At 37.9% G+C, this 144,179-nt stretch overlaps 1 long non-coding RNA gene across 2 annotated transcripts; it reads left to right on the forward strand.

The window, feature by feature from the left end:
- The first annotated feature begins 42,200 nt into the window (after positions 1-42,200).
- Positions 42,201-108,176, forward strand: LOC143693539 (uncharacterized). Of its 2 annotated transcripts, none has more exons than XR_013181301.1 (6): positions 42,201-43,017; positions 43,681-43,719; positions 50,277-50,322; positions 93,177-93,293; positions 101,380-101,433; positions 107,695-108,176. It is a non-coding gene; the product is annotated as an uncharacterized LOC143693539 (long non-coding RNA). The 2 variants fall into 2 exon arrangements; XR_013181302.1 differs by having other exon boundaries at positions 101,380-101,429.
- The last annotated feature ends 36,003 nt before the right edge of the window (positions 108,177-144,179 follow it).

The raw sequence follows: 144,179 nt of genomic DNA on the forward strand, positions 1-144,179 counted from the left end.
TTAGCTGAAATATTATAAGTTAATGCCATAAAAAAAAATCTGTGAAGGGACTCCATGTTCCTGAATTTCAATTCATACTCAGTTCAGCAGCAGCACCTCAAAAAGTTTTGTAGCACAAATGTCAGTACATTTGTAACCATAAATGTACCATGGTTAATCACATTTGGCTTCCAAGATTAAACCTCTATGTCTCATAGGACTACTCTAAATACATGGCAAGATAGGAATGAGACTGCTCTGTTACTGCTTTTTTGGTACACAGAAATTCAGTTCAGCTCCCTGCTGAGGTAGACATCTTTAGAATTCATAACTGTTTGAATTGCAAACAGTTTTATTCACCTGCCTCTAAAATGTTGAAAACTGCTGATGTGAAATAGAGCATTTAAAATATGACTTTGCCAAATATTTCTCTCTAATATCGGCAAGACAGAGAAAGGGAAAGTAATTTTTACTGTACTGAGTGAAAATCTCCATTTTTTTAATTTGATTCTTTTGGTGAAACATCATCAAAACACTTATCCCTTGAAATTTGCCAAGTCATAAATCAATAGAGATTGATTTAATAAAACAGTGTCTCCCTTTTAATATACATGGTGGTTTTGTCAATATATACTAACTTCATCTACAAGCTTAAGAATAATGTAAAAAAGTAAAAACAGAAGGAATCTCACATTCAAAACCTGTAAATAACATCATTATTAGCAAAAAATATCAGTTGTAGTTCTGGCAGGTTTAGTAATATCAGAATTTGAGTATGATTGCTCAGGAGAATCTCCAGCTTATGAATAAATATTTTACAATGCTGGGCATTTAACAACCCCCTTTTCCATTTGTATCCTTTCACAATTTTTTTCTGAACATCAACTACTAAAAATTCCCAAAGCAGCTTAAAAATATAATAAACTGCAAAGAGCAGAAAAGGTATGATACTTGCATATTCTGGAGCCCTTGGTAATAATGATCAGTGTTTTGAATTCTAGCTTCTGAACCAGAATCTGGCCCTGCATAAGAAACTTGTCTGACACTGTCCCCAGACCTTAAAATTATTTCCCACAGACTAAACCTCACTGCTGTCTATGTTAAATGAAATTATGCAATTCCAAATAATCCAACCCAAGGCAACATTTTTGTGTTTCTAAAAATCATAGGTTAACAACAGAATCAGAAGAATAAAAATACATGAAAGAATGCCAGTTCCACTTCTCATAATGTGTAGGGAATGGTCAAATACCATGAGAATTCTAACAACATCTACTGTCTTTTCAAGAGACCCTTCTGGAGTGCTGTGTCCAGATCTGTGCCCCCAACATAAGAAATACATGAACTTGTTGAAACAAGTCTGGTGGAGGTTGATGATGATCAGATCTGCTGGTGCAGATGCCCATAAAGGCTGAACGGGCTGGGGTTGTTCAGCCTGTAGAAGAGAAGACTCCAGGGAGAACTTGGAACACCTAAAGTGAACCTAAAGTGTTACAAGAGAGCCAGAGAGGGTCTTTTTATAAGGGCATGGAGTGATAGGGAAGAAGAAATTATTTACAGTCAGAATGGTGAGACAATGGAACAGATTTTCCAGAGAATTTGTGGCTGCCCCATCCCTGGAACTCTTCAAAGCCAGGCTTGATGGGTCTCTGAGCAATCTGGTGTAGTAGAAGTTGTCCCTGCCCATGGCAGGGGGTTGGAAAAGATGATCCTTAAAGTCTCTTCCAATTCAAACTATTCTATGATTCTATGAGATTGAACCAAAAGACAGAAAAACAGAATAAAAATGTTTGTGGAAGAAAATATTATGAAAATACTGTGGGTTACTTGCTGAGTATGGCTAGGAAAAGCTTTAAATCCATGTATCTGCCTTATTATTAAGAGTTTTCACAGTCATCAAGGACTTCATGCTCGAAAATATTATTTTGGCCTAAATCTGTCACTCATGTGCAGAACTTGCAATGCCTTTTAGCACATCTTCAAATAGCTTTCAATAGTGTTTTCACTTTCTGTCAGAAGCCATGGTTATTTTGGAGGTTACTGTGGGCATTATGCTGCCAGCCTTTTGGGTTAAATACTGTGTCATGACAGTCAGTTTTCCAGCATCAGCTGCTATTGGACAAAATAAGATATTCCCAGTTCTCTGGTAGTGAGGCTTTCTGGCACAACTTGCATGGTACAGTCAGCCTTACAGACACAAAGCTCTGCATCCTGGAAAAGTGCCTGGGCCTGGATTAAGTCCTCTCAGATCAGTATCATCCATGTTCTCTTTATTTCTCACAGTTCCTGAAGGGTTTTTTAGAAGTGCTTGGAATAAGGAAAGTGGTTCCTTAGGAGGCTCAATTTACTGGTCTTTTGCATGGAGCTGTTAGGATGTGCAGAAATTCACACTGTGTGAAAACTAAGGGTTACTGCCCAGAAGAAGACTGACCATATTCTGAATTATGTCTGGAGAGCACATTGTACTGAAAGGAAAATTAGACATGCTGGTACACTCAAGAAAAGAATACACTAATTCACTTCTTTGAAAATATGAAGAAGCAGTCAAATTTGAATTTGCACTTCATTCCAAAACTCTAAATAATAAAAAGAGAAAAAAAATCTTCCCTAAGTATTCAGTTGTTTTCTATTTATTTTTGTTAATTCAGGACATGGTTTAGAAATGGTATTATAAACATTTGAACATTGTTTGTCTACAAGTGAATATGACAGTTGTGAGAAAAAGGGTTCTTCCTTCTGTCTTTTTTTTTTTTTTTTTCCCCTAAAGTTTATAAAGAAAGAAAGTAGAAAAGACCTTATATTGAAATGGTTATAATATAAATTTTGCAGTTTGGTAGGATTTACTGAGTCCTTGATTTATATGATTGTTAGCAATATAACAAGTTACTGAGTCTAGAAAAATAGATGAAATAACAATCACTACAGGAAGGAGCATGTAACAAAGGAATAAGGATGAGTGGCTCTTTTAGGCTGACAATGGCTTTTTCTTTTAACTAGAATTCTCCAGTCATATGTGAATCCAGACTTCTTCATAGAAATGCTGTAACTGAGATTTGCAAAGATAACTTAAAAACAGTTAAACACACAGAATATACAATTAACGAACGAATAAAAAACTCAACAACCACAACAGCAAACTTAGAACTTCTTTACCAGAAAAATTAGCAAGTGATGCTCAAAAGGAAAAAAAAGCTGTCTGACAATATGGATGTTGCAAAATATCTGTAGATTTACAGTTAGGATTTTTACAATGAAAAGTAAATAGCTTAACTGTCAGTTTGTAAACAACAAATATCACAACTCAGTTTGATTTCTGGCATTGGAAAAAGCTGCAAGAACCCAGGGAATACAACACTTTGCAGGAGCCAGCATAACATACACAGCAGGGGTGGAGAGGATGGAAGCAGCATCTCTGGATTGGATGAGTTCCTTATGAAATCATTGGACAGTATTTCAGGAAAAGGTGAACAGAGCATCAGCCTGAAGCAAACAGGATATTTAACTGTTCTTCAGGCAGCAAAATTAGGTAAGCAAGTATGATATCTGAATTAGAAGTAACAAAAATGCAAGAAAAACAATAGAAAATCAGGATGAATCAAGGACCTGTAGCTTACACTGGCTAGCTCAGGGACTTTCCCTCTGGGCTGAAATACCTTTTGTTTTGTGGCTTGTAACATATAAAAAAAGGTGATTCAGAAAATCAGGCTGCTCATATTTATCCTTAATTGTGATTAAGAAAAAGACCCTTGATATTGTTTTCAATTTAAAATTTCTTTGTTTCTCAATTACTTCCAAATGTTAGAAAAAGAAAAAAGAAAGGAATCTATTGCAGCATGGCAATGCAGTGACTTTGACTGATCATTTGCCTTGCCAGAAACTCTTTCTGATCAGTTTTCCACTGGTTATATTTAACCCATACACCTTTGGGAGTGTAGTGTTCTCAGTGCTATTTTTCACCCTCTTTTACAAGACTGTGCATTGTTTGCCAGAAGCTTCTGTTTCACAAATGCTATTTCATGTTATTCCACAGGGAAATTGAAAAACTAGCCAACAAATACTAAAAATTACTTGCATTCAAACTGGAGACAAATAAAGTCATCTTTTCTACTACTGTAGCTACTAGTACACAATTTTTCTCTTATTGTTACCAACATAAATTGTTTGTGGCTCTATTGAATTCAGTTTAATCCCTCTGGAATTACATCAATGCAACAGAGAACCTGTTATCCTTCACTTAATACATCCTGCACTTTGATTTCTGTGAAGTACAATATTTTTAACTCTCTCAGAAATCTTAGGGCATCCATTCATTTATGTACTTGCTGCTTGGGAAAAACTAAAGTCCTGAGCATCACAACTAGAGCTAACCAGTTAGTCAGAGCTGCATCCTGCACTCAGCTTAAGATCAAAGATCCCAAGGTCTTAAAACCCATTGCAGGATTCTTACAGACTGAGGAAAAGTAGGTCAGCCTTTGGAAGGCCATAACTTTCTTCTAAGCTATAATCACTTCTGCCCCATGATAATTATTAATTAGTCATCCTCATTTTATTGAAATATGAGCAGGCCAGTAGCTTCACACTAGCTAACCTGGCTTCTTTCCTGACCCTCAGACCCTCAATTGGCACATGGTTACACAGGTCCTTGTGAGCATGTCAGGAGCCCTGTATATCAGGAAAGGCAGTTTAGTTTTAGACAGATGATGCTGCACAAACAGCTCTGCTCCTTGCTCCTGACTGCCTGCAGGACAGGACTGAGCAGCACACACTCAAGAGACAGCCCAGGCTGATTGTGTATCAGTGCTCAGCCATGCCTTTGTTGTCAGAAGGAAGCAGCAATCAAGCAGCACTCAGGAAAGCAAGAGTGTGCGTTCTGCATTGATTTTTAAATGCCTAATGTTTTGTTTGGATGAGAAGATAACCACAGTTTGTACAGCCCAGTAATCAATAGTATCAGAGAAGGTGCTGACTTAAATACAAATCTGTATGTTTAAGCTCTCAGAAGCCTTGGGAGGCAGTCTCACCTTTGGCAGAGATACAGTAAGCTGTAACTCAAAGGCTGGTTATTTTCCATTCGCCCTTGATTTGATGAATTACAATGTCATTTAGCAGAATACAGATTTATGAATTTTTGCTTGACTCACCCATCTTATCCTATTAATTTGTATTGATAAGTGAAATGTTCATGTACCTCTCAGCCCTAGAACAGAGAACCTTGAAATGATAATGATACCTCAGGCTACATTTTCATTGAGAGCTGGAAATGTGGTGTCCATTGTTCTTTGTCTTTGGTGATTGCATAAATCCAGGTAACTACAAGGCTGTCTTAGCAACAGCAGGTTCTCTCCTGTTCTTTGCAGACAGAAACATCCTGAGAAGTGAGACAGGCAGCAAAGCAGGAGAACTTAGAGCAGGCTGGAGGACTGGTGTCCCATGACCCCTGCAAATTGATGCCAGCTCTGAAGTGTGTGCTTCTCAGTTCTAGGACAATTGTATGCTAATGCTGACCTCTCAATTAGCTGATATCTCCTGCTTGCATTATCATAAGTCTACAAATGCAGTGTATAACTTTTTTCTTTCCTTCCTTCCTTCCTTCCTTCCTTCCTTCCTTCCTTCCTTCCTTCCTTCCTTCCTTCCTTCCTTCCTTCCTTCCTTCCTTCCTTCCTTCCTTCCTTCCTTCCTTCCTTCCTTCCTTCCTTCCTTCCTTCCTTCCTTCCTTCCTTCCTTCCTTCCTTCCTTCCTTCCTCCCTCCCTCCCTCCCTCCCTCCCTCCCTCCTTTTTTCTCTTACAGCTTTTGATTTCATGTTGTTATTGCTGCATCACCCTGCAAAAATCCAGTTTTTCCAAGTCTCTCATCCCCTCAGAAGGTCCCCACCAGATACACGCTGTCATGAACTGTTTTCTACTTAGAAATTTATTTTCCTAATACTGTGAAAAACTTCTGGAGTTAGATAACAAAGGACAAACATACAATGTAGTCCAGGTGATGGGTTCGTGGATTGTGCAGAAACAAGAATCAGTGGAATGATCAAGCGTCAGACACTGTGAGAACTTCTCATCCTGCAATTACCTGTGGTTTAGCAGGTACAGCTCAGAAAAAAAAACATTTTTGCTTCTCAGAATCTATCCCATTTTCCCATCTCACTTCTCTCAAAGAAAATATTTGTGTAGATAAAAGTGAGAGTATAAAGTGACAAAAAGAGATCACACAGTTTTGTCATTGGTTAAGTCCCAAAGAACTCATGTGAGTCTGCAAAACTATTTCTGCTTCTTCTGTGTGGGGACTCTTACCCCTGTGTTATTTTATGCTGGGCATTTAAATGTACCAAAACTATGTAAAAAATGGCTTTCCTATGCAGAGAAAATTTCTAGATGGATTTACTATACATTTGTGACCTTGCTTTTCAGTTCTACATTCTAGAAAATTTTAGGAAAAAGTTTATGGGCACTTTTAGTATGAAATATAAAATGCTGGAGAATTTAAATTTTCAAAATAATATTTGTCTCTGTAACTTAGTATTTACTATTATTATATGCAGAAATCAAAAGCTATCTCTGATCTAGAAAAGCTAAGACTTATGAGTTAGAATTCTCCAAATGCAAAACATATCCCCAGGGATATTCTCACATCTAAAATAGTTGCTTATATTGGATCATGAAGAAAAACAGAAACACCAGAATTTTTTAGGGAAACTTATATTCCAGAAAAGTTTATATGTATTAAAACATGTTATTTCATTTCAAGTAGTTTCTTGAAATTTTATTTTGATATAGGGCCAAAAGCTTCTGCCCCATTTTTTGTATCACAAATCTGCTGTTTACATCATGTAAAGTTCAGAGCAAACTGGAAGTTGGTGATTTCTCATCTTAAGCTTGGGACCTAATACATTTGCCTCTTCTGGCACTTGTCCTTCAATGACTTTAATGTCACAGTGCTTCAGGCTCTGGCCAGCATTCAGGATATTCTCCATGTACTTTGTCAGCCAGAAGTCAGTAATGAACAACATACACTAAGCAGTGTTTGGATGTTAAAACCTTACATGTCCTTAATATTGAAAGTCATATAACTGTAAATTTCAATGAAAAGTATAGACCAAAATATATTGAGCAAGCATCACCACAAAGAAGGATATTTTTGATATTCAACAAAATGAAGTGAACATGATAAAGACAACATGACTGGTCTTGAAGAAAGAGACTTAAATACTTTTAAAAAGAAATATATTTTATTTTAATTTAAGAGTGCAGGGCTGTCTCCATATTAGCGAGTGAGCAGAATGAATTTCACACTGAAAAAATTAAGCCTCTCTAGAGTCTTTGAAATGTTTTAAAGGAGAGATTAACTAAAAGAGCAAATGTCTCATAACAAGAAGGAATAAAAGAGAATGGCAATTGCCAGACCTGAACCCATCTGGAGTGTCCTCCGAGGTCTGCTGATAAGCAGAATGTAACAGACCAGTCTTATAGGTAAGTCCTGTGACAAAGCCTTCAGACCTAAGCACAAAGCACAGATCCCATCCCATTCCTGCAGGACAAGGAAGTAGGGAGAGAGAGGGGTCTTTCTGCAGGCACTTGAGCATAACAAGGTTAGATGTTGGGTTTGTTTCATTTGCAACACTATTTTCGACCTTCTTACTTTCTTCAACTGTTTTAAATTATGTATAAGTCAACTTCTCCAGACAACAAGGTACTTCCTAAATAATAGTGCAGTGGCTCTATAAATTGAGGCCATGAGACACCTTCATGAACCATCATCTACTGGAAAAACTAAAGAATACCCAAAGGATACAAAGAATGCAGTCTGAGCTGCATAAATCTGTTGAAAATGGAAAAACTAGTCAGTAGATGAAGAAATAACTCCCATGACTACTGGTGACACCAAAGGTGATATCTGTGGTGTGACATCCTAAATTTCCAGGTAGGCGATGTCCCTAATCCAGAAAGAACTACTTAAAAAATGTAAATTGGAGGAAAGAACTACTTAAATAATGCTGCCATTTTATTTCTCTCCATCTATTCATCTCAGAGATCAGCATAGCAGGAGCTAAGGCTGGAGAAGAAAAAAGCTACATATTCTTGTGACTGGTAAATAAATGATGTGTTGCCCTACTACAAGCAGCTTGAATGTTAATTAGTGAAAGAAAGATCAAAATCATCCCATTTCCATGCACATTACTCAGACTGGTTACCATTCATTTTATGTTTTGTGTAGTAATTCCTATGACAGATGAAATTATGAGAGTATCCTTCAGGGAAATAAACTGGTCAGATTTATTGTTTTGAAGGCTACAAGCAAAGTAACTATTTTAAAGTAAACACTGAAATTATATAAAGAGGAAAGAAGGGGAGAAAGTATTTGGAATTTATGTTAATTTGCAATATTGCAGGTAAATCTGAAAAAGCAAATGTAAAATGCATATATAAATAATGTCTAAAATATAAAATATTAAAATAAAACCCAAATAAAAATAAATCTATTAGTATAAAACAATTAATATAAAATAAATCTAAAATTAATAATATAATATGAAATAATATATAGAAAATAAATATATAATTATACATTTATATAATACATATATAAATGTAACTGATTAGGCATGTGTGCTCAGGAATTTAAATCTATTGACAGAAAAAAAGTGCACTGGTGCTGTAGAAATATGATGCTAAAATAGGTATAAGGCAGGAGACCTAAGCATGCCTAAGTTTGTTCACTCCAACCTATGAGCCCCATGGCTACATAACCCTCCAGAACGCCAGACCAAGTCCCAGCCTTCTCCACCACTCACTAGAAGGTTTTCCTTCTAGTTTAAGCTAATTTTCAAGGCTTCTTCCACAGCCAGTGGAGACAGTGGCACACTCTGCATTCGTGTCACCCGCTCTAGATGGCTACCATAGGAGGCAAAGAATCATGCAGTGCTGAGTTAATGGCTGAACTTGATGATCTTAAAGGACTTTTCCAAACAAAACAATTCTATGATCCTATGTCCTTCAGGCATGGTCTCAAGTGATTAAAAAGATTATTCATAGGACTAATTTAATTATAGACAGCTGTGTTTTATAGAGTGGGAGTTAGGTAAGATGCACATCAAGTGATCACTTGTTATTTGTCTATCACGTGCATATGAGCATCCAGAAGTACCAGTCAGGTTCTCCATGGGGAATATGGAGGTTGCACCTCATTTGCTGTGTCCATTTCTGGGTCCTTCACTTCAAGAAGGACTCTGAGGGGTTGGAGTGTGTCCAGAGAAGGGCACTGGAGCTGGGGAAGGGTCTGGGGCAGAAGTCTGGTGAGGAGCAGCTGAGGGAGCTGGGGTTGTTTAGCCTGGAGAAAAGGAGGCTCAGGAGGGACCTTGTCCCTCTCTACAGCTGCCTGAAAGGAGGTTGTGACCAGGTGAGGGTCACTGTTCTCCCAAGTAACAGGTGACAGGGTGAGAGGAAATGGCCACAAGTTGGACCAGGAGAAGTTTATGTTGGATATCAAGAACAATTCCTCCACTGAGAGTGGTTAATATTGGAACAGACTACCGAGGAAAATGGTGTCATTAGCCATTCCTGGAAATGTTTAAAAAATAAGTAGATTTGTCAGTACACAATAGAATTTAGTGGGCATGGTGGTATTCATTCAAAGATTAGACTTTATGATCTTGGTGGCTTTTTTCCATCATTAACAATTCTATGATTCTATGACTATCTTATGCTTGCATAAAGAGAAAAATAAAATCTGAAGAGTTTATATTCTCAATATTGAATACAGAGCAAAGAGATGGCAGATGTAACTAGATCTCAGAAAAAAAAAACCAAAAACTCAATGACAAAAATATGGTTAATTCACATGCATATTGGGCTATAAGTATTTTTAGCATATTCAACTTGGAAAAAAAAATACAAAGAGGTTTTGTAGAAGTCTTTTAATCATCAGTGTGCACAGCCAGACATGATGTGAGCAGTGTGTGCATTGCAACACTTCCTCTCTGGCACTGTGTCCTATCCGGGGTATTGGGTGAAGACAACTGGCTAATGTACAGTCCAGATAATCTCCTTCCAGACAACAGGCTGCAAGCACATTAGCATTTAGTTTGTAATAATAGCAAGGTCAGCTAGCCAAACACATTTATTTCATATTAATTCAGTTAACATAGCAGTTTTGATATATTCAGGCTAGGTTGATTTTGAAGGCTACTGTACCACAGAATCTATTAAGCTCCAAATCCCAAAGAAAACATAAGGATTTGCACTAGTGATTGGTAAGTAGAGTCAGTTCTCATCCACGTGCTTGTGAGTGTGTTTGGTTCCAGTTAAATTTATCCTGAATTAAATCTTGCATTTTATATTTACTGTAGGTGTCTCCTGCTGCCTCACTCTTCTGATATTCTCCAACTGTACCAAAGCAATTCCTACTGTAAGCATAGCCAGAGATGATTCTGGGATCACTCAAAACATTGTCTAAGCCATTCTTTTTTTTAGAGTAGGACAAACTATATCTAGGTGATTCCTGGCAGAATACATTCAGTATATTCCTGACAAATGTACAGTTTTGCATGAGCTTGTTTTACTCCTGATTTCTGCTATTGTTCCTGTTTTTATTACCTGTAAACCAAGCCACTGCCAAATTCAAATCTACCATTTCCATCATGCACATGGAAAACAAATTATTCACCTCATCTTTGTTGGTAGTTTCTACATACTTGAAAGTTGTTGGCATGCCTGGCTCCCCAGTAGATTTTGCCTTGTTACCTGCAAAATCCCAGTCTGTGTATTCCTCCTTAATCTAAACAAATAAAGAAGAAAGACACCAAGAGATGCAAGAGTTGAATACATTTCTCTAAGGTCCAGTGCTTTAATAACAAGGCTGTCCTTCCTTCCTGACAGAGTGACTGCTCATCATGCTCAGATTACAAGTAACTTTAATTTTTTTATGTAAAAATTTCTGAACCTTCAGAGGAAGTATTTACAATCAAAAATATTAATTTGCAAAGTAATTCTTTAGGGTTGGTTGGGTTGGGTTTTCTGTGGTCCAAAGCTAACCCAGAGAAGGATAGGGAAATTAAGTCATATGAGGAGCAGTTGAAGGAGTTGAGGTTGGGGTTGTTTAGTTTGGAGAAAAGGAGGCTCAGCCTTGATTATTCTCTACAACTACCTGAAAGGAGGTTTCAATCAGGAAACGAAAAAAAAAACCAACAAAAAAGCCCCAAAAAAACAAAAGCCCCAAATCAATCAACCAAACAACAAACCAAAAACCCCAACAAATAACTCCAAAACACAATATTTGAACTGAAAAACTAAAATGAAAACAATATCTTGTTAGTTAGATGGCAAGGGGTTTGGTTTTCAACTAGACAGCATTTAAGTTTTGTAAAAGTGTCAATATTTCAGATTTTTTTCATTAAAACAGAAAGCTCTGGATTCTAATCTGATTCTTCTAAATTGCAGCTTGGCCAGCTGTTCATATACCCTACTGTTTGACAGTTCTCAAAGTTTGACCAGATATGAAGATAGTCAGACAGTATAGAGCTCCCAAACTCTGAAATATAAAAGAGGAGTTACAATTGAGAAAATTAATGTGTAGTACCTAGAGTTTGAATTCCGACTCTCAAAACAATTTAAAAATTAAATTATGTTTCAATAGCTAAGTGCAGCATATCTTGAATCAAAATCAGGCGTGAACATAGGATATTCTAAATATAAAATGTCCATTGCAACTGGCACAAGCACAGCAGGGATAAATGTGATGCCCAAAGACAACCAATCAAGTATCTGAAGAATTAAAATAATCTAGAAGCATGTGTGCTCATGTAAACTAAGCATGTAACTGCCAATGATTTCTATCTTCTGCATTTTTTTGTCTTCTCTTTTAATAGACTAAGGTTTAAATATACAAAGAAAAAGGGGCATGTATTAAGCTGTCGGCTGAATGGGTTTTTTCTTTTTCAGTCCAGGAGAACAAAAAAGTCCTTTTGTATGGAGTAGATCCTCACAATTTGTCTGGTTGTTCACATTTTCTGACTCAATCTCAGTGCTCAACAGTCAAGTCTAGATGGGGAGATCTCTCTGTGAGCTGCATGTTATGCCATTAAGCATTCTTTTTGAGCAAATATCTCAAAGTGCAGCTCTGTTTGTGTTGCTCTCCTGTTTTGTAATCTAAATCTCTCAGGGAACATCAGCAGGGCCTGCTCAAGCACACATCACTGATAATACCATGATCAGTGGTCAGTGATCATACCATGACCATATCATGAGTACACATGTCAGTTCCAGCACCAGCCTGAATTCTCTGCCTGTGGAGCAGCTTTCTGTCATTGTCTGGCAGGATCTGTTCCTAGATCATGGCTGAAGATCCACAGTATGTACCATTTCCATTGGCCCCGGACCAGGAGAAGATCACAGAATCTTAACAGAATTGTTAAGGTTGGAAAACACCTCTAGGATGATCGAGCCCAGCCAGTGTAGATAAGACACTGACCTGTGACTCATCGGGTCAGAAAGCAGGGTAGTCTGATCTGTGAAAAGTGTCCTGTACTTTATTTAGTTTTATGGTTTGGGATAAATCAGTGCTTTTGGGGTTGTTAGGTTGTGTGGCTTTGTGCTGACCCAGAAGTCGATCAGGAAGCAGACGGTGACTCAGACATTGTCTCATCAGCATCCGCCTGGCTCTGAGGAACACTCCTAGAGGAGCACCTCCATTCCCAGCAGGACTGTTTCTTATGCAGAGGGGAAGATGTAGAGACAAGGCCTGCAGAAATCATGTTTCCCCAATGCATATTGTAAGTATGAAAGCCATGCAGGGGATATATTTCTGCATTTCCCTGTGCAAATTAAGCCCCAAGTTATTTTCATTCCCTTTCTCCTATTAGAATAGTTGATAATTACTCTGGCACTTGCCTCTTATGATGTCATAATTGGTACCTCACACTTCTGGGTGGTTAAAAGGTTTAAGAAACTTAAATCTGTGTTAAAATTATGGGACTTATTCCTTCTACTTGGCAGATCCATAAATTCATGTCTTTCCATCCCCTCCTGGAATCTCTAACTCCAAATGAATTAAATACGGCATTTAGAATTCGTTTAATTACTGCTAAAAATGAGAGAAAAAGGGTGAGGGTAAAGCTCATGTTGAAATTTTTTTTCAGTGCATTTAGACTGAATTTTTATTCTATTTTTACTCAGACACTTTTTTCTGCTTCAGCTTCTTATAATTATAAGGCTTTTTGCTAGGCATAAATAAGTGCTCTTGGTACACATGGGAACAGCTCTGTGTGAGAATAACTGACATTCAAAGGTTTTAACATTTTCTTTTTTGCTACTGATTCAAAAGCATATCACCACCCAGTTTAGCAAAATTAAACACCAACACTAAGGTCTGACTGCAGCGGATTAACAAAACTGCTTGTAACCAGAGCTCAGCCACAGCTTTATTCTATTTGTCCTGTGTACCCACACAGTCAAGTCTCATTTTTCAGCATTTTTACTTACTTGACCACAGAAATGAACTTTAGAAACTACACTAACACAACACTGTCTAGCCAGGCCTGTTCCATTTTGTTCTTTCTTATTGAATTGAGCCTCAAAATTGACAGTTGCATAAGAATACGTGACTAGACTGTCACAGAGCCAAAGCCTGTTTGCTATGCATCTCACATCTTCCCCAGGCTTTCTATCACTTAGTGCTGACAGCATGAATGGATACAGAGATTTACTGACTGACACTGCAAAGTTGCCATTGTCAAGAGAGGCAGACACCCTAATGATGTGCAGCATTGCTGAACCTAAAAGGGAGAAGGGAGGAAGAAAGAGAGGCATTGTTTCCATGGCTACACAATACTACTTCTTCCACACCTCTTCTCACAGCCTTGCCATCTGTGTCCATTCCACAGATAGCAGTTATGTCTCATTAAAATATTTAATGACTACTAAGTTGTTAATTAGAGAAGGTTCAAATAGGATAGTGCCTTGCTGTAAACATTACTCACATAGTAATCTTGAAAAATATTATATAACTTTTGAAAATGAAAAGAAAATGATACCTCTATGTGTCTAATTTAACTCCATGTATATCAAGTCAGCTTGGAGTCTATAGCAATGCAATGTCTGGGTGGTGAGTTGCCTGCTCCATCCTTTCAGTCTGTTGGTATTTGCAGGAGGGCACTTAATCACAGAGCTCCTTGGGCTGTATTTTTAATGTGGTAGTAATATTACTGACACCTGAAATACAGAAATAACAAGATTAAAGCAATTATCTAACTAAGTCTCAGCTCTTGAAACAACTCATAATCTTCATTTCGAGGTATTACTTGACACCCAATATCAATAGGTGCCACTGTCCAAACTAATTCAATGGGAAAAGGTAGGCAACTTCCAGAGATAGAGATATCTGTTCTTCAGGAGATCCTCCCCTTTCCTGTAGATCTTTTGCATGCTGAAATAATCTTCTAGAGCTGACTACGCACTCCTGAGTGGCAAGATTAAGTTGATAAACAAATTGGTCTGACTTGGAAATGTACCCTCCAAAACTGTTCAGTAATCTCTTTCCCACCATTCACAGCCACCACTGGATTCCCTGCAGTAATGTGAGCAGTACTGGGACAGCTGGAGCAGCTGCACACCTGCAGAACTGATACTACAAAACCAAGGATTAAAGCAGATGGACAGCTACAAACATGAGGAGCAGAGATATCCAGATAAAGCATCTTCACATTTTGAAGGTGCAAGTGACTCATTTAGAGACTGTATTCTGTGAAGTTCTTTACTGAGAAGTCTTTTTACGTGATTCAAAGGAGTTGGGTATGTTTAGCAGTATCTTCTTCTTCATTATACTGCATTTGTTTAGTCACAGTACACCAGAGGCAACAACATTCATTCCTCTGACCTCAGTAGGTTCAGAGAGGATATAAGTAATGGTTGTTAATAAAAGAGTATAAGTGGAGTTAAATCATTTGCAGTGTGTATACACTCTCCTTCTTATTAAGCTGCTTCATACTAAATTACTTTATTGTTTCCAGAAATTTAAAGGCATAAGAAATTTTATACATAAAAAATACAAAGCAGCTTTAAGCTGAAAATATCAAGATGTAAATAACTAAAAATACTTGAAGAATATCTCCTAGAAATTACGCATACATTTACAGCACAATTTCCTTTAACGCCATAGGGAAATTCTCCTGTGATAAGAGCCAAAGACCTGCAGTTTTGCTACAGGATATGATTAATTTTTAATGAAGGTATTTGTGGCACAAAAATACAAGTGTCCCAAGAGCTGCAGACAGAAGACTCACTATTCATTTGTTTTCTGAGCACAATGAGTTTTTCAGGCTTGTTTCTGCAACTCTTGCTTGGTACTGTGTAGGTCTCCAGCTCAAGTGAATCATCTCTGCATACTGTGAATCATCCTCTGTGGGAGCTGCAGAAGAGATTCTTAGTTGTTCACTGCCTATGTTGAGAAAGACATGGAAATTGCCAATAGATGTCCAAAAAGACCATCATGTACCCAAAGCCTCCCCAAGGGTTTCTTTGGCACTATGCATTTTATTGGTTTTGTTGGCCTGGCTTTGGCAGTGGGGGGGCTACAAGGGCAGTTTCTGTAGGAACTGCCAGAAAGTTCCTCTATGGCTGGGAAAGCCAATGCTAACCACTTCCAAAGACAGACACACCCCTGGCCAAGGCAGGGCCAGTTAGAATTTATGCTAATGTCTCTGGGGTAACACACTGAAGAAGAAAAGGAAAAAAGTTATTGCACTGCTCTAATTGTGGTCAAAGAGTGGGGTGAGAGCCTGTGAGAGGAACAACTCTGCAGGCACCAAGGTCAGTGGAGAAGGAGGGCCTGGGTGCCAAAGCAGAGATTCCCCTGCTGCCTGTGGTGATCACCATGGTGAAGGAGCTGTCCTCCTGTCGCCCAGCAGGGCCCACAGGGGATGCAGAGATCCCCCCACAGCCTGTGGAGGAGACCCAGGCTGGAGCAGATGGATGTCTGAGAGGAGGATGTGACCCTGTGGGAGACTTGAGGAGAGAGGGGCCCTAATCCCATGCTGGAGTAATGTGTCCTGGAAGGACTCCATCCCATGGAAGAGTGACCCATGCTGCAGCCATTTGGTGAGGGCTGTTGCCCATGGGATGGACTGGTATTGGAGAAGTCCATGCAGAACTGTCTCCAGGAAGAGGGAACCCACGGTACAGCAGGGGAATGACTCCTCTCCCTGAGCAGCAGCAGAAACGGTGGGTGGTGAACTGACCATAGCCTCCATTCTGTGTCTCCTTGCCCTGCTGGGGTAGGAAGAAGAGCTGGGAAGGAGGGAGGGACTGGGGGAAGGTGCGTTTTCTTAAGGTGTTATTTTTAAGGTTTTATTTTACTTCTCATTACCCTGCTCTGATTTTGTTAGTATTCAATTCAATTCATATCTCTAATTAGAGCCTGTTTTTCCCGTGATGGTATTTGAGTGATCTCTCAAATATTGAGTGTTCTGCCCCCGTCCTTACCTCAATCCATGAACCCTTCATTATATTTTTTCTCCTATATCCAGCTATGGAGGGGCTGGCATCCAGACATGGTCACCCCTCTACAAGATACTCAACAAAATCTGTCCGAATTTCTGAGTTCAAAGATGATTACACCCCAGGATGATCCTTACCTCCTTTTGATTAACTGGACATATGATAAGCACAGTATGCATTTCTCAGCAGGCGTAGAATTTATATATATGATTTGCAAATTGACATTCAGGTTTTGAAGACATACAGCATGGTACTTTGAGTTTTACTACACAGGTTTATGAGCAGTAATATCATAAGATTGACATCAAAATTGGTCTCTGGCTCCTTAGACGGGATAAGGCTCTGGAGAGGGGCTTAGCTTCCCAACTAAGAGACTATTTCCACTGTGGTTTTTAGTCCCTCTTGTCTAAGAAATATTATGTTATTTAAAAAAAACAACAAGCAACTCTACAAATTTCCCTGTTCCCACTTAACACATTAAAGCATACTTCAATCTTCCTAAACAGCATGAAAAAATTTTATTTTAACCTCAAGTGGATGTCCTCATTAGACAAATGACAAAAAACAATGGAATACCTTAGTCTTTCATACTTTCATCAGGATTGTTAGAAGAATAAGGAACCTTGCAGAGAATAAGGAACCTTGCAGGCAGGTTCACTTGATTTTGCTTTAACCACCTAAAAAATTAGGTGTCTGGCTTAAGGTACGTTTTGTCCGGCTGCTTTGGAAGATGGAACTCGTACATAGCAATTCGTCCTACCTCTCTTGAAAATCCTGGTTCATGCTTTGAAAATCCCCTCATCCATTCATAGATAACAAGTCACAGAATTATAAAATGGCCTGGAGTGGAAGGGACCTTAAAGATCATGTATTTCCAGCTTCCCTGCTGTAGACAGGGACACCTTTCACTTGACCTTTCACTTGACATGCTCAGAGATCCAGGAGTTCATAGATATCTATGAAATACGGGTAACAACCTTACTCTAGGCATGCAATTTTAAGACAGAAAAAGTCAACTGAGATTAGTTCACACATTCAGCTGCATTTATGGAAGATTTATTCTTAATCCTATTCCATAATATCAGCCATTACAGAGGTGAGCTGCAAGTCCACAGAACTCAAACAGGCCCTAAGGTCTTTCTTGAAGACAAGCACAAGATGTGATATCCAAGACCATATCTATTTCTGGTATTATTTTCAGATTATTCAGGTGTGTGGCATAGTTAGATGATTTGTTCCTCTTTAATATTCCATTTTAGTCCAGAGCATCTTTTCCCTCCAGGAAAGTAGTTAATTCCTGAAAGAAAAATGTCTAACAATCCAAGGTTTAAGGAGACTAGCAGAATTTAATGAAACAACACCTATAAAGGAAGTACATTCAACATGTTAAAAAGATGCTTAAAGATGCTGAAAATTATAGGCATTTGGATAAGACAGACTAATAGAAAACTATGTACAGTCTGTGTTTGGAATATAAGGGTCAGAGCAAAAATCTGATCTACATTTACAGCCTGAAGAGTCTACATGTCTCCATGGTGAATCGGAATGAGACAAAAGGGATACCCATCAACCAATAAACAAATCTCTAGTGTTCTTTGCTTCAAATATACTTCACAGGTATATTTGAAAAATAATCAAACAATAGGAAAAAAAAACGAAACAAACAAAACAAACCACAACCAACAACAACAAAAAACCAAGGTAGAAAAAAAAAAGTGCCCACCAAATGAAAAAAACCTCCTCTCAAATGACTGAATTTTACAAAGCTAGCTGATAGGGTTTTTAAAAATTGTTCCTAGTTAGTGAGAAACTATTATTGAGTCCATTGCTGTCTGGATTTCTGCATTTCAGAACTGAAAACCAGCTGCCTTCTGATATCTTGAAATAGGCCTGTGAGCCTCAGTAACACTGTTCCCAAGTAATATGCAAAATATACCACAAATAAAATGATTTTTTGAATCAAAATCTTTAGGAAAATCAATGCACATTAGAAAGAATTGAAATCAGTATCTCTTAAAGAGAAAGCTTTTTCATTCCCTATAGCATCTTCGCAGATAAAAGTCAGTTGGCATATTTAATATAAACCAATCTTCAACAGTCTGCCCTGTTAGCTTTGGAGAACTTGTCTCATTAATGTAAAATTAATTCTGCAGTTCTTTTTACCATTTGTACATTCTGTGCTGAAAATCTATTTTCCTTTTATTATGCTGTCATAATGACCAATTTTTGAACCATCAAAATCCCAATAACCCAGTGATATCTGAACACTCTACAGTTTATACTTATAGTATTAGTGCTGGAGCATCTAAAAACCTTTTCTCTTTGGCTGGGGGTATTTTTTTTTTCCTCAACAGCTGTCAAGCTAAAACCAAAATAACAAATGTTTAATAAATCTTTTGTTTTAGAAGGTTGCCTTTTAATTATATCTCAGAGCTATTTTTTTGCAAATGAAGTTTAACTGTGATACTCTTACACGCCATAGGGTTTGCTTAGTTTTAATTTACTGCACTTAATTACATCCTAATATATTAGAATTCAGGAAAGTATGTATTCAGTTTGGGATTTCAAGTAATCAAGTTGGGAATGCTGAATACTCTGATCTGGATTCTGTACATAAAATATTCATAAGGAAAGTAAACAAGCTCAAAGAGAATTAATGTTGAACCACAGTACCCTTTCTACCTGTGTGTCTTTCAGTCTGTGTGCTGCTGAGTTTCCTTCAGGATCACCACTCATTTAAAACATGATTATTAGAATGGCCTGATTCAGACTAAAGGTCTATCCTGATTCCAAAAGTTCTGAGGCATACTCATGCTGAGTATAGATATGAAGCAAGCACAATGGGTACTTTTTCCTGATGTTTTCCCAATCTCTTCTTTCATAGCACAGGGATTTTAACAAAATGGAGGTGGTTTCTATTCATTTAGTTAACACACTGAATTTCCTGGAACTCCAGGAAACTATTCCACCTCCTCTAGAATGCATAAAAACTGTTGGATTCTGTCCTTATTTATATTTGGAAAATCTGGACTGCATTTTATCTTTTCTCTGGTCCTTTGGACAGAAACTTTGAAAACTACCAAGAGAAGCAAGCAAAGAGTTTCAACCTCCTCTTCCAATTCTGTGTTTATTGGAGATTTGGATACCTTGAACCATGTCAACTATGACCTCAGACCAGATTGTTCCAGGTTTCATCCCAACTTCAAAAGTACTGCTGCCAAAACCTCTTTGGGCAACATACTTAACCATTTGACATTTCTCTGGGGCAAAAAGTTTTCATTTTTGACTTTACTTTAAAAGCATGAACCTTTCCTGGTACAAATTATGCCCATTGTTTCTCAATCTCCATTTGGTGCCTGGTTCTGGACATATATTACATTTTTTAGATCTGTGGCATAATATTTTTTTCTTCTTCACTATTTAATGTTATTGAAAGGTTTGCTTGCTATAGACTGGATCACTTAAAAAGACCAGTCCTAATTCTGTATTTCTGAATATTTAATTTCTGGAAAACAGATTTCTTTTTTTTTTTTTTATTCTAGAAATTAATTCAAAAAACAGCAAACTGATTTTTGACTTTGGGTTTCAATTCCCGTTATAAGCCACTTAGAAAGTGGCATGGAAAACCAAAAATACTTGGTTCTTCCTAACTAGAACCTCTCAGCAAAATAAAATAATTATCTCCTCAGGAAATATTTTACTTTAACTTTTCATTCTTACTGTACAATGCGGTATTGAATAAATAAAGTTGAGAAAAAAAGAGAGCATTTTGTTTGTGACATGTAAGATGGATAATCCTCATAATAGCTGCTCTCTATGAAGATGGTGACAGAGCCAGCTCCAGACACACATGGGGTTGTCACCTGGATCAGCAGGTTATGGGGTACACCAAAAAAATGTAGGGCTGCAGTGTGACTAGGATGAAGTTAGCTGCTGCTGTTTAGAGCAGGGGTAAGAATTTGTGGCATCCCACTGAAATATTTCCTCTGTAACTGTCTAAATTTGCCCTCCAAAAGAAAGAACTAAGCTTCTCCTGGACATTCCTTCTTCTCTCAGCCTTATCCTTCCCCCAGTTACGTATCACTCTTCCTCTTTGGCCTGCATGGGAGGAAGGCCCAGCTCATCCCTGGGTCCTCATGTCTGGAGCAGCATGATTCAGTTTGCCAGTGTTCAGTTTTGCTTGCAGTGCTGTCAGCAGTGAGCCCGCTCTCTATGTAGGTCATGGCTCTTCCCTTGTTATATTTATGATGCTGACCTCAAGGTAACCCGAAGAGGTTGTCTGGGTACGTAGAGGAGTGATGTTTCTTTAAGTAAGAAGAGCAGTTATAGAATACCTAATTAAAATGAAATATGTCAGCTTGGGGTCCTAGACAAATCTGAAGCAGAAACTAAGATGACATCGCTTACTCTTGTAAGAACAGCAGAAAAACTAAATTTCAGTCTGAGTTTAAAGATACAAACTCTCACATTTTAGCCTGTTTAAGGACTATTGTTCATCTTCTTTGACTGTTTTACATTTGGCTTTATTTCTTATCTGTATCTTGCTATGTTACGACAGGTCTTCTAAATAATAAGGTTGTCCACTGGGTAGCCTATTAAGCAAAGGGATATAGTAAAAAGTGTCAAGCTTAATACCCTTTTTAATCAGCCTTGAAAACAAAACTAGAACAAACAAAAATTGTCATAATTACTGCAATTTTTTTCCATGTAATATAGGATTTCTATGAGGGACATTTTAAGGTATCAATTTCCCCAGTCCTATGAATTGTAATCCTCATGGCTTCTAGGATCAGGATATCACACAAGATGGAAAACAGCTATGGATTTGTACTGAATTTAGAACTGTAATGATTTGCAGATCCCCTTATAAAATCCTCTAGGGCAAACTTTGCTTTTCAAGAGTATAAATAATCTCTTTGGTGAGGATAAGTCTCTTTGCATTAGGAAGTCTGCTGAGTCTATGTAACCTACCGGTCTGCCTACAATTAGAATTTTTTATTAGAAGCTAGAACTGTCTGAATAAGAACAAAAAACATATTGGAAATAAAGAATCTCAAAAAACATATATATATGTATGTGTGTGTGTGTGTGTATATATATATGTATGTAAATTATGGCCAGCTAAGTTGATAATAATTAAAAAAAAAACCAAACAGTAAATAATGGAGAGGACTGTGCTTTTGAACCAGAGTGGAACCCATCTCACCTAATTTTAATTATCTAAGAATTTACTGCATAGCTTCAGATAATTATTTTAGATTCTCACTAATTAGAAGAAAAGGAGAGAGAATGCTGTCATTATCCTCATGCAAGCAGAATGAATCACTCTCTGGAGGTACCTCTTCCTAAGAGAGAACTAGAGAAGGACAAGATATAATAAACCTAGACTAGGCTGGTTGGACAGGATTTGATTCAATACGTTTATATTTATATGTCAACATAAATTAATGTGCAGACAAAATTCAGATTGTCCAAAAGCATAAAAGCTGTCTAAGCTCTCATTATTGTCAATGAAGATATAATCAACAGAGACATGATGTTCTAGAGCAACTGCAGCTGTCCAAGTGAAGGCATCAAAAGCAGTGTGAGAGAATATTTGTCTGGTTTCCAATAACTTTAACTAGATTTTTATAAATGGTAAAGGCTGTTTAGGCACATGGTTTGCCAATGGACACATGGAAGGTCCAGTTTCAGACTGAAAATTTTTAAATGGCTAAAACTAGGTGAGATGGACCATATATGAAGAATTGGATGGCTTTGTGAAACACTTATTTAGAGAGAATGAGATTTAAAGGCAAGCAATAGAAAATTTAAATACCTGATATGAACACCAGCTGTACACATTGCATGAACAGTATAGACACTTTCTTTGGCTGTTATAAAAATAGCTGAAATTTGAGTGCCAGCAGGCAGCACACAGTTAGCTGCCTGTGTGTAATGGGGTGAATGTCCAAACCCAAACTTTTGAACTATCTAACAAAGAGACAGAACTGCTGATTAATCATGAGACTGATTGTCGCAGACATCTTTTTGTGAAAATCTTTTCTTAGGATTTTTTCTCTTCTGAGAAGCTGAGGCCTCAGAAATGGAATGTAAACAATGGTTACCTGCTGCTGTGGAATGCAACAGGTGGATCCGTGATTGGTCTCCTGTGGATGTTTGGATTTACTGACCAGTCACAGCAGAGCTGGCTCTCGTGGTCTGTCCAAGCCAGCTGCTTTTGTCATCATTCTTTTCTATTCTATTCTTAGCTAGCTTCTGAGGAAACCTTTTCTTCTATTTCTTTTTAGTATAGTTATAATGTAATATATGTATATCATAAAATAATAAATCAAGCCTTCTGAACATGGAGTCAACATTCTCGTCTCTTGCCTCATCCGAGAACCCCTGTGAACACTGTCACAGACTGATCAGACATTTCCTTATTCCTCATTAAACTTAGGGACTTGGAGTCTGAAAGGAAGAGGCAATGCTAAAAAGGTAATTAAGAAGTTTCTGAAGAGAAGAGATGATCTGAGAAAATCATGAAAGAAGGGAAAGATGACAGCTGGAGGAAGAGTCACAGAGAGGTATGGAGGCAAATGCTGGGGATGCCCAGGGATTTTAGCCATTGGCACCTCAAATGGGTAACTCTTAGCAGCTGAACAGCAGGAACCAATAAAGTTTTCTGCCTGACCTTGCCAGACCAACAGTGATCTCCCTCCAAGAGGAGGGAGGTCATAGTCAAGACATATGAGCATTGTGCTGTGGGAGAGAACAAGTGAAATAATTCATGAAATCATAGAATATCTCGAGTTGGAAAGGACCCTGCATAAACCATCAACTCCAACTCCCTCCTTCTTTCAGGACTACCTAAAACATATGAAAAGCTTTAATCTTGTTGATTTTTAAATTAATACCAGCATTCAGGCCCATTTCATGTTGTGGCTTACTTTGTCTTACATGTGTGGCACTTTGGAAATCAGCTACTGGAAAATGATTTTTATGTTTAATAGACAATTCAGAATGAGTCTGCACTGTAGCTTCGTGATTCAAATGTATAGTGCAACCATAAAAATAAATAGAAAACCGAATAAGGTCCAGGAGGTACTTTTTTTTCTCTTTTTAGAGCATTGATAAAAACAAAGTTAGGAAAGAATTCTGGAAGAAAAGTGTGAAAATTATTGGGTGATAGAAGAGACTGCCTCCTATTGTGACACAGAGAGCTCAGTTTGCCACTGATGAATGCCTTTGTAATGCTAAAATATTCAAGTGCTGAAGAATGCACCACCTAATGCTAGAGTCTGAGTTTTTTAAAAAACACATGCTGTTTTATGGGAAGGAATGCATCTTCCTGTGCCTGTATATGTATTTGTATCTATAATTGCATATACATGTACACAGTGGAAAGCTCCTGGGGGAAACAAACATCTGAAGCGATGACAGCTTTTCACCCCTTGATGTCTTCCTAGCAAGATTATTGAACTCTTGGGACAGTACAATGTTTTTTCAAATTTAGATTGTCAAAGTGTAGAGGCAGTAATAAGGTAAAACATAAGAACTTCCAATATTTGAGCTTGCCTGGACTTTTTGTAACCCTTTGGGAACCTGCACAGGAGAGACAGAGCTTATACTCAGGGGAAGCACCTTACAGTGGTTCTTAGTTGGACTTCAGACAGTGAAAACTTCCAGTTAACAGATCGATAATAGCATGAAAATTAGTAGCAACACTATTTCCAGGCTGGGTTGATAATTCCTCCCTGTGATAACACAAGGAGCAGGCATCCACTTGGTTCCCAGGGTGAGCTGGAGAACCAGTAGGGCCCCCAGGAGCTCCTTCAAGGAAGGTGTCTCCCCTGCATGTGCTTGGGTGCAGCAGGGAATGTCCTGGGTACTGGAACACCCACATCTCCCATGGGAAGGAGGTGCAGGCAGGGAGTGCCCAAAGAGGTGCTTGTGCCTGAAACCTATACAGACTGGGAGAGATGTGTGTGTGATTTAAATATTGGGTGATCACTTACAGCAGGTATTTCAAAATCTCTTTGTCTAAGTCTTGTGTCTCATGTTGTGAATTACCTGGTTTAACATCAAGCAGGTCCTGAAGGCATGGTTCACTAATTGCCAGTTAATTATGTTATTATTAAATCAACATATTTCCAATTCTGATCTGAAGTCCATGAGTCAAACATGTTTTAGACATGACTCCTGTGTGTGTCTGTGGCTCATGCAGCTCTGTGGGTCCCGTGGATATAACACACAAAGTTGTTTTCAGAAATACACTGTCTGATGGATATCTTTGGCTGCATACATGCAGAAAAATCTACTTAGACCAGCCATATATTTCACAAAATCATAAAAATAAGGTTCCATATGGAAGCATGTATGTGGATCATAAAAATAACTCAAAAAAAATTCTGACTGAAGGAATTTTAAATGGGTACCACAAATAGAGGTACCTTGAAGGATGCTTAAGTGGTATTGTGGTACTGCAATATTCAGTGGCATTCAATTGTACTGAAGGACAACTCTCTAGAAGAAGTGTGCTTACTAATGTAGAATTAGTGCACTTCTCTTTTTGCTCAGTACAAAAATACTTTATTTGATTATCCTCCCACACTCCTTTTAAAATAAGACCATGAGTTATAAAGCTTCTAAATAGCTAGATTAGGTATTTTAAAAGGTCATAGTGACATCTGAAAATAGTTCCTTAACATTTTTTAATGTTACAGAGGCTTAAAATATTACATAGGAATAGAAAAATAACATAATTAGGACTGTCAGGAGAAGTACCTGCTAAATTAGCATAACCTTGCAGCCTTTTGTATGGATTTTTAATATCATTGAACAAATCATAAAATTAATATCAGGAAGTCAAAAGTCAATTTTAGTAAGCTCAAGTTTAAGTTTAAAAACCTCTTATTGCAGGTTGATGACACTTTAAATTAAAAAAAAAAAAGAAAAGAAAAGGAGGGTGGGTTTTTTGGGTCTCTGTTAAGGACAGAAAGGAAAAACATGAAAAAAATCCCAACCCTATAATATTTTTTCATGTAGCTTTCATGTATCCTTCTAAATCCTGAAAGTCTTTAAACAAATAGTAGCAATCTCTTTAGATATACAGTGGTATATTTTCTGAGACACTGAAAAAGAAAAAATAAGAAGCAATTCCAAGCAGTTTGCAATGGTAAGAGACCATCTCTCATTAGCCTTCAGTCCACCAGTATATTGAAATATATGCTCAATCTCAAAACCAAAAAATGTGCTGTTCCCTTGGTCTACCATACAACACTGTTTGGCTTAAACCTCTGGCTCTTAAAAAACTGAGCTTGGCTCTTAAAAAACTGAGCTTATCTCTTAAAAATGAAGCTGATCGTTGGGGGCTGCCTTGGTTAAAAAGTGATCACTTTTTGGTGCTGCAGAAGTGACGTGCAAGGGGTCCCTGGGGTTCTCCAGAGACTGGAAGGTTTATCTGATATTGTAGGGGAGGGTGAGGCTCCTGTTGCACTGGGCTAAACCTAGGCTTGTGTTTCAGCTGTGCTGTGTTAAAACTCATGTCTTGCTTTTAGCCCAGACACTAAGTGATGAGCTCAGGATCTGAAGGAGATAATTAGTGCTTTGGAAATTTTTTTTTACAGACTTCAGTAACCGCTGAAGTGTCTCAATAAAAAACATGTGTTCCTATATCCCAAAACAGAAAACAGCAAGAAAAAGAATTCTCTTGTTTAGAAAGAGAGGAAGGATGTAACTCTTCAGTGGTTCACTGTACAAAATATGCTCTTAAAAAATCAAGTTTTTTCAGATAGTTTCTAATATTTTAATCCTACATATTTTTATATGTACCATATTTAATTGTGAAACTGCTAGAGAATGTTGCTGTTTTAAACACAGAGAGTAAATAAAATCTTTTTCTCCCCTAGGCCAAGAAGATGGAGGCATTTTTAAGTTACTCTGGAACCAAAGCAAGTAACCCTGTGACAAATTGGACTAAATTTTTATATAATGTGTAGTATACAAATTAAGTAGTACTACAAATTACTGTATGTGATGATTATATGAAAGGATTCAATCCTAAGTTATTTTTAACCTTCATGCATATATTAATTATTTAAATCTGAAATGGCTCAAAGAGGACAGAGAAGTGAAAGAAACAGGAACCTGGAATTTTCCTATTTGACCATCCTCTAGTAAGTGAGAGCAAAACTATCAGCTGACTAGATATTTAAATCTGAAAGTGAAAATTGAATTCAACCATAGCCTGTCCCCAAAATTTAAAGGCTACTTAAATTTGAAACAAATGCATTTCCACAGCTTTATGAATGTTATGTATCCATTATTTTGCATATTTCATTTCACTAACAAATTTTGCCAATAGAGACTATTGTAGTGGAGAAATGTATCATAAAAACCCAACTTCCTCCTCTCTAGATATTAAATGGGAACATTCCTTCAAAATGAAACCATTAAAATGCATTTTCAATGCTTTTAACAGCTCATTTTCAGACTTTCTTTCTGCTTACCATAATCAGTATACGACAGTCATGATTTCTTATGCCTGAAAGACTGGACACTGGAAAAATGTATTTCATACTGCCTTGTCATTTCTTGTTTTGGGATATATTAAGCTGCAAGGTGTTACATTAAGCTGTGAAGATGATGGCTCCACCTGTGGAAAAGACACTTTTAGAAAAGCTTAATTATGTTTTTATACTCTTTATAAGAATTCATTAACAAACAAAAATCAAATTCTTGAATACATCATTCTTAAGAAATACTCATTTATTATAGAAAAATTCATTATTATAGAAATATTCATTATTATAGAAAAATTCTCAAGTCCCTGTGTGAAGTAGATCTGTTGGTACATGTTGGTGAAATCAGAGCACTTCAATCCAAGAGCTTTTTAGTGCTGTGACAATTTCAGATTCATGCAGTTGAATTCCTCCCAATTACTGTAAAAGGTCAAATCAAGAGTTCCTTCAACACTGAAATCAGATTCCAGAGGGTTTCAGATATTCCAAATATGTAGTCTAGTCTAGGGTCTAGAGGATGTGATTCCCTTTACCAACAAATGTACCAAAATATAATAAGCTTGAACAGATTCCCTTTACCAACCAAAATATAATAAGAAGCTTGAGGAATTTTGATGTTGCAAATTTTCTGAGGGGGTTTTTAATCGAAGAGATTTTTTGCAAAATCTAGGGTCCTGTGTGGTTTGGGTGGTTTTTTTGTTTGTTTGTTTTAAGTTAAACAACATCCAGTGATGTTTACTTATAAGGTATCATGCATTTTTTATTGTGACTCTTTTCTTTAGCTGACTTTGAAAATTAGTTTATTTCATTTATGTCGAATTCTTTTTTCATGGAAATGTTTTATCGATTACAAGGACTAAGACAACCACATAGTGGTATGTAAACATTATCTGACTCATTCAAGTTCATTTACTTCATTCTTTACTTTCTCTTCTTGTTTTACACTCTGGGCATATTTGTTATGTTAGACATATTCTGTTACACAGCAAACAGCTATTGATTCCATCTGTGTGTTTGAAATCATGGATAGTCCAAATGTTAGTTAAAATCTGTTTGTTATCAACAAACTGGTTTAGTGAAGACACAAGAATAGCTTTTCTTTGTTAAAGACATCAAATGATGTCTTGGAATGCATGAAACCTGCACAAGGATATTTATAAATACAAAGAGAATAATAATGTTAAAAGCAGCCGTGTCTTTATTACAGCTTTTTTGATATCACCTTAGTCCCTGTGGGTGAAGATCCTGTAGACAGACAACAACACAAAGTGAGGGAGACAAATATAATGGATAAAAATAATTATGCAGAGGACCAAGAGCTAATACAACATTTTAGTGAATGTTTTTACTCTATAAACTCATATACAGTCCAAAACAACCATAAAGTTTGGGTTTTTTTTTTATTTACAGGGACCTTGATTATACCTATTAATGGCTTTTTTAAAGCAAAGGGAACTGGAGTGATTTTTAAATGGGAGAAATGAACTCATAAAGGGATACCTTGCCTTCTGTCTTCCAGCTGATTATTGTAGACTTTGCTAATATTGGCTCTTAAGGGATATCAGAAAACTGCCTTGGGGAGAGTGTTATTCTGTGTTTGTGCTGATCTTGGCTGGGACATATTTAATTATTGAAATTGTTTGTACACAATGGTTTTCATCAAAGGAATACAAGTTGGGGGTTTTTTGCCTTTATTGAAATCAAATTTATGTATATTTAATATTGAAATATCTTAAAAAATGTTTTTTCAACTAGCGTGTTTTGACATTATTTTTTTTTTCCAGTTGAAATACTAAAATTAACTGTGAGGCAGTTTAAATCAACCCAAATGACTATTTTGTCTAAAGAAAAGATCTCACCTGACAAATTTCACCCTTTCAAGGGATAATCAAACTTCAGTTATTACACCAATAAGAAGCAGAGGTACACATACACCATTACAGAAGGGATGCATTTTGCAAAGGGCGATGTGAGAAGGTACAGGCTGGAAAGGAACAAGTCAGTGATGCTCAAATGGGACACATGGGGCACTGCACAGGGCAGAGCAGGCAAAGCTGGGGGAGGCACAGCAAGAGGTGAAGCTGCATCTGTGCTGAAGCCCAGCCCTCTGATGAGCATCCTGCTGTGGTGTTTAGCACTCAGCCATACCTTATCCATGACCATTTGAACTGGGTTTATGAGGCAAGGTTTTGGTATCAGGAAGGCTGTAGGTGTGACTTCTCTGAGAAGACACCAGAAATTCCTCCTGTGGTGGACAGACAGTTTCAGGCATCTCCAAGATGGATCTGCCACTGCACAAAGTTGATCAATCTTGGTAGCACCTCTGTGATAACATATTTAAGAAAGCAGGAAATGTATTGTGCAACATCTGGGAGTGAGGAGTGAGAATGTGAGAGAAACAGCTCTGCAGACCCAAGGCCAGTGCAGGAGGGGCAGGAGGGGCTCCAGGCACTGGGGCAGATTGTCCTGCAGTCCATGGTGCAGCCCATGGTGAGACAGCTGTATCCCTGCAGCCCAGGGAGGTCCATGAGGGAGCAGAGATCCACCTGCAGCCCATGGAGGACCCCACACCAGAGCAGGACAAGATGCCCTGAAGGAGCTTCTTGTGACTCTGTGGGAAGCCTGTGTTGGAGCAGGCTTCTGGCAGGACCCACACTGAAGCACTGCTCCTGAAGGACTGCACCATGTGCAAATGACTCATGCTATGGCAGGGGACTTCCTGAAATGCTCTAGCCTGTGGAAGAGACCCCATGGAAGAGCAGAGGAACAATCTGAGAAGGAAGGAGCAGAGATTTAATGTTATGAACCCCCATTCCCTGTCCCCTTCATTGCCTGAGAGCAAGAGGTAAAAGAGCCAGAGGTGAAGTTGAAGTTGAGCCTGGGAGGGGTAGGGCTCTTAAAAATTCCTTCTTGTTTTTCACTGGCCTATGCTATTTAAATTGAGAGTAAATTAAAATAATTTCCTGAAGATGAGCTTGTTTTGCCCATGACTGGTGTCTCTGTCTCCCATCCCATCTGGTCTCCCTGCTCTCCCATCTCTCTGTCGTTAGCTTAACCCATGAGCTTTTTATTGTATTTTCTTCCACTGTTCTCTTGAGGAAGGTAAAGGATAGAATAATTTGGTGGGCACCTGATGGCCAGCTAAGTCAAACCACAGCACTGTGTTGTGTACTTGCTAATTTGGAACAGCCAGGTGATGTGGTTATTCCTGTCTACAATGTTCTCATTCCCTTACCCTGTATCACGTCATACAAGATGAGTGGGTCCCATTAAGTCCAGCAATGCTCCTTGGATGAAGGGATCTGACTGGAAAAAGAAGAAAAAAGCAACCTCATTTGATGCTACAGGTGCAGCCATTCTTTTCCAAGGAACATATGAGAGGGAGAGGGAGAAGGCAAGGTCTCCTGTGGGTCATTACTAAGCTGATGCTTGGTACCTTCTGAATTGAAGCAATTGAAACCACTGAAAATGTTCAAAAAATAGCTTAAAATTGTCTCTATCTGCAATAACAGAAATCCCCTTTTCTTTTTTTTTTCTTTTTTTTTTTAATTGAAAACACAACTTTACTTAGAAAACACTGGTTTGGAGTCAATTAAAATAGAAGAGGGTTTGTCTTTGCCAAAGCATTTTATATAGCTGCTGGGCTACATCTCTCTCGGCCTTCTCAGTGACTACCTAAATGTAAAAAAAACACTAAAATTTTAAAATTCTACAAATATAGCAGATACTGTTTTCCTGGTTCATGATTTATGCTGTGAAAGGTGTTAATTTCCTTCATGGTGCAATTTCCTAGTTTATTTAGAAATGTTGAGAGCAGAAAAAAGCTTTTTTTACTTTTTTCAACTTAGCACTTTTATTCCAGAGACATGAAAAGATAGAATAATCTAAATATTCTATGTAAAACAAAAAAATCAATTCAAGCAACAACTGATTGAAAACTTCAGATCCCTCTCATCTATGTGATCTTTCTGGCAGATTGTCTGTCTCCTTACTGAGGGCTGGAATATCAGAAAAATAGGCCTACAGGTAAGAGAGCTGGCTGGTTGCCTGCTTATCAAGTTATGTGGGTAAAAACAGTGTGGGGGATTTAGTATTGTTTTTGGAATTAATTTCTGCTTTGTGCCTTTTAAACAAAAATACAAAAACATAACAAAAGAACTACAAAATCCCCAAAACCTCAATGACAAAACAAAACAAAACAAACTACCAACTAAAGAAACAAAATGAGAGTTTCAGGTACCTCAGTGTTATCTGTAACACTGACTGTGGACCTAGATGCCAAATAAAAATAAATTAGACTTTCAATAAACATTTTAAAATGCAGTGAAATCAAATGTATATAGAAGACAGTGTTACCAAGGGCAAGAGCTTTCCATTAGTTTTTTAATCTTCATATGGGTATTTTGACTATTTATAGTAATTTCAGTTATCCTAATGACAAGGCCTAGGCACTCGCCTTTTAGCTTTTTTCTTTTTCCTCACCATGTATTTATTTTGTGATCAGGAAGGCTATATGGACTGCAGTAGAAGACCACCAATTTTTTAATTTTGGCTCATCACTAAATGCCAGTAACATCTTCTAATTTCCTTTTATTGCAGAGATTTCTGTGTTAGTTCATCATAATATTGTTTGAATGGCTGGAACAAACACCTAAGCCATACTGGGGTGAAAGAGAGAAATTACATTTTCAAAGGAAAAAAGAGAAATCACAGCTATTTCTTTTGCTGACTCACTGGCCAGCAAATCATCTCAAATGAGAACCAGGGTGCTAACAAATCATTTCCTTGCATTTTTTTCCCTTGTACAACAATAAAAAAGGCTTAACAGCAGTAATTTGGGTAATGCAAAAAATGAAAGCGAGTAAAAAGGGAAAAGAGACAAAAAATTTTAAGGCCTTTCTAGAAAAGTTAGATTGTTCTGATGGAAGTTGAGTAAAAAATGGCTGCCTAAATATCATTAGTTTCTTCCTTCTCCACTGATTTTATTGGTAAGAGGCGATAACAATTTTTTCCCCAAGAAATGTAAAAGCAACATATTAATGTGTTTGTTCATCAGTATATAAGGGAATTTCTTTCTGGAGAGGTCAGATTATGTCTAATCTTACCATACCTGAGAGGAAAAAGCAAAAAAAAACAGACCTAAAGGGCCAAGTGATCTTTAAAATAGATCTGGACAAGGGGCAAACTTGTACAGACAAAGATTATTCTGTATTGTTCTACTCAATTGTATTATTCTACCCAAGACAGAGCATCTATTTCCAGAGACAATAAAAGATATTCCTAGCTCTTCTCAGACTGTCTCAAATCACCTCTGCTTTGAAGTGAACTTCTTTGTTCACTGCTCTAGATGCAAGTATTTCACTAGGGCTGCTCAGAAATGTTTTTGAGAAAGTAAGAGAGATGGAAGATATATCACTTCTACAAAAAAGTGTAGAGTAAGGCAACCTAAAGCTGAAAGAGAGGGAGTTTATTCCATAAGGTTTGCACCTCTGTACTCTGTTTAAATGTTGTTCTGTTTGACCTCCCCAGCTAGAGAGAAATAAAACATAAACATCAGCTACTCAGAGCCCAAAACAAATAAAAATGTCACAGACTTAGAGGGGTGAATAATAATGATAAAAGGAAAAGCTTGTACACATTAATAAGTAATTTATCAGCATGAAATAAATAAAAGTCATCACCACTGACCTTTTTCATAAGTAGCCAGAGCAAATTAAATGCAAAACTATTCCCATAAAATTAGAAGATCAAAACAGATATGCAATCTAATGCAATTGTTAGCAGGCGGTCAATTTGATGGACTTTTGTGGGATTGTTCCTACACTTGTGAAAAAGAATGAATTCCTAATAAAGTGGAGGATAGCTGAATTCACTTTTCACTCATTGCTATAATTTGACTTCAAATTGGAAATAGTTAGGGACAGAGCACTGAATCTGGCTTATTATTCCTATACTTTGGGCTTCTGATGATTGTGATCTGAACTGCATTGCATGAGATTGAGTATTTTTTAGAGAACAAAAGTGTTAAATTCTAAGTGGGAATGTGTTTGAGGTAGACAAAAACAAGAGTCTTCTTCCCTCTTGAAGTCAGTGAGTTTAAGCTTTGCCTCAATGAGCTGTTTCAATCTATTCTCAACCACAGAGACTTTAAAATCTCAAACTGATGTTAATGGAAGTTTGGCGTGTGATTATGCATTTTGTTGAACTGAAGCCTGTGATTATGTATTTTGTTGAACTGGAGTGTGAGGACATATCAAAACTAAAATCACTGTAAAGACTTTGGTTGCCTTTTGCTAGGTTTAAAATAGGTTGTTTTGTAAGTGAATGAATATAAAATCTCATCCTCTCACCAGATAACATTTTGGCCTCACCCTATTGGAAATAATTGGTTGTCCAAGGTCAACTGTCTGCCTGTTTTCATCAAAGACTGGATCTCTGAGAGCCAATGGGGTAATTGAAATATTTCCATTTGAGGTTCAAGGAAGTTTTTCATCTGTATTTATTTGTGTGTGTTTCATTTCCATGCCATTGGTTGGCACTATCTTTTGAAAAACTCAGAATATTTTCTGTCTTAGTGGTCCTTTCTTCTTCATATAAACTCTATGACTTCACTGCTACACTGCACCAAATATAAACATGTTTTTCCTCTTCTAATCACACAGCTCCAATATCCATACTAAAATATGTCTTTCATGATGCTTGTAAGAGAACAGTTAAGATTATCTCTAACTAAAAGCATTTTTCTGTCCTTGTGAGAAAGGAGAGCATTTCTGCAAAACCTTCCTGATACTCATGTTCTAGCGTCCTGCCTGAATCCCAGTGCTTGTTAGAGGTGACAACTGGAAAATGCAAACCAATGACAGTTTCCCTAGGGAAGAGAGGAAACAGAGATGTAAAAAGTCTCAACTGAAGTTCCACCAAGCTAATATGATTTAAGTTTTCTGACTTGAGAAAAGCAAGATGAGGGGGAATCCTCAAACTTCATTCTGATATTGGAAAGAAATGTCAGTACTCAGGGAGGTGAAATGTATTTAAGTCAAATAAACACAAAACCAGACTGTTTTCTGGTTATTAAAGCAAATAGGATCTTACACCTGCTTTATGGACTAGATCTGTAAAACTACAAATTGGAGGATTTTTTTCTTTTTTTTGACAGCAAAGTCTTTCAGATAAATTAGTTTGGAGACCACTGGCTATTTAATACATACATTGGAAGGCCTGAGAACAGGAGCCAAATATCTGTGTTATCTGACCTGCATACATTGAATCACCGAATTACAGAATCTCTTCTGTCAGAGAAGAGCTCTTAGATCATCACCACCTTGTTACTGTTAAACCATGTCCTCAAGTACCACATCCACACCTTTTTTGAACTCTTCCAGGGACAATGATTCCACCACTTCTGTGGGCATCTTGTTCCAATGTCTGACCATTCTTTGGAGATACATGTTAGATCTTAGCTGAGATTCTCGGTTACTGATCATCCAAATCTACCTGACACTTTGGTTCCCATCCTGGAATCACATCCCTGTACATGAGAGAGCACATGGCAGAAAGGCACTAGGTCATGCTTCTGTACTTCCTTTAGGTGGAAGGAGGATACAAGTTGTGCTCATGTATCCATCAAGTCAGACAGGATGATTAGACAATCTGGATCTAAACACTGGGAAGAAAGTGCAAGAATTTTGATGCCTAGCCTGAAGAATGCACCCCTGGAGAAAAAGAAATTTAAGAGGCAATTCATCTGATAATCCTGAAAACCCTTCTCATAACCCTAAAGCACACTCATTTTCTATATGTGTTGTTTAGGAAGGGATGTGTTTTATGACTCTTCTAGTGGCTGAGAAGTCATTTCCATTTGCTACTAAAATGATGTCACAAATTTCCTATTACTTATCCTGTCTTTTTGGCAGTAGAAGATTTTGAGGTGGTTTTTTTTGTCTCTTCAAGAGAAAATAGTGTGACCAGAGTTCTGTTGTTGGGGTTTTTTTTAAATTTTCTTTTGGTTATGACTCCTTGTTCCATTTACAATTACATTTGTATTAACTCTGTCTTTGCTGGCATAAATTGTACTTTCAGATTCCTGAATTGATGTCAAGTGCATTAATTAGCAGATTGCCTGATTTAATAATTTTTTACATTATTACATACCACTAAAATAATCAAACCATTGAGATACTTTCTACCTGATTCAAAGCCTGTTTTAAAGAATTTTTGCAAAGATTCTCCTGGACTTTGGCGTGTATTCAATTACTGATAATTATCATGAATGCACACTTGTAGGAGAAACATTGGCTTTATTGTGGCTGTTTGCAGGCTTGGGCTCATGACTTAAGGGTTTTACCATAGAAATTCCACTATTCCCACCAGATAAAACAGGGTCCGAGTTCCAGACATAGCACTCATATTTCAGCTATTCACATAAACTAAGGCAAATGAATGTAAGATCTTAGCACATGAAAATTTTTCTCATATGTTCTTGGCATATCTACCGAACTCTCTCTGACATCTCATTTTGAGAGCTGGAAATGTGATGAATACATACTCTCCCTCCATGAGATTTTAATTTCACTGATACCTTTAGATATAAAGCCTGGAGGATTTAGTTAGAAGTTGGCCTGCAGGGAGCTGGTAACTTTTAGGAATGTCACCTGTGCTTCTGAGATTTACTGCTTTTCAACCTACTGAATGGAAATAGAGGAATTTTAAAAAATAGTGTCAGAGGCAATGGGGCCAAAACCTACTCCTCACTGTAGTGTAGGATACTGAAGTGTTCTGGATAAACACATTTGTCAGTTGGCTTAAGTCAGGGGTTTAAGAATGCGGAATGCAAAACAGATTCTTTCAGAGGCTCTGATCTTGTGCAGCACGTATGAATTTTATCATCCTACCTGCCTTACCTGCCAAAGGATTACCTTTACCCAGACTTCAGTAAAGCCTCTGATACTGTGTCCTGTAGAATTTCCTTGGAGGAGCTGTCAGACCATGGCTTGGACTGGTGCACTCTTTACTGGGTTAAAAACTGTTTGGATGGCCTGTCCCAGAGGGTGGTGGTGGGTGGAGTTATATCCAGCTGGATGTGGCTCACCAGTGGTGTTCTCCTGGGATCAGTGTTGGGGCCAATCCTATTTAATGTCTTTATCAATGATCTGGATGAGAGTATCAAGTGCACTCTCAGTCAGTTCACAGACAACACCAAGTTGGGCAGGAGTGTTGACCTGCTGGAGGGCAGGAGGGCTCTTGCAGAGGGGTCTGGACAGGCTGGACTGAGGCTGAAACCGATTTTATGAGGGCCAACAAGGCCAAGTGCTGAGTCCTGCCTTTGGATCACAACAACCCCTGCAGCGCTACAGGCTGGGGAAGAGCAGCTGAAAAGTGGCCAAGAGGAAAAGGATGATGGGTGGTTGGTCAACAGCAGCTGAACATGAGCCAGGCTGGGCCCAGGTGGCCAGGAAGGCCAACAGCATCCACACAGAAATTGTGTGGCCAGCAGGACCAGGGCAGTGATTGTCCTCCTGTACACAGGTGAGGCACACCTCAAATCCTGTGTTAGTGCTATGACTCGATGAATCTAGTCTCGGCCTCAAAGGGGTCACGTAAAAATTGTTACCTTTATTAAGTCTCCCATGAAGGTAGGAGCCCTAAATTAAGCACTCAACTTCTCATTTTAAAGTAGCTGAGAAATCCACAAGTGTATTGACAAATGACAACTTGAATCCCATCTGGTCATATACAGTGGAACTGCAATCAAAAATAAAGCCTGGAGTTGTTCGTAGAAAAAACAGGAGAAAACACACTTTTAGTTTTTTTAAGTCAACTATATTAACACTGCCATGTACACTTCCACATGAATTTCATTGTCATGAGAGCACTGATACTGAAATAAACAAGGTTCATATTAACACCTGAAATTTTATTTTGAGCTCTTTCTTTGAATATGGGCAGTCCTTTCCATTCTTATGCTTTACATACACCTAGGAAAAATAAATCCGGCATTAGAGCCAGTACAAGTTTTTCTCCATTTTTCAGTGGTACAGGTGCTGCACAGACAGAAGCAGAAACTCAGTAATGTCAGAAAGTCAGATTATGAGCAGGCAGCCCCAGATATGAGACACAAAGTTATCATTCTTCTACAGCAGGTCTTTAACTCAATGTCAAAAAAGAGATTGGGAATGACCATGCTGGCTGGTAAAAAACCTAAAAGGTGCATTGGACCATTAGCTTTCACCAACTGCTGCTGGAATTCATAACAGGGAAAAGATTCTAAGGGATGCCCAAGAAAAGTGACATTTAGATATTCTGACACATTCTTCATTAAAGAGAAGAAAACATTAAAAATTGAAATTTTTGCTATAAAATGCATTATCTCTCCACTGCAAACAGTGTGCCTTGATATATAAATTTCTGTCATTGGAATGAAGTTGGATGGTTCTGCTTTATGTTATTACTAGAATTGCTTTTTATGTGTTGGAACTAATGCATATTTACCTAATTTTCATTTTATGGATCTCTATCTTACATGATTGCACATATTCACTTTTGTTTTTCAGACCTGTTTTTCAGCAGTTATTCAATAATTTTATGAAACTGTTCAGCATCTGCCCGGTGTTTCACATTTTGCCCTTCAACTATATAATGCAAAATATTTTTTTCTCTTCCTCATATCTTATTCTTACAAAGAAAACTATGAGACTTCTGTCAACACTGGCAGCTTAATGTAATTTTGGTTCAAGTGAATAATATAAAACAGTGTTTGCAAAGTTCCAAAGTGAGGAAATTTTCCCATTATTTTCTTAACAACCTACTTTCTTGAATAGCAAGAGACTCTTAGCAAAACAAGGCACAGAGCTTTGATTTTAGGAGAAATTATGAAAATTCAAAATATATACTGTAACCTCAGCTCTGGGGTTACTTTTTAACCCATGAGAGCTGAATAAGAGAATTAGAAACTGGAAGTAGGAAGAGCTTCAGAAAGACCATTTGATCTTTTCTTCTTCAGTAAGGCAGTGAAGTCTGGCCTTCCTCATAGAAATGGCTGAAAAAGAAGAAATTTTTACAAGCTTCTTTATATATAGTGGTTTATTCATTGCTGAATAACGAAAGAATTATGTTGATGGATTCATCTTTAAACCTGAATTATTTCAATAAGTGGCACAGTAATGTTTTGCTATGGAAGATATTTTAAATGCTGTGACTGAAAACAGATCTACATAAGCATGAGAAATGTGCCAGGTCTTGGTTTCATTCTACTGGCAAGACAGCAGCTCCAAAGATAGCAGCAGGGGAGGGAAGCGCAAGGTGAAATTCATATAGAAGCTAAACAGCCCCAAAGCAGGCAGCAGCACCTTGTCAAGCACCTTGGACTTCCCATCCAAGCATGGACACAGACCTGGACACCACTGTTTGGCATCTTCACACCAGCCAGACCAACTGCCATAAGTTACACTTTCAAAATGTCACCCTGGAATACACGGTGGTGGGCTGGCTGGGAATCAGTAGCAGCAGGAGCTGCTCTCCAGGCCAGTATCCCTTCTGTGGGAGGTGGTTGGATGCTCCCAGAAATTTCCCCCTCCTCTACCCAGTGCTGTTGTCAGGGGGTTTTTCCTCCCCTGAGGGAACTATGGGCTTACTAAGTACAGGACTCCAGCATGCCTCTTCTAATACCTGTGGGCACCTACCTCTGGACATGCTCCTCCAAGAGGATCTACACAAGTCTGGAAGAAAAGTACAATTAGAGAAAACATAAGGGAAACCTTCCAGGACTTGTTATTTCCCTCATCACTGTACAGAGAGCAGTAGAGGTGGAGCAGGGCTCCACATCCTCTCATCATTAACAGGCTCCCAGTGTTTCATCTGAGATGTCAGGGGCAACCTAGCTCCAGTTCCATGCCATATACTCTGCATTTCTCAAGCAGGTTATTGAGCAGAAACTGCAAAACCTCCTGAAGGCAGCTTTTCTCACAGTGGTTGCCCCTTATTCATAAGCATTTACATTAGTGATGCTGCATCCTGTTTCACAGGAAATTATCTGCTAGATTTTGGCTTCTTCAGAGACCTTTCCTTTCCCATTATTTACCTATAGTGAATCCATCTTCCACACCATTCCCAGTCTCAGGTTTCCAAGGAGTCTGTACCCATCCAATACAGACATTAAAGCTTAATGCAAACTAAGGTTGCTAAAGGTTTCAGATTTGAAGGAGTTCTGAAAGACCCTTTTGCTCACCTTGCCAGAAGATGTTCCTATTCAGAGAGACTTTAAATGATAGTTTGAAACATCTGGGGTTTGTATTTAAAAATACAGCAATGCTGTGTACTTTTGAAAAGATTTAGGGATATGTTGGCCTTGTGTTGTGAGACAGGCTTACATGGACAAACATTTATTTGTAGGGTATTTAGATGGTGGCTTACAGCAATTCTATGAAGGTTGGTTCCAAGAAAAAATAGAAACTAAGGGAGACAGAAAGAAAGCAAGAAAAAAACAAAACTCTCTTCAGTGACCATCTGGGAAGAGAAGCAATTGTCATCCTCAAAAAGCATCTTCCATGGGCTCCTCTCCAGCACACAGGCAAACCCCATCCACCCTTTCCATAGAGCCCTATAATTTTCACCAGGATCCACTCAATCCTCCTACTGCTGTTGGTTTCTGTTGCTGTTACTGCTGGCTGGAGCATGCTTTCACCTGGGCTGCTGCTGCACACTACATCATGGAAAAGGTATGCACTTGTGTATTATTGGGTCTCCATAGCATAACTCAAAGGCTACAAGGGAAGGACAGGGAAAGGACAGAGAAAATAATTATTTGATTCTGGGAGAAATTTGTTTCTCAAGAGAGCTGACCATAACAATGCTGTCAGGGTTGGGAGGAATAAGGCCTTGAGAATATTAACATGAGAATAACATCATGAGAGCAACAAGGGACAATCTCTGCCACAGGAAGCTGGCTGAAATACTGCAGGGCTTCAAGGCAAAGGCAGGCTACAGAACTGCAGCTATAAGTGCCCTAGAATTATAAAGGTGAAGGCATCTAAGGCACTGAGCAACATTTCTGGTCTTGAAAGGTGTTATGTTGCTAATTCCTCTCCATGGCTTCACTCTTTACATTTCCTCTTATAAGTGACTGCAGTCTCTTTTCCTCACCTCCTCTGTCTGCTCTTCTCCCTCTCCTTCTGTTACAACCTTTCTGATGATTCTTTCAAGATGCTGTCTCCCATGACTAGCACATACACATGCCCTGCAGCCAAAACCCAAGTACTTCTGCTTTGCATGGACAAGTACTTTCTTCCTTGCCTTTACTGGACACTGTAACACAGAAATAGCTCACCTCTAATGACAAAAACCTCCTTTTTGCCTTCCTAATTCTCTGAGCAGCAAAAGTTATTTTTCCAACCTATTAAATAAAACACATCTGCCAGCTCTGGAGCCACCTGGCAGAGCAGTCCCTGTTCTCTCTTTATGGCCCATTTAGTGATAATGAGACGTAGTGAGATATGAAATGCCACAATACCCTGTCGTTACCCATTACTGTGTTTATCCTTGCAATAACTTTGTGATATCTAATAAACTGTTTGTGTAACATTAACACCCTGGTAAATTCCTGGAAGTTTTCTACTCTAGTTGTCTACATTAAATTTCTTTATAATCAGGGATATTATAAAAATATGTACTTATGATAGTTCCATCTTCTATAGCATTTGACACTGTCCCGCATGAAATCTTTGTCTCTAAACTGGAGAGACATGGATCTGATAAATAAAACACTTGGTAGATAAAGTATTGGCTGGAACTGGATGTGCTCAAAGATTTGAGGTCAATGGCTTGATGTCCAATGCAAATGAGATTCCTCAGAGGTTGTTATTGGGACAGGTGCTGTTTAATATCTTTGTCAGTGACAGGGTCAGTGGGATTGAGTGCAGCCCCAGCCAGTTTGCCAATGACACCAGGCTGTGCGGGGTGATCAGCATGCTGGAGGGAAGCGATGCCATCCAGAGGGGCCCCGACAGGCTTGAGAACTGGGCCCATGCAAGAGTTCTGGATTTCAACAAGGCCAACTGCAAGGTTCTGCATCTGGTTTGGGGCAATCCCAAGCTCAGAAAAAGTTTAGGCAGAGAATGGATTGGGAGCAGCTCTGGGAAGAGGGATTTGAGATTGTTGGTGGATGAGCAGCTCACCATGACCCAGCCATGTGCCCTTGCAGCCCAGAAAGCCATAAATGTCCTGGGCTGCACTCAAAGCAGCGTGGGCAGCAGGTGAGGGAGGAGATTCTGCCCCTCTGCTCTGCTCTGCCCTGGTGAGACCCCACCTGCAGTGCTGCATCAGCTCTGGGGTCCCCAGCACAAGAACGACATGAACCTGTTGGATACACGTCTAGAAGAGACCACAAAGATGACCAGAGGATGGAACACCTCTCCTATAGGGCTTCTCTCACTGTAGACAGACTGAGAGTGTTGGGGATGTTCAGCCTGATGAAAAGAAGGTTCTAGGGAGGCCTTACCATCCCTTCAAGAATGGAAAGGTGCTACAAGAAAGCTGGAGAGGGACTTTTTACAAGGAATGTAGTGATAGGACAAGGGGGAATGGCTTTAAATTGGAAGAAGGCGGGTTTATATTGGAGAGGGTATGTTTACATTGGATATTAGGAAAGAATTCTTCACTATGAGAGTGTTCCAGACCTGAGGATCCAGAAAGTAATATATTCCATTGGCACGTGGATTTTGGTGATAGGGAAGGCAGTACTTCTCCAACACATAAATCTGAAACATCTTAGAAATAGGGTTCTGCAAAAAAACCTGAAATAGCTGTCTCAAGAGGCTGGAAGCAACAATTTTATTGCTAGCAGTTATTATCTACTATTTATGGTAAGCAACTTTTTAAGGACTGAAGTGCAGATTGTGGTCTGTTTGTTATCCCTAATAAAACCAAATATAGGAAAAGACAGTCCATAAGGACACAGATTTTAACAACAAAATAAAAAGACCAGCAACATATCAGGTGTGATGGAGAAAAAGAAATAACTCTGTAGTTAGTGCTTTAGCTTGTGAAAAATGTGCAAACAAATGCCAGGAGGAAGAAATTGGATAGCACAATAAAGAAGATTAAAGGTTCTGGGGGAAAAATCAAGTAAGTGGAGCATGAAAACACAATACTGGTAATTAATACAAGTAGGCACAGGTGAAAAAAAGCTTACAGGGGAAAAGAATACATAAGTCACTCAAGCTGTGCAGAGCTAGAGTGCAAATGAAAATTCAGTTGCTAACACAAGGAAAGGAAAAATCAAACTGCGGCTGGAGGAGCTCGAGAAGTGCATTGACAGCACAACTGCGAGTAGGCAGATCTAAACGACGGATATATCTTCCTTTCTCTGGGAGGTCATGCAAGGACACTGCAAAGAAAATGGAAAACAACAAGATCTTTAAGAAAATATGGAAAGGAACACAAAACCACTGAGAGCCCAGCCTATTGATCATAAATTTCTAGAAACCATGGAGCCCATAAAAATCATGGACAAAAAAAAAATATTACTCTTATTGAAGACAAAATTTGACTGTTCTGAAAACAACCAGATGACATGTTATTAAAAAGCTGAGAATTTCCTTTTTTTTTTCACTCACTCACCTTTTTTTTTTCTTTCTGCAAGCACAAGGCTCCTTCTCATCTAAACAGAAAATGAAGTAATTTTGCTCTTCCCACTTTTGTAAAAAATGGCTGAGCAAGAAAGGCAAAACAGTATTACTCACAGGAGATATTATTTCTGCAATAATGTAGGGAAATCAGTTTTTCTTGTGAATCTAATTCAACCAAGGAAAATGTCAAAATTAACCTCTGATTTTGGCAGACATTTCTGAATAGTGACTATGTGGAATTGTTCTGTGTTTTCCCCTTTTGAAAAGGTCTCTTCAGCATTTAACCAAATGAGGAGAGGAATCAAATTTATTTATGGAACTGCCGGTGGCTCCTATTTTTTTTTTTAATCATTATTGCATCTTAAATATCTGCTGTCTGTATTAGCCTCTATCTCTTTCTGTCTCTTAAGAAACACCTTATTTGCAATAAGGTAAGCTCAAGAATCACTTGATTTTAAAGAAAATGATTAATATATTGTGATACTTATTGATGTAGGATGTCCATGTTTAAATACTTGTACATCAACTGAATCAATGTGGCTACAGGAAAATGCCTTAAAGTATTTATTCATTCTGTGCAGTGAAGCACATAAGAAAATGGAATTTTAATGACAAACTGCTTTAAACAGTAAAGAGAGGAAATCCAAACTGTCATTTAAGTAGACCTTCACGTGAAAAAATACTATAGTAATGCATGGGAAGGCTGCTGCACAATTCCCATCTGATACACATATTTTCTGAGATGCAGCTGACTTAATATGACACTTGGCAAAAAACCAGCAAACTATTTAAATAATCATCTAAATATTTTCAAGGATTTTAAGTAGAAGAAAATAAATGGAATAATGCATGTTCGTAAACTGAATTGTATCACATAGTAATATTGTATTTCATTTCAGTCTGCTGTTTTTGACACTGAAATTGTAATCAGACACTGAAAGTAAAATAGTGCCTTCATTGAATATGTTAAGTTCAATATTGCAGCTATTTTTAAGGTTTATTTTCAGAAGAAATGCAAAATAAGCATCTACTTGCCACCTGTGCAGTGCACCTACTCTGACATTTTGGTGTAAGAGTTTAATTTCTAATTACAGGGGCCATGCTCAGCTTGGACGACAGCACAGCAGAATGAAGTAAGGTGACATCACAATCAATTTTAATTCTATGAGTTAATTAAAGCCTTGTGCTCCCAAGTGCATGCCAGGCAAGGAACGTGACAGCAAAATTTGTGAGAGCTGTGCTGGACCTCTGCTGCAATCTGGGACACAACAGAAAAATGGTTTTCAGACAGGGAAACACAGCAGACACGTCCTGTCCTCGTGTCTTTACAGAAACATTTAGAACGGGGGTTCATTACACATGAAAGGGGAGCTGTGAGATTTGGTTTATGTCATTATACAGCCATGATATAAACCAGCTGTGAGGGAATCTGTGTGAAAGCAGTATTTAAGATTAGGAAAGCTGATTGGTGTGCATGCAGCACCTAACATGGAGACCACAGTATATATCAGATGTTGTAGCAGAGCAGCAAGCTGGTTCTAGCTCAGTTTTATCATTTTCAAATCTATAATTTTCATTTCTAGACCAGCAAATTTTCTTTTTTGGAAACCACAGAATTTTCTTTTTAAGGTTTCTTAAGATATTTCTTTCATCTATTGTAAAACATACATTTTATTAATTTTGACATGTTTAATCAGTCACACAGCTCTGACTAATCACCATTTGTTGAATAATTTTTACATTACTAACTACTCCATTAATTTTCCTGGGTGATTGGAAGGTGCAATGAAAAATTTTACAAAGGGCTGCCCTATTACTAGTTCAGCATGTTGACATATTCAAATCCTATAAAGCTAGGGAACACTTCTTCCAGAGTTTTAGAGCAGTCTCTATAATATTCTATTTATATTCTTACATAGCTCTTATCACTGTGGCATCTGACTACTTCCCAGGCCCCTGTTATGTGATACAGCTACCTTATTTTGTTGGAATGCTCTTAGATAATTTTGCTGCTTGGAAGAAATGGAAGAATGCTATTTTGGGGTTATTTGAAACTGCCTGTGTTTATTTTTAGCTGGAGAGGTGCCTCTTGCACAGGGGAAAATGATGCTTTGAAGCAATTCTTCATTCCATCAAGAGCTTATTGTGTAACTAACTGCAGACCATTACAAAACTCAGGGCCTAAATAAATACCTGCTCTATAGACTGGGACTGAATTTTGCCATGTCCTGAAACCAATCCACTATGAAAGATTGAGTTGTTCATAGCTGTGGAGAAATATTAGGTCTTCACTGACAGAAGCCATGGAAATCTTGGGGGAAAATAAATTACTGGTCTTGTTCTAAAGAGGTCAAAAGTAAGAACTGGTAGTTGGAGTCACAATAACAGATCATCTCTTTGAGAAAATTAAGGGAGAAGTATTAATAAATACAGACTAAAAAGAGGGTGAAAATGTTTGCATTAGACATTAGCAGCAAAAATGTGAGAAAATTTGCATAAGGTACACTGGCAAATTTCCAGTGATAGCTTTTTGTTTAAAAGCTATTCATAAAGAATATGTGCTTCTACATTTGCATATATCACATATCTGTTTTACTCAGAAATTTGATGGTGTTCTGTCTCAGAAATTTGACTGAGAATACTTTTATTAATGAATAGTTTATAAGCAACACCCCAAGATTTAGCACTGTGTGACTCTTTCCACACAGATGTCACTCTGGCTGATGCTTCTTTGGAGTCTAGAATTCAATAATTCTGTCTCTGTGTCTCTCTGCCAGACAAAAACTGCAAAAATTATGGAAATATGAGCTTTTATGATGTATTTCTAAATGAGTGAAGAAACAGCAGTCTTACGGAAAATAATCATCAATAAAGAAAGTTTCCAGAAATAAGACTTATTTTCTTTATGTTAATTTATTTTGCCTTGAGCCAAACAGTTCCACAGATCAATTTCATCATCAGTAACAGACACAATCATCAATAAGCTAAATAGCAGAATTTGTAAGTATAAATGATCCAATCTGGAATAAGTGAAGAAATATGGCAATAAGTTCCAAGAATTCAGTGGTTCCTTGCAGAGTTGAAAAGGTACCAAAAGCCCTCCCTGACACTACCTAATCTAGTATTAGTGTCCAAATCTTGAAAAGCAAGTGTTGGAAGACATTTTTAACCACAGTCCCTATCCCATATAGGCATTGTGTCAGAGCCATGTATAGCCATTGTCATAAAACATAAAAGCAAGTTGCAGGTATTATTGAGCACCCTTTCCCAAATCCAGGGCTGCCCTCTCTTCTGAAAGAGCTGTTGAAGCCAGGTCAGCATTTGGGAACACATCCATGAGGAGTGATGGCAGCACAGTCTCCCTGCCATTGCTAGAGTCAATCTGCTCTGAACAGGTCTTGCTGACCCTGGCTGCTTTTGCCTGTTTGGTCAGGAAGGAGTTTTAAAAACTGAAATGATGCCCCTTAAGAATTGCTAAAGTCACAAGTGAGATGCTGAATTTTCCTCTTGTTCCACCCACTGCCCAAAGCAAAAGGAATGACATCCCCTCGCTGGTATGTGTCACGGTGTGCTCCAAGAACTGTGCCATGCACACCCACAGTTACATTTCATCACACCTTGAGCAGATAGATTGCATCATACAGGAGTCAAACACCTTGTAGCTTCTTAGCTTTCTTTGTCCCAGTGCTGCCATGAAACACAAGTTTTTTTGTAAAACCCTGCAACGCACTTGCAAGCAGAAATACTGTCCTTCACTTGCCAACAGTCACAGCTCTTGGTGGTCACTGCTCTGAGCTTGATATTTTCAGAGTCTCAAATGTCCTTGATACAGCTGACCTTGAAAAGAACCTCCACCAAAACTATAGTTATGTCTCTACAATCCAGAGGAGAGTTGCCAGTAGGGTATCACCCCATAATACATAAGACCAGAAAGTGGACAAAGGCACTTCCCTCCTGTCCTTTCAAAGCTGAGCAGAAAAGGCAGGTAGAGAATGGAGAAGAGAAGCTGAAAGAACAAAGGCAATTCCAAGCACTCACAGTCACTGCCTGCACTGGTGGTCCCAGGAAGGCTTTCAGACAGATTTCTTCCAGGACCCCTGTGAAAATGGCCTCAAGGGTGCTGCTGCCAGAGCCTCTTCTCTGCTTTTCTATCCAGAGTCCCTGGAGATGCTGAGAACAGTTAGCCTGTTTCTTTTCCTGTATAGAATTGCAATTTGTTGCTATAGTCCTAAGCTATAGCTAAATGTACATTGAACATACACTATTTTGCAGCAAATACTATAACCACTCCTGCCTCCTCCTGCCTGATCAATTCTGGTTTTTTAGAAAACAAATTAACTTTGAATTCTTCTGGAGACTGGAGGAAGTGCTTGTGCTTGGAACAAAAGATGCTTTTCCATCACAGCAAAGACACAAATAAATAACTGCAGCTTGGTTTCCCTCCCCCAGACACCAGCTTAGAAAAGAAGAGGTCTGTTTTTCTTCAGCATGAAAAGCAAACCCATAAATAACCTATTGAAAGGGATGTCTCTTCCTTTAATGTTGAAAAATGGTTTATATATATATATATTGTATCTGTGGTTTTATTATCTTTCTCCCATCTTTTATCTCTCTTAAAGGACCTCTGAGCTCACTTAAAAAGAGTGAAAAAAAGTCACAAAGTGACAAGTCCAGTTTTGTTAGGAATCCTGTCAGTCCCAGTCCAGAAGGAGGTGATGAAAGAATTTGGGCCACTTCTGTTCTTTTTAAATTCTATAAAAAAAGTCAAAGCACCTGAGTGCAAAGGCTTAATAGGGCATAAAGCTGTAGCTTACAAAACCTTCCTAGAGATTTTCTGCTGATATTTGCTGTTAAGCAGTTAAGTTACATAGTAACAATGTAAACTTTGTACTATTTTTGCATGAAAAATGCCCAGGATGAAAAGCCTTTTTGGCACAGAGGTACAGCAACTAAACTTATTCAGCCCAACATAGGTAGATTCATCTTAGTTTTTATGCTATAAGAAAATAATTTTGTCAAGTGGCCTATAAATATGTAGAAAGAATAAATCCTGGAAGAAAAGGTACCATCACAAAAAATTCTAGTTTTCATTTCCTAACTAAAAGCCTGAAAGATCTGTGTTTTTTCATATTTTTCATTTTCTTTTATCACTTCTAACACATGGGACAAGTAGCAAGATCTCACTGTTCTTCCTAAGGGAGCAGTTCTATTGTGAAAAAAAAAAAAAGATCTCATGAAAACAGCTTTGGTCCTTGTTCACATTTTTATACTTCACAGGGCTCCACAGCTTGCATGCTGTCAGCAGTGAATTCCTCTCACCCTCTTTGCTAGCAGCCTCCTGGAATTCAGGGAATGACTGAGAGTTTTCACCTTGATAGGATGGAGAGAGCTGATAAGAACAGAGCTTTTAGTTCCTCCAGAACCAGTGACCAAGCCTTTTGTTCTTCTCAAGCCTCCCTTCCACACACATTTTGTCAATCTGTTTTCTAAATTTGTTTCAGAGCTGTGTTAGTGTCTGAACTCCAGCTCTCAGACTACCGGTCTGTAAGCACAAAGGCTACTCCTGTCTCTGTCCCTGGGCTGAGACCCCCTGTCCCCAGGGAAATACAAGCAGTCCTGTGGAACAATTTTTATGCCAGCTTTATCCCACGAGCTGTCAGAAACATAGTTTGACAGCTCCTGCAAGGAATTATGAAGATGAGTGTGCTGAAGATGATTCACAATACTCCTCTCCAGCCCTCCTGTGCACGAGGGAGAACATGTTGCCCTTTTCCCAGCAACTTTTGCAAATTGCACTTGTCCCAGAATGTCCCACCTGGGTTTTGGCACAATCCTTCTCCCACACTGTCTTCAGCCAAGATGGCAACCTCTTGGCAGAGGTTCTGTGTGCACAATATGTTCTACAACATTCACTTCACAGACCTCCTCTAGTTCTGAGTATGGCACCACTTCGCTTTCACCACCAGCCCTGCTTTGCTTCTTTACACTTCTAACAGAATTCAACATATTCCTGGTTCCTGGGTGATAAAGATTGCCTTTTGGGTTTGGGTAGCCTGAGCCTACCCAATATGTTTCTAATAAATGGAGTTCCAGCTTTCTGAGAAAATAGAACATAAAATTCCTTTCCATCTGCATAATCCTTCACAGTTACAAAAATATTTTTTGTTTTAGAAATTATAAAAATAATTTAAAGTGGTAGAAATTATTGACAGAGCATTTTCAGGTAGTCTACCTTCAGTCTCCTACCTCATTCTCCCAGTGTTTTATATATACACATCTCCTTTTTTAATGACAATTTTGCAGTTTGTTAAATAATTATGTGTAACTCAATTTGTTACACACATTAGAGTTATGTGTAATAGGAGTTTCTTCACAGAATAGACGATAATATATACTGTTAAATGGTGTAATATTGTTATAGAATAGTGAAAACAAGCTGTTCAGCAGTTTAAGTCCTACATCCATTCAAATTCCATAAGGTTGTGATCAGTGGATCCCTAATGTAATCATTAGAGTATTTTATCTGTTTGTTACCTACACTTTTAATGCAGTTTGACTGCTCCTATTTTTTCCAATATAAAACAAACCAAAACTTTTATTCCAATATCTTTCTGAAATGTAGATTTCATACAATAGAAAACCTGTAGATCACCAGTGATGACAAATCCTTAGCTGAAACACTGTCCCAGTTCAAGGGCATAAAAAGACTGAGCGTCCCAGTTTGCCTGGCTTTGCAGTGCAATCTGTTACTCCCTTTTCTGAGAACAGAAGTGCTTCCTGACCTTTCGTACTTCCTGAATTTTCAGTAAAGTTTGAAGAAATGGCCTCTGCAATGAATGATAAATTTAGCTATTTTGTCTCCAGCAACCACTGTTAAATCTGTCAGAAATTTTCTTGGTTCTGGAAAGGTTTGTTGCACTTTTTCAGCATAGTAGAATTGATTAAAAAATAATCCGTTCAACATGGCTTTGGAAATTAATCTGAATCTACAAAAAATGGCATGTAGGTAATGTACCTAAATCATAGCTGAAGCACCACGATCATGCATCATGGATTTAACCTGGCACCCCAGGTCTAAGCAGGAGGTATCTAAAGGTAAATGTTCAGCCAGGTTCAGCATCTGCTGCAGTGCCAAGGAGAACATGGAGTTCTGGTAGTTCTCGCTTTTTAGTCTCATTTCTCATTTCTTGTTTCTGAAATTGCAAGGCCAAGCTCATAAAATCTGATGTACTGTATTGCCAGACCTCTTTGTTAAAACAATGAAGTTGTCTTCACTACCATAAGTGATAAAAAGCATATTTGCAAACCTCTGCCAAAAGAACTCAGATGAATCTATTTTCCACTGAGCTGAGTGCAAATCTAGCAATCCACAAACTAAAGTCTCCTCCTGTGTTTGTTTTGAGACAGGATTTTTTCCTCAAACATATGAGTTTAATTGGGACATATTTTATTAAATTCCTGCATAAGGACTGTATAGTCATATATCTGATAATTTGATACACAACTTTATAGACATAACAGTTTACATTATTACAGCACATCAGGGATTTTTCAGGATCAAGTTCTAAGGTACAAGGATAATGAAATTAAAGATATTTTTAACTTTTTCAACAAAACATGGAGAACCTCAAGATTTTCAAATATTGCCTTGATGCTGTTCAGTTAAAAGCCTAAAAGTTTGTTTCTGCAGGAGGAAGAGGAAAGACATTTCAAGACCAGTGGAGATTTACTATAAGGTAATGGGGTTTGGTTTTTCTTCATTGGTTTTGGGGTTTTTTTAAAAAGGGAAGCAAAAGAACATTCCTAAAATAGCAAGGCTCTTTTAGACTATGGATTACTTTATCTTAAGAATGGTCAGTTTAGGGATCTCCATTTTTAGGAGAGATTTTAAGGGGCATTTACTGTGTTCTCCACTTGGTTTGTTGAAAATATAAGACCTTACCAATGCACAGCCCAAAACTTTCATATTTACTTGATTTATTGATTCGCTTCTCCCCCTGGAATAATTGCATCATAAGATTTATTCTCTCTTTGTTTGTTTGACAAAGTCCAATATCTCACTCATCTTCACATCAGAGAAAGGAGTCAAATGTGGTCTGTTACAAAAGAAGGAGATGAAGGTTTCCAGTTTATAATATCATAACTGGGCATCATTCCCAGTTCATGAGCTAGCAGTATGGGCTTCTGAGCAGACTTTAGGTGCTGTAAATACTCATTTGCATTTGGAAAGACACTAAATATCCTTTGAAATATGCGTGAAATAAATATTTTCCTCATGTTTTTTCATCTGTTCTCTGGATCCCAAAAACAGAAGTTTGTGTTTGGAAGGTGGCCATCCAAAATCCTTTGTGCATACATTAACTAAAAATTTATATTATTTCTTTAATGACTTAAAATCTATAATTTTCAGATGTTTTGTGAACATTAATGCCAGAGGTAAGAGCAAAGCTATTTCCTACTGTAGTGTCTCAACCTAGTTTCAAGCTCTCATGGCTTAATCACACACAGAATCTTCCATAAACTTCCAGGACTTGAAAATAGTTCTTTCAACACTCACTTAACTAGAAAATAAGGAAAGTTGAAAAAGATGAAGTCCCTATAGTGGAAGAACATTAAAAGTTTTTTAAAAATGAGCTCAAAATATGTTTATATATAAATATATAATAAATATAGATAAATTTTTTAGATATATATATATATAAATATATATAAATCCCACAAATTTTAGCTTCTTTTCTTAATTTTGCAAACTGTTTAGAGTTCTTAATGCTGACAGTTCTCATGAAAAAAAAGTATCTAGACTCAGAACAGAGTATACCCTGGAGAAACGATTTTCAAATACATACTAAATAAGATCCTGCCTTCAAAGAACCTAGAAGAGTTGAAGAGGAAGAGAAATAACAATAAGAATATGGTTTAGACTAGCTCAGATGCATAGTTTTCAGCAAGTAGCAAACCACACATTTCCTAGTTATCCTTGAGGTGGTCCATAAATCATTTTTATCTCTGTGTCACCTGTTTTTCTGAGGTGCTCAAAGTCATGTGATAAAGCAGATAAAAACACAGGGACACTCTCAATTTCTACCCTTCCTATAACCCTTCAAAATCTATTACCCAGAGTGACAAGAAATGTAAAGTTTGGGGCCACAAAGCAATACCACCATTTGGTTAGCCAATTTCTGGATGGGCAGCCTCTGTGAAAAATCTTTTTTCTGCTCTCCTTGATTAAAGTTAATTCATGCAGCCCAGATGACTCTACAGAGTTATCAAACAGTCTATTTGTAAGGATCTGCTAAAAGCTAACATGAAATTGTCAGGAACAAACCATGTCAAAACAAACTAATTTCTTTCTATGACAGCGTAAGAGGCCTCGTGAATGGGAGAAGAGCAGAGGATGTCACATATCATGACTTTAATAAAGCTTTGGACACTGACATGACATTTGCATAAGAGAACAAAGGCACTGGAGTGTGGGTAAGACAGCTCTAAGGTCAACATGCAGCTGGCTTGAAAATGCTACTTAACAAGAAGATATCTTTTTTTTATTGACAAAATGGAAGGAGGCAAGAGGGATAGAACAGCCCTAGATCCAGTGCTGTATAGTATTTGACTTAGTGAGGTGAGCCTCCTGATATTAAAGTTTTGAGTTTGGAGGGAGGGTCACCACTTTGGAAGGCAGGATTACATTTCAAAACTATCTTACTAAGATGAAAAATGTAAAATAAATTTATGGTTTAACTCAAGGAAATTGAACAAAATAGCAGAAGAATGATGAACAATGTGAAGGTATACTGGGGAAAAAACTAATCAAGCACAGGAGTATCCAGAAAAAAAAAGAAGCAAAAGTGAGAAGAAATCCTGAAATAGTACAGTACAAAAATCAAATTAAGAGGAAAGGAGGTGAAAGTCTGCCCAACAAGGTTATAGAGTCTCCATCTCTAGAAATATTCAAAATCCAGCTGGACACAACCCTGCACAACCTGCTCTCAGTGAATCTCTCTTAGCAGGTGGGTTGGACTAGATCATCTCCAGAGGTCCCTTCCAACCCCAACCTTTCTGAGATTCTGAGATCTAAATATGTCAAATGTTACTAGAATGGGGAAAATTATTAAATGTTCTTTATTCCCTTTGGGATAGGATAAAGGTGCCCTTGTCTCTCAGTGAGTCAAATATATTAGGGAGCAGCTCACTGGGACAGAGGAAATGAGCAGGGTGATCAGAGCCCCTCTCAGTTCCTTATTCTTTGATTTCTTTGAGATGCAGACGTACTAGTGTAGATTCCAGTAAGAAACTGGCAATGAGAAACAGCAAATGTGCATATTGAGATTGATACAGACTGTGTGGAGACAGCTCCCTGTATCTTAAACACCCTGGATTGTGATGCTCCCAGACACTATGAAAGCAGTAACAATGCAGTATGATTTCTGTGGTATAATTGCCCGTGTAAAAAATGGTAACTTAGAATTTTCCTCTAATGGAAATCAGGATTAGAGTTCTTAGAAATCTCATATATATATCTCAAACACGTAAGACAACAGAGTAATTTTAGTCAGTACCAAATAGGCTTTGTGTTCTTTTATTACAATTTACTTAAAAAATACAAATAAAAGTTTAAAATCCATCCTAGACCAGAGACAGCATAAAGCCTCTCATTTAAAATTAACTGTCAAAAATTCCTTGAGTATCCCACTCAATGATTATTTCATGATAGATCAGTTTAAAAGGAGTAAAAAGCTGAATTTCTATATTTAGAACGTCGTTGTAGGATCTTACAGCCTCAAACAGAGAACTTCAAAAGCATATTGAGAGCAAAACAAAGCATTTCTAACCAACTCTGTAGTCTAACCAGACTTTCTGAACCATGTTACCTTAACTATTTTCTGCTTCAAGTAAATTTTATGCTTTCAAACTCAAGATGCAACCATCTATATTTCAATCCTTGTTTTATCCAAGAAAAAAATAGTAAAATGTGATAACTATCACTCTAATAATACAAGAATCTCTCTGCAAAATAAGAAAAAAACAATGTCCTGACTCAGTAGCATTTCTATTCTAAATATGCTCATGTGTTCACATTGCCCTAATTCAAGAGTGTCTCACAGTCATTAAAGTACTTGGTCACAGCATCCTTTAGAGGACTGTAACTACTCATATTTCTCAGGTGAATAAACCTGAGAAATATAATCAATAATAATAAATAATAAACCTGAGAATATAATAAACCTGATAATAATAAACCTGAGAATATATTATATATATCTAAGAGCATATATTTGGCATTGAAATACCAAACTTCTAATTATTCAGCCATGTTTTGGACTCCCCATCTCTGGTTTAGGTAGGTTGTTTCCCAGTACAAGGGGTAGCAAAGCTTGCTTTTACTGTCACTGGAGCATAACAAGTCATACATATAAAAGAGTCAAGATTTGACATAAATTTATCCCAAACCCATACATGGATTTGTTAAAAATAACCCACAATTACCTCACAGTGAGAAACTGGGAGTATCTTAGTGTGACACTTACAAAGCCTATGGTTTCCTAGAGTGAGGAAAAGGGGTTGAGTTGCCCAATATCATCCATCCAAAACTTGGGTTCCTGCACCAACCCCATCCCTTTTTTAGTTGGGAGGTGAAACTGGAACTGTCAGAGATCAATTTGTCCCCTCTGCAGATACATCACAGAACACCCTCTCTCTGTTCCCTTCAGTTCTCATGATAAGCACATTACTTCCATACCAGCTGGGTGAAAGTGTGAAAACACTTTAAATCTCTCTTCATCATGTCCCACATGACTTTTCCTTGCTTCAGACCATGAAATCTAATTGGTGATGAAGAGTAACTCCCTCAGTTTGCTATTGAAGCTGTTCTAGTTCCTGTAAATAATAAACCCATGACTATGAAGGCTAAAATCAAGGTCTATTTACATCTCAGCTGAGCGCTGTAACCATCAGACTGAAGAATCTGTCTGCAGCTCACCATCTGGCTCAAAGATTATTTCAATATTCAGCAGTGTAGATCAGCTTTGAAGGCAGAGGAAAAGTGAGTGCCTTTGGAATTTACTAATATATTTTGCAGGCACCAAGAAAATCGAGGTAGCTCTGCAATTTGACAGCAAGGGGATTTTGAAGACAGTATTCTGGGTTTAAGCAATAATATTTTGCAACAAAAAATATTTTATGAACATAGCCTGAAATGTCTTGCTCAAAGTCACAGTACACTGAATTTTTTGCAGAGAAAGGAATTGCCTCTGGGTTCTCTTAGTCCCAAGACAGCATCCTCATCATTGGCTCTTTCACTGATTCTTCTTTCATTGACTCTTGATTTCCACCCCACCTTCTCTTGTGATATGTTATCTTTTCCTCCCTGCACAAATGAATACAATTTTGAAGCATTCATAAGACAAGACAAAACAAAAGGAAAAATAAAGAGAGATAAAATGCAACAACAAAAAGAAACCTTCCATTATAAATCCTGTGTGGCATTCACATTCTCTGGAAAAATTCCTTCACCCATGATTTTTTTCCCAATAAATTGAGAAGCCTCAGAGAAAAGGAAAACAATTCTTATCTCATTTGCTTCTCCTGTGTTGTGCTCACATGTGGAATGTGTTAGGAGATCGTTTACCCACTGGTGATTGTTTCATTGGATTCTGGTGTGAGTTGTTTTGAGACACTGACCAATTGGTTCCAAACTGTGTTGTGACTCTGGAAAGGGTCACGAGTTTTCATTATTACTTTTTTAGCATTTAGTAAGTATCCTTTCGGTATTCTTTAGTATAGTATAGTATTCTTTAATATAATGTAGTATTATAAAGTAATAAATTAGCCTTCTGAAAACATGGAGTCAGATTAATCATTCCTCCCTGCTACAGGGGTACCAGCAAATACAGTAATCCTGCTACTGTTACACCTTGGAATGAAAGAAATCATTAGAACCACACATAGCTAACTCATTTTATCATTTCCATTCAACCAATTTCCTTTTCTCCTTTACTCTGAATTAAAAAATATCTTTATCATTTGCAATTTACAAGGCATATTAAAAAGCTTTTTAAATCATCTGTAACAAGAATTACATCAAAATGTTTTAACAACTCTTGTAAGTTCAATACATGAAAGCTCAGTTAAGACTGTCAAAAGCAAGCATAAAACCAAGAAAGCAGTTCTCACTCTAACAGAAAGCATCAAGATATTTCTAAATACAAATTGATTGTTAGTGGCCTCAAGCTCCAAGTTGCCCCTTTTTAGAGGCAGATCCTTGCTTATCATAAGAGTAAACAATTAGAAATGTTGTTCTTTTTACTGCTTCCTATTTATACATTTCTGTGCAAATGACTTTCATTTTGCTATTAAAAGCATTTGTTTGGCCATATCATTGTGCTGTTGCAAAAGTTTACACATGATTTCAAGAGAGTAATATCTGAAGGTTTTAATAATTTTTGTCCATTTGTTCACACTGAGCTTCTATTTGTGTCAATAGAAAAGCAAAGTCCAGAGTACATCACAGGAATCATGCCAGGATATGATTTTTTCCAGAAAAGAAAGAATGTGTGTGTCTGACTACAAGTGCATAAGAAGCTTCTGTGCTCTGTGAGGAAACAAGAAAGCTAGGCTTCTGTGCTCTGTGAGGAAACAAGAAAGGTTGATGTGAGAGATATATAAACAATAATCAGACTGACTTCATGCTGGTACCTGATACCCACAGGTTTGACATTACCTTTAGCAGCCCCATCTGCTTCCCGGGGGAGGAGGACCCTCTCACCAGCCAAAGTAGAGATGTGAAATATAAACATTACTTTATGTCCTTCAATTTAAAGCAAATATATTGTAGAAGTGTTATGGTCTGAAAAAATAAACACTCATTTGGCTTCAGCCTCCAGAGACAACACTTGGCTTAACTCCCACTCTGGTCCGCATTTTGGGCAGCTTTCCTTGTAGTCTCATAAACCTCTATTACATAAAAGAATTTAATTATTTTTACATTTGGGCTTCTTGAAAGGCTGATATTCAAGTTACTAACACCAAAGAGAATTTTATTTAGTCCCTACCAAAACACCAACATAGCTGCCAGTACAATGTGTAGGCTGTATTTACAGATCAGGATTTAGATTAAATCCTTCATCAGCTGTGCAAAGCACAGCATGCTTGTCAAGAAACATAACTGCCACGTGAAAAGATAATTAAGTGGGCAACTTCCATCTTGCTCTCAACCTCCTTCCATGGGAAGGGGGGGTTCAGCCCTCAGCAGATCTGTCCTCCAAAAGGGACAGAAAACCTTTAAAGCAATCACATCAAGTGTTCACCTGTAAGAAATTGATATATAAAGTCATATGGACTAAGCTACGCACAAAAAGAAGTTCATGGTATGTAAACTGAAAGTCATGTGGGTAAATGCCACTTCTATTTCAAGCACACTTTGTTCAACTTCCATTTAAGAAGCATCAGTTCATGTTTTGTGTTACTGCAAAAGTACTCAGACTATTCAACCTGCAGGACTATGGACGAGGGTGGGATCTGACTGACTGCCCTTGCTCTGCTGCCTTGTACTGACAAGGGAAGGGTCTCACCCAAATGTGTACATTGGATTCATCCAGCAGTGCTCACCTGTGGTGAGGGTCTGAGTGCAGTAGAGTGTAAATGGAGACTATCCCTGTTCATTCGTGTATTTACTATGTGAATTGGGGAGGAAAAGGAGAGAGGCAGCTTTCAGAACAGATCACTTGCTATTGGACAGAACAGGTTCATACAAGATATTAAACTTCCAGCCTGAGAGCTAAAACCACTGACAGATTTCAAATAAGTGAGAGACAGCAGCAGCTCACATCTAATCAGGCATTTTGAGGATGTGGATTGGACACTGGTGTCTCCAACTGCTTCTGGGGGAAACAGGTGAGATTAACAGAAGCAGAAAGGCTGGGAGATGAAGGAAAACTCACTGCTGCTGATTTAACCACCAGGGACTCTAATGGCTCCATTACTCCAAGCTTTGTTTTCTGGAGACCGTGTTGGAGAAGCAACCTTGCCTTGTGTGACCCAGTAACAGCAGCAGGTCTTGTGGGGGGATCTCAATCATGTGGGGAGATCTCCATATCTTACAGCAGTAGGACAACTCCCTTTATGGAGAAGCCATCAGTCCAAAACACATTTTCTGCACTTTGGTGTTGAGAAAAAAAGCAGAAAATCAGACAGAGCCGAGCTCCATGTGAGACGGACTCTTGTGTAATTCCACATTATGCCCCTGTCCTCTGGACCTCAACTGTTGCAAGTTTGAGGCAGAAATAGTTCTCATTTAACTTCCTTTTTGGTGTGTTTTCACTTCCCTAGTAATGTGCATTCTGCCTCTGAATTCTACATAAAACACACTAAAACCCTCAATTTTAAAGTATTGTCTGTACATTCATCTGGAGTTCTCATGTGATAGCTATGATCCACCTAATTTCCAGTGCTCTTGTTCAAAGTGGAAAATATTGTTCACTTTTTAGCTATTAAAGTCATCTGATTTTTTGAGAAAATAATTTCTAAACATCAGTCACAAATCACTATCTTATTAATTTATATGTCTGGTTTTCATACCTGCTGTATTCACTACAGCAATGTGAAATGTCAGCATTGTGATATTCCTCCAGCAATGGATATTGCTGACTTCCTCTGTTGAAATACAACGTGTCTACTGGGCTCTGTTTAAGTCTTGATTACTGAAAAATAGAATAAAGAACAAATAGGCTGCTTCTCTCTGTGTCTCCTGTTTCTTTTAATATTTTGCTACGAGGGAAACAAAACTGAGCCTTACTTATCCAGACCTCTGCCCTATTGTGTCTCTTTAAATTAGATTTGCTGCAATGCAGTATTTTGTTTACTCTCCTAGAAATGAAGGACAGAGTTAAGTTGCTACAGAACCAGAGACTGCAGCAAACAGTCCAAACGTTTGTGATAGCTTCTGGTTTTTTAAAGCTTCCCTGTACTTTGAAAAAAAGGTTTAGAAAGGTTTTGTGAAAAAATAGAGCGGTTGGAAATGTAAAATAGAGTTTAAGCTTCACAAGGGAGAATAGAGAAATTAGTCATTCTAATTCCTTTGTAAAAGAAAGGGACTGTAAATGTAGGTGGCAATACCAATGCTAATAATAAAGGCCTGGGGATTACATAAAGAATAAAAGCTACTTATCAGTTATTTAAGTTGCTACTTTTGGGATTTTAGACTAATAATAGCAGCTGAGAAGGTTTTTGTGGCATTTTTTCACTGCTCAAAATTACCTGATTTTTTAATGATTTAGTATATGGATGCTGTATAAAAAATAAATTAGTGCTTTAGTTAATGACTAGGCATACATTATAATGTGCACATGGTGTTTATAATGTACACATATGCATAGGTGAATGTTAAGAAACAGAAGGTTTATATGTTATACCAGGTCGAACAAAGACACCCACATAGGACGATGGTTGCTGATAATGTTTTGTTATTTGCAAGCTTTGCTATCTCCCAGCCATACACTGGAGATATGATCAGCTGATGGCCTGAAGTCTCAAGCAGATCTACTTTTCAGTGAAAATGTCACCCATTTTATTTATAGAAGACAAATTCTGCTAAACATTAACGGGAAAACATGCAAACATATGTCTGAAAGAGTTAAATACAAAACCAGCCTATAGATGGTCAGCAGCCAAACACAGAGAAAAGGAAGAGGAAGATGAAAAGGGGGCGCCCAAAATGATGGGAAGCAGAGTATGTGCAAGCCCCAAAGGAGAGCAAGAACAGAAGCTCTTTGCTTCCCCCTGTAGGGGGAAAAACCACTCTGATCAGGTCTGATTTGCATATATTATTTATATTATTATTCATACATCAGTGCACTCCATGAGACTGTTCTCTGCTGTGCTCTGTTTCACAAATTAGGAGACACAATATATGTAAACACATTTGCAAAAACAAAGGGTAAAGAAGCTGTGAGATGTAACAGCTAAAGAAAAGAGGTCACCCTTAATTACAGTTGTCTCCAGATGGGTAGAAATTTTATGGAGGCTTAGTGCCTATTTCTTTAATGTATAATACAGATATCAGTTGGTACAGTTCTGCTTCTAGCTTTTAAAGGGATATTACAGATTCAGCAAAATTTTGAGTGAAATCTCTTCCTTGTTTCTTTTCTTTTTCTTCTTAACTCTCCTTTTTTTCCTGCAGTTACACCCAGATTCTTTGTTTGCCCAGTGTAATTTGTAAGCTCTTACTCCCTTGGATTTTTTTTTCCATCTTCCTCTTTCTTTATTCATTTGTAATTGAGATAGAAATGAAGAACACTGAGAATATTTTTAGTAGTAGATTTATTTAAGAAAATCATTATCTATCCTGACTTACACAAAAAAGAAAAAAAAATTATGGACACTAGTTTAAGATAGCACCTCATCTCATTTATTCCCATCAACATGGAAGCACAAACAGGAAAAAGTAACTGAAATGAGGAATGGTTTCTTTCAGAACTTCACATATTGCACTTAGATTGAAGTCTGAGGACAGTCACACACTCACAAGACCACACCCTGATTCCTTTAGCCTGTCACCCACTGCACAAATCAAAGCAATCAGGACAAGGAAATTTTTCTAATCTGACCAAAAAGTCAGCAAGTGCCACCAGTGAATGACTCAGAGTACTGGAAGGTGCATGAATAATCTATGTATACATTATTATTGCTGGGAATGTAAAAAATTAATATTTTCATATGAATGTAAAAATTTATTTTGATGTTTTCAAAAAGTTAAGGATCACCCTCTGCTTTGGATGGGATAAATCCAATCAAAGAATTTTATACCTGAGCTAGTTGTCCTTAGTTCCCCTAAAGGGAGAGGAAACACTCTCCAAAAACTATTTCATCCCGTCTTGAAGATGTCTAAAATAGAGAATTACAGTGAAATGTGCCATAAATAGGTGTACTTATTATTATTGACCATGAAGACAGCCTAGATACCACAAAAGGTATAAGCACTTAACATTACATGAGTCTAGACCAGACCAGTATAACATTTCATGCAATAAAAATCAGATCCTTGAAGTCTGCTCATTTTTATAATCTCTTACTATTTAATCATCATTAGTAGGCTCCAGTCACAGCGACGGGACTTCCCACATTTTTTATCTCCCTCCTCTTCCCACTTGTCTCTTGAGGAGCAGGTGCCACTCAGTACTGATGTTGCCTTACATGAGAATGACTGTCCAATGTATGAAGCCATGGAATTATGTCTGGAATATAATGAAAAGGCAATAAAGTAACTTTATATTATACTCTGTGAGACACCTTAGTTTCAGTAAAAAAATCTCACTTGGTTCTTCTCTCTTATCCTGTTCACCTGATCATGTGACTGGCTTACCCTAGGCAAGATGAGATGAAAATCCTCAGTGAAATTGTATTGCTTGTGGTTATAAATCCCTTAATTCTGTGAGTTGAAGTAATTATTTATGGTGGGTTTCAACATAAGACTTTAGATTCTTAATTGTTACTTTTGGATAAGCAGTAAACTTTTAAAAATTAAGCAAATCTATGTGGTGTTACCTTTTATGCCTTCTCATTTCTTTTTTTTTAATTTACAGGAATCTATATTTGGCCCTGAATAAGCTTCCAAGAGCTATTTGTACAATTAACAAACAAAAGGTTATTTTTTTAAAATGTCATTTGTTCTAATTTATTTTCACATTTTCTTTCCTCATTACCACTTTTCATGAACATAATTGCTTATTATGGCAATGGATTTATTTACTTACCAGAGATATTTTGAAACACAAAAAGTATTTTAAATTAATAAAGTATTTTAAAACAGAACAATAATTCAAATTTAGTATATTTTTATCAATAAATTTTTCCCCTTTAAGGATTGTTTTTCTCAATCAATTTATGGATCAAAGCATTAACAAAAAGATTGATGCAAATTCAAAAGTCAGAAGAAGTTACAAAGTGAATTTATGATGCATATACAAAAAATGAGACTTGTTAACATACAGCTTTTAAATATTAGAATTTTTTCATGCAGAAAGGGGTACTCATCAAAACAAAACTGTTCATAAGAAACTGCTGTCCTCTATGAGCACACAGAACAATATTCTAAAACATGCTGAACACCAAACATTTTAAAAGCTTTAAACTCTCCAAACACCCTGCATATACACTTTGGAAGAAAATTTTAAAAAGAGGTTTTTCTATTAAATTGCTTATCAATTTAAAAGAGTGCCAAGTAACAAAAAACTAAAAAAAAACCAAAATCTAAAAATTAAAATGAGCTTGTTCAAAACAATCAAAACAAAATGTTTTGACTGAGCAAGACAAATTCTTCTGTTTTCTCTCATGAACATTTTGGAGGATTTTATCTTTTGTCTCACTTCAGCATAAAACACTTTCAATAACCTTAAAAATTCTAAGAGTTCTTATAAAAACCATGAGACAAAAATTTCAAGAAGAAAAAATAGTCAAAGAAATTGCCAGGTATTAACAACTGTAAACTGATTTGAGAAAGTATCCTTGCATTTTCAGATAAATAAGGCTAATAGTAGTAAAAAATATTTATGTGTATGTTACTACCAAGTCATTCTGTAGTTAAGAGAAAAGAAGCAAGAACTTGTACACCTCCATGAACTGCAACTTCTTCAGTTGCATTTAAAAAGTCTTTTCTTATCTAGAAGTCAGATTGCTGGTTTAAATTCTGGTTTTGAGGAGAATCTCCATAGAGCAAGGCCTATTCCAGCTTGCATTAGGCTGAATTGCCTTGTTAGGAAACATAACTCATTTTCTTTGGCTCATCAGAAAATCTTGACAATCAGTTTTGCATAGCAAGATATATGAAGAGGAAATAACATCACCTTCATCTAAGTGGGCCTTCAGCTGCCCTTGTATTTAAATGTCTCTGGATTTTACTCTCCATGCTGGCTGCAGTACAGAACTACTGGTGAGCAGTATCCTGCCAATGGGTAATGAAATTATGTTTTCCAAGGTGGATATGATAGATTATTGTAGTTCTTCTATGCAAAATCCTTGCTTCGGTTTGGGATCAGGCAGGGTCAGGACTCATCTAGGCATGGCAGGGAAGCAGCCGGGCATCTGATACCATAATGAAAGTAACTTCACAATAGACTGATAAATCCAGTTATCCTTAAAGGAGATTTAGGTTAATGGAGGTTACAGGAGTGGGTAGGCAGTTAAGCAAAACTTATCATTTATAGTTTTTCTCCATGATTTCTTGTTCTTGTTATTGCAGAAAGCAGGTGATCTCAGCTGTGACAAATAATTTGTTCAAAAAGTGAAGGTATCTGTGAAACTTCACAGACCCTTCTAGCACAAAACTCTACCTAAAAGTCCAGGCAGTCTTGACAACACTTTCTCTCCATCAAAGCTGTGACTCTGACTTCTACACCACAACTTCATGAGTGAGGGAGTAACATTTAACACTATTTGAAGACAGAAGTTTGTCTATTCCAAGTCTGTTCATACAAACCAGAGGTTGCCAAGTGTTCTTTCAACTTTTGTCCTGTTGATTCCTCTTCTCCCTATTGTCAAATGACACATAGTGGTTCACCATGGGATGAGCAGGGGTGTTCACATGAGGTCATATGGCAAAGTGTCCATTCTTATTGCAAACATCATGTCTCTGTTGCACAAGGCTTACTCTGAGGAATGTGTGGTTTAGAGTTGCAGAATCATAGAATCATTCAAGTTGGAAAAGACCTTCAAGATCATCCAGTCCAACCTTTTACCAAACACTGCTATGCCACTAAATCATGTCACAAAGTTCCATGTCTACTTGTTTCTAAAACATTTCCAGGAATGGTGACTCAACCACCACTCTAGTAGGACTTTACCTGGACTGAACTTCAGAGTGGCAGTTCTTGGCTCTTGAGAAGCAATGCAGTTTCTGTTCCTCTTCAGGAGTCTTGTGGCACACAGCTGCTTGGTGAGCTGGACTGTTGTGATTGTACTCTGGGACCCCTGAGTGATATCTTGAGAGGCTGATCTCCGAAACTAGACAGAGTTAAAGGAATAAAGTAGGTATTTATTAAAAGGTCTTAAAAGTGTACACCTTGGGCAGTACAAGAGCCTGGCCAGGGCTCTTCCTAAGATGAACCCAAGATGGATGCAAGATGGATGACTAGTCATGAGTTTCTACTCTTTTGTAAGTTTTGGTCTATTTACGTATTGGGGTTAATCTAATTATAGCTTCAGGTTATGAAGTCATATTCTCCCAGATTGCTCTCCTCAATTTCCTGTTGTTTACACTTTTTGGGCATGAGGCTGAAATGGTTGTCCTTGGGGCTGGAAAAGGATTCTTTTGTCTAACTACCCTGTGAAGAGAACTTACCAACATTTAATGTGAAGTTTAGAGTTACACATCAAGGCAATACAGAATCTGGAAAATATAAAAGCTAAAACTTAAGGCATCATGAGGGATGCAGTGAAGACATGGGGAACACACACAGTGACCAGAAGCATTGGAGGGTTGTTCTGGGCCCTGCAACAAAAGAAAATATTTTCCCATTGACTGTTAAAAGATGATAGCTGTGGTGCAGGTCACAGAACCCTCAAGAGCATCCTGTCATCACCTCGTATATTTTTATTGAATTTATTTACAGTAGTAAAAGCACCTTAGGAATTGGGAGGAGCAGGTGTGTGTACAGAGACCTATGGCATGCAAGGAGCCCCTTGGAGCTGCCTTTTATTTCCAGCTACAACTGACCAAATTCCCTGTCTTATTTTGGTGTGCTGGCTACAGATATGGCACAGGGAAAAGCAGGACAGTGGCTTCAAACAAGTATTTAATTGAACATAAAATTGTAAGTGAGCAATAAAGAGTCATAGTCCTCTGGTACAGTTGAATGCTGATGTGGCTTCCCTTGTGGGAAACAGTAGCTGCTGTATTCTGAAAACTTCAGCTTCTGCTGCATCCATAAATCAGATACATGATTAATTTTTCTCTCCTGGGACTCTGCTGTGAAAGAGACCTCATCTGAGATCCCTGGCTTCTATTTTAGCTGCCATCTCTAGCTTCAGTAAAGAGCCACATGAGAACTCTCTTCAAGAAAAAATATGTCTATTGCATATTTCTGTGAAATCCTCAGTGAAAGGGATTAAACCATCTTTTCTGCCCAAGTCTCTCACCCTCTTTACTTCAGATTCACCACTATTTCCATGCTTACATAACAAGTTTTTAGCTTCTCAGAATGTTACATGGAGGATTTGTAGGTAGAAAGAAAATTCAGAATCTGTCCTTCCTTTTGTTTATCCATAGATGGTGGCAGGGACTTCCTTGCTTTTCACAGCTTCAGGCCAGAGGGTTTACAGCTACCCTGGCTGAAGAGTGTCTGCGATGTAATCCCTACATTGAACCAGGATATTTTTATTTTTTACTCCCTGAAGAGTTCTTGCAGAAAATCACTGGGAAGTGCTTAAGGAGCAGATAAGCATTTATCTGGCATACTTCCCCTAAAAATGACATTTTTAATACCAGTGTTAACCCTTTGGTTCTTTTGAACAGAAGTGACATTTAGCTACAAATCCTCTCAGCAACAGCCTGCATAAACAACACACCAGGGCTTGGAGAACTTCCACCTGGACTTTATCCCTGCCTCATTGAAACAGGGACAAAAGTACTATGTTGTTTCTGAGGATGGAAAGACTGGGATGTATCCAGAGACCTTGAAAATACACCATCAGAAGCCAGGAGTAGTAAAATGGCCAGGAGGTTTTGGATCCTTTCCTGATCAATGATAAAAAGATTTCATTTCAGACTTGACAAAGATTGACAGTATTTCTTCATTTCATAGACAGTGAGAAGAGCAGCCACTCTGGGAAGGTTTTCTCTATACTGCTGGAAATAGAATAGAGCCAGTGGCTTTCCATAGGCTCATGTCTGTGCCCTCAGAGGGTTTGGGAAATCTATGTGTGACAGCAAAACATCATTAATTTATGCAACTTTTATTTATTAATAACATTCATTTATGAATAAATGTTGCAACAAAAGACTTTTGGTAAAAAAAATTCTGTTTATTTAATCCTTCTGTATTAGAAGGATGGTGGAAGTCCTCATCCCTGCTTGTGTTGATATCCTTTCCAATTTTTTAGTCAACAGTACATCTGAATTTACCTCTGAGGGAATCCACAAAATTAGAGGGAAAATTAGAGGGTTTTGGGGAAAGCTGCAAAAGGCAGACCTCAAATACAGCAGAACTGTGAGTAGAGCTAAAGCAGCAGCCATGAGATAGGTCAGCAGAAAAATTATTTAAACTGTAGAAAAATCAAGGGCAAATAGAACAATGGCCTGTGTATTAACGCTTGTCTGAGTAGCTCTCTAAGCTGCAGAAAGTTTATCTAGCAAGATATTAGGAAGGTTAAAGCTTAATAATGGAGCTCTGTGCATTGTGTTTTAAGGCTTACAAGTAGGTATTGTATTCAAAATAAGCAAGCATTGTTTTAACCAAAGGTACGTGTGCTTATGGTGGTTGGATAGAACTACTGTCAATATGCTTTTGCTTTGTGTGATTGGTCAAGAAGCTTATAAAGTTGTAACATTAAGTTTTTTGGCCTGCTGCCTGTAATGTGAGCTGCTAGCATCTTCCCATTACCATAGTCATGTAATTAGACTGATGCTGAAAATAAAGAGCTCGAGGCACGTTCCACAGCAGCCCATCTCATTCATGTCTGTAAACAGCCTCCTTGCCAGCGTCAGCCTCTGGAATTTTAGAGTCAAATAAGGAAATACAGTAGAGCAGTGGCTACACCAGAACTATTAAATGATGTGCTCTCAAATTCCCACAAGATGTACCAAGGGACAGAACCATCATCCACACCTCTCTTGCACAAAGGACTTTTCTTGAAAACACCCATTAAAACACATGCCTTGAATCCATCACCTAGTCCTTCGATACTAAATATATTTTAAATCAGATGATCCATGTAATTCTGGAGCTCTCTCAGGGCTGTTGTATAAGGCTGAACCAAGATGGTTGTTGGCCTCTTCTACCATGCAACCAGTGACAGGACAAGAGGACATGGCCTCAAGCTTTGCCAGGGAAGGTTCAGGCTGGACACCAAGAAGAATTTCTTCACTGAATGGATTGTCAAGCACTGGAAAGGCTGCCCAGGGAAGTGATTGAGTCACTGTACCTGGAAGTGTTCAAGATATGACTGGATATGTCACTAGGTTTAGTTGGGGTGGTGGTGTTCAGCCAATAGTTGGACTCAATGATCTTGGAGGTCTTTTCCAATCTTAGTCATTCTGTGAATCTATGTGTTGGAACGAGCTATTGTATCTTTTTACACATTTCTACATCAGTCTGACTTCCTTCTACTCTACTTGCTATACTTGGCATAAATGCTGGGGACATTTGCAATCTCTTTCTAACTTTATCACTTCCTGGTAGAAAAGCTTCCTAACCCTTGGACTATTATTTCCAACAGTCAAAGTTGAACCATAATTTTAGGGTAGCTGGTACTTTCTTTCCAGTTCAAAATTATTGGGTCAAGTTTGCACAAAAACCAACCAAACAAGAAAACTTCCACAAAATCACAAGTGAAAGATGTGTCACATAGATCATTTATTAGCTGTTGTGACCATGGACAAAACATAAATATGCACTTCCCTTGGGTTCAAGCTCCAAAAGAAGTAACTGTTTTGTAATGAGGGTCTGATAGTTAATTTCTGATCACTATTGTTTGGCAGTCCTGTGCTGAGTCTGCCCATGAACCAAGCTGCAATCTGTAAGATTTCCAATGTGCCCTGACTGATAACTGACCATCTTGGGAAAGAGTTGTTACTGGGAGCATTTGTACCCAGGGTGAGGGTAACTGAGCCCAGGGAAGTCCATGCCTTTTTATAGACATCCATTGCACTGCAATGAATATTAAAGTAGCATTATACTTTCATTTCAGGGAGGGGGATTTTGGGTCTATATGACTTTAGAACTAGTCAAATGCTCATTCTAGTGAGCACAAAAATCTCTTAGTCAATGAGCTATTCATTATTGTCTCCTTTTAAAATGGAAAGAAAATACCCATTGAACAGAAGGTATAAGTGCTGTGGGAAGTTCTTTGTAAGCTTTTGATTTGTGCTCTTGAAGTGTTTTGCAGAGAGACAGTCAATGAAATAAAAGATAAGGACAACAAATCAACAAATTCACCTTGAATAAAGCCCTTGAAAGTGTAACAATAAAAAGCTAAGCAAAATGTAAATGGACTATGAATTAAAATCAATCAACTAGTGGATAGCTGTATATGAAAAGTAGTAACACTATATAGCAATGTTACAGAATCATAAAAATATACCATAATTTTTTTTTACTGGGACTGTTCTTTGATCATTCAGGAATTAAAATGTTATTTTAAGAGAAACACAACATTTACAATGGAAAAATCTTCCAGATGATCAATCTTAAAATGTGCTAGGCCTTCTTAGATTCATTTATATCTATATTGATACCTAGAGTGACCTATAGAATCATATGAGCGAATATGCTTAGAAACGCAGGAAATATGCCAAGAATTGAAATTATGTACACCCATTACAAGATGTTCATCCTTCTGAAGTCAGTTCTTTCAAGGAAGGTGAGTTCTAACAAGAATACACTTAACCAAGAGAGGGAATCAGTGCCTTGGTGTGACTTTGGAAAAAAAAAAAAAAAACAAACTGTAGGTGTTAGAAGCTAGAAATCCTTAAATTCTGTCATTAACCTAAAAACTGTAGGTATTAAAAGATAGAAATCCTCAAGTTCTGTCATTAACCTAGCCCTCCTTTCTTTTGCAAGGACTTGATAGTAAAACTACAGATATATTGCAAAAAACATGAATTAATAAAAACCCACCATATTTATGAATGTACCTGATTTATACTTTTCATAAAACCTTTACTCCTTGATCAGTAGCAATAGGCCCTGCTAAAAGATTTTCCTCCATCATTATTATAGGTCTTTTTACATATTAAAGGGCTCAATAAGATCTCCCTGGAGCCTTTGGTTCTCCAGGATGAACAACTCCAACTCCCTCAAACTTTCTTCATGCCTTTTAATTACATAATTAAACATAATTACATAATTACATAATTACAACAGCCATGGAAAGGACAGAAATGAAATCATATTGTGCATTCTCAGAAGGTCATATCAATGAAGGGACTCACTGCAAATTCTAATTTTGAGTAAAATAAGCCACAATTTGTAGCCTTTCTGGCATTAGATGTTACCTTTTGCACTCTAGCCACCTTTTGAATTTACTCACCTTTTGTTAGTTTATACACCTTTTGTATGATTAAAAGACTCTTGGGAGGGGAGAGGAGGGCTGTGCAAGAAATTAAGGTGATGAGACAAGTTGGAGAAGGTCTATAAATCTTGTGATGAGAGAAGTTGGAGAAGGTCTATAAATGGTTACAGTATTTATAATACAAAAGTGACAAGTAGATGTAGATTTGGATCATCTGTTGTAGTTAGCACATTAGAAAAAATTCAGATTGATTTAAAGTACTTAAATTTAAAATAAATTGATTATTCAGTATAATCATCCTTTAAAACACATCATTGCATCAGGCTTTTATGCAAGTGTAGTAGATGGTTTTTATTCTTCAGGTTTTACAGTCCACCTTCTTTGTGATCAGCTCTCTAGTTAACTGACTACAAATTACAACATAAAAATGAGTCTAAAATTTCAAATTCATGCACAGAAATTCCTTCCGTCAACGGGATGAAAATTCATAATATATTTTATAGATCTTATAGACAAATTAAAGCATATAAGACCTCTATTTCTTAATGGAACACTAGAAATGTGGAAGAGTCCCAATTTTTGAAGTCTGGGGGGCCCTAGAGAAAATATCAGTGTCAAAGTTTTCTGTCAATCATCCTGCACCCCTCATCCAGTGCCTTGGGTCTTTTCTATAACAAATAAACAAAACAAAGCAAAACAAAACAGGAAAAAAAGGCAGTGGTCTCCTGGAATGGGAGAGGAAAACCAACTATGTCATTTTTATGGTAATGCCGCTTTCCACCTGTGTTGTCTAAAATTGCAGTCAGATACTGAAAAAAGGAAATATTTCTCAGCATCCTTCTGCACCTGTCAAATGTATTGCTCAGAAAGCACAGTATCTATCTCTAAAAGGTGATATTTGTCCAACTTTGCCTAGTGTTTGCACTCACAGAATACATCACAGGACTGCATTTTCTGGCAAACAATTTTGGGAGAATTTTGTATTTTTCAGTATTTATGTCATAATTAGTCATTCTCATAGCTAGGTGTTTGCTGTGGGCTGAATTAATGCTCTTGTGTTCTCAGAACACCCTTTCACTTAAATGCCCTTATCTGCACCAGTGGCAGCATATTATGAATGCCCCCAGAAATGCTCCTGCACTCATGTGTCATTTTAGTTGGACTCAAAGAACCCTTTGGGGTAGGACATCAGGGATTTTTTCTGAGGACTTACATTGTTCATGACCCTGCCAGACATCATGACATTTTTGCATAGCCAGACTGTTTACACTGAACAGCATGTTTAAGGAAGCAATCAATGTGCTTTCTCCAATCTATACAGATCTTTGACACTGCTTTTGTGTCTAATTTGACAGCATTTTCTTCCCCTTCTCCAGGCTGAAGAAAATAAACCTCTCATAACCATTTTTTATGATTCCTCAAAACATTGGAAGATTAGCCACAAGGGAAATAGGTGGTTTTGATCTGTCACTTACATTCTTCAATTCTTAGTTTTTGTTTGTTTTCTTTTTTTGTTTTGCTTTACTTAATAATACTTGCTCTCTTTTCTAAACAATTTTTTTCAAAGTCTGCAATTATTTTTCATATTCTGCATTTCCTAATTAACTCTTTAATTTCCCAGAAGACTATGAAACACTGAAGATTGAACCTCAGACAGTGCAAAAAATTTTGAAACTTGATAGCATAAAAATGCTGATTTTCTATATATGCTGCTTATTTGCTTATGTTCAGAGCCTTATGCCTGCATTTTAAGATTACTTTGTGCAACAGCTGTGCTGAAAAAGGACTTTTTCTAAAGTTGAATCAATTTTCTGTTTTGGGGCCAGCGGGAATGACAGTCATCATTCAACATGACTGTAGAAAAAAATCATAGACCTCTGTTGTGCAATCTCTGAATTTGGCCTTCTGCTCATAATTAAACTACAACATTTCTTTATAGAGAGGTATTGAATTATAAAGACTTCCAATCAAATACATGTCTTTTGAGAATATGTACAAATGGTTATTTACTCTCATTGTGAAATTACTATCATTGCTATAATGCATATCATATTTTCACTTAAAATTTTGATTTAATGCTAACTCCTCTCAAGAGAGCAATCTTAGCCAAGTGAAAAAAAAACTGGAACAGCTGGAATACTCACTGAAACACTTTTATGTGAAGGGGTCCAGTGGCAGGTTCAGGAGTTCACGTATTTTAAGCTAACTAGATTCAATGGATGCTGTGTGATCTGCAATGCCAAGAAGCAAGTACCCTTCATATCTCTCTGCTGGCTGGTAATAGTTCTCTCCTTCACCTCATCTTCACTTGACCAGACATGGGCAGCTCCCCAAGCCTGGTAGGTCTAGACTTCATCTGCCAGGTGAGCCTCACATTCTGGATTCCTTCCTTTTTCTCCCAGTCACTCCTGAACTGTGGTGACCAGAAAGTGGACATAGATTTCCAGCTATTATTTCATTTAATGTAACAGTGTCTTCTCTGGCTTACCTATTGCAATCTTCCGACTAAATCTCAATATGTTGTTTGATTTTTTTTGTGGTGAATGTGCACTTTTGGTTCATGCTTAACTTCATTGTAACTCCATTGTACCCTCCAGGTGCTTTTCAGCTGGATTCTACCTTCCCATTCCCTTTTTCAATGAGTTCAGCTTTTCCTCACGTATGAAAAACTTCATTCCTCTTGAACCCGTTCCTGAGGTTTCTTAAGCAGTCTCTGGATTGAACCTCTACTCTCTGGTGTGAAATTCAACCTCTGCAGTCTACTGAGGGATAGTCTGTCTCATCATCCAGACCATTTTTGAAGCTGTTGAACAACAGCAACCTCAGTACGAACTTTTAGGATGCACCTCTTGTCAGCAGTTTCCAAAGAGATGTCAAGTCATGGATTAATATCTTTTGAGTCCAGTTGTTTAGACAATTTTTAACCCATCTATCAATCCAGCAAGTTCCTCAGCTTTGAAAAGTGAACACAGTGAAGAAGGAGGAGGGTGCCAAGTATCAAAACTAAAGCACAGTTTTCCTTTATTCATGTCACAGCCCTCAAGGGGCTCAATCAGTCTCAACAATTTTGCAGATCATATTCAAAGGCAGCTCAGTCATGGCAGCTAGGGCTCTCAGCAGGTTTTGGGAAATCCTCTACAACTCCACAGATTCCAATGCAAACAGCTTCTCTAGGTGGTCCCTAAATTGCTCTTCTTCAGTTGTTGTCTCTCTCCCTCTTTTCCACCTTCTCCTGCTGTGTATGGGGATCCAGGGAAACTGGATTTGTCTGCCTGAAATTCATTTGATTGGAAAAGTTGTGATCAGCAATATCAAACACTATCATTTTTATCTCCTGGTTAAAGATGTAGAAAACAAACAGTGATTGCACTTGCAGCTTGATAGTCTTGTAAACAATATAACTCAAGTAGATGATCCAAGTTGCTATCACTTGGTAGATTCAAATAAAAAAATTAATACAATTTGTCTTTTGCAGAATGATCTCACTGGTTGATATACTATGATAAGTACTGCAGAGTACCACACTTAAGGACTACAGGCCTCCTATTTATCTTCCCCAGGATGTTAGTGAGTACAGATGACATCTCTTGCCCTACAGATGTGACAGATGAAGTAATCACAAACAACTTTAATAGGTGAAGAGTTTTCTAGAAGAGTCTAGGACACAGTTTTACATATATAATTTTGTGTTTCCTGGCAAAATTCCTGCATTTTAAAACAGCAATAACAAAGAGTTGGGTCTTTCTTACCTAGCTTCATGAGATTAAGAAAATCTGACACATTTTAAAATATATAAATTTATATTAAATATATTACTGTATGACAATATTGCCTAAGGGAGGCAATGGGCAGCTTAACACTTAAGGTAACTATGTCCCTTCCACCACAAGTACAGCTTGTGAAATACTTCCCTGGATTAATGTTTTCTGAGGAGGCAGGGATATTTTTAAATATCTCTCTTTTATTATCGTCATTCTCATTCATTTGATTGGTGCATTAGGTTTCCGTTATATGATTTTATTTTATATTGTATTTTTGCTCTCCATCAACTTGGTTATTCATAAACTCCTCCACACAGAAGGAAGCAGTATAAGTAAATCATTCAGTAGTAATAATTGCATTTGTCAGATTTTGCTAAGCTATTCATGCCGCCACAAAATCACGAACACTCATTGTTTTGAAAGGGGGGCATTCTCTTAAGTATTGATTAAAAAATAATTGTTGAAATTCTTCTGAAAGTAAGAAATATTAAAACTAATGTTGTTTGAACCATGACTGAGTGAAGCAGATCTAACTTAATTGGTGAACTTAGGTTAAATATGCTTTTTACTTTTCTGTAAGTATTTCTTTGGTTACATATTTAATTGAAACCAAATTACAGTTCTTACTTTTGGAGTTCAATCTTTTTTAAATGAAAGTTATTTCATCCAAAATAAGTAAGCATAAAGCTTGCATTGCTGTCTAACTGATCTGATATCTTGTGCAGGGCTGACAGACCCATGGCCAAAGCCATACAGACAGGGAATTGTGCAGGGTAGTTTTTTTCTTTTGACCTTTATGCCATATGATATGATCATTTCAGTCTTGCATTTACTGAAAAGCTTCACAGTATCATAAAAATAATCAGTTCAAGACACAAGATGACTGCAGGCTATTCCATAAAACTTTAACAGCCTAATTCTTCAAGTTGGCTGAGATAATGATCACAATAAAAATTCACCATTTTTATTGGAAATGTCAAAATTTAATTATAGCAACATCTATATAGCAGCATCTTACTTTTTTTTATACTGCTTTTAACTTACAGATATTTTTTACTTAATAGTTGCAATGCACTAGGTGTTTGCATATCTGAAAAGATATTGCTGGATTTTATTAGCATCTAAATTGTTTTTCACCCTACATACACAGTGTGTGGAATTTACTGAAAGAAACATTTTCCTCATCAACTTTACTTTGAATAAAAATCTTCTAATCAGTAATTTTGTTTATATGTTTTGAAATACAAATTTCAAGACTAAATGATATTGTGACTTAAACTATACTTTACTGTGACAGAGGGATTTCCTTCCTTTTCCCAAGTGTATCGATAAGAAGTGATTTTAAAAAATGTTGTCAATTCTTTTTAGCATTCCTTTTAATTATTTTAAAAAACAGTTCTTACATTCTCACTTTTTTTTTTGGTTGAAATATGACAACACAAACTGCTTGCCTTGTTTCTTCCTATTTAATTTTCTAAAATTGCTATTTCAATTGTGTTCCACAATCAGATTTCCTGCTGAAGTGCTGAGCTCCATCTATATGTAAATTGAATAATCTTTCAAAGACAGAAAGGGAACCACTATTTAATGTGAATTCACATTTTTGTAAAAAATTAGGCACTATGATTTTCTATAATAATAAATTATGACTATAGAAAGTCATTAAGAAAGAACGTGACAACATTTTTGGTCAATATTGAGTAGGTTTTTTATATTTAATGGATTCATAAATACTGGAAAAGTTTGTCTTCATTATCTCCTTTGTTTAGTGTTGGCTTTTTTAGAAAATACCATGAAAAAAAATACCTTATCTACTTTAATTTTCCCAGTTTAATCTCTTTTATCAACAATTGATTCATTTTCTGGTAGACAATTTAAAATAGTAGACTGCTAATCTCAATGGTTGTTAAAAAGCATCCTCACTAAATCAAATATACTTATTATGTATAAACACTCATTGTTTCTCTAGAAAAAATGTCTGAAAATACTCAGAAAAAAAGAAATCACAGACAAAAGAAAAGCATATATACATCATATCACATAACACAAAAATGATAAGGTACACTCAAAGGGAAGTACACATTTATCTTTTAACATTGCAGCAATACTAAGGTTTCCAATACTCAAGGTTTCTGAAAAAAATATGGCCATAAACTGTCTTTCTAGTGCCTGATTGTGGAAAAAATATGTTAGTATGCAGTTCTTTATCTGTGAAATATTCTAATTTTGGATATAGATTTGCTGTTATTTCCCCCTGTCAAAGAATATAGATGTCTAAAGGAAAAGCAGAGGCAACATGACAGGCAACGTCATGAGGCCATATGTTCTACACAAACTATGAAAGTCAAACTGAGATCTGTTCCAGTATTTTAGGCTAAAAACAAGCTATGTGCTATGATTTCCAGCTATTTTCAAAATTATATCACATTTCAGCAAATGGAATTATTTTTATGAACAGAGTGGTGAATCTGACTACACCATGAAAATCTGTGTAAGTGTGCAGGAAATGATGTGCTTTAGGCTATTTTGGGCCAACTACATATATATATTTACATGCATGCAAAAATTAATGTCACTGTTATAAAAGTTCATGACTCAAAATTAATAGCTACACTGCAAAATATCAGAAAATTTAACTTGTCTTTGAGAGTACATCTCTAAGATCTAGGAGATAATTTCTAGTGGAGGACCCGAAAGCGATCTAGTGACATAAACTGCAAGTGGGATCATTTATGGTGATACAAATGTTTATTAATGCTAACTTTTGGGGTATTTGCTCTGGCTGCAAAGAAGGACAGAGCTAGCAAAACTTGTAATTACATAGATTAGTGAGAAATTTTCAAAATACAAAAGAATCAAAACATATGAGAAGAATAAGGTGTCAACAAAGAGAAAATGCAGTTAAAGTATATGTGGCATACAAAATTAATCAATTTACCCACAAATTAGTTGAGGGTGCAATTTATCTCACCAAATATCTTCATCTACAGTATAACATTCATAACAGATCTCAGCCACTAAGGTCTCTTAGGGTCTCTTAGAGAAATAAACAAATTCTGGTGCAAATATGTCTTGTCTTAAAGTAAACATCCAAAATAGGTCAAAGGAATCATTCCCTCAAAGGGTGATTCGATCAGATACAGACGTCCATATTTTTGACATCTAATGTTAGACAAGATGAATTGAACCTTTTAGTATTGCTTTAAAACTTGCTTAGAATCTAAAGGTTGGCTGAAGAATAATGTCTTCTTTCTAACTTCTAAGCAGGTTTTATGCTATGACCTATTCCCTTGGGTCCTGATGTGCAGTGAAGAGAATATTTGAATTTATTTGAACTTATGGACCTGCTTTTTTTTTTTTTTTTTTTTTTTAAGCTGGTAATTTTTTGTTTGGTTTTGTGGTTTTTTTTTTATTTGGAATTGGGGGAGGGATTGAAGGGGGGGGTTTGCTTTTCATGGAAGGCTCCAAAAAATAACAGTTTCATAATGTGGAGCTATCAGTGTCACAATTAATCTGGACTGAACAGATGGGCATTCAAATTCACATTGCGGATGTTATGTGGATCAGTGCTCATACAATTATTTGTGTATCAGTGACAGGACATTAGGTCACTGGATAATTTTGCCCTCTGCCAGATCATTTGCCTGCATTCAGAATGAGCATCAATCAAAAAACACTCATTCTGCTAAAAAGTGTAGAAAGACTCCAATAGTCATCAGCTAGTCTTTGAGTTGCAAAAATACTGTTTTTTTTGGTCTCAAACTGTTGTAGCAAAGAAATGAGTTGTTAGCTCTGCAAAGTTTTAGATATTAATATATGGCTGGGACAGAAGACTCCCTTTATCAAGGACACCAGAGTGATGTTTTCACAAATACTAATTATAGGAACTGTGCTCTTCTCACCTCAGATGTCTGTCATCATCTTTCTTTTCACATATGTGGTAACTGTAAGAAAAAATTCAAAGAGAGTGGTGGTTTCCCCCAGTACCAAACATGGAGCTCTCTGAGAATATAGGAAAACACCCTTACGAAATTTTTTCTTTCCTTTCACGAGGTTCTACCCAAGTCATTCTTTGCTTTCTGATCAGAAAAATCAATATAAATCAATATATTCCCCACAAGGCCTTCTGGTCTCCTTTCCCATTTAAAAATGCTTTGCGTTACTATGTCATGCAATCTGGAGGCAAATTCTTGATTAGAAGAAGGAATTTAGGTTCCCTTAAATGTCTCTGGGAATAGCCCTTGGGAAAAGCATTGTCCTGATCAGTTAAATCCAGATGAGCTCACAAGCATTAGCAGCACTTTCTAACTAGACATCCCAGGCCTCCAGCCTTGTCACAGAAGAAAGGAGTCAGACAGGAAGCAGGCAGAGGAATGCCAGGAGCTTTAAGCAAAGGAAGGTGCCCTGGTGCAGGTCCTGGCAAGCAGCAGTGCTCTCCTGTGGATTGGCAGGAAAACCAACAGGTTTCCACAGCATTATATTTATCATGTATCCAAACACCAGTGCTCATCCAAGATGACTTTTCCTCCTCTCTACCCTCTTTGCTGCATCAGTGGATAAATCCCTGCCTTCAGCCTTCACCCAGACTGGGCCAAATGTTGCCTGAAAATTCAATATTGCCCAGATAAATTTATGAATGGTCAAATTAAAAGATGGGCACTGATTTTCAATAGGCTTAGAGTTTTTCTGTACTATGACTATCAATAACTCAACTACTCAAGAGAGTTAGGATTCAAGCCCTTAAAGTTAGTTTGAGTGTAGGTATTTGCAAGTATGTCATTAACACTGCAGTTTTAATAATGTAGATTGGATAAGACAAATATCTTCACCCAAAAAGTTGAATTACAAAGACTAGGAGATAGACCCCTGCTCCTTTCTCAGCGATTCTTGGGAAAATTTACTCAATATATAAATGTCTATTCTGTGTGTTTCCTGTCACTTTGCAGGCTATAGCTGTCCCATGCTGTCCTTTTCTTCCAAAGATTGTCAAAGTTTGTAGCATCACATTTAAAGGGGAATGAGTTCTTAGCAAAACCTTCATCTGTTTGCAGTGCTGGGCTTTCATTACCTCTTTATTGTCTTTGAGATTCAAAAGATAAGAGTAGCATCCAGTCTGTACTATTAGTACCCTGCAGTAGCTCAAACAGTGTGCATCTATTTCAGAGGCTTCTCTATAGTTACTACTTGGTCTTTACACAAAATGTTCCTCTTCACACTTATTAGGAGCAATATAGTCTGTCAATACAGGGAACTTTACAAAATTCACATATTCTCTTGCATTATGCACTAACAGCATGTCTGTTCTTATAGAGCAATCATTTGGAGATTATTTATATTTTTATTCTGATAAAATTAAATAGAATATAATTTGACTTTTTCCTCTCTTCATTCAGTTTCTAGTGGTACCAAATTTGATGAGGGGATGTACTTACTCCCTATAGGGTTATCCAATCTTTGTGGGAACTTTTGTGTGACTGCTGGATTATCAAACCTCATGTCTGACAAAGATTACATTTTGTTTTGCTGGTTTTGTCTTAAAGAGTTTGGTTTGAAATTAGTCAATGCTTGAAAATGGTACATGGAAATATGAAAGAGCCACAGAAAGTTCAAATTCCCCTCATATTAAAATCCAAGTCTTAAGAACCAAGCTGTAGCCTTCATCAACAAACTTGCTCATCTTCAGTTCAAAACCATCCCTGGCTCTGTGGGACACAAGTTCTGTACCTACAGAAACATTTATTTATTTGCAAATATTGAATGGAAATATATAGAGCAGTCCCTGGAATAGACATATAAAGGTTTAATGCACAAACTTCTACTGAATTTGGGGGAACATTGATGCTCTAAAAGTTTATAGTATCTGGCCCTTTTTCTTTTTGTCCTCACTAGCGAAGATTTCAATTGCATACCCTCAAAACCTTGCTAATCCACAGATCAGATTAGGAGACAAGAGTTCTGAAAGAATAATCCATTCTCACACTTTGGTTTTTAAGTTAATTCTTTTTCACAAGCCTGGACTGATAACTGTGTGTTCTGACCAACAAGTGACAAATTAACACACTTCAAATAAAGCATACAGGGTTAGCTGGCAGTGAATAAAAGCTTCATGAAGTTGGTTGTCAAAGAAGCTTAAGGAGCAAAGTTTTTAACACAAGAGATAACTTCCTTGCTATCACATTCTGAATGAGATTTCTGTTTTAAATTAAGAAGTAAAACTTAAGCACAGGTAGGTGGAGATGGAAAGGATAGAAATGAACACCAAGTATGGACAAAGATCTGCTTTTCTTCTAGCTAAATGAAAATGAAAAGACAAAAATATTTTGGGTTTTTTTCTTAATTTAAAGGTGCAATTTTTATTTCAAAGTAAGTTTGTTTTCCTTTCAGAGAAAAAAAAAGAAGGTAAAATATTTTGTAGATTTTTCATCAGATGTGTGACTACTTTCCTCTCCTGAGAAAGCTTTATCAAGTCAGGATGAAATCTCCTATTCCCTCTGCTGCTTTGCCTGCACAAGGAAACAACCATGCTGCTTACACCTCCAATTGTATTACCCAGATCTTTGTTCTATCCTTGTTACATCCTGCCAGGAACAGACCCCTAAGGCAGCAAGCAAGGATAGGCTGGCCAAACGCAATTTAGTATATTTGATTGGAATTGTTGTTTAGAGATTTTCTGCTACACAAGTATAGCATTACCCCTTGAAAGCAAGAAGGAACTCACAGAAACTACTCTTACATATAATGTCACCTATTTTCTGAATTATGCTTCCCAGGGGTATTCTTGAGGCTGTGTGATTTACGCTCATGGCTGTACTCAAAGTGCTCTGCAGAGGTACCTGCAGTGCAAAGCTCTCCTTCCACTTGCCAGCTTATGCAGCTCTGTAAGTAATAACACCACAGTCCCTAAAGACATCCACACTCTCTACTTTATTACTTTTCAGGAGCTCTGCCTCAGACAGGGGTCCAAAGAATATCATAAACAGCTGTCTGAGAGAAGGAATTGGTGGCAGTTTAAAAACTGCTGTGGGCAAAGAGGAAAGCTGCTGGCCTTTTCAGACATCTTGTCTGCATGTCCTACATTTGTCAGGAAATCTTTCTCCCTTTAATCAAATTTTGTGCATCTTCCCATGTAATAGCTGTGGATGCTTCCCACACCTGGTATCATGAGGCTGAATTTTTCATCATTACCTGCAGAAGCATGGGAGAAACTGCAAGCAAGGCAGAAAATGCCACTGAGCTGTGAAGGCAATTTGCTTCAACTTGGTTACTTGACACTTTTCATCCATAAGTGGAGCAGGACAGTGTAAATATTTACTCCCTTTCCCTAGGTGGGTATTCAATATCAAGTAGAAAAATAAAATCCTTGGCTATTGTAAGACCATCACCTGTAAAGAAGTGCTTTCTGGGGTTGAGCCTCTGCTTTTCACAGAGCATGGCTGCCCATCAGCTCAGTCCCTGTCCCCTTGTCTGAGGGAATGCTCCCCTGGCATCTCCCCACACTCACAACTGCTCCTACTCCTGCTGCCTGAGGGATTACTGCCAGGAGGATGCCTCAGCTTTACTTTTCTTTTTCCCAGACTATATCTACAATAAGATTTGAAAAGATGACTCAGGGAGAGGAGGGTAAAGTAAGCAGAAAACTCTTACACACTTCACTCTCAACCAGAGAGGCTTTTCTGTTCACAAAAATCCCCAACATGGTCATTGCACAGATAAATAAAAATTGTCAATATGTTTAACTATCGGGGTTTTTTTCCTACAAACTGATTATTATTGACTTTCTGCTCCACCTACGTGGAAAAATTAACTGGAAAAGTTGGCACCAGCTTTCCAGTGAGACTGCTGAGACTTTTCCTGGTGAAACCTAAGCAATTTCTCAAAGTAACTTTGTGATTGGGTCCCTGGAGCTGTGTGTACCAATGTGATACCAGCCCCAAGGTAACCTGGGCAGGGTAGGGGGCTACCTGTCCCCTTTCCTCAGGCTGTGTCACACCTGAACAAGCCCCAGCTTCACTCAGATGAAATGCTCCCAGCTTAAAATGCCATGCAATGCTAAGATTATCAAAACATTATTTAAAAACATAGAGAGATGCTTTCAGTGGAGCCAAATGCCTAAACTAATAATTTTCTTAGATTTTGACGAATACATGGAAAAAACCATGACTTTTACTGCCATATCACACTCTAAATTTGCTCAGACACTTCATGATCACTTGTGCAATTTTGTCACTGTATTTGTGGTGTTAAACTAATGTTTTCAGAGGTGAATATTAACCATAACACATATGTTAAGTGTGTGTTCCCATCACAGTGGCTAACTTTGCATGCAGAATGGTCATGACACTGGGTGACTCCAGCAATAAAGCTGTGTAGTGTGAGACAGGTGACATTTCTGCAACCTTTCTTGCACTGGCATATTGTTACATGCCCTGTGTCAGAATGTTCTCTGTGCTGCAATTCATCATTCAAACAGGTGAGTGCAGCACCTGACATTTGGACCTACCTTCCTTGGCCCAAAGGTTCATTGATTTGTTAGGTCTCTTCTCAAAAAATCATCCTTCCCTCTTCTTTACATCTTTATTTCTCTCCCCTAAATTTTGTTCCTTCTTTGATATTCGAATTCCATAATATGTTTACCAATTCTTTTTACATAAAAGACAAGAAAACCAAGAATAAATAGATGCTGTTGTATTGATTCAATTTCTTATTTTTCATTAGACCATAAGTTTTTTCTATTGATAGACAGCAATGCTGTTATGTCGTTCTGTGTACGACCTGCACTACCTTATGTATGCTGTTTTAAAATCATTAGAAAGGAATCTTTATTAGTCCTCACCTGGTTCATATCATCATGTCAGCATAAAATCAGCACCTGAGACAAGGCAGGATTAGTCAGAGATGTAGTGAGGTCAGACTTTGTACATAATGATACCAAAGAACAATGACTTCTGAAGAAAAGGACATAGTCTGTGAAAGACCAGAAATAGGTGGGCAATGAGATGGAGTTTCAAGATTAAATTGTGTTAGCCTTACTTAGATAATTCACAGAGATGTTGAATCACTAGTAACCTGCTATTATGCACCTAAAAATACAGCAATTTAGTAAATCTGGTTGCTCAGAAGGCACTACAAGGATAGTACTGGAAATAATTCAGCCTGATGTCATGAGAGTTTGTGCAAGGACAGTTGAAAATTTTCCACCAAATTACAGGTCTTTTCCAGATAATCTTTTCTAGAAGAGAAAAAGAACACTAATATTTCTTATTTTACAAATTAAAAATGAGATGAACACTGAATTAGGTTATTTCTGAAGTGATACCTCTGTGCAGTTTAGCTCAGGTCCTGTGCAGGCAGGGGTGATGAAGCTGCCACCCTGTGCCCTTTCTGTACAGCACCAGGGCTGGTCATGGCACCAGTTACTTCACCTGGAATTAACTCCTGAACAGGTCAACAGTGACAACTATAACCTCTCTGAAGCAGCATAGTAGCACTTCAGAAAGTAAATATTTAATCTTTGAGGACAGGAAAAGGAGATTCCCCCCCTGCAAAAGCCTTAATGAGAAACTGGGGCACAAGAGAAAAAAAAAGAAGCATTTTCTCAAAAAGCTCTCACACAAATTGCCCTCAGCTTTCCCTAAGATGCAGTGAGTTCACTATTCAGCTGTCCTGGCAGGAACTGCCCCAAAGGCTGGTAGATATGAAGTGTTTGGCATTGTGATGGATTTCAAACCTCTGCTCATACAGAGCTGTGCATCAGTTTGGGCATCATCCAGGCACAGTGAGTGAAAACTGCAACAAGTTATGATTGTTTGCTATTTGGCATTTTTTCTACCCAATTAACCACATATTGAAACACATGCTGTCCCCACATTCAGATATTTTATAGCATGCAGAAAAATAGTCTTCTCAGTATCAGATGATCTCATCCTCACATTCAGATTTTAAACCTGTAATGTGACTTTGTTCTATGATCATAGTAAGAGGAGTTAATATTTTAGTTGTCCCAAATCTTTTCCAACAGAGAAAATAAAATTTTTATCTTTAAATTCAGTAACAATGGAAGGAGAACTATGTCTGACAAGTGCACTTTGCATTTTAATGTCTGTGAGCAGAGAATTGATGATTTGAGAATTGATGGGCTATAACACAGTACTCATTCCAAAAAAACCTGCCACATAAATAATCCTCCATCCTTTTAATAACAACCTGCTTAAAAGTTGTCCCAGTATGTGTCACCAAGTGAGGTTCAAGATGCTAGCATAAAGAAACCTGCCAAGGAACATACACATCAATGGGACAAGTGCCTTGCTCCAGCCCTGACCTCAAACAGGGAACAGCAAGTCTCATGGAACAGCAACTCCCTTCCTTGGTACAGACACAGTTAGCAGCCCAAAGGAAGAAGATGAAGAAATCAAAGCTGTATTAGATTTCTTCCCTGCTGTAATAAGTGAAGTGGCTTTCACTCTGTTTTAGAAAACAAAATGAATTAAACTATTTTACCAAATGAGTTCAGAGTAAGGTGTGTTCTTGCTCTCAAGAACTGGATTAAAAATCCTGAAATAATTTATGTGCTTGCTGACAAAATTTAATCCCAAAGTCACTTCTGTATTGTCTTGTTCATTACTGGTGCATATGCTTTGGTCCTTCCTCAACTCCTGCTTCATTTCAGAAAGATGAGATTGGCAGAAACAGAGAAGCTCTGAGAGCTGGCTCTTCACAGGACCCTGCCATAGACTCTTGTAGACAGCACTGTGCTCCCCGTGTCAGGTTACACACGTGGCTGCTGCAGAAATGACCAACAGGTGCCTGAGGCATAGGGACAGTCCTTATACCACCAGAATACAGCACTGGGGACACTTGCATCCCAGAGACAAAGGGCAAGAGTTCAGTTCCAAGTTTGGAGCTGAATGTAAGTATCTGTGACACACTGGTGCAGTCTGGAGATACAGTAAATATTAAATTCATCTGCCACTGCAGGTGAATGAGAGGTTTACATGTGAAACAATGACAGGACCCCAGGGAATGGGCTGAAGTTGTGTCAGAGGAGGTTTAGGTTGAATATTAGAAAAAGGTTCTTCCTCCAGAGGATGGTGGGCTGCTGGACCAGGGTCCCAGGGAAGTGGTCACAGCACCAGCCTGACAGAGCTCAAGAAGCATTTGGGCACATGGTGACCCTTGGGGATGGTGCTGTGCAGGGCCAGGAGCTGAACTGAATGATCCTTGTGAATCCCTTCCAACTTGACATATTCTTTGGTTCTGTGATCTCAACCCTTGCATTTAACTGTCTGAATCTGCATCTGAATCTCACCCAAAGTGTTCTGCAAGCACATGGCAGGAAGACAAGCCAACACCTGTATAACCCACTGTAGGCCACTCCTCCTTCAACCCCTCCACTTCCCTGGATAGTTTTCTCATTTCTTAACTCCTTTTCCATCAGCTGCTCTCTTGAATCTGCAGAGAAGTAGCACAAGTCTTTCTTACCCCTTCTGAATGTGAGAGGTTTCACCTCCCCTTCATGAAACCATTCTGTGTGGCTGCCTAAAATTCAGAAGATCCTTGCTTGTTCTTGGTGGCTGAGAGAACTTTTTGCTCTATGCACCAAAGATGTCACATCCAGGTCCATTTAGAATTGTGCTTTGAAACAAGCAGATTGGCAAGATTGTATGAGAGGATGGCCAAATTCTCATCCCTACAAGAAATTTTGTATAAAGTGTCTCTTCTAAGTAAATATCTGGCAAAGCCTTCAAATGTTTTTCTGTTGTGCTACATAGTACATTAGTGATGTCCAACTAATTGGATATTACAGATTTCATTCAAATAATTTTATGTTCCATCAGTATCTAGAGAGAACTGGGATCTTGGAGGTTTCTCAGATGGCTCTGTAGCAATTATGAAAGAACTAATAGCAGCAAAGAAAAACAAGTGCATTATCTTAATTATTTGAAGTATTATTAAAACTTATTTCTCCATTTTATTTGAGGCTGTTATTCCTGATGCTAAATGCAAATTTCCTTTTGCCCCAGGTACAAACTGCTGTAGTTCAAAGCAAAGGTCAAGATATAGGCATCAGGCATAATTCATTTCCCTAGAAAATAATTAGGCCACCAATTAAGACAATTTTTGTTACTATTACACTTGACCTATCAAGAGAACAGATTTTCATGCTATGAAAGCCATAAATGCACTGGCATGAAATTCACAGAATGGTTGAGGTTGGAAAAGAATTCTGAAGGCCAAGCTCCCAATTGAAGCAGGGCCATCTACAGCCACTTGCTGAGACCTGTGTCTCAATGGCTTTTTCCTCTCTCTTCACACAGCTGATCACAGGGCAAAGACTCTACATCAGCTCACGTGTTGCTGCACAAGCTTCAGCAAAAGTGTCTTAAGATTCACAGGCTTATTCTTTCCCTGGTTCCCTCCTGCTGACTCCTGAAAGACTGTGGCTGCATTAGTGGGGAGCAAAACTCCTCAGAACAAATAAATCCTGCTGGGTCGCGGGGTTTGTTAGCTCTAGCTCAGTGGAACACTTCTGATGTTTCACAGACTCTGGCTGGCTCAAGGAATGGGCAAAGCAAGCTGACTTTGACCTGGAAAATACTGCTGCAGCCAAAGAAAATAAGCTGGGAAGAGCTGTCCTGAAGGCACGAATCGAACAAAATCTGGAGGAATGAGACTCAGAATTAGCCTTTGCCATGAAGTCTTGTGTACATAAAGTCCAGGAAGATAGGAAGAATACGTGAAAGATAGGAAGGAATATGTGTAAATTGCAAAAAAATGTATAGAAAAAATCCTGACTAATCCACATTCACATGCAGCCAATAAATCCCAAATTAGTGGTAAAGGGAAATATTTCTGTTTCTCTGCTTCTTCACCATAGTCTTATTAACAACATATACATATAATGGAAAGGTTTTGTAGCTGTAACACTAAATAAAGAATGTCAGCCTAATCTTTTAAAATATTATGAAACTTTTATGTATTTTAATTTAATTTTTATTTTAAATTTTGCACAATTTCATTGTATAGATCTATTGAAAATATAAATTAAGAAAAAAATATATTTTCTACTACTACTTATAGAAAGGGCTAAACCTTCCAAACAACCTTGCAGACAGAGAAGGTATACAAATTTCTAGTTATTAACTTCAAAGCTGAATGTTTCATGTTAAATGTTATGAGCCCATGTGTGGGCAAGGTTTGTGTGCAATGCAAGTTTTACTTCCAACGTAAACAGAGAGGAAAAGGTACAGGGAAGGTACAGGGAAGATCTAATTTCTGTGGACTTTAGAATAGCCCAGGAGATGAACACACAGCACAGGATTTAATTGCCATTTCTGAATGGAAAGCTTGCAGACAATGGGGAACAGACACCACCTCTGCAAGCACCTACCTTTGGTGCCCAGGTTCCCTCTACAGTCAGCAGAGAGAAGTGTGTGCTTCCACACAGGAATTAGGTCACCCAAATTAGGGACCTGACTACTGTCAAATTTAGACAGCTTGATGTGCTTTCCAGAGACCTCTCTGAACCATACAGGCAGCTTCAGCTTCCACCTTAATATTGTCTAAATTTAGGGATTTGGTGCTGCATGTATCATTTACATCATGGTTGGATGTGAGGGGAAAAACAGAAGTTCAGCTGTCAAAAAGAGTGTAAGACAAAGTTTGGTTACCTCTGTCCACAGTCATGATCCTGAAAGATCTTGCTCAGTTCTTGAAAAATTTAGAGAAGACTTAAATACACCAGGTACAACCCAGTTGAACTTGAAATGCTCCTCAGCATTGTTTCAGCTCTGGTCATGCCTAGGACTAATAAACCCAAAGATAAAAACTGAAGCAATCAGAAGACAGCAATGTGATACATGGAACAAACTCTATTCACAACACATGTGGATTTCCCAGAATGCTATTGCAGATTAATTATTTTTTTCAACAAGTCCATAGAATGTACCTCTTCTTCACACATAATATTGGGATGATGCAGTAGACAACTGAGAATTAATGGGAAATTTATACTCAATCCCTCCTCAAAGAAATGAGATTCACATACAGTCTCCAAGCAACTGCCCTCATCACTAAGTTGCCACTTTATTATCTGCCATCCCTCCCTTTCTGCTATTTTTTGCTCCCTCTAAAGTTCCATCAGAAAAGTATCATACACTGAAAAGCAGATAGTTACAAATGCAGGAATATAGTAACAAAAAAAATAGAAGACATTCACTGTTCTGTTTTACAAAGATACTCATAGACATGATGTGAAGGAATCTCACTGGGAATAATTGTGAGGAATTGATCTATTATTATACTTATATTTCATAAATTTCTAATAAATAACAACCATAATTAATAAAGATAATTTAAATTCCAAGCAGACCATCTTGTACTAATTTTGGGGGCTTTACTTGCATACCATTTTCCTCAAAGAAATGTTATTCTTTGAGAAATGGCTCTGGATTGATGCACCTGCATTCCATTTAGGAAATCATTTTCTCTAGAAAAGTCTGAATTGAGCAGTATGAGGTTACCATTAATTAGTTGGGGTTTTTTTCTGAAATTAGTATAGAGGCTTTCCACAACTGATTAAACATGAGATCCTCAGGAAGAATGAGGGTCATAGAGGTAGATATATAGGAAAACCATGACTGCTGGGTTCAGTTAAGAACATTCTCCATGTACCTAGAAGCAAAATATTTGGTGCCTATATTTTACAATTCTATGCATTTGCTTTCTGTAAGAGATTAAGTAAAAAATGTTGCTACAAAAATATGATACCAACAAATCACCAGCTATTATTAAAGTGAATAGAAATGTGTCTTGGAAAATTGAATGAATACTCAAAATTTCATGTAATACTGTTGTCATTTCAAGAATGAGGTATAACATTTGTACAATACATGTTCACAGATGTCACTTAAATAGTTTTTCTAACTATATAGAGTTTTGTTTGAGAGAAATATGTCTTGACTGATTTTGCTTCTTTGAATTTAGTCACATTTGAAACCGAGTTTCAATTTCTATTTCTCCCTCCAAGGACTAAGAAGACACCTGAGGAAAAGGATTGCATAACAAGATAAAATTAACCAAAAGGATAATGGTGGAAGGTTTCCTATCATAAGGGCAAAAGCAATAACAACCCAGCTCTGTTATGAATAAACAAATTGCATAAGCAGCCATGAATACACAAAAGAACATCTCACAGAGATGTTTATTCAATTGCAGCCAACAACAGCCAGCACCTAAAACCAAACCACTTAGAGAGATGTGATCAGTGTGGTCACACAGAACACAAAGAAATTCTTCCTGCAAAGAAATAGGAGCAGCAGCAAGCAGCCAGCTCAGACTGTGCTCCCATGACCTCTGCTAACAATCCAATACTGTCACAAAACTAGGTAACAAAACATTCCAGCAGGAACCAGCTGCAGAACTGGATGCTCAGAATTGGTGTTACAGCTCTGCCCTCCCTCATCCTACTGAGACTCCTTTAACCTCCGCAAATGGATTTTGCAAAAACACCATCAGCAGTCAAGATTTCAGGTTTTCCTGCAATAATTTTAAGGAGTTATTGAAATCCTATTGACACTTAAAATACCTGCAGCTTTTCTTGTTACCACCAGATTGGGTGGTTTCTATGTTCCTGGAAAGAGGAGATTAATCATGATAAACAGAAGGGAATGGTGGTGTAATGGTGTTTGGTTTGAAGTTATGATTGCTAATCTTTACTGCTTTGCCTGTGTCAAGGTCTCTTTTGAAAAGCATTCTTTGTGTTATAGGAAAAAATGATGCTTCAGTTTCAAAACACCTAAGGTCAAAGTTATTTACATTTTATAGGTATTGAAGGTATGCATGAAAAAAATATATGGAATTTTTATGACTCATAAGAAATTTTTCATAATGCCATATAAAAATTTTGCATGGTTTTCACCCATAATGGCCTGAGGTAGGATTCTTCCTCTCATCTGGGAAATAATTTGCTTTCTCTTTTTTTCTGTTTATCCACAATTTAATATGGAAGATCCATTCCCAGTGAGAATTCTTTTTGAAAGTTCCACAGAGAAATACAGAAGAGATTCCCTCTGCCCCTATCAGGGTCAGATATTTCATTTTAAAACTCCTTAAAGTCATTTTACCATGGTAGTCCACAAAGAGAAATTGTTTTTCTGTAATAGAGGAAATTCTCTTGCCTACGTCTAGCTGAAGAGAGTCTATCTAAAAAAGAAAGTGAGGTACTTCAGCTGGATCATTTTACCAAGAATATAAGAATTAGGAATAAATTAGATGATTCAGTGGTATAAGTGGTATAAAAAGAGTGTGACTGGTTTAACTCTTCCTTTCCATAATCCTTAACCTTTGTATGAAATGCAAATGTATCAGAAGTGTCTTTCATTTCCCTTGTATAACAAATAATGAGAACTTTTAAAATAGTAGAAATTAAAAAGCAATGGAGGGGCCAACATAAATTTACCTCTAATGTCATCTGGGGACTTTGCCAATAAACTCCATAACCCAATAAACTCCATAAAATCTGCTGTTTCCCCAGAAACACTGAAAGACATTAGGATAGAGGTCAACTAATGGGTTCTAGAAAGATCCATAGCAAAACAGGGAAAGAATCTCCAAATATTTCACCATTTTCCCACAACTCCTTTTCCTGTATTGAAGGAAATTACTTTCTACATTTCTTTTTCAACCACTAGAAAGCTGGAGAACTAGCAACTCATTTATCTGCCCTGTAGTACTGTGGATAATGTATGTTGTACTGCAGGAAACATAGTTTTGGGAAAGTACAAGTAAGCATTTACAAGGCCATAAAACTACAGCAAGACATGGCTTGGATGTTTTGCTAAGGAATTCCAATACTTTGAACTGTGTGCAAAGTCCTCACCCTGCAGTCCTGGTCAATCCCCACTCACAGCTTGAACAGCCTCCATGGGCTGTGCTTGGAGGAATCAGCCTGGCCCTGCTGTGTCAGGTGGGGATGGACCTGGGGAGTGGAGCTGCTGCAAGACAATTTTTTAAGCCTTTCAGGAGTTCCCAAAATGAAACTGGAGAGTTAGATTAGGATGTAGGGTTGTTGCAGTGCCAGAATGGAGACAGAGAGATGCTTGCTCTTTCTCAAGTAAGTATAAAAAGAGTTTTCAGGTAGATAAGAAAAGAGTTGCAGGAATACATGCCCAGTAATTGTAGGGAGGAAGAAATAGATATCTTACTTACTCCTATATATTAGGATCTAGTTCCTGAGATTTTTTATTTCCTAGGGAGACAATGAATGGAGGCTAATGGCTTGGGCTGTATTCTCTGATTTCCATACAGATGGATCCACATAAATTCCCCGCTGGCCAAACTCTTTATTTAAGGAGATTCAGCAAAACTCTCAAGTTTGCAGCCATAGGATAATCTACATAACCTTTCTCTTCAAAATTGCATTTCATCTCTGATGAATAGATGAGATTTTTTTAAAATCTCAAACAAAAAATCTCAAGCCTCAAGCAAGAATTTTCCTCTCAAGAGATATAATAGATTGCCAGATGCTGCCTAAAATCTGTTAATGCCAGATTAAAAAAAAATATTAAAGATGCTTAAATGGACAGTGGTAAAAATTCTCAAAGAAGAACCATAATGAACCTTTTCCTCCTGGCTCTATTGTGTTCTCATTTCTGACCAACAGAGCAGAGCTCCATCACTTAGGAGGACAGGGAAAAGCTTTCCTCTGGAAAGGCTGTGTCATGCATTCACACAAATTGTCCATACTGCACCTTTGTCATTCTTTAATTGGTGTGGATTCTATAACCACTCTTTTTTCTAAGATACCCTGGCAACAGAGGGGGTTCAGTGGGGGTGAACAGAGTGGTAAAGCCAAAAATCCACCAGTGGTAGAGAAGATATTCAAGGCTGCCTTGAGGTTTGATATTGATAATTTATTTTCCATTCAAAATGTGGAAGCTAGATATCCTAGTCACTCTAGGCAGAGAGGAAAATGGACTCTGAAGTTAAAAGGGAGAGAAGTAAAACGTAAATTGTTGCTAACTAGGGAGTGATGTGTGGGGCTGTAATTGGGATGGAAGGAAACAGTAGGCTATCTATCAGGAAACAAGCTGAGAAGTGTTAGACCAGAATATTCTACCCACAAACCAGGTTGGAAAACCCTGGACAACACACTGCACACAGTGTTACCATTCTCAGGACTCCTGTGCACGTGCATTCCTGTCCCTGTGGATGCTGCGTTTCTCTCAGCACCAGCTCCTGGATCCCTATTGGGAGAACTCAGGTGACATCACTGTTCATTTCCAAAACTGGCTTTAGGTAGCAGAGCACTGAGTGTTAATCAAAAAGTCTCGACAGGCAGAGAAAATGGATGATCTCAACTCAAAACCAAGAAAACACAAATATTATTTTTAAATATGTGATTTTTTTTAACACCATCCGTAATAGTTGTGGGTGCTGAGAACACGGTGTCAGCAGTGCAGCATGAGCAATCATGATGGGAGGACAGCCTCCAACCAGCTGGAAAAATCACCCCCTTTGTCACGAGGGCAAACTGCTCATGTCACTTTGCCTTCCTGGGCAGAAAAACCAAGTGAAGGAGATGATGCAGAATACTCGGCCTACAGCTTTATTTATTCTTGTAAAAGTAAAAAATTATACAGAATTGCTGATAGTTTGAAGAGTTAAGTGATTTGAATCATCATATTTAAATACAGTTAACTGCAAGTTGCACACGGAATTTCCGATAAGACAACAGATGGTTAGAGATGATTGAATTTTTTCAAAATTAATTTTAATAAAAATTTTCCTGGACATTTCAATGCAGATTAAGTTGTAGAAAAGAGATTTCCAATGCAGGTAGGGGTTTTGTTTATTTTCATTACATCTCAGTTCTAATAGACCTGTAAAATTGAGCTGACAATAATTCGCTGCTGAAAAAATTATTTAAAGGATCATACTTTTTACCTTCATAATGTTTTTCAGCAGTGGGTCTTTCACTTTTCATCTTCCTAAACAATTTTCAGGGTAATGGAGCTGCACTGTGTTTTATTATATAAACAGATCTGCGCTGAATTTTGTTATGGACTCAGGCAGCTCATTAGTCTGAATGGAATAAAAGATTTTTTCTATTTATCCAATACCCATCGTATCCAATAAGACCTCAGTCCTCAAATACAAGTAGATTGTTACAATGAACAAATGTTCTTTCCCTTTATTCAACAGGAAAGTTTGAATTCCACTCTTTATTTACTATAATGATAAGCATAATTAAGATGTAGAACAGATTATTGAGTCAGGTTATAGAACATTATCATGGGTAACTTTTAAGTAGAGTTTTGGTAAATATTCAGTGAAAATATCCTCAGTATTCCTCCACCATGGAGGCTGGACTGGAAGATCTCTTGAGGACCATTATAGCCCCCAAAGGGTAGAGCACCCTTAGCTGTAAGTTCTTATTTTAAAAAAATCCAAACCAAAAAAACAAACAAACAAACAAAACAAACAAACAAACAAAAACAAAAACCCAAAAAACAAACAAAAAAAACAACAACAAAAAAACCCCTCACAATAATTGTTCTCTAATTTTGTATTTTCTCATTCTCCATTCATAGAAATTCCTATATTTTCAAGGTCATTTATAACACTAAAAAAACTTCTCTTGATGTGTGAAACCTTTCAACCAAGAAAAAGAGAAAAATAGAGAGTGATGTTTCTAAAATAAGAAATTAATTTTAAAATGCAAAAAATCCCCTCTGAGTTATTTTCAGGGACTAGAAATGAGCTTACTTGGTTTCACTGTTGGCAAATTCTTGAAGTCACTGTTGACATCACTTTGAATTTACCTACTAAAATGTTTCAAAATGAAAGGCAAAATTTTCTAAGTTCAATATGGATCAAGACTTGACTCATAAATAAATGGCTGGAGAGAAATTTCCTTGAATATCTAACTGCATAATCAAAACATAAGAAAAAAAGTGTTTCTACACAGTCCTATCTGAAGGTGTACACTGGTTATTGACTTTTAAAAATACCAATATTAGTTAAAATCTACTGATTTTAAGAAGAATTTTATACTGAAAATTTGTTTAATAAAGATAAAAGATTTTTTAGACCTATAGTAAGTTTTCTGATGTTTTCAACTGATGTATTTCAACAATCTTGATTCATCCCACAACACCAAAACACTTTGTAAAGGACTCAATTCTTCTAATTGTAGCTCCTTAGAAGTTAAATATCTAATCAAAATTAATTATCTTGTACTGATATTTGTTAGTCCCACTTGCAGATAATTTGGGATTGAAGCGGACTTAGAGTGTGGGTTTGTACATCTGAAAAAATAACCCAAGGTTAATGATAATTTCCTGTCTGGAAACAAATACTTTCTCAATAAGATCATCTCTATTAATAAAGTAATCAAACAGATTCTTTTCAAAATCAGAACCTTCTAGAATTCCATTATATGTTTAAAATGCCTGCAAATAAGGTATTTGTTCAAAGTCAAAAAGTGTTGTGTTTCTGGCTACTACCAATTTTACCTGGGGGATAGGAATTCAACCTTTAAAACTAGCTCTAGCACTGTCTACCAAATATTCAAATATTTTATCATGCTCACATATTCTTCTTATATTTTTCAGCCTTGTCTTCCTCTATCTCAAGCTCAGTACATGTGCAAGAGAATTCAGCTTTCTTTGAGAGAACAGAGCCATATTCTTGGTTTTATATGAAAAATAGCATATGCACCCATGTAAAAGGTAAGTTACATTTTGATGTTGGGTTGGGGAAAGAGTTTTTATCCTAAACTTAGAAAGAAAAAAAGAATAATGCAATAAAAATGTTTTTTTAAAAGATACGAGAATGATATAATTAACATCATGAATGTGATAGAAGAATTTAATGTGTTGTATAGCTTAAAATGTGAAGTTTTTATGACCATTTGGCAGGCAAAGCTAAAGAGCAGACTGGACTTTATTTCCTAAACACCAAAATATTCAACTATCTAAAAGCTGAAAGTACTCCTTTTTCTTCTTGAATCATTATGAGAGATCTAATACTGGAGTTAAGCTGATGTTGATATTTGCACATGTTCAGCATAATATTAGCTCCTAGTTGTATCTCACAGACAAAATCTCTAGACATACTATTACAAAAAATCACTTTTCTTTTTAAAATTTTCTGGATATTAAATGAATTTTCCTCTATGATCTTTTTCTTTTATTTAATCTTGAAAAATACTTTCAATTTTCATATTTTCTTCCTTGCCTTTCCACACTTTCCTCTGCTCTGAGCTCATTTCAGACTCCTGACTCAGAAAATCAGCTTTTCTCACTCTGAATAGGAAGTTAAGCAGCAGCAGGTCTGCTTGGGGTGCTGTGCTGCATGTGTTAAACACTCAAATGGGCCACAGCCACTTTGGTGCTTTCAATAAAACTCCTATTTTGTTACCTTTGTGAGGAAAAATCTCCAGCAGTGTCCTGTGGGATCGAGGTGCAGAAGAGCTGCAGTGCTACCATGCTTGGTATTTTTAGTATCCATGGGTTTGGTGGGTTTGTGCAACACATTGAATTGATGTAAAATATGGCAATACCATTACCTTCTCATTAGGTCGTCTTCATCCTTAAATGAATTGCCAGCTGATCAATCATTTTTCAACAAACATTGCAAGTGAGAGAAGGTCCATTATATTATCTAAATGTCATTAGTAAATAAATCAGGACCACATGTGCCTGGCTCAAGTGTGCCCCACACTTGCATCTGTTTTTTAGCACTTGAAAGTCACTGCATTGATGCCTATTGTGCCACCAAAGGGAATCAGTCGTGAGGAATCACTCCTCATTTCTGTTCCATTCCCAGATGCCTTTAATCTTGCTATGTGGCAAGTTGTCCAGATGGCCAGAGACCAGACTCCTTCCAAAAAGCAGGTGGTTTCAAACCCATGGTCTTGGCAGAGATTTATAGATATAAATAAAATACATCCTAAATGATAATAAAGATTCAAAACAACGTATTACAAGGGTATCATGAAGTGTTTAACAATGCCTTGTACATGCAGACATGTGTCCTTAACATACTTTTTAAGATGTATGTTAGGAAAAATTATCCCTGCCTAATGCTGAATAGATATCCCAGAAGTAGTGATTCTGCCTTACTATTATGGGAAGAGAAAATAGAAGAAAGTAGCAAGTTTGCAATTCCACTGTATCATGAGGAACAGCTGCCTGGCAGAGCTTTCTGCACACAGCAGGTAAAGTGTGGATGTGCTTTACTGGGGCTTTACTCTAATCCCAGCCCTACCTGAGACACAGCTGTGACCCTGATGATGCTGTGAAATCAGGGATCAGGTCACACAGCCAGGCATCACTGTGGGGCTCACAGATGCATTCTCAGATGCAAGCTCTTCCAAAAAACTTTGTCCCAGAGTATGAATCAAGAAGGGAGTTCAATGTGCCAGCTTTGGAAATATTTTTAGACAGCAGTAGAAACCTCAGAGGTCAGGAGATGAAGAAAACCCAAGGACAAAGGTTTGATGTTTCTCTCTGCTGGTGATAGAACAACAAGTACAGCTTAGAGCAAGGGACAGCTTTAAAGCCTTGGGTTTTCAAGCCAAGCATGGATGGGGATCAGACTCCCTGCTTATGTGAAAGTCAGGAAGGTGAGCCACTTGAAATCTATCTTTGGAGGTAACCTCTGGAGTCATCTGTATTGTCATTATGTTGAAGGATTTCATTAGATGCTGAGCAGAGAAGGGTAGCCCAGCAGGTTTCATTTATAGTCTCCCTTGCACAGTGTGAGAAATACAAAATGAATACACTTTTAAAGCTCTCCTGAAGATTTGTTGCCAAAGAGAAGTGGTCTGGTTTTCCAGTGTATTTGCTAGGCTTTAATTTCTGTCAGGCAGGAAGGGTAGGCTGAGGTGGATTACTTTAACCACTGATCTTCTCCTGGAGTTACTTGCCTGAGTTAAACCAGACCCTTCCTATGAAAGTAGGGAGACAGGCACTCCAAAGCCAGTGCAGCAGCAGGAGCTTATAAAATAAAATTCAAGTCCAAGCACAGAGATATAAAAATCATCTTCCCAAACCCAAAGCCTCATCTCTTCAATTCTTCTACTTCCAGTATACACACACCCAAAAAATCTCCAGTCATATTTCAGCCTGTTTGGCTGGCTGATTTGCCATCTGGGGGTTGAATGACACAGAGCCCTACAGGTGGAATCACAAAATATTCTGAGTTAAAAGGGACCCACAAGGATCACGAAGTCCAACACTTAAAGTGAAGGGCCCATACAGGGATTGAGCCCACGACCTTGGCATTATTAGCACCCTGCTCTGGCAGCTGAGCTGATCTCCGGGTCTGACAGCCAATGGTCTGGTCTGAGAAACCTCTGATGTTTTAGGTAAAGTTCCAGGCAGTTTTTTGACACTGACAAGAATAGGAAGAATAGGAACCCCACTGTAAATGTGTTTTGAAGACTACAGTAAGGTTTAAAAGTTCTGCACAGGTGTTTAAAGCAGGAGTTTGGGCTAAATAAGCAAAGGAGCTTTTGTTCCTTTGAGCTCTTATTCCTTGTTTACAGCAAAGACTCCAAAAGCTGCAGATATTAAAGTTCAAAGACTATGGGTTTCCCATTTCCCTTTGAAAAAGGTTGTTTATTCATCTCTATGTACTTGTACAATTTAGCCAAGCTGCATCAATGAAAATTGGGGATAAATAATGTATTACACTTATCTGTCAATTAATGATTAATTTCCATTCAAAATAAAGAAATAAGTTATGTTTCATCAGTCTCAAACTAATGTTTCAATTTAATTATAAATAATTCAATACTTATGTAAATCACACACTTTCTTTGGAAAGCTTCCAGCGAGAAAAGTCAGAAGGCAAAGCAACAGCATTTTCTGATTTCAATAAGCCAAATATGATACATGTGCTTCCAGTGGGCACACCTGTAAACTATTCTGCTCCCCTGCTCCTCGTTTCAGTGACAGTGCAGAGATTGGTTGGATTGAGACAAAGGCATAACCCACTGTGATATTCACTTCATGTGTACATCAGCTGAGTGCTACCCCCAAAAGCCAAGAAAATGAACAAGCTACACAAGCAAAGTGGATAATGTGATCATCCCCTTACAGCTGGAAAACTGAATCAGGGAACAAAATTAAAAGATTGTGAAGAAATCTGATGACAAAATTAGAAACTGAATCCATGTTTCTTGAGTCCTACAACACTATACATAATCCTCCAAAAGTGACAACTTTCTATGCAACTAGGGGCAATCATACACAGTATTTTTCTTTAAATAGAAGTTTTAGTAAATTATACACATACATACATACATACATATATACAAACACAAACAGCAGCTTATTTATGCATGTTAGCATCCTTTTTTTATTATTTACATAAGGAATCAGACAAAAAAGATAAATTGTAAAAACAGAAAATGGATCTATGCCAAGTATATGTAATTATGATGCCCTACTTTGGGCCATGAAAGCATTTTGGCAAACATGAGCAAATGGTTCTAAAGGCTGTGCTTATAATGTTCAAATTAATTTTCAATAATAGAATGAAATCAATTAAAAAGGCATCTTGGGAGGAAGGGTATGGTAGCCAAAACCACACAAGAACAACTCCAGCAACAGCTGAGTGGCTGCCAAGCCGTATGCCAGTGTGAAGTACAACAGAAATGTGTGAACAACAGATTTGGAAAAAAGGTAGGAAAAAAAGACACCTGTGATTATCATTCTAGCAAAAAGGTAACAGCTTAGGATATATGAAAAGACCTTGTTTGGCCTATTTCACTAAGTATAGAACACAGCTTTAATGATACTCAGAGACTGAGTAAACCTATGAAAGGTTTCCTCTCTGTTCAGGAAAAAAAAAATAGCAAGTTTCAGAACTGAGAAATAAACAGGTATACTTTTACTGTCTTGTTTTGGCAGAAAATCCTCTCCCTTTTACAGTAAGCCAGCATGGATCTCTTTATGTCCCCATTGCAACTGGGACTAATAAAACACCCAACAGAAACCACATGAGAAATAATCTTTAGTTAGAAATCAAGGAGAAACTACCATGGACAGAGTTTGCTTTACCCAAATCCTGCGGGTTCAGCAGACTCCCAGCATACATCCCAATTTTAGAAGCTGTTGACTACAAGAGGCTTGAATCCCTCCAGAATCAACTTGATTGGGAGATCTTACTCTTTTTCCTGCTCTTATCTGTGAAGATTGTACACTTTGAATGCTTGATAAATAAATATTCCTCCCTTAGAACTGTTACTGGCTAGCACCAAGTGGGAAATGCATTTGAGTTATTGCTCATGGGAACAGTCTTGCAGACTGGCCTCAGGAGAGCTCTAGCGTAGTTAAAATCGATACTGTGTTTTAAGAGAATCTCTCTTGAGGGTTTCAGTGCCATCTGCCAAGGCATGGGAACACAGCAAAACCTCCACTTGCTTTGGGACTGCAGAGCATTTTCACAGATCTGGTGATGGCTCAGGTACAGGCAGCAGTGCAGCTCAGCTCTTACCTGGCTCACTGGATGGTGTCTGAGTGAGCTGGGCTGAAGCAAGGTCGAGCACAGCTTCGTGGCAATGCACTAGCCATAGATACAAACACTGGCCTTCTGATGACACCAAACTGAGGGGTGGAACTGACACACCTGAAGGACAGGATGCCATCCAGGAGGACCTGAAAAGCTCAATAAGTGGGCCCATGGGGATCTCATGTGGCTTAACAGGGCCAAGTACAAGGTGCCGAACCTGGTGTGGAGCAGCCTTCAGTACCAACACAGACAGGGGAATGAACAGATCCAGAGCAGCCCTCCTGGGAAGGACTAAAGGGATGAAGAGGGACTTAATAAAACAACATGTAGTGACAGGATAAGAAGAAATGGCTTTAAACTGAAATAAGGCAAGTTTAGATTAGATATGAGGAAGAATTTTTTTACTCTGGAGGTGGTGAGACAGTTTACTCAGAGTAGATGTGGATGCTTCATCCCTGCAAGTGTTCAAGACCAGGTTGGATAAGGTGTTGAGCAAGCAGGTCTAGTGAAAGGTGTCCTTCTCTATGGCAGGGGGCTGGAACAGGATGATCTTTACAATCCCTTCGTGCCCAAGACATTATATGATTTTATTGCAAGTGATAACAACCACCACAGAAGCATTTGTCCAGCTCAACCCCAGATGCTTGATCATTTACACTAATTGTGGGTAACATGTAGAAGGGGTTTTGTTATGACCAGGAAACAGCTGGAATTCTTTGAGAGTTCAAAGAGCCTGCAATGAGCAAAAATGACAAATGTGTATTTATGGCTCTTTAACTATTGAAAGACACTATAAACCATATCTAGGAACTGAAAGGGGGAAGGCGGCAGTACAATGTATTACAATTCTTCTGAAAAATGTTACTGTTGTTTATAGAACTTTGAGCTTAATTAAATGCTTAAATGAATTTTTTTTTTCACAACTTCTTGCCTAGTTTCTCTTGGCTTAAACATAAGAGGTATCTAAGATACCCAAATGAGTATGTGAAATGAAAACAGGGAAGAACTGAAGCAGTTCCTGGGCTGCCTAAGGTTAAATAATGTCTGTGGAAAAGTTTCTTGTCATGTAAATTTGATCAATTTTTCTCTACTTACAATCTCCCATTCAAAGTTCTGCAAAAGCCATGGAATTATTTTGCAAACATTTTGCCTTTGTAATTAATATCTCATACTTCAAGCAGATATCTTCAGAAAAAAATTTTTGCCATTCTACTAAAAATTTTGCCCATATTGAATGAAAATGCTTTTATAGTCAGGAAATTGTTTTCCAGTATCTTGGTACTATTGATCTTCTTTCTGAATTAGTTGTTTAAATCATCCTTGATTTCTACTGAGTTTTCAGTACACACAGTCTTAGTTCTCTTTGATCCTTTGTTCCCAAGCACTTCATCTTCCATCTAGATCACATCAGCAGATCCCATAGCTAAAACTCTCTGCTCTTTCTTCCAAATGGCTGTGAACTCAGATAACTTCCCACTGTGCTCTCTGTGCTTCCTCCCAGCCCTTCAGTGCAAAGGCCCAGATTCAACAGGACAGACAATGAACATTCATATTTCAGCTTAGCTTAGAGCTCTACAACCTGGACCGTTTATGGCACTGTTTTTGTTTTCATGAATAAAAATACATGAGTTTGAGTCCTTTGAATTGAAGACATAAAACTCAGTTTCTGTAATTTTAGGGTACTGCTTTAGCCCCTGTGAACTGCAGGAGAGAAGGGCTTTCAGAAACACTTCACCCTTTTTTTATTTACAGTTTGTAGGCTAAATATCCTCACACTGCAGTTCCTCACCCAGGGAAAATAGATAAATCTAGTTTCCATACACGGATTTTAGGCATTTAACAAGAATGTTTGAATTTCCTGTTTTCTTTTCTTTCTATAAGATTTGTTTAATCATGATGCTCCACTTAGCTGAACTTTTTTCAAGAACTGCTCCTAACTGTGGCTATGTTTTGTACTATATAATGTTGAGGACATATGACAAATATAGTTTTCCTATGAAATTTCACAACAAGAATAATTGCTTTTCTTTTTGTTTTTCAGCACAGCAGATCAAGAGTTGTTATGAGGAACAAACATCATAGTAATTGTATCTCTGGATTACTAGATGTGAATGTAAAATTCAGTATTGGAGAATATTGATCTTTAAGAGATTTTAATTTTTTACAAATTCCCCATAAAAATTATCTTCAGGGGCTATTTCATATACTTTTCATCCTGTCTTGAATGTTCTGGTTCAGATCACAGCTCCCAGTATCAGTAAATTAGCCATCCAGACAAATATTCAACTTTGCTTCAAAGACAAAGGGTTGATGTCTAATGTGAATAAGTAAGGGTAATTCATGGCAACAGAAGTGCCACTAATTCACAGCAGGTCAATAAAAGGAAAAATAATCACAAGCAGGTAAAAACACCTGCTCTCATCTGCACCTTCCCCTAAAAGCTTCCTGCCAGGACAGTATCAGAAATATGTATTCACTGTGACCCTGGGGAATGCAGGAACCCAGCAGCTGTAAGGACATCTCAGAAGAATGAAGATGCAGCTGATGCAGGGATTGTTTCTGCACACCCTGAAGCTGCACTGTGGCTGCTGCTGCTGCCACACCAGAGCTGTGCTGTGGGTTCTGGGGGTGCTGGGGTTACCGGGGGTGTGATCCATCTGCCGCTGTTGGTGAAATCCTCAAAAACTTGCAGAAAAGTAGGCATCTTGAGAACTATCCCATGGTTCAGAACCACTGGCAGTGGCTGAGAAAGAAGACACAGCATTGAACCCTCAGGCTGGAGGGTTTGTATCAATGGATCTCTCTCTTCCCATACTAGGATGTATGATTTGTGCCCAGTATCATCCACTGCTGCTAATTGCACCAATTTTGTAGCAAGCAGAAAAAAATACAGGAGAAATACTATGTTTGAGCCTACACATAAAGAAATGTGTTCACATTTCCCTTTACAGTGAATAGAAATCTTTTCCACTCCTTTCTATCAACTTTTGGAAGATTCTGTGGTTGATCTTACAGATAATTCTTTCCCCCAGTATTGTACAGCTCTGGTAGTGTTCACTGTCCTGTAAATACAAAGCCATTTAAGGAGACTGCCTGTTCTCAGCCCTTCTCTTTTCCCCTCTTCTCCTTTCCTCCAGCATCTTCATTTCCCTGCCTTGCTGTCCACAAGCTGCAGGCCACCAGAACCCGTTTATTTCCACGTGGACTCAGCCCTGGCCCTTAGTTTCTTCCTCAAGTGTTTACACTTATACAAAATTTATCATGTTTGACATCTCAAATCTTTGTTTTCAACAGCTGCCATTGGCTGTGGGTCCTGGAGGAGAGAGCAAGAAAGAATATCAAGGGTTGGTAAGTCCTTTAAAACATAGTAGGAAGCCTTTGGTTGCCATAGGGCTGAAGGACAATAAAAGACCCCATACAGACTAGGCAAAGCAGAAACACCTTTTCAGCAGGAGCAGCAGTGGTGTGAATTTCATTCTCCACATTCAAGGCCAAGGAACTCAGCTTACTCTACACCAGCCACAGGGTGCTCATTACTGGTGGTAATGGGGTGGCACACAAGAGTTTCTCAGAGAAATCTGTGTTTTACTGAAACCACTTTAAATATTTCAGAGCTGGTTAAATCTTTGGGGTAAACAGTGCATATTAAAAAAACACTAATTCCATAATATAATCTTAAATACATTGTAATTTTAAAGCAGCCCAGTATTAGCATATTTAAATTATGTACTTTTATGAACTCCAGTAGATAATGTGAATTTTAATTAGGAAGGTTTTTTTCTGTAATGAAAGAGAAAAGGATGTAACTTTTTACTAATTTGTTTTCTTCATTCTGATTTCTCAGCTAAATAATGAACTATATTAGAAAAATACTTTATTCCATATTTGCCCAAGAGACCTGAATGGTTCAATAGGAACTGCTTGTTCTTTCAGAGAATAGCCAAGCCAAGCTAATTAAATTCCAGGTTAAACTAGCTCATTCAGTTCAACTCCATGTGAATCTCCTCTCAGAATTTAATTAATTCTACTGATTCATCAATAATTTCCCATAAATATAACTGCTTAACACAATGACATGAGGCTGTTCCTTAAAATGCTGTGAAGAACATGAGTGCAGGCCCATCTGACAGGTCCCACTACTAGACCTGGTCCAACCCAATTGTGAGATTGTGATGAAAATCCTAGATGTGCTTGTGAGAAAATCCTAGATGGGATCTCATCAGTTGTCTCCATGATACAAGTGGGCAGAGCAGAGAAAAGCCTCTGGGAGTCTGACAGGAAACAAGCAGTGACTCAGGGTCTGCTCTCACCCTAGGTTAGAGCAACACCATTTAGCAAGGAATGCTCTTCCACTGGTTTTGATTCCCTACTGGGAAATAATGATTATTTGAATTCCTCAATGCCCAGTTCCCAAAAGATGATGTTTCAGAATTAAGTCAAAAACACAGAATAAAATAGTTTAAGGAATTGTATACCAGGATGCAAACAGCTCCAAAATAGCTATGCCTAAACTCTGAAATATTTCCAATCACACCTGTGCTGGCTAAATCCTGTTTTCCAGGTCCTGTAACGTCTTTTTCTTTCTCCTCCTCACACCAGAGGTATATCCAGAGATATAATTACTATTATGTTTGTCCCTCATGATAACTCTTGATCTGCTGTACTGAAAAACAAAAAGGAAAGCAATTCTCATTCTTGTTGTAAAATTTCATAGGAAAATTATATTTGTGTTATGTCCTCAACATTATAGAGTACAAAACATAGTCACAGTCAGGAGCAGCTCTTGAAAAAGGTTCAGCTAAGTGGAGCATCATGATTAGGAGCACTCACAGTGTTTGCCAGAGGGAGTTCATCCAGGAGGGATCCAGGTGGCTGAGAGGAAGTCTGGACTCCCAATAATACCATAACAAAACCTCTGAGCACAGTGTAACCAATTGTGTTTAAGCCAATGTTTAAGCTGTTCTGAACAAGGCTTCCTAAATTTGTTAAGAAGTATTGCTAAAGGGCAAAATCATTCTCTGCCTTCAAACTAACTTACTAAGAGGCAAATTCACAAAAGCACAACGGGGCTGAGGTAATGAAGCATCCATTCCTGCAAGCTCTCACTTCATACAGCAATACTTGAAATGGCAATGAACTTTAAAAAGATAAAAATAGTAAACATAATGACCAGGGTGGCATCAGAGGTTTTGAGGAACAAGTATTATGAAAGGAACTTCAAAAACACTGTCCCTTTCTTTATGACTTCTGATTTCTGAGCAATATAGTTGCATACTTCTGCATCATTAGTGTGATATTAATATCTCTTCAGTTGACCTGTGAGATTATCTGCTGTGAGAATATATGCCAATTTAAAAAGCAGCTGCAAGTGTGAATGTTTTGACCAGACTTAAGCAAAAAACAAACAAGAAAAGCTCAAAATGGCACTTTGGGTTTTGCCTTTCCTATTTAAACTCAGGATCTGGCACAATATTCTACACCAACTACAAAGCTCCACTTTTCTTCTATCATGAAACATCAAAGAGCTAAATTGTAGGAACTGTGTGAAGAACAGGGTAAAAGTATCTCAGTGTATTAAGGTATGGGTTGTACAAGGCAAGACATTTCTCTAAGTCTGATGCTGCAGACCTTTTATCTTTTCAAAGTGTAAAATTCATAGTAACCAAGTTAAGCAATTTCTGGTTTAAAACATTAATTCTGTGGATGATTCATTGTGTTCTGAAAAGTCTTTCAAGAGAAAGTACAGCCCTCTGAGCAGGACAACACTAAAGATCTGTGTATGAAGACCAAATTTTTAGACTTTATTTTTCTGTCACCTGTCTAATCTGACACCACTACATGGAGTAACGCAGAGTCTTCATTAGCTAGTTTTTATAGATTTCACATTTTTATCACCACTGTGTCCTGGGTTTTGTTCTCTTAAAACAAAGTAAGCTGGGCAGTTCTTGCAGCCAGATAAATGTTGCCTCTTAGGTCACAATTATGTCATTAGGGGAAGAGTGCTGACCATAATTACATTTTCTAGTCTGAGTATCTAAATATTTATAGAAAAAATCTTTATTTATTTCTATAGTGTATAGAATCAAGTTAATAATCCTCTTTTTTGTAACTGAAGTGGGATGAGATGAGAATTAATCATTGATTTATATACAGGCAGAAGGGAGAAATGAAACTGGATGAAGTTACAGTTCAGCATAAAACATTGCCTTTAAACTATTTATTTTCCTAAAAGTTTTGTCCTCAAACATCTACTAATGCATCCAGCTCTCAGAGAGTAAACAGATATATGTGGTGGGTTGACCCTGGTTGGATGGCACCAAAAATGCTCTGTCACTGCCCACTCATTTGGGCAGGGGAGAGAAAACACAACAAAAGTCTCATGGGTCAAGATAAGGGCAGGGAGAGATCACTCCCCAGTGACTCATGGCAAACTGGACTCAAAGTCAGAAAATTAGTTTAATTTATAACCAATCAAATCAGAGGTCGAGTAAAGAGAAATAAAAACCAAATCTTAAAACAGTTTCCCCCCACCCTTCCCCTTTTCCAAGGTTCAGCTTCACTCCAATTCCTCTTCCTCCTCGTCCCCTGCAGCAGCACAGGGGGACAGTGAGTGGTCAGTTCATTATTTGTCTCTGCCACTCCTTCCTCCTCAGGTGAGGACTCCTCACACTCTTCCACTGCCCTAATGTGATCCTCCCAAGGGATGCCGTCCATCAGGAACAGGTTGCTCCACTGTGGGTCCCCTATGGGGTCACAAACCTCCTCCAGTGTGGGCTCCTCTCTCCATAGGCCACAGGTCCTGCCTGGAGCCTGTTCCAGGGTAGGCTTCCCACAGGGTCACAGCCTCCTTCAGGCACCCACAGCTCCACTGTGGGGTCCTCCATGGGCTGCAGGTGGATCTCTGCTCCCCTGTGGTCCTTCATGGGCTCTGTGGGCACAGCTGCCTCTCCATGGGCTGCAGGTGGATCTCTGCTCCCCTGTGGTCCTTCATGGGCTCTGTGGGCACAGCTGCCTCTCCATGGGCTGCAGGTGGATCTCTGCTCCCCCATGGTCCTTCATGGGCTCTGTGGGCACAGCTGCCTCTCCCTGGGCTGCAGGTGGATCTCTGCTCCCCCATGGTCCTTCATGGGCTGCAGGGGCACAGCTGCCTCTCCCTGGGCTGCAGGTGGATCTCTGCTCCCCTGTGGTCCTTCATGGGCTCTGTGGGCACAGCTGCCTCTCCATGGGCTGCAGGTGGATCTCTGCTCCCCCGTGGTCCTTCATGGGCTCTAGGGGCACAGCTGCCTCTCCATGGGCTGCACCAGGGGCTGTAAGGGAATCTCTGCTCCAGCACCTGGAGCACCTCCTGCCCCTCCTTCTGCACTGACCTTGGGTCTGCAGGGTCTTTCCTTTTGCAGTTGCACAGGAGTTTTTTCCTCCTTCTTAACTCTTTTATCCCAGAGCTGTTACACCATCACTGATGGGCTTGGCCTTGGTAGGTCCATCCTGGCCTTGGCATCGGCTTTGTTAGGCATGGGGAGCTTCTGACAGATTCTCACAGAAGTCACTGCTCCCACTACCAAACCCTTGCCATGAAAACCCAATTTAAAATATAACATGAGAAATTTAACAAACAGTCTAGACAAGTTGTATGGTCAGTTAGAACAACTATTTTCCCTCAATGCAGTCAAATCTTGATTGCAAACTGCTGGAAAATTTCAATGGTGATACCACTTTTAATTTAATAAATTACCAGATGCATTCCTAGCAAAACTTGACATCAGAATCACTTGTATAGGTAAGCATTCAGTTCATACATCCTCCTCCTGAGCACTGTTTTATTCTTGGCTTTTTACAAGGTCCCGTGGACTTCTGGCTGAAGTTCCCACAGCAAAATTCAGCAAGAAAGATTGCAGAGCCAGGAGATCAGAATCCAGCCACAGAAAGAATAAGAGTAAAATTAGCCAAACTGTGCATAAAAGCAGCTCTTTAGAAATTAAAATATTAGAGCTGTGGTCTCAGTCTGTAATGTCTCAAAAGACAGTTGTAAAAAATTCTTTCTACAACTTGGTAACGTGATATGTTATGGCATAGGATGTGTGTTCACCATGTTCCTTGAAGGTGCTTTTTTTAGAACCTGGTGGCACATGTTGTACAAGGACCACCCTGAGCAGCAAGAAATAGCTGGCAGCAGGTGAGACTCGTGCCTGAAAAAGCCATCTGTTCCTGTAACCTGCCTCAGCACTCCCCAAGCAGCATCCTCCCAACTCTGCAGGCAAAGGTGTGTGTGGTCTAATCCTTCACCACAACACCTCCCCATGGAGGAGCTGTAAATGCCCTACCACCAACCTGCTTAATGAGACCAGATTGCTCTTCCAAGGTCACCAATGATTCGTTGTTCCTTTAGTTCTCTGAAGGAAGAAAATAGACTAAAATTGCTTTAGTTCAGTAAGGGAGAATCTGTTGGTAAAACCCCAGTTCAACTTCACTGAAATATATTCAGATACTAATAATTATATAAATTCTTGAAGAGCAAGTTTTATTGAGAGTTCTTTTCAAAAAGAAAAGCACAGGATACAAATGAGATGGTGAGAAATAATAATGAACACTTGCACCATCTCTGATATCAGAATGATGCAAGAGATCATGCCTAGATGTCATACTTTGGAAAATATAATCTGCTGACTTGATTTCATCTATTATTCACCAGTAACAAAGATTGTATATGACAGTCACAAGCAACTTAATTGAAAATAATTACTGAAACTCAGGAATGTTTGAAGAATCCATGTTAGTCAATTATCAAGATTGCTAAAGATAAAGGGAGTCCTGTACATGATTATTTTTTTTAAGAAGGCATTTTTAATTAAATTTATTCATGGACTAATTAGCAAACACACTTATAGAGTCTCTAAAATTCTATTGTGTTCAAACAGTAAGAGCTATATTTTGGAGGATGCTACTACACTCTTCATGGATAGCAAAGATATTGAATGCTGTTCTTGCTTTAAAAAAATCAGAGCAACCCTGTGTACAGAGAAGAAAAGTCACCATAATAGTGAACATCACAGACATTGCATAACGTTTGATCAGATGAATAGATGTGTGCTACAATCTGACAGCATTGCAATTACTGGAACACAGCAAACTTGTCACTTCATATTGCTCCATCATTTTGAAGCCCTGGAGCTGGTGATGTTTTATCTACTCTTTGTCCTTACCTTTTTTTTTCCCTGAGAAAACCACATGAAACCCCTATGGTTGCATTGTATTCCTGTTTCTGTGCTGTATTACAAATGCCAAGCAGGAAATCTGAAGTTTATTTAGGACACTAGTCAAAGCCAAGATGTAAAACTTGGGTTGTCATACAGGCATGAACCACAGAAAGCCATGTCATGTAGCTTTAGGGAAGGCAACATCCACAACTCAGGAGGAAAGATCTTAGAGCCATCAGTGTCAGAACTCTGAGTCTGTGAGCAGCAATAGCTGAAGTGGGACAACAGAGCAGTGAGCAGAGTAAGGAAGGCTATTCAGATGGAAACAGATATTGAATAAAACTTTGGGATGATCAAAGGTCTTTTTTTTATTGTGGTGTGAAGTTCTGATTCTTTCCATTTTTATTTCCCTCAGAAAAACAAACTGTAATTATAGAAACTCCAGAGAAGGGCATCTAAAACATTTAAGCAGCTGTCTTAGAAAGAGAGACAAAATATTTTGAAACTTCAAATTGCCAAGATGAAGACTGGAGAGTCATACGGTTGGGATTTACAAAAAAACATGAATAGTACATTAAGTTAAGATGGAAGATTAACTGTATGGAGACCTCAGGAGATCATCTTCTGACCTCAGAAAGTCACCTGGTCATACTTTCTGCTCAAAAAAGGACAACTTCAGATACGGAAGGTTGTGTAAATTCAGTCTGGAACTGGCATTTGCCAAGTCCTGCAATATTACAAATAAGGAGCACTGAAACTGATGGGCAATAAGTTAAAACAGATAAAATAAAGTACTTTTTTACCTAGAGAGTAATGAGAATTTCTGTTATGATGGTTTTTGCAGACTAATAATTAAAGCATGTTCAAGAAGCTGTTAGGCAAGTTCACAGACAACAGATGCACAGCCAGATTACAAAGGTGTATGCAGGGATGGACCTGCAACATCCCTAATCTAATTTTGGGAAACAGCAAGGGTGATGACCTGTGGAGAGTGGGGTTGCTCTTAAAAAAGAATCTCCAACAGTCATTCTTGGGAACAGGATAGATGGAGCACTGAACATCATGGGTAATTCCTTATGGTCCTATTCTGTCCTGAACAGCTGAACAGCTCTGTTGAAAAGCTTATGTGCAAAACAGAAACTGTTTTTTGGTTTTGTTGATTTGGCTTGTTTCCTTTTTTTCTACCATGTCCTATATATGTCTGAATAAATATTGAGCCTGGAGCTTTAGAAACAGAACAGGCTTGCACAAGACTGTAGCATCACAGGTCCTTGTCCTTTCCCTGCATTGTTCAGGGCACCAGAAGCCATGAGGCTGGGATGATGTAATGCTGTGTTCTCAGCTGCAGGATGTGCAATGTCTCCCTGTCTTATGTAAGGTAGAAAGGACAGAGGATTCATCCCAGCTTTGCTATTTCTGTAAAATGCTCAAGTACCTGGTAGATTCTAATCCTAAATGAAAAGCAAATGGCTCTCCTGCAAAGATTTCCATCTCCTGTTATTTCCAAAATAATATCTTCAAAATTACTTTCCTGGAGGATTCAGTGAATATTTCTATAGTATGAGATTTGTTCATTTGAATTTACATACCTAAATCAGATCTGCTTCTTTTGGTATACCCTAATCCAGACTTGGACTGTCTCTCAGATATGCATTGACTTGCATCTTGATCAATAAGATTAAAGAGCCTTTTTCTTACCTTGTTGCAGAAAAATACTTAAAAAGCTGTGATAAATGTTCTGTGTCTCAGACTAAAAATGATATCTCTCCTACATGCAGATAAACAATTTCCTAGGCAACTCACAAAAAAATTACATACAGAGATATTGCTGAAGATTTTAATCTCTTTAAAATATTCATGCTTTCTTTTAAGTAATCAAAATTTATTCTAATTACATACGGGGTAAAGAACCAATTGAAGGAAAAATCTTGCAGAAATTCTCAATACTGACATGCAATTTTTAATGTAGTTTCTTTCCCAAATTGCTATGATGATGAGTTAAAGTCCATAATATTTTGTGGGCATCAAAGAGTACTGCTTAATATCATATGAATAGAATAATTAAAATAATCATCTAATTACTAATAACTCTTTTTAAGATGAGAAGCTAAGCTCAATTACTGACTAATGAAACACACTTCTGTGCTGGCCAGGGGAATTTACAATGACTGTTTAGTGATCTCTTGATACATATCTTCAAAGGACACATAGACTCCTCAGAACACAGAATACATGGGCATTCCCTGAACATTGGGATCACTCCTTTCACTTTTCTCTCCTATCCTTGTTCCAGAGGAGAGGAGCCCTCCAGTGCTTACAGGAGTTTGCATTTGGGTTGCTGGTGACCTACTTGAAACAGATGGAGAGAGAACAGCCTATTCTTATCCTCATGGTTAGTGTGCCCCTCTCTGCAATAGGCACTTTGAATTCAAACCCTGCAATTTCTCTGTCTCAGACAGACCCCAAAAGTGGTCTCATATTCCAGTAAATGCTTTCAATAGCAGCCTGCACAACTCCCTGTTGGTTGTCACCACCTTACAGGTACCTGTGGAAATTCAAGCTGTGAATCCCACCTTCTTCCAAGCCCCTCTGCCAGGCTGCCAGGCAGTGTCTGAGCCCAGCAGACAGCAGGGTTCCTGGCCACTGACCTCAGTCCTGCAATGCCTGGCATCTCCTTTAGTTTCAGTAGCTACCTCAGCAGTACAAATCCTGCTCCCAGAGCTCTTAGCTGTCAAGTCTGCAGATTTTGCTACAACAATGCCTACGTCTCTGTTTTAATATAGCCCATGGGCTTTGTTGGCTTAAGCTCCCCTCTGGAACATCAGAATAACATCAGGTTCCTATCTCTGAGGTCAACTACACTAAAGACAGTGAGAAATGCAGCCATTCCAGTCCTGTCCTGCACAGTGGTGCACATCCTCAAGACAGCTAGGCTGCTGGTCCCTTTGGGTTTTTTGTGCAAAACCTAACCTACAAAAAAAAGTCCTCAGTCCAGCTAAGTGAGGCATCATCAGGTGCCTCAGTGAAAAAATAAGAAGCCCATTTTCTGCAGGAAAGCTTGTCACAGATTCAGCAGGAGGATGTGCTGTCCTCAGCCAGCCAGCCCCCGTAGGTTTTTAGCAAGCCCTGTGCTGCTGAAGGTGCCCTCTGGAATTATGTCATGATTTAAATCATACCTCACATGTTGCTCACTGCTCATTTTTTGGGTCAGCATAATGCTGTGGGGTTGGGGATTTTTTCCCCTCTGTGATATCTGTATTTTGAGTTGTCGCTTTATTCTTTTTAGCTCAGCCTTCCAAAGCCACACTGTGCACTTTTATAGCTCTGCAGATGTTACATGATCCAATCTCCTCTTCTGCCTCCTACACTGCAGTTTCTACTCTGACCAGCTGTTCAGCAATGTGTGTCCTACAGCCCTATGAACAAAATCAAAGCACTAACTCTGAGGTGGTGTGGCTGTTCAATGAGTGATGCATCCATGGTGGTGGTCTTTGCCATCTCCCTAGGACTTGGGGAAGAATGATAAAGCTGCTCGTAACTTGATAAATCAGTGATCGGGGAACTGGTTGTTACTTTGTATTTTTAATGGTCCATTGGGAAAAGGTGACATATAGTGGCCAGTTCTGCTTGTGTTCGCTTTTGATTTTTGTTCTCCTTGATCTCTGTCCCAAAACAAAAGGTCACTCATAAAATATCAGAACAAGTGAAGCTTTTTCTTCTCTCAAGATAAGAAGAAATTTATATATATATTTGGGGAGCCTGCAGTTTTTTACCATATCACAGATGGCTTTTCACCTAGAAGCTCTGTTTCGACACCTGATATTTCTAGTCAGTAACTACTTATTTTGCAAAAATTTATTTGAATTAAAAGGAAACAATTCTGGAGTTTGGTACCATCTAATGCAAGGATAGAGAACACTGATCTCTGTTTTTAAGACAAGCTTTCAGGGAAAGTCTTGAGATGGCTTCCTGGGCTGTCTGAAAAGAGCCAAGGAAGATGTGCAGCAGAACTATTTCCTTTCTTAGGTTTTATTCAGGTCATGTAACCAAAGAAGCACCAACCCAGCCCATGTAAACTCTCCTGTGCACCCCAAGGTACCCACTCCTCCCACTGACCAGAGAGGCAGAGAAGATAACAGACTAGAACCTGAAGGCCTTAGAGTCAAGAGAAGGGAATCCATGCCTAAAATTTCAGAGATATATTTTAAAATATTTCTCAAACGTAATTTGCGATTTTGGGCTCCATTCTTTCGCTTGTACATGACTGAAATTTACTTGGCGCTAATTCTACTTGAATGGCCAACATTTCACAGCTTAACCAAGGAAAGGAAATGCTTCTTCTACTTCTCTAGGAAAAAAAGAAATAACATATTTTCAAGATACTTATAGAAAACCCTTGGAAATATTATTATTTTAAAGCATCTTTGTTGCATTAGCCACAAAAAGGTGGTATTAGAAATCACTCTCAAAAGTTAGCCACAGAACAGAAAATGAAAGGAAACAGAGGAAAAGAGCTGAGCAAGCCCAGTTGCTCCTTGTTTATTGCTTCCTTAAGGCTCAGGCATTAATAAATTCAAGATATGAAACAGTCTCTGCAAATATATTCCTGCAGAGTTTTAAAATTAATAATAGCTTCTGCATTGGGGCAGACTACACATTCTGCCCATGGAAACTCCAGCTGATTTTAAGGCCTTTCTGATTATCCTGGTGTCCTCCTTCATGAGCAATACCATATGTTAAAGAGGTTGAAAACTGGCTATACTGTTTTATACTGAGCTCCTGCTGGTCTGGCCAGGTGGACTGTCCCAAGGATGTCAATGCCCTCCAGCAGCACTTTAAACACAACAGCAGCCAAATGGCTGAACTGAATTTCTGTGGGCTCAAAGCAGGCATAGAAACACTTCCACTCAGAAAGATTCATTTTTCTGCAGGAGACAGAGACCCCGTGCTTCTGCCTGCTAAAAACTGTGGCAGGGATAGCCAATGAGGAATAAGACAGGAAGGTGTTCCCTCCACCTGTCCCGTAGCTTTGCTGCAAAAGATTGCAGGAAAATTCATCACTGTACAGCAACTTGAAAACCAGAGTCTTATTCTTTGTTCATTCGAGTGAAAATGAGGAGCCCAGAGGCAAATGAGAAAGATAGCATCTGTCTTTTTCAAAAGCTTCAGTTTCTGTAACCAGGGCAGAGCTCCTCACACCTCTCTAGCAAGGGGACCCAGGACATTCAAACCAGCCAGGGCTTTGAAGGGTTTTGTTGTTCTCTTCAACTGAACACAGAATACAAAGAGAGCTATGAATTACTAGTTCACGATTTATGACTTTCTAAAGGGAGAAAAAACAAAGTAGGAGAGAATAAAAGAAAAAATAAAAAGTTTGAAAATAAAATCTCTTCCTCTATGCGTCCTTGGAAGTTGCTTCTCCAGTATTATTTTGAATACAGCAAATTTTGGATGCTTCCTGACCTGCAAAGAATTTGACACAGCCCGTTCAGTAGCCTTTGGAAAATCCCCATCATCTATCTATGGTCACCCCCCCGATCTTCTCAGAAATTCCCTGGCCTCTGTGTCTCAGTCTATTTTTTCCTGTGGGCCATTCTCCCCCTCCCACCACATGCTGAACATCAAAAATGCATTTGTTCTCTCTGCAGAACAGAGATCCAAACCTTTGTTCAGCTAGGACAAGCCTGACATTATAAAAGCTGGCAAACTATTCCCAATTTTATTCAGGATATCTGTCCCCTCACCTCATGCTTTACAAGCTTTTCCATGCAGATGTCTAGGTATGTTTCACCTCATCAAAACACACATGCAGCAAAGGGATTTCCAAAACACCAGATCTTATGTGGTGGGAAATGCCATCTTGAAGTGACTTTTCCTTTCCACTGACTATAGAGGGAGACACAGAAAACCACACTTCAGGCCCAAGTAGTACATTGCTTTGTCTAACATTAGAGGAGATTAACTTGTGCCATATTACTTAAATAAAGACACCTCAGCATGAAAATTAGTTGCATTTTATGCCATATCAGCTCCCCATCCCTTAACCAGTCATTTTCAAATCTGAAGATCCTTCCAGATACATTTATTGTCTCAGAGGTTTAAGTACAGGTCTGGCATAACATATCTAGGAGGACCTTTTGCAGCATATGGTTTTGATTTGCACATCTTGCACATATCCTTGAGAAATCCTGCCTAAGCTTGAACCTGAGGTGTGAGGAATGTGGTAATTTGAGGGCACATATACAAACATGACAAACTGTGGTGGCACCTCTCCTTTTGACCCATGCTACAAGGGTTGGTCCTCAGAACATACAAAATGTGGAACGAGGCTTCACTACACAGGTAACCCTATGGCACCCTAAGCAGCACAGGTACTTAATTTGGTCTGGTGGATCCTCCCAGGGATAGGAATTGCATCTAATTCCTCACCAAGTAAATTCACGTTTTCTCAGGAATAAGGTGTCCTTTAAACTTGAGTCTGATGTCATCAGAAGTGTCAGATTATGCCCTTTTCTGAATTCTCTACAAATCCATTTCCCACACAGAAGATTTTCCAGTAAGGCCAACTTTTTAAATTCAGTAGAATACACCTATAGGATAACAAGGATAGCCTTCTTTAAAGGTTAAGTTCAACAGGAATTTTAGTTTCTGATATGAAAAAAAATTTTCACCTCGGTCTAATCTTCCACTTGCAGCTTCCCCAAGTGTTACAGCTGCCTATGTCTATGCTACAAGCACAGACATAAATAATCCTCATTCTGGATTCTCCCTGTCCTATTCTGGTGAGAGACCAGATAAATTGGATTAAACTCCAATTGAACTCCTCAGATTAAAATTGTTGCAAAAAGTCATGATGATTCACCTTCCATGACCACAGCTGTGTCCATTTTACCCCGGTGCTAGACCTCTTACCTGACAGGGAGGTTTTTATTCCTTTTCTTCCTGGGGGCTTCAAAACAGTGATTTGGCCACACACATCAAAACAGATTTCTGATTCTCCAAATTCTTGGGGTTTTTGTGAAAATTACCTTGCATCTTCCATTTTTACATTATTTCAGTTAATTTGTTTACTTGCTAAAAGACCCAGATAGAAAAGTTGATTTTTAGGGCTCTTAGTCTACGTACTGTGAGATCTGAGAAAAATAAAATAAAATTCAAGTTGCTGTTCCAGGGTTTAATGAAATACCCAAAGCAGAGCAATTTCCATAGAGTGAGTGCTGTGCATCTCTGCTCTTACAGCACTTCCCTACATATACTCTTTCCAGCTCTTCAGAAAGTCTCTCCTTAATGTGCAGAGATTTCTTCCCATCCCCCTTGAACTCCCTCACCACTTGCTGTGTACAGATTCTGCTTGAGGGAAGGTTTGATTTTGTGTTTTCTGTTGTTCTTCTTTTCCCTGCTTTGAACACTGAACTCCAGAAGAATCTTAAACAGCAGCACTAAGCAATTCTGCAAATTTTCACTCATTTTGTTGCTTTTATTTTGCCTAGACTTTTCTGAGGTATCAGGCATCAGAAGCTCATCAAGGTTTGCAGAGAGCAGAACACTCAAGGGTTAAGCATTTCAGCACTGAGCTCTGTTGTGCAGAAGATTTTGTAGATTATCTTCAGGCAGAGTGAACTTGAGTTCCCTATAGCCTTTTCTAAAAGGCTGTAAAGGACATGCAGTTTGTGAGATTCTGATAAACAAGAAAAGCTATGTACTAAAACCTGAGCCATGAGGAAATATGAATGGAATGGGAATACAGTTAGAAAATAAATCTAAGACAAAAATCAAACAGTTCTGCAATGTTAAGATATATTCTTTCAACATAAATAAAACACCATTTTCAAAACTCTGGATATGTTTTTTTCTTGGTCATGGTCTACTGTAATAAACACCTGGGAAAGAAACACCAAAAAAAGGAGGTAGTCTCTGATGAGCTAAAATACAGAGATATTGGTCCCCAGTTCTAGACCGTCATGTTTTTAAATACACCTGCCCAAATAATTCTCAAGAAATAGCAGTACAAACAATTTCCAGCGAGCTGTGTGATCAGCTAGAACAGATGGGGCTGCACAGTGGCTTTAGCTGATGCACACAAGAGCACTGCTCCTGCTTCTCCTGAGCACAGAGCCCAGGCTGCTGCTCAGCTTTGCTGATTTGGCTTCCAGGTGGAAGCAGGAAATGTTTCTTCCTCAGAAGAAACCCCAGTCACTCTCATTTCAAAACAAAACATTCATTAGTAAGCAGATGCAGAAAATATCTTTGCACTGTGTTTTGGTGACTTTCCAAAAGAAATTCCCAAAACTTTGATCATTGCTATTTTTTGCCTACTCTGAGCAAACAAACCATACATTTTACTTTCAGACAGCACCAGACAGACAAACAATGCACAGGTCAAAGATAAAATAACTTTTCAAAACCTTTAGCTTCTGTGTTGCTACAGCTTGACACAGAGATCCCTCTGACCCCACTCAATTTTATCAGCTCATGGGAACACACAGAGAAAGAGGTAAAAAGAGGGGTCATGTCCTGGACGCTTCCCCCTACCTTGCCTGTTTACCTCACTTATCCCTCTGCAGAACTTCATTCCATCAAAATTTTTTTTTTCTATAAAAGAGATGAATCAAACTAAAATCCTTCCAACTTGTCTCCTTCCCTCCCTTTTTGTATCCAGACTCTTTACTTTTTTAAAGGACATCAAGAGCAATCTTTCATTCAAGCTGTACTTCAATTTTTAATGCTTTAAAACCGATGCTTCAGGACTTGAAAGAAAATATTTTTAATTCAAATGGAGGACTCAAAGTGAGCATTCCAGTACCTGCTTCTCCTCCTATTCCTTTTGATGGGATCCAGGAATATCTCAAGGGGAATGGAGCTGCATTTTATTAAAGTTAGCATAAAAAAAGTCAGAGTCAGAAGGTCTGAAACAAGTGTATTGGTGCCTACTGTATCTGGGAGAAAGTGTCCAGTGGATTCAGGTTATTGTAGCAGAAAGCCTTGTGATGACTGTAGATTGTTTGTAATAGAGAATCTCTTAGAATTCTGTGCCATGGTTTCAAAGTGTGAGTCCCCTCTCTAGCCTCTACTTGTGTTCCAGCTGCCTCTCCAATCACACAAGTGCCCTCCTCATCACAACACATTTGGTAGTCAAATAGATACCATTATGTACTACAAACTCTGGGGCCAAACTCTGTGCTGGAAGTGGAATGTTTTTGTAATAACACAGGATGTGAGAAAACACACCACAGCCACGAGGCCAGAAGGACCCTGTGGTTTCAAACCCTCCAGAACAAAACAAATAATTTCATTTCCCTGAGCTGAATGTGTAAAACAACTCTTAATGGAAGACTTATTTCCACACATCTCTGATTTGTAAGTTGATGATATATTTCCTGTGACAAAAGCCTGTTTCTTCAGGTTTTTACTGTCATGCATATGTGAGATCAAAGGCAGAAGCTGACCTTTAGATGTTGATTGAGGTAACTGTAGGAATAGGCTGAGAAGAGATATTAATGAGCATCTTCATTATTTCTTCTGCTACAAAGAGTAGGGCAGGCATGCTGAAATTTTTCTACAAAATGTTGATTACTGATGACACTGAACAAGCTAATTCACATCCAAGGTAATTCTCATATCCCAGGTGAAGGTTTTATTCACAGCTGTTATTTAGACCTGGAGGGTTTCTGGGTGGGGGGGTTTTGTCCTTTGCCAGGTATCTGTTCTTGAGACAAAATAAATCTGAACTCAGAAGTGCCAGTTATCTATCCAGGATTGAATTCTTAGTTACTTTTCATCTTGCTTGCAAGAAGTTTGAGATATCATACCTGCCTCAGGTCTCCTTATACAGACAGGGATATTAAAGGCACCACAGAGTGAATATGAATCTAGTCTTTATTTTTTAATCAGTGCATTCCTTCTCACAGAAAAGACATATTTAAGACAACTCAGGTACACTTTGTTATGCCTGCCTCTCCAAATGGGCTCATTTTTCCTTTCTCCTCCAAAGTTCCTAAATGCACTATGAATACCTGCTGCGTTTTTCTATTTCATCCCAGTGCCTCTCCAATCCATCTTATTCCAAGAACATTTAAATCAAATTATTGTTGTCAATAGAATCTACCCAAATATCTGTTTCTCAGGGTTGGTATGAGGTAGGTGTCTAAGTTCCCATTACACATAATGAATTAAATTGGTGCAGTCAGTGGAACCTAGAGAGAAACTCAGCTGACAGGAACATAGACTAAAACATAGGTACTAGGCTGCTGTGTCCCCTCAGTGTCTGTTTCACCGAGAAATATGTTTTTAAGCCCTGTGTACAATTGTGGTACAGCTTTTCTATTTTCCTTCAGGAAAAAAAAAAAAATCAGGTATTGTAACTGAATTTCTATCATATAACTTTGTAAGGAGGAATCCCTTTTTCATTAGTGAAGAGTTGACTGAAAAAGGTGGGAAAAAAAATGTTTTGCCAGGATAAAAACTAGAGAAATCTGTCTCACCTCATTAAGTCAGAAGAAGGAGAAAAGCTTAATGGTGGATCTTAAATGAAAACTCTGGGCCGATTTATTCCAAACAGGACGGTGAGCACAGAATGATTTATATCTCTTCTGAAAAACAAAGCTGTGCCCTTTAGCTTACTGGTCCAGCATGATCATCCCCATATAGTATCTTACTATTTACAGCAGGGTAACTCCCTCTAAAACATGGAGAATAGTTACTGTGTTACTTTCCAAATGGTTCCTGAAACTGGGGGAAGTTCTCTGACTGTCAAAACCAATCAGACACTAAATGGCTTAAATGTGATCAAGTTCCTGTGTTTAACTGACTAATACTGATGTCCAAGGCATAAAAGGGACACTCAGAGGTGACAAAACCATTTCAATGGATCCCATCAATTTTTGCCACAGAAGGAATTAGGTAGATCCCACCTGAGAAACCTTGTGGGGGATGGAGGGGCTCAGCAGTGACTTTCTGTGAGACTGAAGGAACAGAGGAAGTGAATATGGTATAAGTAGACCAAATGAACTGAAATAATTCATCAAAACCACAGAGAATTTATTAAAGTATTTTAAAAGATCTGAAGGATGGAACAGCTGAACTAATGAGATCTGTGTGTTAACTCTCACCTAAAACTTATTGAAAACTGAAAATGGAGATGAGCAAACCAGTGGCCAATCTTTAGAACTTTTGGAGAAGGCTGGGAAAACTCTGGGCCTGTTAGATGAGCACAGAGAGAAGTAACAACAACAACAACAACAACAACAACAATGATAACAATGATAACAACAACAACAACCAGATGTGAAAAACCTCTTGCTGTTCTTTGAATGAGTTGGCTGAGCTGGCACATGGATAAAGATGAATTATCTGAATTTCTTCAATCTTTTTGATAAAGACTTTGAAATAGTCACAAAAGAAGTGAACAGTTGGTAGGGGAAGAAAAAAATGTGACAGATATTTAGAATGGTTAAATTATCTGCTAAAATATAGTAAATAATTAAGGTTTCTCAACAGTGAAGAGAGGTCAACAGTGATAGAAGTTTGTGCTGTCCACTAGTTTTATTTTTAAAAGTGGAAAAACAAGTGAGCAGAGCCATGAACAAGTTTTGTGAAGTTGCAAAGTTATTCATGCTTGGAAGAACAGGATCTAATTGTGAAGAATTACACAGGCCTTGAAAACTTTGCAAATGGAATTCAGTGTACACATGAATAAAACTCTGAACACAGGCAAATAAAATCCTGGAGTCTAAGAAAAAAAAAAACAGGCTTTCAGCTGAGCATTACTGCTCAGGAGTGAAACCTTGGGATTATGACAGATACTTCCATTAAAATGTCATCACTTAATTCCATTAAAACATCATTTTAGGACTTAGTGACAGTCAAAAAACAAACAACTCAGACCAAAAAAAGTCCCTCTCCCAACTGTTAAGAATTATTACTAGAACAATGAGTAACAAGAGAACAAATATAACTATGCCACTCTACAAATCTGTTACTCATTCACCATGTGCATTTCTGTCTTGTTAGTCCTAGGAAGGACATATTGAAAATCAAAAATTTTCAGAAAAGCTTAAAAAGGATGATCAGCATTGTGAGAGAGTTTCCATGTGTGGAATAACGGAGTGGTCTGGGGGTCCTAAAACCTGGAAAAGAGATTATCTAGAAGCCTATGACACAGATAAACAAACCATACTTGTCATAGAAACAGAGGAGATGAAATGGCTTTTTAATATCTCTTCATATAGTGTTTAATCCCAAAAGGAACTCTGTCTTTTGAACTGCAAAACTATACAGTCCAGATCAGACAAAAGGGTAAATCATTGTAAAAAGAGCTGCCTAATATTCTTGATTTATTTCACCTTTTTCATTCTCAATTTTGCAATACTAGAGATGTCCATTTTATTTTTGTGGAGAGATATAATTAAAATATAATCCTTTGCATATTTCTTTTATATAAAGTCAAATATTGGGCACTAGGGATGATGAAATATGCTACATCAAGCTTATATTGTGTGGCTTCCTTTTGTATGATGGAGCTCCACTGAATTATACAAGGAAATGGGAATGATGAAGCATTATTATTAAGAGATAATAATAATTCTTCAACTTTTTATATTTCTGAAATAATTCTAAGTATAGAGATAAACCACAAAGAAACTTTATATTTGAGAAAGAAAAATACTGAAAAATATGCAGTGTAAGAAATGAGGAAACAGAGAGTTGTGAGTGTGCACATCTGCCCTTGTGGGTAGCTACAGCTCTGGTATAGCTGTGGTGGAGCTGAGCTGTGTCATTGAGGGGCACTGGACAAGGGCATGCAATGACAGGACAAGGGGAAATGGCTTTAAACAGAAAGAGGTGAGATTGAAATTAGGTATTGGGGAAAGATTCTTTGCTGTGTGGGTGGTGAGGCACTGGCATCAATTGCCCAGAGAAGCTGTGGATGCCCCATTCTTGGAAGTGTTCAAGGCCAGGCTGGATGGGGTTTTGGGTAACCTGACCAGTGGGTGTGGAAATCCAGGGCACTGGGAATATTTCTCTGTCTGCTCTGGGGTGCCCTGACCCCCAGGGGAGCACTGACTGTGACCCTCATTCATGGAGAAAGTTTCCTAGACTTAAAGATAGACTGGAACCCACAAAAGTGTGAAATAGATTACAGAGAGTAGTGTAGGTGTATCACCTAGGTGAGAAATTTGAGTTTTGGAATTTTTAGTATGTTGTGGATGGAAGCAAAATGGAGGGCACAGGGTGTCATCCTGGGTTTCTTCTTCATGCTGCTTCTTCCTCCTTCTCCATGTGTTTGGGTGGCATTTTGTAATTGGGCAGAAAAGTCCACATTGCAGGCTCTTTGGGATCAATTATTGGGCTAAAAGGGAAAATAATCTAGGTGTCAGCTCTTAATTGGATAGTTTAGTCTTAAAAGACCTTGTAACAAGAGATTGTTGGCCATTTTGTGCCTTCTGATGAAAAGCTGCTAAACTCACAGTATTGAGACTGTTCTACTGATAAGAAGTAATAAACACTTGAGTCCAAACATGAAATACCATCTCAGTGCCTTCAATCCAGACCCAGAGAAACCAACAACTGAGACCCCAGCAACTGGGAGGTGTCCCTGCCCATGGAAGGGGGTTGCAACCAGATGATCTTTAAGATCCCTTCCAACCCAAACCATTCTCTGATTTTCTTGCTGTGTCAGTATGATCCAAACCTAATAGTTTTTATTAGACCAACAGGTATGCTCAGGAAAAGGCAGAAAAGCTTTCAGACACACAAGACCTATGGATGCAAAAGAAGCAGACAGAAGTTGGCTTCCAATGCTTTAATAAAGCTTTAACTTCCTGCAAGCTCTGCCTGCTAAAACCCAGACTGCAGCCTGACTACTGGAGCTCAACAGATGTACACAAATGCTCGAGGGGACAGATGCTCAAAAGACATGAGATAAATGAAGGTAAAACCAATGATTTTATGGAAGGAGAGTTTCCAAAGCCATGGGAAAATATGAAGGTAAAACCAATTATTTTATGGAAGGAGAATCAGACAAAACATTTCCTCAAGACTTCCCATCCAAAAGTCATCCCTTCCATACTTTTTTTTTTTCCTAGTAGAAGGTATCTTTCATTTTCCCATTAATCTCTGCAAGACTGTCCTGAAGACAAGGGACAATCACCCTCTGTTCTTTCAAATAAGACTGTGCTGGAGAGGACACAAGAAAGCTGAATGCTCTTTAAACAAATTGCAGAGTGCTGTGGTTTAACTCCAGCCAGCAACCAAGTACAATGCAGCCGCTTGCCCACTCCCCCAGAAGCAGGTTTGAGGAAAGAATCAGAAGAGTAAGAGCTGGAGAACTTGTGGAATGAGATAAAAACAGTTTAATAAGGAGAGAAAAAGCCACACATGCAAGTAAAGCAAAACAAGGGATTCTTTCATCAATTCTCATCGTCAGGCAGGACAGCAGGGACCCATCACACACAGCAGTGATTTGGGAGGACAAACACCATCAATTCAGATATCCCCTCTCCCCACCATTTTACATACTGAGCATGATGCCCCATGATCTGGAATATCCCTTTGGTCAGTTTGGGCGCCCTATCCTGGCTGTGTCTCCTCCCACCCTCCCATGTACCCCCAGCTTCCTCCCCATGGCAGTGCAAAAAGCAGAAAAGGCCTTGGCTCTGTAAAAACCCTCAGCAATAACAAAAACATCTCTGTGCTATCAGCCCTGTGTTCAGCACAAATCCAAAACACAGCCCCATACCAGCCACCATGAAGAAAATTAACTCTATTCCAGCCAAAACCAGCACACAGGAGGAAAAAAAAATACAGACAGAGAAAAAAGGCAAAATAAAATGTATTTGTGCTCAAGAAGAACTATACAACAGCTTGGGTTTTGTTACAAGTCAGCTGTACATGAGGATTTAAAACTCCTCACGAACAAATAGTTCATGAAATCTTTTCAGAAACAAGGATCACTTGGTGATTTTAAAGCTCAATTTTATATATTTCTGCCACAGAATTAACTTTTTTATTACTGCAAGTAGTCATAATTTTCACATGTCTAAAGCTAATCCTTTGATTGAGCATCAAATGTATGATTGCATATTGCATCCAGGCATGGAAACTTGTACAAAAAAATGCTTGTCAAATGCCATGAGAAATAAACAAGAACATTGTCATTTTATTACAGATTTTCAGCACAATTCTTTCTCATAAGATTGTCAGGTGGGATGATGGTTATATCACACTGATGGAAAGGGAAAAGCATCACCCCTGATCTGAGGAACTCACTGTAGGCACCACATTTTCACTGCAGATAAGTTGTTTCACTTTTCACAGCATTAAACTGTTTAAATTAACCTTTGAAGTTTCTTTGCACATATTTGTTCATAAGCTCTTTAATCTGCTACAGCTCAATGCTACAATGAAAGGCAGAGCTGTAAACAACATATTTACTGTCAGCATTTCCACTTCATCTAATCCTCCAAGTTTTTGTTACCTTCCATCCATGCGAATAACAAAGATTTAGACCTTTCAGAATTACATTATTATGTATAATAAAAGCCATGTAATAACACCCAGACAGCAATACTTATTGATTTTTTTACTACTTTGATGTTTTCTTTCAAAGTACAAAATCTACATCATTCCAGATCAAGAAATCCTGGTGCCAAAAGGCAAGCCTGAGCAAATCCATTCTCCATGTTGTGTGCCAGCTTTCCTGACTCTGGCTCTTCAGCCAGATGGTGGAACAGGCTCCCCAGGAAAGTGGTCACAGCACCAAGCCTGCAGAGTTCAAAAATGCTTGGATAGAGCTCTCAGGCACATTGGTGTGGCTCCTGGGGTGTCCTGTGCAGGGCTGGGAGTTGGACCTGGTGATCCCTGTGGGTTCCTTCCAGCTTGGGATGTTCTGTGATCCTAGGACTCTGTGGCTCATGCAGATGGGACCTTTCCATGAGCATCACATGTACACTGCAAATGAAAATGGACTTCAAAAGGAAGTCTGGAAAAGTAAGACTGCACACCACTTTTGTTAAAAGTTTAAGCTCAACAGCTTTAAATAACTTGTCTGAGGTCAGAATGAGCTGAATTTGGAAATAAGGCTAGTGAAATGTCAACCATAATTAGAGGCTGTCATTAAAATAACAGCACCACAGATGAAAACTCATATTGAAAGAGTTCAGTGATAAATGTTAACCCAGCAAAACATATACGGATACTATGATATTTTGGAGATACTAGTTAGAGATAAATCTTGGAGAACAGCTCTTTTCAGAATAATTGTCTTGAATATTAAGATTGCTCTATCTAAGTATCACTAAGGCCACAACAAAAGATAACACATAAGATAAAGGGGCTTCTTGCTATGAGCAATTTGAATACTAAGTGCTAAAATTAATTTCTAAGTTTCCATTTTTTGATTATGAGTAAAACAAATACAGAAATAGTGAGCAAGGGCACTTCCATATTTGTTTAAATGCATTTTATTTTTACTTGCTTTTCAGAGCAGGCTAAGTAATTAAATCAACAAAACATTTTAAAAAAATCCCAAGTGGCATTTTTTATTGTTCTGTAAATATATGCTTTCAGAGTTTATTTTATTTTATTGTTATTTCAAAGAAGAGTCATTGCTTAAATAATTGAATTACATGCTCTTGAATTCTATGACATATTCTTATCCTGGTTTTGTAATTGCTGATTTCTGTATATAGCTCAGGAATACTTTCTGAAAACTGAACCTGAAACATCTAATTTGATGTCCTGGATTAGCTTATCACCAAACTGTTTCCTCAAGCATCACATCTTCCTCAAATCTTGTCATGCACTGACAGGTTCTTCCATTCATTTCAACATTAATCTTCTTTCTCAAGAAAATTAATAAAGAGATGAACTGATATGGTCTTGGCAGTCCTTTGAGTGCTGACAGTCTTGTTCATTTCTTACAAGTACAGGTAAGCCCTTGTTCACCAATGTCAGTAATACAGACACATCAACCCAGAGGCTTCCCTTGTTAAAATTATTATTTATTTATTTATTTATTTATTTATATGCATTATTGCAGGATAAAGGTGTTAAGTATAAATAAATTTTGCCTCTGGAATGCATCAATATAATGTGTGAGCTTAAAGTCAGAACAGAGATGGGCTGAGTCTGACTGAAATTCCATAGGAGGCTCACATGAGGTTTGAACCTTATACGGAAAGAATCCATTCATCTGGTATTCAAGGATTTTATATTCAAGGCTATCTCTTTTACCTCTAAATTAAATGAAAGGCATTCAAATCATATTTAGATGACTTCTGATTGAATTTTCTTAACTCCACTTGACAGGTGGATATATACCTTTAGCTTTAGCTTATTTATTTGTTATTTACTTATTGAGGGGCACTTATGCCTATTAGTGTAAAAGCCAGTGCTTGATTTTCATATTGATTTCAAAATTGTTCCTCTAGAAATAGGAATTGCATCATTGCAGCACCCTAATCTCAGATATATTTCTAAAGAGGAGAGGAGAGGAGAGGAGAGGAGAGGAGAGGAGAGGAGAGGAGAGGAGAGGAGAGGAGAGGAGAGGAGAGGAGAGGAGAGGAGAGGAGAGGAGAGGAGAGGAGAGGAGAGGAGAGGAGAGGAGAGGAGAGGAGAGGAGAGGAGAGGAGAGGAGAGGAGAGGAGAGGAGAGGAGAGGAGAGGAGAGGAGAGGAGAGGAGAGGAGAGGAGAGGACAAGAACTGGTATAAAGAGAAATGTCTGAAGGGATATTGTATTTTTTTCCCTCACACCCCAACCAGAGCCAGGTGTGCACACCTTTCCAATTAGCCATAAAAAACTAAATCTGTAAGAAATCTGGTTTTCAAGCTCAGTGAGAAAATTTGGTCACCCAGGCGTCCTCAACCACATACTTTGGGACACAGCTACAAACTGTGAGGGCAGCTGGGTGTGAAAAGGCAGTCACATCTCGTTGGAGCCTGGGTCACTTTGGGATGTCACTCTCTAGCCCAGAGTGTTCACTGGATTAGTGAACACTGACAGTTGTTACCTAACAATGAGGGTTTTATAATATGGGGATGGGCACCAACAAATCAGCCACGTGTTGGCGTCAGGTTATGAAAGGGAAACTCTTTAACCTCCAGTTGCTGTATCATATTCCTCTTCTACTTAATACATTGGCTTTGCTAAAATGCTTTTAAGAATAAAATTATGTAATAGTACAGACATGGGCTATCCTGTGCTGTCCTCAATTGTTTAATTTCCTAGTTAACATAGCCACAAGATGTCTTTCTCTCCCCATCCTCCACATCTTGCTAGTTGGATGGCTATTTTGCTTGAAATTTAATTGCTTCCCCCTCATTCAAAACCTCTTCTGAAATTGTCAAAATGTATCTTACCTGTTTAAAATAGTCTTGAGACCTGAATTTATCACACTGTAGTGAGTTTTCTTAAAAGAGAAAAATGAGTGTGAACCAGAATGCAAGGAAATGAGCTCAGTTGCTACTGTCATGAATGGTGTTGAGGCAGTGAACAAATTAATCAGATTATGGGTAAACCTTGTGTAGGAAAAGATAAATCTGGTAATAGATTATATTCTTTATACCTTTCATTTGAATAAAATACACTATAACATCAATATCCATTGACATAGTTAATAATACATGTCCTATTAATAAGAGATGAGATTTTCATTAATGTATTAAGCAAACCCTACTACTTTTAATGATTTTTTTTTCTTATTTGTTGTTTTCTGGACTTAGAAAATGCAGTATATGGGTAAATCAGCTGCAAAATATTTCAATATTCTGGAACCACTTAAAAGGCTGTACTAGGGAGTTTCATAGAATAAATATTTCAATGATCTCCAAAAGAGAAGAAGTAGGATTTCATTGATCTAAACCTCTATCATGCTGTTAAATTGTTTAGAAAAAGACTTATATTGCTGGTGAAAGATAATCTGATACTTAGCAGATGGTTCTAGCTGTGATTTACAGATAATCTCTGTTAAAACCCATTTACTTTTCCAAGTATTAATTTCTCCACCTAAAATTTCAGTGACAAGAAGTTTTTTTTTGCTTATTTTGTGTATATGCCACACAATAAATTGAAAATACTTAAATAATTAACAGAAAACATGATTATGCCTGTTTTGGTGCCTGAGGTGTAAACCCAGATACTAAAAATCCAGCTGTGTCAGTTCTTCTTGACACTGAAAAACCTGTCCCTGCAACTGGGAGAGCTGAGCTGAACCTTTGTGACAAGAGGAGAAACTGTATTGATGTTTATATGAACTCATAGAATTACGGACAGATTTGGGTTGAGTTGGAAGGGAATCACCTTGTTCCAACTTCCCTGCCATGGGCAGAGACACCTTGCACTGATCAGGCTGCTCAGAGTCACATCCAACCTGGCCTTGAACACTTCCAGAGATGGGAAATCCACAACTTCCCTGGGCAACCAGTACCTCACCCCTATCCAAGCAAAGAACACCTAATCTAAATCTCTCCTCTTGAAGAATAAACCATTCCCCCTTGTCCTATTCCTATCTACCCATGTAAAAATGCCCTGGCATGTGGCCTCTATTCAATGGAGAAACAGAGGTTTTCATTTTCTAGTGCCTGTCAAACTTCTACAAATACAGAAAATGCCTTTAAGGATAAAAAACACTGACTTTTTTTAAATCTAAGAAACTGGTTACCAGTTATGCACATTATTAGCTGATCAGTAATAGTTTCACTTACATACATTATGTTTACAGTGGGTATCTGGCAGCTGCCTCCCCCACTGCCAGCATCTCCATTAATTCTTGGTGAAATTTGTTCTGCAATTACTGATTTTCCAGCTGAGCTGGAAAGCAACTGCAAGCTCAACAGCTACTGTGCCATTTCTAAGGCATTCTCTTCTGTTAATAATATCAGAAAACAAACCACAAGACTAACAAGTTCTTATGGTCAGCCTTGGGGTTTTGCACCATCTTTTATTACAAAAATTGAATTTTAGGATGTAAAGATTGGAATGATGGCATTGCTATTGATTGCATTATCTGAAACGATATATCATAGATAGGAAAAAAGTTTTGACAGCCAGGTACAATTTTCTCTAGTTTTTTTCTCTAAAAGTTTGAAAATCTAAAAAATACTAAGTAAAGAGCTTTTCACTATAATCTATTTTTATTAAAAGTTTGCAAAAGCTCATGGATGACTTATGGCAATTTCAAGCACATATTTTCTTGAAAAAGGAAATCTGTAGTTTCTCTTGCATTTCTATTCCACTCCTGCTTGGTAATATTTTTTGCAATTTCCATGGAGAGAAAAAAAAAGAGAAAAAATGATCAGAAGAAGCTGAGAGCTTCATATCATACTAGCTTAGGGCAAACCAATTCCCAAGAAAAAATCAGAACTGGTGATAAAGCCGGTGGGTTAACCTAGTTCACGTTTTTTCTGTGCTACAGGGCAGGGGAAAGGAGAAGGGGCATGGGGCCTGAGAGGGAATAGAAAGGACTGTTGCAAAAACCAGGCAAAGGACTGCACACACTGAGCACCTGGATCTCAGACATGGATGCAAATAGACAATGCTGTGGGCCTCTTACAGCCTTCCTGAGAACTAGCTAACAAAATCTTAAAGGCAATCCAAAAAGAGTTTTGACATTCCCAGTGCTTTCCCTGATGTTAAACTGAAAGAGTTCTTTGAAGGGCTGTATTTGAAGAGGCAGGGCCAGAATTATCATCTTTTGGATTCACACCATGGATAAGAAATGAAAATGTGGCTTTGTTTTTTGCTTTTTCAAATGCAATTATCAACACATCATTTCTGCTTTAATACAAGTGCAAATATATTATGACAATTAATTGAGGTTTCAGGGCAGGCAACTGCTACTTACAGCAAAACTGAAGTGAGGGCATAAGGTAATTCAAAATCTTCAAATGATATCCCTACAGAAGTTAAGAATGGGTATAAAACACAAACTATATAAAATCTGCCTGGGTTCGCATCTTTTCATGATTTTTAAGAAGCAGTAAATATTTACATATATCTTCATCAAACTGGATCCCAGTAGATAGATAACCAGAAAGTATCACCATAATTTATTTATTTGAATGAGTCTTTCCTCAAATCACTCTTACCAGATCTCAAATCCCTAAGGTGACGGGCTGTGGTTTAAGATCCTCATTTAGTTCAGCAAGACTGTAAGACAAGAGAGTCCACACAGACAATTCTACTACATTTCCCTTCTATTTTGTCTTTTCAGAGGACCACCAAGGTTTTCATTTCCACTTGTGCTGTCTGTGCATTTCCCTTAGTTCCCTGGAGTTTGTTGAGTTCTGGGTTGCAGTGGAGTTAGCCAAAAGCCAGACTCATTAATTCCAATAAACTCTTTGAGGGAATAATTTCTCATACACTAAGACAGTTCCTTGCATTGTTTGAAGACATTTTAAATATCTTATGTAATTTTTTTTGGTGCAAAATATGAAATTGCAGCAGATATACAGGATCTAATTAAAACCTCCTCTAATTTAACTTAATTCACCAAAAGCTCACTTTAAGTTAATTCACTTTTGATGTTCAAGTGCTAGAACAGTCCATTACATGAACTCAAATAATGGAAAAAAAAAGTATTAAATTATATAAGTAAATTACATGTTTATTCTTGCATTTTAACATACATTGAATCAAAAAGCAGTTTTTAAGAGTTTGGTTTTGTTTTCCAAAAATACTGATTTATTGGAATTGAAACTTTTTTTGCTAGGTTTTATTCAGCCCTTTCTTTGTAATAATTTTCACAAACAAAACAAATTCATTACACAGCTCATAACATAAAAACCTATGCAACACTTACATTTTTATTTATTTGAACACTTTTTGTAAATGTTAAAAAATCCACCTAGACTTCCCTAAATCAACTGATGTTATATCTATGTCAAAGAGGATTTTGGTATGGTGTCTTTTTTTCCCTTTAACACAGAATGAAAATAACCTTGATTTAATCACAGTATGGAACAGGACTCTTTATTGAACCACCAATATATTGCCAGAAGATTTTCCACTGAGACCAATAGAGAGCATAAAAGATCTTAAAGATTAAATTAATGGCACTACAAAACCACATATCAATGTGTGGAGTATGTTTATTGGGGGAGGATAAGCTTCTCAGTCTCTTCACCCATGTAATGTGTTTCTTGTCCATGGAGGATAGTAAGCTGATTGGGAACTCACCACTTTTACTGACTAGAGATTTTTCCCTTTTAGTGAAAGTTTAAAATGTATCATGGGAACAAAAGCCTTAGAATTGGGACATTTTGCATATAATTAAAATTTATATATATGACTACATTTTACATATATTCACAGTAAAATGGAGAGCACTGTATTTTTTCAGTTGAGACAGGCAAATACTGATTAGGTTTTTCTTGTATCTTCGAATCAGAAAACATTTCCACCTGTAAAACATGGAAGATGCTTGCACTAGGAATGTAACTTCAGAATTTCAGTAGCCATGACACTGGTATAAGTGTTTGCAGAAGTTCAACCAAAATTTTTTATTTTCCACTTTCAGGTTCCTAAAATTCAAGTGATCATACTACAGAAAACTGAATAATTATTTAACCAGCTTTTTGTTCACCTGTGCTGCTTCATTATAGAAATTAAATGTGTAGCTAAATCAAATGGGAAAATGTGAGTTTAGTTTAGGCTGTTTTCACCCTAACAAAATCAGTATATATCTGTTCTGTGCATTTTATTTACTGAACTGGGCAAAAAATTACCATGTAAAAATTACCAAAAATGGCTATGTAAAAATTACCATGTAAAAATTACCAAAAAAACCTGGGCAAAGAATTACCATGTAATGGCTGCTGGGCCACACAGCCCCATATGCACAGACCCATACACACCCTCCCAACACCAGACCCAGGTCACTGTTTGATTTGTTTGCACTGATGTAACTTCTGTGTCCCAGTCATTCTCAGGATCTCTGTTGGTGGTGAAATTAAAACCCCATTGGATGACAGTTCCATGCCAATGGGACTTTAACAATCAGCACTGCTTTTGTTTAGAAAGATTCTACTCCAAACCTCTGTAGGGAAACAGGAGAGAAACCATTTTGAGCAGAAGCCAGGAGAGGGAACAGACTTCTGCCACCTACGCGCACATTAACCTTGCTACAACTCTCTTCTGACTCACTGATAATTGACATGTCTCATCTTATGCTCTAGGATTCCTCTATTACATGGAAATGCATGTCAGAGAAGTTCTTGGAAACAGAGGTTCAGCAGAAGTGCTGCTTTTACATGTCTGTCCCTGTAGGACCTCGCTCAATGCCCACCTGATTACATTACACAGCACAAATAGCATGCAAGGTACTCTCAGGTGAATTGGGATTTTTGCTGTTTGCAAATAATTGCATAAAACCAAGTTGTGCTTAATTTCAAAAGGAAAAGAAAATACTCGATCTACCTACAATAGTTACTACTACTTTGCAGCCTCTTTAGAAATTACCTGATTAAAACCAGGGTATGATAGATATGCCTTTCACCTTTTCGTCAAATTAATATTCATTCATCCCTTCAAAATCTTCCAGCAGTCCCAAGAGCAAAGTACTAGAAAATGAAAGATAGCAGCATGAATCACAGTGAATGTAATCTGAAAAAGACAGCACAGCGTGCTTAGGAATTTTCCTTTTGTTTCAAGCATTTGAACTTAATTTCTCCAAAGCACGAGGTGATGGACTTGCTGCTTTCTTTCAAGGTCTTTTCCAAGGAAAAAGGCAAAAGTAAGGGCTTCTGCCTTTAGAAAGGTGTTTGAAGTGATACCCCCACCTACTTCTGGTGACCTTTTCAGGAAATTTAATTTTTAATCCTGCCCAGCTGAGAATTGCTGTGCTATACATTCACTACCTGGGCTTTCTACTTCTTTTTTGCACTGGAGGTATCAGAGCTTTTCTAGGAAGAGTAAGTTGCCACATTACCATTTATTTCATGATCAGTTGGATGCTTTTCCTTCTCAATTTTAAAATACCTCTCCAGAAAATTATTTTTTTAAAAAAAGCAATTTTGTGTGCCTGAAACAAGGGCAAGCAGAACTTAGAACTTACTAATTTCTTAGAAGGAAATATTATTATTTAAAAAATTATCTAGTCAAGATTCTGGTTTTGAAGTAATTCTTTTAATACCCATGGTATTTTTTGGTACCAAATTCACAATAGAAGTGTGTTTAGATATCAAGGGCATCATGCAAAATGAGAGGGCTTAATTGTTGCAGCTTAGTGAAAGTGCATAATGTGAAAACACAAATTTCATTATTAAAGAGTGAATCACTTTCCATTTCAGACATTGTCCATCCCTAAAAATAATCCTTTGACCTATTTGCTGTAATGCTCATCTCTAACAAGTGCATTTAGCATCCAGTTGTATCCATTGCCTTTCTCTAGAGAACCTCTATGGCTCTTTTCTCTTGGACCCACTTTGCTCTCTATCTAATAAAAAGATAAATAAATAGCAAATAAAAAATGGTAGGTTTTATTTTCTTGTTGCCTCTTTTGCCCCTTCAATGCTGTGCTCTGTTCTGGGAGTAATGATCAATGGTAGTGACACAAGATCTCCATTCAAACCCTGGCAATAAGGTTTAGTTTAGAGCAAAGCTTGCCAAACCCTAATTCATATAAACACCACATCATCAATTACAAATTTTTCAACTAAGCCCTATAACTCTTCTCCAAGAGCTTCTCTACTTCTTGATACAGGCAATGAATCTATACATGTGCTCATGGTGTTATGCAGCTCACTGCCACTGCCTAAGAAATCCAAGTAATTGATAGCATGGATGAGTTAGACATTATATCCATCTCAGCTAGCTGTAGGCACTTGCAGGGTTTAGTCAGGAGTCTGGATGCCTTAAATATCTCCTGAAGTCAGCCGGGAAATACAGACACCACTGGAAGCAAATCAACTCAGCTCCAGTTTGAACTGTCCTCTGGAAATGCATTTCTGGTTCAATGTCTAAATAAGGTAGGATGAATCTGGGTTTGTGAGAATGTTTGGTATCTTAATTGGCAAGTTTATTGGGAAAATAAATTAAAGACTAGAGTCCCTCTATCTCAGTTCTTGAATCAAATTGCTTTTTCTGAACTGGATGAGCAAACCCTCCATGTCAGTCCTTGGGACTCAATGGAAACCTTCCTGACTAACAGACACAATTTTTAAAAAAAGAAACCAAGGCTAGTTAGCTGCTAATTCTTGTGACAACCTGCAAGGACATGAAAATCCCTGAACTATTTATATGAATAATAGAGATACATGATTTGACTATTGGATTGATGATTTCAAATATAGAAATAGTTTTTATGCCTAGAAAATTCATTGGGGGAATAATATGTTGAACATATTTTGCATTCAAAATAAATTGTATCTAATTGAAATATTTCACCTGACTTTGTCAGCTGCAGCTTATCCCAAACTAGACACAAAATAGACTAGACATCCTCATTTTGTTAGAGTTATTTACACTTTTGCACATAATCAGAACCACAGGAGTCTAAGCAAGTCCTGTTTCCCAACCAGGGTTGATTCAGAATTAGATTTGGTTCTGCTCTGCTGTAGTGCAAGAGACATGACTTTGTCTTGTTTAGAGCACATTTAACACATCTGCTCAATATTTAGGGTCTCAAAAATGAACGTCTGGCTACTTAGCAAGCAAAATCCAAAGAAAAATCTGGAGTCTGATTTTTTTGTAAGTACATCATTGTATTTGGAGCACTCATGTAAGATAAGCTCAGTTGCCACCTTATCCTAGAAATCTGAACCTTTCACACAGTTCAGACTATGCTCATTTCTCAAGAATCAAGAATGTGGCACTATGAAGAAGACCCTTTTTTTTTTTAAAAAATGCTTGTAAGCAGCAATATCCCAACACTCAACACAGAGTGTGATTTGGCTCTGAGACCAAATCAGGGGACATTTCTCAAGTGAGCTCCTAATTTCACAGCTGGCAGAACTTTTTCTTTGTTTTCATTCCTACTCTGTTAAAGTGCAACTAGTTTAATTTAAAATCACAGTGGTTTCAGCAGACAAGCAGCACCAGTACCTGTCATTCCCTACAGAGCTTGTTCTGAAAATACGTGTTAGTTCTCATAGAGCAAGTCAAATATGTTTCAGCTATAGAAAAGTGAAAAAGGAGAAAACCAGCTAGCAGGTCTCTCCTGAGAGTCAGGAGGACTCATGCTGCCATTGCCAAGCCAAAAATGGTGTGTGGCAGCAGGAACACTTTTCTTCCTGGGCTCTATTTCAAGTTAAACAGATTAATATAAACCAGCTATTCAACCAATAATCACATAACACAACAATGAGACACAACATTAACTTCATCTCTACCCAGTCATGGTTTCAATACCCCACTTATAAAGGGGCACCATTTTACAAGCTTAGAATGATATCTGTGTACAGATGGATGGAGTTTGTTCTCTGCTCCTCATGCTACAACCACGCCTTGGAGAGGAAAGATACTGAAAAAAGACAACACTTCCATCAGATCCATGGACTTGCTGCTCCTCTTCTATCCTGGAGAAACTTCTTCTAAGGCTATGAGCAGCATCCAGTGAAATATTTTTGATATTTGCAAAGGGACAAAGCCACTTTTAAGTGCCAAACAAGACAGTGAGTTTGGGTCCTTTTGCTACAAGCATCTTCCTTCTCCTATTCAATTTATTTCTCTAATGAATTCCCACCTGTAGCTGCTCAAACCTTTCTCTGATGACTTACACCTGGTTGGAATTTGGCCTGTGCTAACAGCTTCTTTTTGAACCAGCCAGTGAAACGTGAAACTCTCTCAGCAACTGAGTACAGAACCCTGCACGTACACCTCTAACAGGGGTGCAATGAGCCCTCCCAGACCCAGCATCCTGCCACTAAGTGAGAAGTGAAACAAGTGAGAACAAGTGAGAAGGGCAACCTGTCTCCTTCAGAGGGCTTCTTTCACATTTACCTGGATAAATAAAGTACAGGAGCAGAAGTCACTATCTATACTTTTTTTTTTTGCATTTGCAAAGGATTTTTGGTTACATTAACAACATTAAAAAGTTTTCCAGCAGTCAGCTGAGGAAAGTGAGGCACTCCTGCTCTTATTCACTTTTCAGACCAGTAAAAAAAAAGGGAGTAATGTAATTTCACTTATCCTTTTGGCACCAGAAGAGTAGTGATACAATGCCTGAGCCCAATGAAGTCAGTAGTGATCCTAGAAGCCATTTGGTCTATTGATTTTAAATGGGCTTAAAATACCTTTTTAAAAAGGCCTTCTGGATCATTTACTAAGCAGAGCCAAATTGGAGAGGCCTGCCTCTGCTATTACTTGCAGCAGTCGAAGTCTAGTGCCAGGCATTTCAAGTCTAACAGTTAAATAACATAATATGTGCCTGAAGTATGTCACTGAACTTTACAGGATGCCAAATAATTTGTGATCTTAAGCATTGCTACATTACTACAGTAGTAGTTACTGCACCACTGTTGCTTTGGTACATGGCTGTACTTTCCATAAATGTAGCTGAAAGCCAGCACTCCAACGTATTTAGCTCAATAAGAATAAAAAATGAAAAATCAATCTCAAGTGTTGCTGGGTAGACTTCCTGAATCTCTGAATTTGTGGAAACAATTGCTTAGTAAAATGGGAATAGTTTCCTTTTTGGATCTCAACATTCAATTAACACATTGGCAGAGGGATTTCTGTATAATCATTGATGCTCATTAAATAGATAGGCCTCAATTGTCCTGTATTTCATAAAGGCATTTACATTTGTTCTTGACTTGAACTTGAAGTCAGAATCAAGCTCCATCTAAATATCCTAACTCCTGGAAAGTTTAGAAATCTTCACTTAAACTTTTTGCACTAACAATTTTTGCTGCTGCACATCAGTCTTTTTTTCTTATTATCTTTGGGGATGATCACAATCTGTAAGAATGGCAATAATTTAAGAGCACAAAGTCAAAATAATTCATGTGCAGTCCTATAATCTAAATAAATATGAGAGATTCCAGCAAATGTGCAGCAAAAACATACAGTGACCAGGAATCTGTAGCTTAAGTCTTTTGCCTGGATGTTTGCCTGGACTGAAAAGTGAGGTTTATGACTAGATTTGAGGCAATGAAAAAATATACTTCAATCATACCAGAAATAAGGTTAGATTTCTGAAGAATTGTTCTGAATCTAAGTAGCTACTAGCTTAATCTGCAGTTCTCCAGCTTGTAAGAGAAAAATCCCCAAAATAAGAACATAAAAACTTTGCTCAGAAGAGGTAGGAGTGATCACTCACAGCTCACAACTGAATCCGCAGTGGTGTGGGCCAAAAAGTCAGACCAAGACATTTGATTTTTCTTAATTTTTCCTAAAACTTGTCAGTAGTGACATCATCTGAATGGTGATGAACAAGATTGTTTTATCTGAGTTCTATCACCTGTGGGAAACCCTGCCACTCCAGTGCAGATTGCATCTGATTTTCTTACCATGGTGTTAACTGGAGCATACCTTGGACCATGGCTCCAGTTCTGTGGCAGAGTTCCTGGGAATTTAAAACTTGTGGATTCCTAGACATGAATTGGGCACTTAATAAGAAGGTTAATAAGTGCTATATGAAAAGTGCCTTAGTTCATCCCCTCTTCTTTCGTGTCAGGAATAAAATGTTATAGTAAATCTGCAGATTCCATAAAGAAAGCGTAACTTAAATTCCATACATCATAAAATTAATTTATGTTCTCCAAATATGTTTAGAATGATTTAAGTAGTAACTACTTTGCAATCTTAAACTACTCAGAGGTTTCACTTTGAATTCTGAAATCAATAAAAATTAATGGTATTTGGTACCACAATGAGACATAATGATCATTAAAAAGTCAGAAGTTTACTGAAGGAAGTTTATTAAAACTGCCATATCTTACTTACACAATTTGCTTATCAGCTTATCACCACACTTTTAACTTTCTATAACAAACAAATATATCAATTGAATAATTAATTTTGTTTTGGTCACTTTAAATGGCAAGATTAAAACCCAGACACAAAGAGAAATCATTTGCAACTTTAAATACAGAGAGTGAGTGTATCATTTGAGTGTATCATTAGAGTGTCCTTTAGGCAAAAGAGTCTGCCTTAAATCAGCATGATGTATGATGCTAAATTATTGGATTTCAGTTCACAGAAGGTATTCCTCACTGCCATGATGAGCCCTAAGACAAACGGGAGTTTAGTACGTGTTTCATTTTTAATTCTCCCTAATAAGAATGTGAAACAGATAAAATAAAACTCAATTATAACTGGTAGAGTGGGATCTTCCTTTTAAATTACCCTTTACACATTAACTGGAGGAAAAACAAGATAACATGATGACTTCATTTAGAAGAACTTGTTGCTATCCAAAGCTTGTCTAATAGCTGCTAATTCATATGTCACTGTTTTTCCTGACACTTGGCCACTGCTATCTGCTGCATGCTGAAAATGCCTAGGCTCTGAGGACAGCTTTGGCCTATGTGGGGTTTATGCTTGGGGGTTTTTTTTCCCTTTTGAAATCTGTATCCAGGCATCAGTGTATAATTTTCTTTACCCCGGCTGCTTTTAAATGCACATCCCCTGTATCCTCTGCATTGCAGATAATTGCTGTAGATCTTATTGATTTCAGCTGATGCTGCTGGATTGGTTTTCCTTAGTTTCCAGTAAAAATCAGAGAAATGTCACCCACGCCCTTCAAAATATTTGTCATGACATCTCTACACACATAAATACAAGAAGAACTTTTATATCAGCAGTAATACCAGAAAACACATTATTCATCTTCTTTTTTTGTATTTTTGTTGTTGCATCAGTTTTCGTTATCCTTCTTAGCCAGTTTCACATGAAACAGTTTCTTAATATGATAAGCCATGCCTAGCATTGAAGAAGTCTGCATTTCAATTAGTCTGCTGTTTAAAATGTTAATGCTTTCAACCTTTTGATCAGATCAACTTTAGCAATTTTCTTGTGGGTCTGCTGCAACAGCTCATATCTTCAATTAGGAAAACTACTGATAAAACCTATAGCAAAGTATCTTTTAAAACTCAGGCAAATTATTCTCAAGGTAGAGGTACTACACATACTTGTACTGGACATCTGCCTTACCTTGAATTATACTGAAAAGAACAGTTTCATTTATTCACAGTCTTCATTTTAGATGCTGTTTATCCTTGAAAGATTGAGCAATGTGAGAAGTATGATATCTCTCAGCATGTGAGACCAAATCAGACTGATCAGCCTATTTCATTCCATAAGAACAGACACATACATTTTAATTTTCTTTCCTAGCAGACCATGCAAAATGCTTTTTTTTCAGATACATCTAAGTCTTAAGTGACCACAAAAATCTCTGCCACACTCAATGTAACTATTACCTGACTCATGCCAGATATATGGGGCAGAATGCACTTTTCAAAATTTATTTTAACCAGCTGGCTAAATCTAATAATCGAATCTCTTTTCTTTCCTTTTTTTTATTTTTTTCTGTCTTTTTTTTCTTTTTCATTTCTCTCTAAGAGCTACAAAAAGTACCTCTGTGCATGCCAAGTCACCCTACTGTGATTAAGTATCAGCTTAGGCTGATAGGTATCAGCACATCTTTCTGAGGGGCCTCTGGGATTCTCAGACTGTATCAGATGCTGACAGAAGCAAACACCCTGCAGGATGCATTTGTTGCAGTACTATTTACCTTCCACTCTGCCATTTCTGTTTGAAGTGGGATCAATTCTCTTTTCAGACTTAAGAGGTAAAATCTCCATCTCCCAACCACAACAGGTTATTCTATTCCTGAAGGTAAAATGAGGATGGAGCATGATATCCTAGTCTTCCCCACTGAAATCTCACTGTGAGAAACCCACTCAAATTTCTCTAGACCACATTGGTAATAACATTAAGTAAATTTATGTTTAGGGGATTCAGTTGAAGGAAGATACTTTTGTCTTGGTTTACTACCTGGAAACCACTTGTGTATTTTTTGATGAAATATAATCATTTTTAGGAAATAAACTACACCCAAAACGATCAATGGGTACCTTTGAGTTGAGTGCCTACTAGTCAAATTATTTTTAAAATAAGAATAACCATTATAAACATTTTCTTTCTGGACGAGTGAGCTCTAAGAGGTGATGCCTCTCCTTTCTGTGTAGAAAGTTGTCTTCCTACATGTAAAAAGGAGCTCCTCAAGGCTGGAAAACCCTCACTATTATGGTATTTTCAAGTGAGGTAAGAAAAGCTGGTTTAAATCTGAGGCAAAAAACCTCAGATGAGAGGTAATGGGAATGTTCCCATTATCTCAGTTCTGTATTTATGGAGGTGTATATATGTGAAGTTATGTGGCACCATGTTCCAACCTGCCCTTTTTGAGCTGGGAGGAAGATAAAAGTTGGTCTCTGAGATCCTGTCAATGTACTATGACAGTGGTCATGGGCTGCACCTTTCCTCCTTCAGCCCTGCTGCCTACTTTGTGTAGATAAAATATTTGCTGCATAGTTGAATCCAGAAAAAAATTGTGAACACTTCTTCCCAGGCATGGAACAAAATGACAAGGGAGGTCTGTAAACCCATGTCAGACATCTGAGAACAAAAAAGAGGACCAAGACCTAAGAGGTGCCCTTCTTGTCAGCTTTTTCTCTCCAGCTCTAGGTGGGTTTTTTGGCATCTTAACAGTTTTGGGTTTGTTCTGATGTAGCATTTGACAGGAAACTGTATTTTCTCTGAAAAAAAAGATTAACTAATTATCTTTTGGAAGAGTTTTAACATTTGACCAGGGTGTTTGCAAGCCCAGATAAAATAGTTTTGACAAAAGAATGCAATGATTCTGTGTAACTGCTAAGTTACAAAACCTTTTATCTACCAGTCTTAAATTTCTTTCATTATGAAAGAGAACTGGTTCAGTGGCACCCAGTGTCCCTGTGGCACAGTGACCTTTCAGGAATCATTGCCAGTTCAGCTGGAAGCTGCTGGCATTTGACTAGCTTGGTTAGAAATTCCACAGCAGTTACAGAAAAAGCGTAAGTCTGAATAAGCTGATTTGCTAGCTTCAAGTCAGGCACCAAAGATACCAAGAAGCTCTGAATCTTAGACACTGAGTCGAATGAAAATTAACACAAAATCACTTTTTATATGCAGGACACAAGTCTGCTCAGTGAGATTAGCAAATTTTTCTCCTGTCTTTCCTATCCTTGTTGTCAGTGCATTTGGCATGAAAAAGCCCTGTGCAGTTTTAGGAAAGTCTCCCTGCCAGCACTTTGAAGTCTGATCATGTCCCTGCTCTGCTAAGGAACCTCCCATCCTCTCCTCCTGTGGCTGAATTGCTCCCAGGTGGTCTCTGCTTCTTCCTCCCTCATCTCCAGAGTTTTTGCCATCCATGAGCCCTCACTATCTCCCCAGGAAAGAGCAATCTCACCTGTCTACAGAGCTCCTCTTGAGGGTTAGGGTCACATAAAGGTGAGCTGGTGTCTCCCTTTGCTGACCAGACACTGCCCTGATACCTGAGCAGATTATAAATTATGCCTAGGACAAAACTCCAACAAAAAGTAAAATACTATCCATTGCTCTTGGGTTGAAATAGTGATGATACACAAGCTTGAGTTAGCAATCCTTAATTGTCCCCTAGGGTTCAACTTGAACTTTTAAGATGAGCTTAAAAGTAGCTAGTTGTTTACAGTAAATAACAATTTACTCTTATTTTTGAGCCTGAGTTGAAGCCATTCCTCATTATATAAATGCTGATGTGCCCTTTATGTGCAGAGGTTTCACTTTTTGGCTGAAATGTGAAGTCTGCACAACTTTCTTCCCTAATGCTCTTCAATTCCTTGGTTTGTTCTTCAATTCCTTAATGCTCAAGTGCTACTCCTTTAAAAGTCAGGGCTTTGCTGCATTCTCCTGGCCAAGCACCAATTTGGTGCTTGGAAAATCGTGCCCAGCTCCACTGGAGTTTCTGGGTGACACAGTGGGGACTCCTTGCTGCCTCCAGCTGCTGCTGCTGCTCTCCACTGCAGCTCTCAGCAGGCTGCTCCCCAGGGGTGCTGGCAATTCCTCACAACCATGTGAATTTACAACACTCTGGTGGGAATGTGTGTGTCTGCAGAAGATACAGCTTCTAAAAGGTTGTCTTGAAGTAAGAGAGATCTGACAGAGACAGTAAATCCTACTGCAAATTAGTTTTGCTGAAGTAGAAGGAAAAAAATTGGCTTTAATATGTACAGAAAGTTCCAAGGAAAGGTATTCAGTCCTGACACAATTACATTTTGGCTGACCTTTGCTAGATTTTGGAGAATGAATATTAATGAATTTCCAGCACAAAAGTAATTTAATGAGAAGAACTTACTTAACACAGTATTTTAGCAGCTGGAAAGTTACTTCCTTGTTACCTCATAAATCTATTTCCTACATTTTAGAGTAGGAGCACAAATGTATATTTAATGTTAACATTATAGTGGGGTCTTTGTTTCAGAGCATGATAAATTGGGAGCTTCAAATTGAAATAGACTTAAGAGAGATTAAAAATATTTCATTCAAACCCCAATATAGATTTGCATTAGGTTTATTTACAAATATTGTACCCTGTGATCTTTATACTTTCTAATATTAGTTTCATTTTCTCACTCAAAAAAACCAAAATCATAGTATGCCCAAATGATTTTCCTCTCGAGGTAAAATTAGGTGAGTTTTTTTAAAGTAGGAACTATCATTCATAATTTATATCATGTTTTCATTGTATACTTTATGTTTTAATTACAAGAAGGACTAAGAATTTATAGTTTAATTGCAGCTAATGCTGATTTCACTTTGTTACTAAATCAGTGACAGTGAAGAGCAAGATGTCTAGAAAGAGGCATCAATTATTCTGATTAAACGTCAGGACTGATCCAAAGCACACAGATTAAATTAGTGGTGTCCTACTGACTTCAAGAGGCCTTGAGAAGCCAATCAATAACATCAATCAGAATTGGGAAGGAATAGCCAAATCAGTTGCTGAATCAAGAAATAGCATTTTAAACATGCTTAAATGGTTATGGAAAAGTAAAAAAGAATTTGGTAGATTAATAAAAAGAATTTAGTAGATTAATCTTTTGCTGGGTTATGTTCCTGTGCCAGCAAAACACCTTTCTGGTTGTTTTATTTTGCTGATTTTGGAAAAAAAAAACAAAAACTTTTAAATTGGAATGAATTTGCATGGAGAATGTGTTGGGCTAAAAAACCATTTTACAAGAAACACGTTGTAGCTGCCGTGGGTTTAAAAAGAGTGGATACGTTATAGCACTGCAGACAAAATTATGGTTTATACTGACTACACGGATAACATCCTTTTTCATGGCATTTGCTTGTGTATCTTCATATCTTCTCAGAACAATTTCAGGTTCTCAACCTCCATATTACTTTGCAGGATCAAAACCAAATTTATTCTTATCAAATAGATTGCATTAGAGTATTATAGCTGAAAACAAAAACAACCTTTTTAATCTACTGTAAAATAACATGTAAGCCACTCATGAATCTATATGAAATTGGATAAAAAAAAGGTATTTTCATCTTAAATTCAAGAATACTTTATGACATGTCAGGTGAAAATTTTGGTAAAATTACCTGCTGGGTCATACCGGCTACCTTCATCTGCTCCATACTATTATTTTCTTACTTTAAACATGTGGTTTCATGTGGCTGACATCTGCAGATTGCAGATCTGTGAAGAGATGAACAGATGAATAATTGCAGAATATTCCTCTGTTTTGCTGGATTTCAGTGTTATGCAAAAAATATTCCAAGCAGAGTAAGCAGCTCCACATCTGCTCTCAGTCGGGAAGCACAGCCTGACGCTCAGGCAGCACAGCACATTGCTCTCTTTAGCCAAACAGTGCTCTCACAGAAAACACATCGTTTTTGGAAGCTTGTGCAAAGATATTCAGTCTTATTCTTCAGGAAAGATTAATAAGAGCCTGTATTTTGAAATCATATTTGCCTGATATTTATTTTGCCCTCCTTCTTTTTTCAGACTGCTTGTATGATTCCCAAAACTATATTGAATAATTCTATGGTCTTGTTATTCATAATTTTCATGCAACGTCATTATTGATGGCAGCAATCCTCTAACTGATATGAGGGAACAGATAATGAATAATACAACACCCTAAGAAATACAAGTGTGCATATTCTGAAAGTTTGCCTTGGTGTGGGTTCCCAAGATAATGTTATGTAAATGTTATCACTATCATACTGTGTTGTGTTTATCCCCAAAGAAGGATGGTTTTTATTCAGAACAGGGCCTTGGAGGGTGCCAATAATGCCAGGGCAAAGTCCAGAATTATCCACCACAGCCTGCTTTAACGAGGGACTGAGTACACATAACCTCTGTCTATGACTGGGGGATGGTTGAATGGACATCATTAGTCCCTTGCCTTTATAGAAAAGAATACTTTCTACCAGAGTGTCTTAGATTCTTAGGTTCAGGAAATTAGGACAAACATATGCTCCACATGACAAATGAATGACAGGATGAATAAACCACTCCATCTCCCTCAGTTTCCAAGAAAGGGTCCAGACTATGAAAGTGCTTATCAAGATGTTCCAGCATATCTAGGAAGTGCTGCAGAAACTTCAATTGCTGCCCCTTTTACCTGAGCCATAGCCTGGCAGCTCTCTTAAAACTGGTTTACTAAACTGAGAAAATGACAGAGAAGTTTACAATGACAGTAGTGATCTTGACAATCAGATCACTTTAATCCCAGTCTTCATAACAAAAGGAATGGTCTGAGAAATTACATTCAGATAATAAGCAAATTATAATTTCAGCAGTTTCCAAAAGACTAGTTTAAATTCAGCGCAGCTTTTAACTGTGGATAGAAAAGCATTTGATACAGACAAAAGAATAAAAAATAGTTTAAAAATGTTTCCATAAAAGTGAAAAGAAAAGATAACATCTTTCTGGACAAAAATGATAATGTGGAGTAAGAAATACAAGGAAAGAAGAGAAGTTGAAGCCAATTTTTTAAATTAATTAAATAGGAAGGCAGGGTGAAGGAGAAAGCTTCTAATAGACTCAGTTATTATGATTTCAAAGAGGGATATAAACTCAAATGCTGTGGTTTATCACCTGATATTGCTGAACTAAATATAAAAAAGAGGAGCTCTACTCCTTTAGACAGCTCAGCTCATGAAAGGGGCAACTTAAAGGAGAGTTGCAGTTCTGCTTTAAAATACTCATGACTAGAGGACTTACCTTTCAACATTAAATTTTTTTCCTGTCACTGAAAGGAAAAATAATGTTTCATAATGGGATTTGTTCAACTTCATCACCTTAGTCTCACCATTTGAATGAGTGAGGTGGAAGAAAGCTGTGGTTTGAGCAGAGAAAAAGTGTTGCCTGTGAAAATGGGTCAGACCCAGATTTATCCCACAGCTTGGGTTTTCAAAAGAAGTAGTTTGGGAAAATAACCTTAAGCAGCAAATATCAGGGTATCATGACAGTGAACAGAAATAGCATGGCTTGGAATAATATCCCCAGTTTAGTTATAGCTAAGCAAAAGAGTTTTTATTCATTTTTTGAAGTATCAGACAGAAACAAGGAGAAAGTTTTGGAGACTCACATTAGTTAAGAACATATTGCAAGCTTTTCAAAAGGTTACATACCATTATGACACCAAAATTCTAAGCAGATATACTTGGATTTGACTTCTCTGTGGAGTGGATTCCAGAGAAACTGAGACTGAGTACTTAGTTTTCATTTCAACCTACAGTTGTCTAAAACCTGAAAGTGATCAAACAATCAGTAAGGAGTCCATTTTTCATTCAGGATTCACAACTCATTACTAATATCATCGTATCAGAAACCAATCCTTCTTCAAGAACTGATGCTAACTGCAGAGATCAAGATGGAAAACAAATTCTCTTGGTACATGCACAACTCCTGCTCCAGG

This window comes from Agelaius phoeniceus, chromosome 3 (genome assembly GCF_051311805.1).
Source record: "Agelaius phoeniceus isolate bAgePho1 chromosome 3, bAgePho1.hap1, whole genome shotgun sequence".
Taxonomy (NCBI): Eukaryota; Metazoa; Chordata; class Aves; order Passeriformes; family Icteridae; genus Agelaius; species Agelaius phoeniceus.